We start from the raw sequence: 144179 nt of genomic DNA, 5'->3' as shown, positions 1-144179 counted from the left end.
ATTAGTAAATAAACAAACACTTCAGGAACTTCATAAACTAACACCTCAAGAACTTCCTAAACCTCCTGAAACCTCTGCTACATACATTCCCCCTCCCTTTTTATGTAACACTTCATGAGCCTCGTGAAATTTCTTCTGCTAGCATGTCTCTTGTACCATTAGAGAAAAAGAGAATATGACCACATAAAATAAAAAGAGAAAATTGTAACTTGAATGCTGTGCGCACCAGCGGTGAGCACTTTCCTGCTTGAAGGTTGTGCGTAGCAACGCAAAGTTCCTTTTCTTCCAGTAATGTTCCCCACATCCAACTGCTGTACTGAAAGTACCTTAAACTGAAACTGTTCTCCTGAGTTCGATGTAATCGAAAACTGTATTTTCCAAGTGTACAACAGAGGGAGATGTGCTCTTTCCACAACAAAGAAGAGAGATGGTCAAAGGAAAGAAAAACTAAAACACTCGAAATGGGCTCAAACCCGTGAAATACGATCTTCGTGAAGGGTTGCTATGGAAACGCGATACAGTTCTTGCAAAGATGGCCGCCGCCGTCAAAACTGACGATGTCAGACGTGCGCGATAACGTCATACGCCATGCGTGAAGACGTTGCCATGGAGATCCGATGTAACAACCTTCAAAGATGGCCGCCGCCGTCAAAACTGCGCAATGACGTCACCCTCCATGCGTGAAGACGTCTTCCTCCGCAAAACTTCTGACGATCCAAACAGCAGATGACGTTCCGATGCTCCAAAAGGCGTTCCGAAGTAGAATCCCGGTGCTGCGTGGCTCGAGGATGTCAACGATGCCCAGGATTTCAAAGGTAAACACCTTTTGCCGAATTACTTTACTTTGAAAATCCAGCAATCTTGGCGAAGTCCAAACACTCACTTGCTTCAGGTGCTCCCTCAGGGTAACTCGGGATCTTTCGTGCTTCAGTTACCCAAAGACTTCTTTCCTGTAGAAGCGAAATGAAAGCGAGCAGCGCAAAAGCTCCCAAGTAGCGCAAAAGTTCCCCAAATCATGTAGTCTGTCTTGCTAGTCTTCTTTTAAATCGAATTTCCACAGTTAAGATTAAATGAATCCACACGATGATTAAAAATAGAACAGCCACAATAAAGTCCCAACGAAAATTTCATCCAAAATAGGTCTTTTAGTCATTCATGTCGCCATCCTTGTCGCCAAAATTGTAGTGACCTCAATAGGATGAAGAAGCAGGAAACAGAGAGTAGTTGTAGGTAAGAACAAGTATTTAATCCGGAGAGAGAAGGAATGCATGCAGCTCCAGTAAAGGTACATCAAGAATACACAAGATCCACCAGTTACTGTTGCCCAGCATCCAAACATTCCAATTACATATATAACATTCCAATTAAAGGAACATGCCATCACTACACATCCTCCTTCTTAATAAAAGAAACAGAAAGAACATAAAAATCATAAATAAACTATAAAGAATTCATAACACTCTGAACCCAACAATTTACACACTAAAATTAATTTTAGTAAATTCCGCATCTTCCTGAGTGAACAGAACAGAACATGTGAACTCACCCCCAACCATCCCCCCTTTCCAAATTCCGAACACAATTAACTTGAAGATGACTAACATCAGACTTAGAAAGAGATAAATCATCTTCATCCTGAACATGAGTAACTACTTTTTTCCTTAGAAAACTTCTTATTTTTCCAGTGCAAAGCCTTGAGAAATGACCCACAAATCCGCACTCTATACACTCTGCATGCTTAGCAGAGCACCTCTCAAGAGTAGCGGCATGTGAATAACTCCTACACCTAAAATCACTAAATTTCTTATTTGCACCACCCTCACTAAATTTCTTTCTTTCACTACCCTCCCACTCCTTCCTAACACAAAAATCACCATTTCCTGCCTCCAACTTATCTTTATACCCTGCTTTCTTCTCAACTACCTTGGTAACTAATCCCTTCTCCATCTTGTTATCCTGCGACAAAGTTACTTTTGCACATCGGTCAGACTCAAATTAAACACTCAACTAACCACAACGTGAAAGAAAAATTAATGAATAAAACCACTTCGTGAATGATGAACCAGCAAATATAACTACTTCGTGAATGAAACGTCAGTAAATAAACTACTCCTTCTTGAAATTAAAACACCTCATGAAATTAAGACACTCAAATAACCACAACGTGACATTAAAATATTCACCACGTGAATGATGAATTAGTAAATAAACAAACACTTCAGGAACTTCATAAACTAACACCTCAAGAACTTCCTAAACCTCCTGAAACCTCTGCTACATACATTCCCCCTCCCTTTTTATGTAACACTTCATGAGCCTCGTGAAATTTCTTCTGCTAGCATGTCTCTTGTACCATTAGAGAAAAAGAGAATATGACCACATAAAATAAAAAGAGAAAATTGTAACTTGAATGCTGTGCGCACCAGCGGTGAGCACTTTCCTGCTTGAAGGTTGTGCGTAGCAACGCAAAGTTCCTTTTCTTCCAGTAATGTTCCCCACATCCAACTGCTGTACTGAAAGTACCTTAAACTGAAACTGTTCTCCTGAGTTCGATGTAATCGAAAACTGTATTTTCCAAGTGTACAACAGAGGGAGATGTGCTCTTTCCACAACAAAGAAGAGAGATGGTCAAAGGAAAGAAAAACTAAAACACTCGAAATGGGCTCAAACCCGTGAAATACGATCTTCGTGAAGGGTTGCTATGGAAACGCGATACAGTTCTTGCAAAGATGGCCGCCGCCGTCAAAACTGACGATGTCAGACGTGCGCGATAACGTCATACGCCATGCGTGAAGACGTTGCCATGGAGATCCGATGTAACAACCTTCAAAGATGGCCGCCGCCGTCAAAACTGCGCAATGACGTCACCCTCCATGCGTGAAGACGTCTTCCTCCGCAAAACTTCTGACGATCCAAACAGCAGATGACGTTCCGATGCTCCAAAAGGCGTTCCGAAGTAGAATCCCGGTGCTGCGTGGCTCGAGGATGTCAACGATGCCCAGGATTTCAAAGGTAAACACCTTTTGCCGAATTACTTTACTTTGAAAATCCAGCAATCTTGGCGAAGTCCAAACACTCACTTGCTTCAGGTGCTCCCTCAGGGTAACTCGGGATCTTTCGTGCTTCAGTTACCCAAAGACTTCTTTCCTGTAGAAGCGAAATGAAAGCGAGCAGCGCAAAAGCTCCCAAGTAGCGCAAAAGTTCCCCAAATCATGTAGTCTGTCTTGCTAGTCTTCTTTTAAATCGAATTTCCACAGTTAAGATTAAATGAATCCACACGATGATTAAAAATAGAACAGCCACAATAAAGTCCCAACGAAAATTTCATCCAAAATAGGTCTTTTAGTCATTCATGTCGCCATCCTTGTCGCCAAAATTGTAGTGACCTCAATAGGATGAAGAAGCAGGAAACAGAGAGTAGTTGTAGGTAAGAACAAGTATTTAATCCGGAGAGAGAAGGAATGCATGCAGCTCCAGTAAAGGTACATCAAGAATACACAAGATCCACCAGTTACTGTTGCCCAGCATCCAAACATTCCAATTACATATATAACATTCCAATTAAAGGAACATGCCATCACTACAGCAGATCAGCACCTGCCTGTGGCCTGCACATGGTATCTTATGGGAAGCGATAGCAGCACAACATGAAAGACAGCGCCAAACTTCAACAGCAATGAAGAATTACAAAAAACAAGCCCTGCCACCCGAGTACCAACTCCTACGAGAGGACCTGTGTCCCTGATCCGACCATGCACATCTGAGGGCACAATAACCCGCCGCTGCTACTTCCTGTCTCTTTCACACGCCACCTTCCTTCGTCTGGGGAGGAGTTCGAAGACGGAAGGGGGAGGTACGCAGAGTAGAGCAGAAAGCCTTTATCAAAATCACGTAACTGTACTTGAGGAAAACAATCTAAACTCACACTGCGGCCCTGTAGTAAACACAACCCTATCCTACGGCTGACCGGACCCAGCACACTGAATATTTATGTGATCATCACATACACACTTGACTTTGTATATCCCGGAGCTCTTCCTCAAACAAAGACAGCATCCTGCAAGTGGTGTGTGCCGTCGCCATAGTGAAAGTGAATGCGTACATGGCGCGCTGAATGTAAGCAAAGCTTGTCGTGCCTGCAGTAAGAGAAAATCAATAAAGAAAATAGTGCCTACAGACTTAAGAGCACGTACCGTGTAACAACCGAAGTAAAAGGGCCAGTCACCATGGGAGGTTACAAATGAAGACAAGATGGTACAAAGGAGGGACTGACGAGCTCCGCCCCATGCTAAGAGACCTTGGCATTAGAACATGCAGGGAGGCATCAGATTGGTGCTTCTCGGAAATAAAAACATACTTCCTCGCAAGAGCGGCAACATTTACTCACCATTTTAGACTGGCCTTAGACATAAGTGCATAAATGCCTGACCATAAGCACCTGAAATACAGAGATTGATTAACGGGCAAACAAGGTGCTTTAGCAACACTTATGGGCAAAGAAGAGCTTGCCCGTCATTCCACGCGCTTTGAGTGGAACATTGTCGAAATACAATTAGGTTTGCCGAGATAATGGCAAGAGGGACTGTGCAATACAGGGTTTTTAAAGCTCGCAGGTTGGCATTGGAGGGGGTGGCAGAGGTGGGTGGGCAAGGGGGGATGGGTTTCAATTTTAGCTCTTTTTACTGTAATGATTTTAAATAACTGAACGGTTAACAATAAAATCAAAGACTTGCAGATATCGCAGATTCGATTGCCAGCTTCAGAACAAAGTTTGTTGAGAATGCATTTACACACCAAAGTTGTAACAGAGTAAAGACTCACGTACAGTGAACTTGGAACAAGCCTATTGACGGATCAAAAGTCAGCATTTACGAAGGACAAGGACACAAGCCAATGTCAAAAATGGGCAGAGTGGGCGGGGCTTCTATTCCATACTCCACTAAAACAAGTCTTGCAGAGCAGCACATTCGCGCTGACTCTAGGCTCGACCTAAAAAACAACTTGTCCCAGAATGCAGTGTTGTTAAAAAAAATTATGAATGACAGGATGTAAGGTAATCTGGAAGCTATGCTTTTATTCGTGTCTAAACAAAGTATATTCTTTCGGCAGTAGTTTTAATGTAGACAAACCTTGTTTCAAAGTTAGCTGGCAGGGGTGCACCTATCAATTGTGCAACAAGTGAATTTTAACTTTCCTTTCCTGCATAGGTGCCCATCAGGCCTTTGCTGTGCCATTGCCGATTCTCTGGAGAGAACTTTTACAGGCTTCACAAGTTAATCCCTGCAAGTGTTCACCCTTAAGGAAATTTACTGTAATGCTTGCCACTTGAGTAAGATTTGCATGTATGGTGGAATTATCTATTTATGGTAAAGCAGCTCAGTAATCTTAACCCATGGGGCAAATAGCCGTCGTCAGTCAAAGGGTGGGGGCGTGGCTAGCAAGCCACCATGGCGGACGGAGTTTGCTAGTGCTCCGGTGCCGCCGGGGGAGTTAATATCCTGATATCCACGCCGAGGGGCCGCTTTCATCCGAAAACGGCTGTATCCTGAAGTCAAGACCCCCCGCCTGCTCCGCTGACTGTCCTGGAGGTCTGGCGACTGGAGATCCGGAGATACGCCGTGGTCTGCATAGGGGGCCTCACATCAGGCTGCAGGCCGGGGCCTCGAGTGGAGAGGGTGCCTGGACAACGGAGACCGGGGGGCGGCGGTGCGCCGGACCCTCCGGGGCCAGAGGCGGCCCCCCGCGACAGTGACCTTGCCCCTGCGTGTGCCCGGGAATACGGACGGTGCCTTGGGGACCCTGGTGCCAGGAGGAGTGCAGAGACGGAGGACGGCCCTGCGCTGGGGGCTGGGGCTCCGGAGCACGGGCGCTGGGGACTGACTGCTCCCGCCGCTGGCGGCGCCTGTTTGCTGAGGTGCCCCCCGCCTGGCCTGCTGCACACCTGCAGGGATTAACGGTGAGGAGCCCGGAGGAGAGAGGAGGGGGACTCCTGAGGCCTTGCGCTGGGCGAGGGGCCGGGGGCTCTAGTGCAGATGCTGCCCTGAGTCTCGGAGAGGGTGGACTGAGGCGGGCAGGGATTCATGGCCCCGGGACCGGATCCTGTTACGGAGCCCTGATTGATCGGCTGACCAGCGGCGGGGCTGAGGTGGTGCGGGACCTGCCTCTGCGTGATGGGATGGAGCCTGGGGCGCTGATGAGACCTGGATGACACAGTGGATGCCACCAGAGCGCCAATAACGGTACACCACCGGCCGGCCCTCTTAGATCTGCCCCTCGTATATCCATAATCAGGAATCCAGGAGTGGCGGCGCCCATTTTACCCTACTGCCCCCCCTGGACCGCCGGAAATGGATTGGTGGAGGGGGAGTTATAACGCCTGAGGGTGGATGCCACTGCGGCAGACATCGACGCCATTATAGTCTGTGAGGGGTGAGAGGCAGCCCCCCCCGCGGACTCACTGAGAACTTTCAGCAGCTGCCCCCGGGTGTGAGTGCTGGGAGGGGCCAGCGGGGAGACTACCAGGGCATAGAACGCACATTGGGCGGCTGAAACTCGCCCTGTGACGCACCCCTGCCGCCAACCGGACATCCGTCGTACACCATGGTGCGCAAAGGCGTGAAGAATGCGGAGGGCAAGGAGGGAACGATCACGGGTCCCAATCTGGACGCGGACCCCGGGGGCTCTGCGCCGCTGACTCTGACCTCCACCATCTCGGAGAGCCAGCAAGGCGACAAGCTGGACCTTATCCTTAAAGAGATCAGGGACTCCAGGGCTGTGATGGAGACGCAGATGGGCACCCTCACCACTAACCTTTCCTTGCTTAAGGCGGATCATGAGAAACTAGCGGACAAGGTCAAAGATCAGGGACTGTCGATAGCTGAAATTGCCCCGGCAGTAGCGGAACATACGGACTCCATCCAACTGATCCAACATCAAGTAAAAACCCTGATGGAACGCGTGGAGGATGCGGAAGGGCGCAATCGGCGCAATAACATCCGCGTTATTGGCCTGCCGGAGAGAAGCGAGGGGACCCGCCCGGCGGAGTTCATGGAACAATGGTTTCGGGATAACGTTGCCTCTGAGGGTCTATCACCGTTCTTCTGTGTAGAGAGGGCTCACAGGATCCCAACTGGCCAACCAAAACCGGGACAATCACCGCGGCCACTTATTGTCAAAATCCTAAATTACCGGGACAGAGACATGCTGCTAAGCCAGGCCAGAATAAAATCGGTCATACAGTGGGAGAACAAACGGATATCACTGTACCCGGACTACACCACTCACGTGCAGAAACAACGGTCCTCTTACTATGAGGTAAAACAGAGACTCCAGAAGGCAAAACTGCGCTACGCCTTATTGTTCCCTGCGCGTCTGAAGGTGATCCACGACAAAAAAACTCATTTCTTCGAAAGCCCTACCGACGTGGAGGAATGGATGGAAGTGATGGAGATTGAGGAACGTTTGGACCCGACGCAGGACTCTTCGGACAGCGGGTCCAAAGAAAATTCGACTCAGGAGGAGAACAGGAAAGGCAACCGACGCAATCACCCAAAACAACGCAAACCGACCGCCCACCAACAGAAGCAGGGACAAGATGATGCAGTGGCAGCGGTGGGCTCCTTCAGAGACGACCGAGAGACCATTAACACGGACACTGAGGATAGCACAATACACTCGGACTCGGACAACAGTATGGTCCTGTTCCCGACTGTGACACCTAGAGCCGCGGATGACCTTATAGACAATGCCTAAGAGTAATACCTCTTTTGGGCCTGACCTGAAGCTTGAATACAACCTGATATCCTTTTCTGTATGAACTAGGGGGGCGGCGGGGGTGTGGGAGCGGGAGGAATATGTTTACTTGGAATATATGTGTGGTCCTTATTTTGCTGGCGAATACCAGGTTGCCTGGACTCAGGGGGGGAAAGAGAATTCTGTACGGGGCTCGTGGGATGAGACTCACGCACCTCCTGTGCTCCTACGACATACGGCTGCAGCTTGTTGACTGTATCAGTAAAGGGCCACCCTTGTTCCCCCCCTCCCCTCCCCCTTTCCTCTGTTTCCCCCCCCCTCCATAAGACGTGGCTACATATACCCAACACTTTCCGAGAGAACTCTCCCGGCGGCGCCGTTGAGCCGGCGGATGGACAGAGTATGACTCTATGGACACGGCAAGTGCTTGGCCGACCCCCCACTAGCGTATGCAAAGTTACCAGTTTACTTACGTTTCACAGTTCATGGTTCGGCACAGCAAGGTTCAGAGGCTGCGCCTCCACAGTTGGGGTTTGGGATAGGGTGGGTACTGTCTCCTGGTTGACAATGAAGAATCGCTCGCTAAGACATATGGGAACACTCCTTGCGACACCTACAAAGGGTTATGGCTGACGTACAAGGAAAGTATAGGCTGGTCACCTGGAATGTGAGAGGGCTGGGGGCGGTGCAGAAGAGACACAGAGTACATGCTTTCCTGCTTAGACAAAAGGCACATATAGTGTTCCTACAGGAGTCACACATGACACACTCCGAGGCACTCCTGCTACGGAAGAAATGGAGGGGTACCATATTCTCTACAACATACTCTGCCTTCTCCAGAGGGGCCACGATATGGGTGCGCCACGGCACTCCGTTTGTGGAACTGGAAAGACGAACTGACGAACAAGGACGTTATGTACTGGTGAGGGGCACCCTGGACGGGGAGGTGGTAGTCTTGGGCAGCATTTATGCCCCGAATTTTGATCAGGATAGGTTCCTTGCTGCAGTGGGCCGGACGTTGGCGGACTGGGTAGACGTCCCCTGGATCTTGGGAGGTGACTGGAACATGATCTTAGACGTAGCCCTTGATAGATCACACCCCCCCCTTCAGGCGGCAGGAATACATAAACTATCGGAATCGTTTGGGACATGGCTCCAGGGCTGGCGGTTGGGCGACATCTGGCGCGTACTGCACCCAACACACAAAGAATACTCATGCTACTCCCCTGTGCACAACCTACATACCAGATTAGATAGGTTTGTATGCTCCACCTCTGTCACGGCTAGATGCGCCACATCGGAGTACCTTGCTAAAACATTTTCAGACCATCGGCCGCTAGTGCTGGACCTGCACTGGGGTAAGGTGCCCTCACCCGTCCCTACCTGGAGACTTAACCCCACGCTGCTTGAGGATGGCCCGTTTCGATCACATATAGCTGACACCTTAACTACTTATTTCGATACGAATTGGGACTCCGCGTCCTCGAATCTGATTGTGTGGGATGCAATGAAAGCTGTAATACGGGGGGCGGCTATAGGCCGACTAGTGGGAGCCAGACAGGAGATACATGGTAATTTGTGCGAGGTGGAAAAGCGCTTGTGTGACCTTGAAAATGCGGCAGGGCAGGACCCTGACCGAAAGGCTGACCTACAACAGTGTAATATCGAACATGCTGAACTGTTGGAAACCCTGAGAGTGATGGACTATGGGGCCTACCTGAAACGCCAACAGGCGGAGGCGGACAGATCCGGTGCTCTGCTAGCCCGGCTGGTTCGGGATGCCCCAGAGAGCCCTACTATAACAATTATCCGGAACGCAGAGGGTGAGCAGGTGCACACGCAACTAGGAATTAACGCTGTCTTTAAGGCTCACCTGGAGAACCTCTATGCTCCCCCCTCTGTAGATGCCGAGGACGAAATGACGGAATTCCTGGGAGAGCTAACGCTCCCAGTGCTGGCCCCGGAAATCCAGACGGCCCTAGCCGGGCCTATCACACAGCACGAAATAAAGATAGCAATCCACACCCTTAACCGAGGCAAGACACCGGGCATGGATGGCCTGCCAGGAGAATTCTATCAAACATATGCTGATGTGCTGGCTCCCGTACTAGAGAAAATATACCACACTGCTTACGAGGTGGGACATCTCCCGGCTACCACCATGCAGGCCTTGGTGATTTCTATCCCGAAACCTGGTAGGGACACTCAAGACGTAGGTAACTACAGGCCCCTCTCCATGCTCTCCACGGAGTATAAGATCCTCAGTAAGGCTATTGCCATGCGGATCCAACACCACCTCCCTGGCCTGATCCATACAGATCAATGTGGCTTCCTCCCAGAGAGGAGCACCTCCCAGAATTCGAGACGACTCCACGCCCTCATGACAACCACCCCTCGCACCTTACCACAGGCTGGCTGTTTGGCCCTAGATCTCCGCCAAGCGTTTGATTCCCTGACGTGGAACTTCATGTTCGAAGTCTTGCATCGCTTTGGTTTCCCGGAGGCCCTTATAAAATGGATCCGCTTATTGTACACTGGTCCGACGGCTAGGGCACGCACGGGAAGACACACATCTGACAGTTATGGAGTCCATAGGGGCACCCGACAGGGCTGCCCACTGTCACCATTACTGTTTGTGCTGACGCTGGAACCCCTGGCTATTGCACTCCGCAATAGAGCCGAGGAGGAGGGCATACCGGTGGAAGGCACCGACCACATGATCTCTATATATGCCGACGACATCTTGGTGTTTCTCCGGAACCTGCGAGGTGACCACTCGCTCCTGGCGACTGTCTTCAGACGCTTTGAGACCATCTCTGGGTTGGCTATAAACCCGGGAAAGTCCCTAGGTTTCTATTTCCGAGATGGACAACAGCCCCCCCACATACGGTTTGGTACCTATGACATCCCAGTGGCACCGACCACGTTTAAATATCTCGGAATTCAGGTATACCGGGACCCTGAGGCCCAAATCGACGGTAATATCCGTAAAGCCATCACAGGCCTACGAGGTAGCATAGCCTTCTGGACGTCCCTACCCCTGTCGGTAATGGGGCGAGTGGCAGTCTCGAAGATGGTCCTGCTCCCCCGCATACTGTATTATTTCGTAAACCTACCGGTCCTGCTCCCGCGACACATCTTCACCACACTAAATACGTTGTTGATCAACCTCGTATGGGGTTCAGGGAGACGGCGAATCAGCCTTAAAAAATTGCAACTGAACACCAGACAGGGAGGCCTAGGTGTCCCGGACCTACAAAGCTACTACTACGCCAGCCAACTCCAATGGTTGACCCGATGGGTGGCGGGCAGGGGTTTACATGAGATCGCTTACACGACGGACAAAGTAGCACGTGGTGAATTACACTCCCTCCTCTTGCCCAATGCAAGGATTCCCAGGGACTGCCACCCCCTCCTGCATGTGGCTCTGACTTGTTGGAAGAAAGCACTGTCATACACGGCTGGGACCACTCCGTACGCAGACAATATACCCCTACTAGGGCTCCCGACACCACAGGGGACCCTGACACAACGCAGACTTCGGCCCTGGACGGAGACTGGGGTGGACAGAGTGGGAGACCTGTTCGGTGACGACACCATACTGGATCACGCGTCGTTTGTGCACGCCACGGGAGCGCCCTCACGCTTATACCTATTACACGCCTCGGTGACACACTACGTGCGGCGAGCTTGGGCCCCACAACGTACGAAACCGGAACAACATGAGTTAGTGCACCTCCTACACTATATGGGCACGGGGGGACACCTGGTGAAATGGCTGTATGTCGGTATCAGAGAACATGTGCCGTCACCGATCATTACACTTAGGGAGACCTGGACTGCTGACTCGGGAGAACACATAACGGACGGGGAGTGGAAAATTATTCTAGGCCATCATAGAAGGGTGTCTAGGAATGTTAAGTTTCAGTTCATACAGGCCATGATCCTCCATAGAGCTTACCTTACGCCCCAGAGACTTCATAGGATGTTCCCTGCCACTGCACACTGCTGCCCGAGATGTCAACAAGATGAGGCACATATTCTTCATATGCTATGGACATGCCCGAAGCTACATATTTACTGGGGAACGATCAAGCACACGCTACACTCCATAACAACACTTCGGATCCCTGAGGGGGCATTACCCTGTCTAATAGGGAACAGAAAACGGCCCAAAACATGTAAGGCACAATTGAAATTTACGGACCTGGCACTTGTGTTGGCGATCAGGGTGCTCACTATGAGATGGAAATCGCCCAGGGCCCCGCAGATAGAAATGTGGCGAGGCGACTTGCTGAAATGGGGCAAAGCCGAATCCGCGGCGTTGCGGGAAGAGGAGAGCAAGGGCCTTCGCAAATACCCTATAGCGCAGGACTGGGACGTAATGTTGATTGAACTAGAAGAGATAGACCTGGACAGTCCGGAAGACCCGGTGGGGTGAGCACACACATCTTGCAGGGGGCGGCTGAGACTCACGGGCACAGTGCCACTCACGGGAGTTAGACCAGGCCTGGAGCCTTTACCAAATTCCAGATACACTAAGACACCTTGGCCCGAAATGTAGAGTGTACAAGAAAGAACGACCAGGAGACAGGGGGTGGGCGGGAGGGGAGGGAGGGCAGTTGGGGACTAGTACTTATGTAAGTCAGGATTATGATAACTATAGACCATACATGGGAAACATTCAGGGACAGATATGATAATTGACTCATGATTGATATGTTATACTCCCAAACGTTTATGGTTAAGAAAATGGAAAAGACTGATGTGTGATATGATGAGAAATGGTACAGAAATGTATAATATCCTGTAATAGTCACGAATAAAGAGTTTAAAAAAAAAAAAAAAAAAAAAAGTCAGTCAAAGGGTTAAAACCATAGCACCTTTCTTTCCTTCACCATACATACCTTAAGAAAATAAATGCTTTTGATAATGAATTCCAGGATTATCTCACTGAGAATAGAATGACCCACTCACCAGCAATATTTCAAAAACTTGAGGAATTGTTGTGAGGTTCCCTTCATTTGGTGTAAGGTCCCATACTGGTAATAAATTGATGTTTGCTACCTGTATATTTTGTAACTACATTCTATTTATTTTATTTTTATTTATGTTAGGAGTTTTGTATAGCGCTAGCTGGACCAAGGGGTATCAGAGCACTTCACAGCATATACAACATGTGCAAATGAATGGTACAGGTAATTGGTAGAACGTGAGGTTTCGAGCCGGGTAGGGAACAAGCACATGAGCGCAGGGGAGGAGGGTGCAAGACAAACCAGACGACAGACTTCAAAATGTGAAATTGCTTCTGTGTGTTTGAGAGCATGTGGGGCCGCAACAAGCCCATTACGTGTGCCTCCTGGTTTTGGGTGAAAGATACATTTGACCAGTATTGGTTGCACTAGTGTGTAATTTAAAAGACGCATGTATTAACTTATATATGAAAGCTTTATCAATCTTTCGAACTCCTTTGCAAAGACCCGTTTTATTTACTGGTTGTATTAAATAACTAACACTTTGCTACCAATCAAACGAAATGAGGTCTGGCATACTCAGGCATGACCATACGGATTATTCGTAAACAGGTGGGACTTGGCGGCGAAGGGGAATCAGGAGACACTGGATGAAATACATGTGAAAAGCTATCCAGCTACTGTTACGTTGACAGTTTTCTCTAACAGTTTTCATATCGCGCATTGTTCCCTGTGTACCCCCGTCCCTGCCGCGCGACTTACCTAATTTGCTTCAGATGGCTTGTCCGATGAAAGTTGTGCCAGTTTGAGAGTGGCGGTGAGAGTTGGTCTGTCCATGTTGAGGGCTGGTGACCGGAGCGCTGCTTAATTTACCGGTGTGTCATTATACTACAAATAAAGCACTTTTGAATTAATTCGCCTGGAGCCTTACTTAACAAAGTTGGCGACGAGGACGGAACGACACACCGAAGAATCCACGACTGGTGAAAAGTGAAACTGAAGGAGAAGGCAGCGCGAGGCATCGGGTGAAGTACATGGACATGCACGAACGATTTATGAGCAGAGAATAAGCGATGTCACCGGATCATTTCATTGAAGATTGAACTTTGAGTGTCCGTGTGAAACAAGGTGAATAAACTGAGGAAGCCCTGAGGCTTTTGAGCTGACATCGCCGAAATCTGAAATGAGGTGAGCTGCGAACGCTGGGGAAGGAAAAGTGATCGGTGAGGGGACACAGTTAATCCCCTGCAGCTGTGAGTGAAACTGATTTAGGAGGCGCGTCTAGCGTGTGAGGAGAAAACTCGTCTCAGATCCACAGCTCGAATCTGAGTAACGTGATGACGTAACTGACGTAAGGGAGCCATTTTGAGTGAGGAAGTCTCCGAGCCAGTTACTTGTGTGAGGGAAATAATAGCGTGAGGTGTAACTGAAGTGAAGCATTGACAGGACCTCCCAGTTCTTTATAAAAAATAAAAAAAGGAAATAACAGCATATTTGCTGAGTAAATACATCTAAGAATATCTTAAACAAAATTAATTTTGGAACTCCATTGGAAATAAAATAAAAGAAGTACTGTATTAGGGCAAAATGGCAACAGGCAACTTATACAATCTACCACCCCCACAATCATTCTTAAAAGGAAAAGGGAAACCGGAAATTAAATGGGAAGAATGGAGGGAGTTTTTCAATAATTACATAACAACTTTTGACAAACCAGAAGAAGCATTACCACCTGAGGAAAAGAAAAAGATAATGTTACACTGTTTAGGGGCAGGTGGCCTGAGAGTGTATAACAACATTGCAAAAAAAACACGTGGAGTAAATGAAGGAGATGTGTTCAATAATGCCATGGAAGATTTGGACAATTATTACAAGCCTACAGTGTGTGTAGCAGTTAATAGATATACATTTTATAGGCGTAAACAGGGGAAGGAAGAAGGTATAGAAGACTATGTTTCCGCCTTAAAAAATTTGGCACTGACATGCAAATTCGAGAACATGCATGATGACATGATAAGAGACCAAATAGTAATGTGTGCGGCTAATCCCGACATACAGGACGCATTATGGGCTAAAGGAGAGAAACCACTCAAGGAAGTAATTGAAATAGTAAAGAAGAAAGAATTAACGGGTCGTTGTGCTAAAGCAGTCATAAAAGAGGACGAGATTGGAAAGGAAGATACTGGAATAGTAGCTAAAATAAGTGGAAGTAGGAAGAAGCACTTAATAAGGAAAAATATAAAGGAGGAAGATAATGATACAAAAAGTGAAACTAGAAAATACAAAGATCTGAAATGTTTCAGATGTGGAAGTAAAGGACACTTGGCAGATAATTGGGAATGCCCAGCAAGGAACAGTAAATGTACCCAATGTGGATTGGTAGGTCATTCTCAGAAGGTGTGCTACAGGAAAGTTAAAGGGAAAATGAAGTATGTGGAAGTGAGCGAGGAAGAAGAATCAGCATCGTCGGACGAGTCATCAGAATACAACTTCTGTGTGCTCGTCATAACAGAAGGAGATAACAATGACAAGGAAGAGGAGCATGTAAAAAAACCTGAGTGTGTCATCACTATGGGTGGAGTGGACTTAGACATGATCGCTGATTCTGGGTCAGATTGCACAGTTGTAAACGAGAATGTGTGGAAAAATAAATTGGCAAGAAAACTAGGAGAAGAGTTAAAGGAAGCTAAATTAACCCTCAAAACATACACTGGGGAAATCATTGAACTGGTTGGATGTAGCGAGATGGAATTGAGTTTCCGAGGAAGAAGTACCTGGAGTAAGGTATACATCTCGAAAAAAGGGATTTCGGTATTGGTATGGAGAGAGCAAAGTAAATTAGGAATAACGCTAAATCTCTACAATTCTCAACAAGTGGATAGAGAAGTTCAAAACGGAGAAAAAAAATATAACCCTTCTGTGTTGTGGAGCAAGAGGACTTCACAGGCCGAGGACAATGATGGATGGAAAAAATCTGCAAGTAGAGATGGAAGAACAAGTGTAGCAATTGTAAAAAACGACAAAATAAAACTGGGTATTTACAAGGAAAAAAATGATGAAAAACACGAAAGTAAAGAAGGCGAGATCAGGAAAGGTGAAGGAGTAAAAGTGGAAGAGAGTGAACTGGTTGAAAAGGGACGATGCATACCAACACAACTCCAGGGGAAAGAAGAGGACTTGTGTCTGGAGGAGCTAGAGTACAACAGCGAAATGGATTACTATGACTGGCTATATCGTGGGGAGTCAGAAAAGGAGAGTGAAGAGACACTAGAACACCTACAGCGCCCACACCATAAGATTATTGGGGAGATGAGCGGAATGCACAATAAGTCCAGGAGAGGAAAAGCGTACAGTAGTCTAGAGGACTCTACCGACTCTTTCTGCACAATTCAATCGTCTATATGGAAGGAAGGAAAGGGCCAAGAGGAAGTTTTTACGGATGAAATGGATTTTAGGGACAATGGCATCACCGTTGGCCTTAGTACTGTGTACAATCCTAAGGAAGAGGACTATCTAGCGAGAGACACAGACCAATGTGAAGAAGGATGTGCGAGGAAAAGGTGTCCCGTGCACCGCAACATGAAGGACTGTTATGAAGGGCTGGACTATGAGGAATCTGAGAATGGGAGTGAAGGGACACTAGAACACCTACAGCGTGCACACCCAGAAGTGGATTGGGTAGCGGAAGGGATGCAAATTGAGTCTATGGAGAAGCAAGAGTTCAGGGGATCTGAGGACCAGTCTTACCCTGTCGACAAGGAAAACACCAGTGAATCAGTAATAGAGAACTATGAGAGGGCCGATGTGGGAATGTGCACTAATGACTACAACGAGGAAGTAACAAGTCGCACGGTTGATATGGGTGCCTGGTGGTCAGGTTCATGAAGTACATGGACTTCGTGTTTAACTTCAGTTCGTGTTTTCATCTTCTTAGGGAAGGAGATGTGTTACGTTGACAGTTTTCTCTAACAGTTGTCATATCGCGCATTGTCCCCTGTGTACCCTTGTCCCTGCCGCGCGACTTACCTAATTTGCATATGCTGCGTCCGATGACAGTTGTGCCAGTTTGAGAGTAGCGGTGAGAGTTGGTCTGTCCATGTTGAGGGCTGGTGACCGGAGCGCTGCTTAATTTACCGGTGTGTCATTATACTACAAATAAAGCACTTTGAATTCATTCGCCTGGAGCCTTACTTAACAGCTACTCAGTCTATTAAATGTTGGCAGGTCAACCCTACCCTAATTTAACAAGAAACAACAGTACGGTATTTACTGCTGCCTTGAAAATGTGCATGTTACATCCAAAGAACTAGGAGCTGTTCCTATTTATCACACCTGATACATTCTGAATACGTGTCTGATGTTATGGGGTGAAATAAATACCATCTACTTCTGCGATACACTTAGAATCAAGGCAAAAAGTCAATTAAATGCATTAAAATCTCTCCTATTTACCGAGTGGAAAAATTGAAATATCGCAGTCAAATTAAAAACCGAGCAGCCACGTGTTGTAAAGTCCACAATATGCATCGCAGCAAAGTAGATGAGACATAAAAACATACATGCCAACATTTCAACTTCGATAAGGGGGAGAAATATGCGTGTGTACAACGACCTGAATAACGTGTAACGCGAAACGGGTCCGACATAACACTAAATGGCAGTGGCGGCTGGTGACATTTGAAAGTGGTAAAGCATAAAATTAGCGATGGAGCACACCGTGGCGTAGTGAGCGAGATGAATGACCTAGGGGGTGGGGGTTAGGGGTGTTCTCCCCCTGACAATATTTTGAAAAAAGAGTGGGCAAATGGTGCATTTTCAAGCAAATTTTTCTAGACCAACGCTCACCTCCTTTTTAGGTCTCGCCTGTCGATGCGCATGCGCATCGAGCAAGGCGAGAGTATTGGGACTTATCTACTCTTTATCCACACTGCAAGGAATCGTGGCGATTCCTTGCAGTGCCCGTGACTTTTAAGCTCAATGCGCATGCGCATTGAGCTTAAAAGCGCGTGCACATGCCCCAGCCGCCTGCCTTGCCTACTCTCCCGCCCCCTCACTTCTTGATTGCACGGCCGCTAGGCCGTGCCTCCCCTACTCCTCCTCCTACTCTCCTCCCCTCCCGTCTGTTCCCGCACTCCTCCCACACCCCCGCTCCGCCCCCTCACTCTCTCTGCCCGCCCGCTCTCCACTCTATCACCAGATTCTGTGTCAGGCATATACATTTGATCATCCGTTGATAAATGAGGAAGCCCACTGGGATATTCATTACTCTCAGGAACCCCCAGTTCTAAAGCCCCCGGAGTTGCCAATTCGCCAACGCCATCGCTCTCTCCCCCAATGGTATCCAGCCGCCTCCCTTGCCTACTCTCCCGCCCCCTCACTTCTCCTCCTACTCTCCTCCCCTCCCGTCTGTTCCCGCACTCCTCCCACACCCCCGCTCCGCCCCCTCACTCTCTCTGCAGAGAAAATTGCTGGTATCTTTTTCTTTTCAGCACCGACCTTACTTTGAGTAATCACGGCATCCGATGCAACACGCAGACCAGCGCTAGCGCCCTTTGCCAGTTTACCAAGTTCTTCTACCGTAGCCTCGTTCACCTCTACAACAGTAGTCTTATCTTCTGTGTTCGCTGAGGTCTTCCACACGTTCCCTTTGGGGGCATGTTGAGAAACTGCAACCGCGTTTCCAGCGCTTCAGCTCAGAAACAGGAGCCTCAGCGTTATCCTCCAGCACCTAGCCCGCCCCACACAGTGCCAGCCGCCGGTTGCCAGGAATCAAAAACGCCCACACGCCGTACTCCACACGCTGCAATGGTAGGCGGCTCAAGCCCACTACTTCCCGCGGGCGAACCGAGCTGAATCCAGGCGAGCCGAAAGTCAAAGAAAGTCAGGGAAATCACTTTTTTTCCAATCAGCGGTAAATAGTATCGCTCATAGATCAGATCCGCAACATTGAAGCAGATTTTTCTCCTGAAGCCGTGAGAGGGAGCAGGAACGATCTGCCTATGCGTCCACAGCGGGCGCCATCTTGCCTCTTTCCAATGAGGGAAAAAAATCGTTCTCTTCAACTTCAATGCTAACAAGCTTTGTCATATCCTCCAGTACTGCCACCCAATCTGAAGATAACCCTAGCAGATTTGTAGCCCCTAGATGAATCAGAAGACACCAGAGCAGCTACGAAAATTAATCTTCCTATCGAACTGTGCCTGGCTGCCAGCATTAAGTAAATCCTGCCTAACCTCATCTGAAAACCACAAAGCCAGTAAAACACCTCATTAACACTGTCCCTCTTCAGAGAAAGACAAGGTATACTCAGCGAAGCCTGACATTTACAGGTCACTCTCAAATCTCCAATATCAGAGCAGTATCCTGTCAACTGATGTAATAATACATCTCCAAGAGAGAAGAACATCTCAATCTATCAGGCAGCCAGCCGCACTCCTCCCACACCCCCGCTCCGCCCCCTCACTCACCCTCAACCCCTCACCCTCAACCCTCACCCTCACTTACCCTCAACCCTTCACCCTCAACCCCTCACTCACCCTCACTCTCACTCACCCTCACTCACCCTCAACCCCTCTGCATCACCCTCACTCACCCTCAACCCCTCACCTACCCTCACCCTCAACCCCTCACCCACCCTCAACCCCTCACCCTAACTCACACTCACCCTCACTCACCCTCACTCTCACTCACCCTCACCCTCACTCACACAGTGCAATAGGTCTCGGAGCATTTGAGTTAGAGCTTTTAGATTTGTTTATGGCTTTTTTTATTTGTAATTCTTTAGCATTGGCTACAGGAAACAAAAATGCTAAAGATTTACAAAAAAACCCATAAACAATTCTAAAAGCACTAACTCTAATGCTGCGAGACCTATTGCATTTCCAATGCTTGTTGACTATGAAGAGTAAAGTGCATGTGGGTATGTAGATGTCTCAGACACTATTGTACATGGCATTAAGCGACTTGCAAATTGTGACTCACAATTGAGCGCAATTTGCGAGTCGCTAAATGCCATGGTCGTACATATGGCCCCAAATCTGCTTAGGGTGACCCGCAATTTTAATAGCCATGGTAGACTACCAGCACAGTCCGATTCATCAAAGCAGCACAACTCTGTGGAACCTGAAGGAGAAACACAGAAATACCACATCTACTGCCTGGTATTCGTCAGAGCTAAGAGATGTGCGCATAGCAATCAACAGCTAAACAGGCAATCCTGAAAAGGCGGACCAAGCTCCGCTACTAAAATACATATTCAACATTGAACAAGCACTGAGAATGCTTGATATCTAAATCATATAACAAACCATGTAAAATATGACAAAGTCTCTTCAAAATTAAAAAAGTGCCTTTCTCCCACACCACTGCACTAAGAAATACTTACAAGTGATAGTTTTGAAGCATAACTCATTAGTGAAATAATGCCAAGATGTACAACTTTTTTAGCAGTCGCAAATGGGAAATTGGCCCTTTTGCGACGGCTATATAGCTCTGTGCACTGTACAAACCCTGTGTTGTGAGTCAGTAATCTATAACCAACTCACAAAATAGGGTTTGCGATGCACTATTAGGAAGGGGCGTGCCAAGGGCATCCCTTTCTAACAGCGATTGGCACTTCTTTGTACGATTGTTTTGCAACCGCAATTGCGGTAGCAAACCCTGGCAGTTTACCACCTACTTCAAGGAGGTGGTAAGTCACACGCAAACAGGAAGGGGTACCCAGGGAAGCCTTCCCCTTCGTGACTGGCAGTGAGAATATTTTTTACAAGCAGGCAGTGGTCCCACAGAACACTGCCTACTCTTAAAAAATGAAACAGAAACGTTCCATTTTTCTTTTTTAAATACTTTCAGTTTTCCTTTCTGGAAAACGGGCTGCATTTTAAAAAAAAAATGCTTTATTTAAAAAGCAGTCACAGACATGGTCGTCTGCTGCAGTTCATCATCCCTGTGAGTGCTGGCCACTCTCAATGGGGTTGCAAATTGCGGCCTGCCTCATGAATATTAATGAGGCAGGTCGTTTGCAACCCATTTGGATTTGCAAACAGTGTCTGAGACCCTGTCGTACACTCCATTTTGCAAGTCACAAAACGTCGCAATTTGCAGCTCGCAAATGGAATAGTCATACATCTGGCCCTAAGAGGCAAGACAGGTGTCATGTAAACCCTGTACAATGCCCAGGATACTATAGAGCAACATTATAGTCTATTAAATCAAACACAATAGATTTTTTGTAACTGGTATTCTGAACTCACCTATTTGAAAGTGCTTTCATATTCTATAATGAAGAAAAAGAAGTTTGAGTGAAATAAAGTATTTACTCAAGAAGAATTTAAGCAGGGAAGCCACAATTTACAATTCAACCACTAAATAGGTATCTATTTGTCTTTACTATATTAATGCTTTGTTTTTACCTTGTTGTTCATTTTTCATATAGCAGACACGACCTAAAGGTACAGGAGTGCTTTACATGAGCACCAATTACATTACACAATGTCACCACTCATTGCTTATAGGGATGGGGCGATTAAATTGTGTATCCAGAATCACAGGATGATGAGCCAACTCCAGGACTTGAACCTGGTTCCCTATTTCTAAGTCTGCAACTCTGGCAATAACACCACATCACTAGTATAGGGAAAATCAGTATTTTGTTTTGGCGCTAGCAAAAACAGAGTTTTAGACTCTGTTTTTATGTGCACTAATATGTAAAACGGGCAAAAATAAAATGTCGATTCCCATCACATGCTCCTGTCTCCCCCTTCAAGAATTAAGGACAAAGCGTTAAGCTTTGATATCAGAGGTCATTCTTGGAAAGGGAGATTAGAGTGTGCGTGAATGAAGACTGCCATCAACATTTTATTGTTGGTAGTTTTACAAAGTGTTCAAACAAAAACAGAGTTGGAACACATTTTTTCTCAAAGGGCTATTTCTCAGTTTTACTGAATGTTCTTATTTCTTACCTTGACTTCTTAACCTGTGTCAGGAGCAGGCTATAGCACGCAGAGTGACTGGGAGCTTAGCAATATTGTGCACTGGCCTGCAGGAGCAGGTTACCGGCAGTGCAGTACTTCCAGTCTGTCACTCTCACAGAAGATGCCTGCTGTGCTAAAGCCCGCCAATAAATACTATTACGCGGAGCGTAGCCTAAACAGGAAAATAAATTTGTTTCCGGAGTTTGCAACCCTGAACTCGCCCAAGCTCACATTTAAACCAATATCATTTGGGGCTGGCTCAGGCTATAGTAAAAACTACTGGGACTACCAAGGAGAAGGAATTGAACGTGTAACGCATTGCATTTTAGATGCTTTTGTTCTCTGCCCGACACAAACATTTCTCAGCGCTGCATCTAGCCACCCATCTAGCCTGGCCTCCAGGCAGCACCACTTGCCCAACTTGTTCTCAGAATGACAACCCCTTGTGGGAAATACGGTCTATGGGGTCTGAGCAGGAAATGATGCGTGTGGCGAGTTGCTGTCATTTCAGGAAATACCCTGTGGCCTCGCACAAGGCTCTCTATCTGGGGACGCCATTCCCCAGGACAGCAGTGTGCTGTGGCCGAGCGTGTTGCCCATCCCCCGTGCCAGTAGGCCTTCCTTATTTAAAATGACACTCCCTAATATTGCGATGTTGCATCTAGTATAATAGGGGAGTGTTGTGGGTATAGGGTTCAGGACTGACTAGGGGCTATAAATGATATGAGGGTGTCATCAAAGGTATTTCCATCTGATGCACATATTTGTAATTTAATGCATCATACTAAGAGGTGTGTGTGATAAAAGGAAATTTCCTCTCCCTTAATGGCCGACATAGATTAGTTCACTTCAAGTTTTCACAGAGTATATTACACGCCAAAGCGATTATTTAGTTACAGGCTGCGTGACACTGATCAATGTGACCGCTGTAATATGACAGGTGGTGACTTTCTTCACATGGCCTGGCAATGCCCCCCAGTAGCAATGTATTGGAAACACATTTTTCAGTCTTTAAACACTATAACAGGTTTGACACTTACTCCTGATCCCTTGTTGGCATTACTGGAATACATGAAACCACTCCGTAAGGGTGTCAGAAAGCTAGTTGCCATGGCCTCTTGCTAGCAGAGCGCAGAATAGCTGTACGCTGGATGCAGGGACCTACTCCCACTGTTGCAGAATGGGAAAAAGATATGTTGTTTTGTAATACCCAATCTGATGTGTATAATGAGCTGTTACCCCCTAGCCATAGACCGAAAAGCTTCTGGAGCCTATTTACACAATTTCAATTAGCACAACAGCGTGAGGATGACATACAAGACTAAACTCCCACTGCACAGTAGGGTTTGTGGAATATGTGGGCTACATCCTAATATTATTTCATTCATCATGTTGGATTTACAATTGAACATTGTACTAGCATATTTGTGCTATGGCTGTGACTTTTAAAAAGTGTTAAATCTATTTCCTGTCATTGCTCCATGCTGTGCTGTGTATTTATTAATATCATGATCATTACTGAATATCTCTTATTGGCAAATGTGTTTTTCTTATCCCATACCAAGATAACTGTAAGAAGTGGGTTTCTTTATCATTTTTGTATCACACGGTTTATGTTGTTGTTGCGTACCTGCGAGCTGTGGTTACTAGCGCCCATCACCTTCCTTGAGTAAGCTGTGGTCTGCTTTGATTTGCTGCGCTGAGACAGTCAAGTGCTACAAGGGGTTACTTGGTTCTCAGTAATTGCACCATTATTACTTGTGTAATTGAGCCCTTATTACTTGTGAAGCACTCGAATCCTTCCCAATTAATAATACAATTTCTTATAATTACAGAGATGTGCATTTTTCATCCAGTAATGGGTAAACGGTGGTATTGGAATTAAGGCTGAGGGATGTGGGGAGGCCAGGGTGTGCAGCAGCACCCCCAGATATCCTGTGCCATCAAGAACAAACTGACACTAGGTAGGCCCATTCATCTAAGTGCTGCTAATTCTTTTACATGGGGAGCTGCGTTTACTGATTCTTTCTCTGACTGCCATTTTATTTTGTAATTCTAAGTATTTACATATAGATAAAATACAAAACGTGGACAATTTAGAAAGAGATTTACAAATATACCTCAAAATATATATCAGGATAATGGAAAGTACAAACGAGGCACCGCCCAGCACTCCCCCTCAGAAAAATGTCTGCAATAGTGCGGGCACACCTGAAAAGCTTATGGTAAACGACAGTAACACACAGTTCACTTAAAACAATTACTCATATATCCAGCATTTAATCATTTTCATATTCTAAAATGGCAACAGAGTTTAAATGCTCTGAAACAATAGTCCTCATTTAAAAAAGCCATAGAATTCACTCGTATTTACCTCACTTAAATGATTACAGTAAACGTAGAGGTAAATTTTGCTACTAACTGTTCATCCAAAGCAAGGTTGCTTACTTTTCCCAAAGTTTGTCGATCAAACCGGAAATGCTAACGGGACACTAAACCCGTCCTTGTGAACAGCGTGGCTCAGAGACTGTCCTGTTGCGCACTTGCACAGGAGCTGTAACAGCCAGGCTGCGCTTTTTGAGAGACAGAAGCCCCGCCGAAGAATGAGAGAGTGTCTGCGCTGAACGGCAGCACATTTATTGGCAGTGATTGTGGCAGCGGGTTTCTGGAGGCGGGAGACTAGTCTTCAAATCGGTAGTCTCCCGCCTGAATCGGGAGGGTTGGCGTGTATGCTAAAAAGAACAGGGAAGGGTGAGTGGCACGGAGAGACCCACGTTTAATAAACCAAGGCGTGCCGCTAAAAAGAGGCAGGACAGAAAAAAACTACTTCCGGGTTGCACGCGGACAGCCTAGTGCAACCACATCCGGAGTGCTCGAGCCGGTCTCCTACTTCTGAAAAATCAAAGTCGACCAGCGGCACGAAACAAGGTGAGGCGGGGGCGTGCAGGCCGGGAGTCGCCGCTGTGAGTGCGAGCACCGCCGGCTCCGCTCGTCTCGAGGGCGGCAGGGCATTGGGAAGGCGACAGGGAAGCCACCGGTTAGTGACTTGAAGTTCGGCAGGGCCTGTGCGCGCTGTCTGCTGAGCGGCTCGCGCAGAAGGGAGGCAGCCAATGAAATGCTCGGAAAGAAGCGCGCTCTGGTGTACGTCTGCTACGTGCAACCGGACTGGATGAAGAGGTGGTTGTCCTGGAGAGGCTTCTGGCCTCTTCTTCCGCCCTATGATGACCTCTGTGTGTTGTGTGAGGCCCCTTCCTGCACACCATTAAATATATCGCAGCAGTGCAGAGAAGTGCCAGTACTCTCCCATTAAATGTACCGCAGCAGTGCTGAGAAGTGCCTGTACTCTTCCATTAAATGTATCGCAGCAGTGCTGAGAAGTGCCTGTACTCTCCCATTAAATGTACCGCAGCAGGGCTGTGAAGTGCCGGTACTCTCCCATTAAATGTATTGCAGCAGTGCAGAGAAGTGCAGGCACTCGACCCATTAAATGTACTGCAGCAGTGCAGAGAAGTGCCTGTACTCTCCCATTAAATGTACCGCAGCAGTGCAGAGAAGTGCCAGTACTCTCCCATTAAATGTACCGCAGCAGTGCTGAGAAGTGCCTGTACTCTCCCATTAAATGTACCGCAGCAGGGCTGTGAAGTGCCGGTACTCTCCCATCAAATGTATTGCAGCAGTGCAGAGAAGTGCAGGCACTCGACCCATTAAGTCTTTTGCAGCAGAGTAGTGCAGGCACTCTCCATTTCAAAATAAAGAAGTGCAGGTACTCGGCACCGGACAGTGCCTGCCCATTTAAATCACTACATCTCCCCATGCTTCAAAATAACCTGAACTTGTTTAGGGTTATTTGGTTCTCATATAGAGCTATATATATCGGCATACTGGAGATGTGGCAAATAGAGGACCTGCAGTGTGCAGTACCCCCGTGTATGAGCGCCGAGAAGAACATATTGATGCGCTTGAGTAGGCTCTTTCCTGGCACTTGTCAGGGGTCCAGACTCGCTGTGAGGCAGATCCAGCCAGAAGAGGTCATGGACCAATTGTTCCATCCATCTGCTCTTTAAAGAGAAGTATTGACCCGGAGCTTGTGGCTGTCTCGCTCATTTTAAGTGCCCTTTCCCCGAAACGATGCCCTTGACGACCTGGCGCGGTGTTTAAGAATTAATAAGTTCCCATCATATAATATTAAAGGAGTCTGTCTTCGCCGTGGCCTTGGGAATATACTTCTGGGACCCCTCAAATGTGTTATATAAACTGGCTTGAACCAACATTAGAGTTTGGCAGGTTCTCTCCTGGCACTCGTTGACAGGACGGGCACCAACAGAATTTAGCTACTGGCATTGCCTGCATAGGCCAGAAATTGGCAGGCTCCCCAGTACCTGTACATTTTTAATCTTCAGCGTACTTCCAGTCAGTTCTCAGGTCCTTCTGCTTACAGGGAAGAAAGACCCCGAAGCCTGTTGTAAATTGTCCAATCTGAACCCCCCCTCCACCCCCCCCACTCTCCTCCAGATTTACTGTTTCTTATATAGTATCGTATTGCGGTGTTTTGGTATTTACATAACATTGTTCATACCCCTAGGAATTGCGGAAGTGTGTTTCTGAGTATTCCTAGTGTATTGTTTATATAGTGCTTCATTTTGCTGCCAAGGTTATGAAGAATGGCGGTATGTATCGGGTTCCTGGGTGCCCTTCGTAGTGTGTGGTTGAAAAGGGGGTTGTTGTGTCATCTACATAAGACTTGTGGAGTGAGGTTTGAACTATGTGATTGAACCACAGTGCACTTAAGCGATGATTGTAGGAATAGACAGTCATACATGCAGGTACAAGTCAACCTTATAGTGGATAGCGGCAAACTAGCCAGTGGCCTAGGGGGGCCAGAATTTTTAAGCCAAAAACAGGGACATTTCACAAAAATAGAAGAAGGACTACAATTTTACTTCAAGCGATGAGAGCGCTCCTCAGCAGAGAATTACAGAACAGGCAGTAAGAAGACACATAAAATTTAATTTTTAAACCCAGTAGCTTGCCTGTTAATTAAATTGCTTTCTTAAAACAACTGCTAACTTTCCCTGCTTTGTAAAACATAAAAAACACCTCCCACCGTTTTCAGTCGACCCTCTCCAAAAACCGGGACATGAGCTAAATTTCTTGAAATTTGCTGGGACAGCTAGTTAAAAACGGGGACCGTCCTGGCTAAACGGGGACGCCTGGTCACCCTACAGTGGCCATCAGTTGGTTATGTTAGGAAATTCCAAGTCCACTCCCTATTACAGATGCATTTAAAGCCCAAAGGGAGTGCAAGCCCCGAGCTCACCCAGGATTGACCGAGGGCCCTCTTATTCAGGTGCAGTTACTGCACTAGTGGAGTTCACCCAGTGTCGACAGAGCCCCGCCCATTAAGGTGCAGTTAAACTACAGAGGCGAGGGATTGCCTTATGGAATCCTTCCAGGATCGACAGAGGACCTGCCCAATAGGAGGCAAATTTAAACAGCCAACATAGTGATATGTGGAATTCACCCGGGATTGACAGAGGACCCACCTACTGAAGGCATTGTTAGGCCATCATGGGAGGGCTCTACGGAATCCACACAGGATTGACAGATGTCACATCCATTGGATGTGTCGTGAGGCTACCAAGAGTGCCTCCCAGACATAACGTTTTTCAATATAGCGAACGTTTTTAATTGTTTTTTTTTTTTTACAGTTTTTTGTTCCTCTAACTTGAAGACAGTTCTGCACCTGCACAATTCTACAGTAATGTTGCAGTTTTTTATCATGCAGGGTTTTCGTTTTTTTACTCATTTTTTTTCATTTTGCAAATGAAATCGTACAGCATACATATTTCTCAAGAAGTATTACACATGGTTTTGGGGTAGACCAGTGGGAGTGGGTAAAGTTTAATCGCAATACCTCACATACATGTATTTGATTAAGAGTCTCCTGAGTCCCCTTCAAATCTAGGTCCCAGCTGTTTACAAATAATCTGTAGGATCAGGCCGGAGTATGCCAGAGCTGCTCCTTCGGCCTGACTGGTAGCATTCAAACCTTTCTCTTTTTTAAGGGAGTCCATGCTATATGAAATTTCGGTCGATTATCATGCACTAGAACTGTTTTCCCATTGAGCACAGTTGTCACAATTTAGCCCACCATAGCTGTTTTAGCTCAGACTCATAGCCATAGTTAATCTAGCAGAAAGTAACATGGTCGTGACTAAGCACTTTAGATAAGACATCAGTGGATACTCTCCTACATGCCATATGTAACCTAAGAGTGCAAGCAGGTCTAGCAAAATTGTCTTTCCTCTCAGATAAGCCCTTGGAAGGTCACCCAGTCATATAATATGGTGTGCCTCCTGGCAGCATGCTCTCCAACAGACACCCACAGTGTTGCTAATGGCTCTCAGTCTTTCTTGATTAATATACGAACGTATTATAATTTTCTTTGTATCTAGATCATAGTGAGTTTCCTGGTGCCTTAATTGTGATAATGGATCAGGTATCTTTAGAGATCATCTGGGCCTGATCTTATTCCCTTTTCACCCTCTGAAATTCAGGTCGTTGATGTTATCCTGATTGCCTTGTATGCCATTGGTCTGCCCCCTCCTTCCAGTTACTCCCTTTTCGAAGAGGTCTTTTATTTGAATAGGCAGAGACCGCTTTAAGTCATCACGTGCCCACAGATGGAATATTTCTGTATATGACTCTCTGTCTCAGACTTCTCCGTTTTCACAAAGTCTCCCAGCACCGAGGCTGTGTCTCTCAGTACCACAGCCTAAAAGTCTCATCCATCTTCACAGGTTCAACTCTGGGGTAATAAGCGATTAGTGTCAGCGTGAGAGGAAGGCTCCTGGACCTTACCCTCAGATGATTGTGTTCCAGTTATTAAGAAAGAGCCTAGTGACACCTATTTTTCTTTTTTCATGACTCGTAGGGGTGGTGGTGGACATGTGTTAGCCAGAGCCTATGCTAGCGAGACGTTGTAGTACTCCTGTTAATTTCCCTAGACTGATTGCCACTCTAATGTTGGGCGGATCTGCATAGTGTGTAAAAACTGTTCAATGTGGGGTAATTCTAAACCTCAATTTTGTATTGGAATGTAAATCGTCATGCTATGTATTTTTGTTTTCTTGTCATGCCACAAGATTTGTTTGAGCTTTTGTCTGATGCTTTTTTAAGACTGACATATGGACCCATAATAGGAGTAGATAGACAACATAAAGCAGACAGGTTAAAAAGCTCATTTTTAAAGTAGCCATTCTTCCAAACCAGAATTTTCTCAACTTCCTTTATCCAAACAAACCTTTAGATAATGTTTTTAGTAAGCTTCAAAGTATGACTTGTACTCCTCTTTGGATTTTTTGGGTACATGAATTTCCAGGTAGCAAAATGGCGAATTACGCCCGGAGTAAGACCTTCTCTTTGAATAATAGCGAACATGCTTGTTCATTAACGCTGAAGTCCAACGCAACCAACTTATGTTGAATCAAACCCAGATACCATCGAAAAATCTTCCAGTGTGGACAATAAATGAGGCAGGAAGTTGTGAGCCTGTTAGAAAATACTAACATCTGCAAATGGTATTAGTTTGTGGCGACCTGTCTCTCTTTCAATTCCTTTCATATTGACATTATAATAATGTCCCAGAGTTCTAGGTTCAGGACTTTTGATGCTTCAGGCATTTTTTTAAGAGTGAAATTTAACCTTTATTTCGAACAATAGTGTATAGGGAAAGCCCCATTGTTAGGTATGTTTGTCTTTTCTCAAATAGGTGGTCGCTACTTTCATGACCTTCCATTTCATCAAAGTGATTGCATAGACATCTTGGAATAATATGATTTTATCATCTCTGAATTGGATATCCTCTGACTTTCTGGCATCTGCCAGGATTTCCTCTTTCAATTTAAAAACAATTTAAGTTTGTGAGTTGATCTTATGTGAGGTGTTGTTAATATGTGGAGGAGACAGTGTGTTTAGTCCAGATCTGTTGTTCTGTCTTCCAGGACCGTGAGTAGATAACGGAACAGGAATTGAATTAGCATATTATTGCACTGAAAGCAGCGATTTCAATATATGTCGGTTTTGTCTACGCTACGGATATTAGATGATGTTGTACAGGCAGAGCTGAAGATGCGAGATTTTCATGTTCAGGTGTATGTACCGGCAGGTTGGTCTAGACTTGGTCTAGTCTTTAATCCACTTTTTAGGTCAAGCCTCCCAGATAGTGCTAGCTGTCTGTTTGCGAAAAGGCATATTGTTTGGCTCACCAAGAACATACAGAGGCTTGCAGCCCACCCATTTCTTATATTTGTTTGGTTTTACGGTCACTCTTTTTGTTTACTTCATATTCGGTAGCTTACCGTGTTTCAGCCTGTCTATCTTGTTTGTCCCTCCTGATGAGCAAAGCCTCCTTACCATCTTTCTGAATGGCTTCTATCCTTACGCTGCTCACTGGTTAGTAACAGTTTTTTCTTTTTGCTTAAGTTCTTGTGCATTTGTCTTCCAGCTCTTTTTCTCTCCCCGTGTGCACCCTCCCATGTGCCCCGGCTGCGTACTGTGTGTCTCTTGTGTAGTAATTCCTCCAACGCTCTCTGTTCTATTAACTGGTCTTGCCGCAGATATCCCCTGGCTCAACAAACAAACTCATTGGCCAATGCTGAACATCTCCAGTATGGCAGTGCAGAGAAAAAAACCTCCAGAACTCCTTTGAGCAACACACAGCATAAAAGGATACATTACATTTTTGGTTTGGTTAGCTTTACTATAGCTCTAATTTCTTTGCTTTTTATATGATTGTTTTTCCGTCAATCTTGTATTTGTCCCTTCTATGGAGCATTACTTCTTAACAATATATTTGAGTGCATGGTTTTCATGCTCGCTTTCAGGGAACAATTTTTTAGGTCTTGTCTGAGACGACATGTTCGCTGTTGCTAGCGACATCTGCTAAAAACAAAAAATAAATAAAGTAGAAGTGGCTTAAAGCCTGCCCGGTTCTTACCCATGGTTGGCTTCCACGGTACTCCTATTTCCTTGCTAAATGGTCTGGGCCTCCTGGTTTTACTTTCTGCTCCTGTGTTTGTCCATTTTATTTGGCATAGCACAAGCGCAGCTTCCTGTCTGCGGTCCGTGTACTTCCACTTCCATTTCTCTAATTTGGAAAAGACGCAGACGGGACGCAACCCAACACAGATTTCAAATACACTTGATCGCCGGATCCACTGAGTAAAGCCTGGTGCTTCGACTACATTTCCCGATGGGCAATTGTGACATAAAGGACGACGAGGTGAGACTGAACTGCACCTCACTGCATGCTGTTCGAAATGAGATGATAGCACTAACAGGTCACGTGGTACTAGTTGAGTACTGCTGTTCCAGCAGTATTTTGTAGCTATATAGCAGGAACCCAGCATGTACACCTGGACCTTGGAAGTGAGGAGAAAGGAGGTGGTGCAGCCCCATGGTAAGTCCCCAGTTTAGTGTTCCTCCCACAGTGATTGTCCCCAAATAATTTACATTCCTTGTCACCATCCCAAATAATTGCTCCGAAAGAGCACCTTCTCCAAGTTCCCCCAAGTGATCTATCCTTACGAGTACCCCGTCACATGTGCTCCTCTCAAGTATGACCAGCTTCCAAGGAGCAAAGCCAACGGGCATATTGGAAAGAAGCCTTTTCCCTTTAAAATGACCCAAGCCAATTCAAAACAATGGCTTACTTGAAGTATGAGGTAGGTAAGGAATAAATCACTGTGACCAGTCCTTTACAATATTTGTCCCTCATTCTTTACAGGTATTTTTATGCCTTGCATAGGTTGATAAGCACCACAGTAATGTGTCTTTGGAACCCACCCAGAGGTGGAGATGGTGCACCCAAAGGAAAATACTCCACCACAGCAGTGGGCCTGTGTGGTCAAAAGCACTGATTAGAGATCAAATATCACGGTAACATCCTATGACCTTTGGCAGTACTCCTGCCAGAATAACTGATTGCAGAAGAAATTAACTGATATGGCAGTTGTCATGGTGACCTTTTTCAGTAACGCTTTCTTTCCTGCACCCTTTTGTCCGGCCTTCCCCTTCTCTGCTCAACCCCACCTCCCGCAAACACAAACTATTGCATCAATGCACCCGTGTATCGGAGATAAATACACCACATCAAAATGATGTGTACACCTCCCTCACACTAAGTACATTACACAAACACTCTCCACACTCAGCAAAAGGCAATATAGCACAGACAAATTCCTAATCCTTTAACATTTGCATCACAATTTAAACACAGATCACCAATGCTCACACACCACATCAACAAAAGCACATGTAGCAGAGGCAGGCATGCACACTACGCACACACATATTTCTGCACATACATAACAGAAACGCATATTACTGAATACCCAACCAAACTGACAAAAACGTACTATCACACATACAGCTATTTATACATGACAGTGTACAGCATGAAAACTCAACATGCCACACACACTAACAGAAAACACCTGAACTTTGAATACAAAACACATTGCTCATGCACCACACTGTGCACCCTCAATACTTTATGGACAAACATTAGCAAAGCCAGCAGCTTGGCACTCGCATTAAAAAGGCAGGACCTAATGGCTTTGCCAATGTGTATTTCTTCTTGGTTAAGCACTCTCCGAGAGTTAATGCGTTTCCAGATGTCTCACTCGTACTTCATGATCCCCTCTCTCGTCCGTTTCTCCGGTCGCTGTCCCTAGGTTGCTGTTCTTGTTTCCTCCCCAGTCACCAACCTTCTATTTCCGTTCTTGGTTCCCTACCTCACTCTGTTGTTCGCATACTTTCCCACCCTACCCACCTGCCATTGTCCTTTTTCTTTTCCATCCCTGCCCGCCCACCCTCTGTTGTCCCTGTGCTTCCACAGCCCCGCCTGCCCACCCTCTGTTGTCCCTGTGCTACCCGGACCCCGCCTGCCCACCCTCTTTTGTCCCTGTTCTACCCCAACTCCGCCTGCCCACCTTCCGTAGTCCCTATGCTACCCCGACCGCCCTCCATTGTCCCTGTGCTTCCCCATCACCTGCTGTCCACTGTCCTTCTCTTCACCCACCTGCATCCATCTGTCCCGCACTTCATTCTTCCCTGTTGCCTCGTCTACTTTGAGCTCTTCATTCGCAACTCCATTCGGTTTTAGTGACCCCTAAATGTCCCTTGTGAGCAATGTTCACTTTTAAAGGACGTAAATTAGAGGGAGGAACAAACTTGTCCCCCCTTCGAACGATACCGTTCTCTACTGAAAGTTCTTCAGAGACTTGGGCAAATATACGTAAATCACCTTCCAAACACCTAGACTCAGGCCAGCAATAAGTGGAATAATCAATTACTTTCTGAAGGACTTCATTTTTCTCACAAGCCAAATTCCAATCTTTTTCTGTCAAAAATGAATCCTATTCACAAACTGCATCCACTACGGCAACACACTCGATGTCCTCAGAAGAGATAGCCTCATCGTCATCTTTGAGCATTGATAATCTTGAAAGGCAGTCCGCTCGGAAATTCTTACCGCCCTGAATATGCTTAATATTGAAAAGAAACTCTTGTTAGCTGGATACAAACCTCATCAACCTGGCTGACACACAATAAGAATTTACCTTGTCAAAAATATAAATCAGGGGTTTGTGGTCCGTTACGAGTTCAAATTTCCGGCCCCAAATGTACATTCTAAATTTCTGCACAGCCCACACATGCCAATGCTTCTCTTTCGATAGTACTGTACTGTTGTTCGAATGACCTGAGTAATCTTGATGCGAAAGCTACAGTTTGCTCGGGACCTTTTACTCTTTGTGTAAGCACTGCCCCAAGACCTTAAATACTAGCATCTACGGTTATGATAGATGTACAATTGTCCCTGATAACATGTAAGGCTTGTGTAGACCGAATCAATTTCTTGACATCACTGAAAACTTTTTCTAGGTCAGTCGACCAGCTAAAACTTTTACCTTTCCCTAGAAGCATGCGTAAAGGCTCAACTACCTGAGCGTAGGAGGGAACAAACCTGGCGTAATATCCGGCCAATCCTAAGAAAGAGCGTAAGGAGTCTTTATCAGTGGGGTGTTTGGCATCCTCAATGGCCCTAATGACTTAAAACTTAGGCTTGATCCCTTGATTGGAAACTGTGTGACCCAAATACTCTAGTTCTAGGACTGCGAACTTACACTTATCAGTACGTACATTCATATTTTTTGACATCAAAATTGAAAGAACTTTTTTTTAAATCATATCATGCTCCTCTATTGATTTTGCATAAATCAAAATATCATCTAAATAAGCCTGTACGCCACTGAATTTAGGAAACCGTGTATCCATGAGTTTCTGAAAAACACTCCCAGCCGACGCTAGGCCGAATTGAAGTCGTAAAAAGTTGTATGCCCCAAAGGGGGTAACGAAAGTTGTTAACTCTTGAGATTCTTTTGATAAAGAAACTTGATGATAAGCCGATCTCAAGTCGATAAGAGAAAAATATTTAGCACCCCCCCGATTTGCTAATAACTCATGGATTTTAGGTAGAGGGTGCAGTCTACAATAATATTTTTGTTTATAAGCGTGCAAGTCTGCACAAAGCCTAATTTCACCAGACTTTTTGCGTGCGACTACGATGGGTGCAACCCATTGTGAGGAATCAGTAGGTTCTATCACCCCTTGATCACACAAACTCTTTAAAGTTTCCTTCAATTAATTCCTCACACTTAAAGGGACGTAGCGTACTTTTTGCCAAATAGATTGAGTCCCAGGAACTAATTTAATGCGGTGTTCAAAGCCCTTAACAATACCAAATCCAAACCCGCTGTCAAACTCCTTCAGCAACTTGAAGAGATACAATGTATCTAGTGTGAATTAGAATCGGCAGGTGGCGCTGTTGCATGTACAACGTCAGCGCGTGCAGCGTTCCTCAAAAGAAAACATGCCGAATCGCTTAAGGAAATGCGCACTATCCAATTACATGCGATAACGTAGAGACGGCAAAGTGTGGCCAAGATCACTGGCCAATTAGAAAGTGTCTCTCACGAAAAGTACAACCGCCTAAGGTCCAGGCACTCGTTAGATCTGAATGTGTCAATACAGCGCGGGCCAATGGGACCTCCGTAAAATTAAAATATCACATACCTTTTCCGGGCAAACCCTTGATAGACAGCAAAATCAAAGTCCAATCTGAGAACATTGAGGAACAGGTCATAGAGAATCCAGACTTAATGAGATGGTAAGCCGATAAGGGTTGACGAAGGATGTGAAAATAAATAAATAAATCCTTTGCGTGGGTGTGGGTGGAGTTGCTCCCCGATCGTCGCCATATGTAAGATTAAGTAATCCAGTCATGTTTGAAGAAGGAGTTTATTAAGAAATAACTCCACCCAGCGTACAGAGCATCCCTCCAGTGGAAAGCACGGAAGGTAACTGAGGGCATCGTTCGAACCCCCACCAAACGGATCCACCCTGCGTGAGCCACATATTCAAAACAAAACAATATACATTTCCAAACATGAGATATCACGCGCAACACGCGCGTGCACAAATGAAAGACAATAAAACATTGCATGGTACTCGCACGATGCACGTTTACCACTACAGTCTCATAGGCGAGATTTGCCAGTGCTTGTTCGTGAATGTGCTGAATGACTAATTACAGGCAGTGCATTTCAGTACCTACTCATAAACATGGGCACTCAAGTTTGTACCTCTTTGGGCTGGACTGTTCCTATTAAAGCAGGACCAAGGTTGATTTGTATATTGTTGAGTCTAATCTGAGGAGGTGGAGTGGGCAAAAGAACGATGGATTGGAATGCTACCCTAAGCGGTAGCCAGTGGTTTGACTATTTGCAAGAATTCCCACATCTTTGTGTGTGTTCAATGTACCTCTACTCAATCACCTAGGTGAAAATTCTACCCTTTCACTGCTTTCTCTGTGTGCTGTTGTTTTCCAGGACATCCTGGCCGAACAGTAACCAAAGGGAAAAGAGCTGAACTACAGCTCCGTGCAAGATTCCTTTTGATGTGTGAACAGATGATCAGCATGGAGGAGTCCCTGTTTCTTTCCCTCCTAAAGCCACTGCAGTTAACGTGTAATGACTTTTACCTCGGGACAAAAGTCTTCAAACAGCCACTGCTCGCATCTCCAATGACAGCCTCAGTGCCTAGTTCCAAACTGCTTACTGGCCACATTAGCGCTACGTATCTTATCACAGGACTTCTCTGTTCTTTACACAGACCTCTTCATCCCTTGATTCCACTGCCAACCTCTAAGAATCTGAAGCTCCATGTGATCCTGGGCAGGGGGACAGATCAATACATGCTAATATCTTTTCCGTTTTTAACTTCTATCTAATATCTTTCCGATTTCTGTGTGCCACAGCAGTATGCTGCAATTATTGCTACCAGATGAAGGTATCAGTGGGGTTCATAACTTTTCCATCAATGCTCACTGCTCCTAATAGAAAGTGGCTGGCTCTTTCAATGTTAAAGTGAGTTAATCTGTGCTTATGTCAGATATACCTTTGCATCCACACAGTGAGCCTCTCTCGGTCATTAACCTGCGAACTCTGCCCCACTCCTGCAGTGAAATACCCATAACATTTCCTATTTCCTACCTCCCTTCCCGCCAAGAAAGCCACTACACCTTTCTTCGTGGTGGTCATTTGTTGGCCGCAGTTTATTAAGGGTTACAAGGAAACAGGTATTACTTGCATTTGCATGTTATGTCATATACATTTCCTTGCCAATGTCTCTTACCCCTTTTGGGGCGGTTCTTTTGTAGGTTGGGTTTCCTTGCGCTTCCTCAGCGTGGGAAGGGGATATTCGTTGTCCCAGAGTTAGGCTGCCTCGCTACCTTTCGGACCTTGTTGTGCCCTGCCATCCGGCGGGGGCTTGGCTGCGAGCGCCGTCTCTGCCTCTTCCCCTTCCCTTCGTCGCATGTCACCCAGCCGTGAGGCATCCCAGAGCCGCTGTCCTTAGGCCACCTCACCCAGCCGTGCGGCATCTGAAGGTGAGTGTACCTATTCTGGCACACCGCTCTCCGGTGTGCCTCCGTACCAACCGTTCTCTGCGCAGCCCTTCGCCGAAGCTCCTTCCCTCTTTCAGCCCTGCGACAATGCTGATCCCTTGGTGTGGGTAGGTGGGTCAAGATTCCTTCGCGCCGTGCTGCTCCCCCCGCTCCTGTGCATAGGAGTATCACTGGGGGGAGCGCGCTTTTATGCCCCCCCTGCCATGTATTTCCTCACCTGGGGAATACCCCCATTGGGGGGTTTGAATCTCGCTACCCCCCCCATTGGCCGGCGCGCGGTGGCGGAAACCAGGGGGTGGGGGAGGGGAGCCCGGCCCTTCCGGGGTCCCCTGCTTACTCGGGAGACCCCGTTTTCCCGCATTTCTTCTCCTTCCCGGGCCGTCTTCCTCCCCCTTTGTTGTTTCTTCGGGGGCTCGCCGCGTGGTTATGGCGACGGCTCCCTAGCCCCTACGGGGGTCCGCCTCTGCAGAAAATAGCTGCTGCGAAGAAAGCAAGACACCATATTTGTAGGCTTGGCTTAGAGACTGCTTTGTTTTTCTGCCACACTAATGCTTTAAAGCATGCATTAAAATATACATACGTTTTCATGTAGGGGCGTTCTTTGGTTCAGCCTTCTTCACCCATTGCTCTAAGTGGCACCGACTTTCACAACTTACCTCCGTCCAGCACGATATACAGCAGGATGCAATGAACCCGTCTGCTTCAGCAATTGGCTCAATTTGCAGTGTGTGGCAGCCTTTTGCTTGTGCACTTATGCACATTTGCTTAAAAAACGAGCCCAATCCGGTGCCGGGGATAGTAGGCCAAGCTTTGCTTGAAATTATTTTTCATCATTTATTTTTGTGATGGATCATTTTGTACTTTTTTTGCAAACCTATTCTCATCACCTTCAAACGGTGGCATTTTCTAACTTTTTCTTACTTTTTCAATACCTACTGCATATGTTTACAAAAACCCTCCTCACCCAGCTTTATTTTTATTTGATCCCTCCCCTACGCATTGCTTCCCTCAGCAGCTTCTCCTTCTCACCCACCCCTTTGCTGACCTATCATTCTTCTTTTAAATGTATTTATTTTTCGGAGGGCCCAGAAGCTGCCATTCACCACAGCGCCTCTCAATAGTACACAAAGCAAGTTTGCTCTAAAACATTCTTAACTCCTTTGTGATGCAAGTGGTATCTGCTATCTTGAATCAGTAAATGAAAAAAATGTACCTGCGTTATAACTCTTGCTGAACATACATCAATACGCATGTGTGCGCCAGTGGAATGACCGTGGCAGCGTCATCACTGGCTGCACAGCTTCAGCTGAAAGCATCTTGTTTTTCTCGTTGCTACACACCATCGGTAAAAGTCACTTGTGGAGGGCCAGGACAGGGGGGCACAAATGACTGACTGCACACCTTAATGCTTAATACAGGCTCTACCAAACACTTAAATCCCTTTCATTATCATGACAGTGCATAAGAGCACTCTATAAAGTGCTTTGCTACACACTATATCTTTTGCCTACCATACAGTGAAGACAAACAACCAACAATGGACAAACCTACACGTTTTCAATAAGGTACAAAGTCTCACATCCTCTGGGCTGGCCTTGGTTTATCTCTGAGGGCATTCCAGGTCTTTCAATTCTACAGGCACCCTCCATGCTTCCACGCTTCATACCCCAGGATACACACGGCCTCCTCCTTCTTAATGTCCACAGCATCCACTGTCCTTTCTGCACCCATAGTCTTGTCACTGTCCCGCTGCATGCTGCCTTCTTCCTCCAGTTCTTTCTGGCGGCTGTTTATCCTCATCACAGTTGCCTTTTTAAACAATGACACGTTTCAGGTGACACTCTCAGCACCTCACTTGGCAGAGACCTTTGTTCCCTGCGGTGTCACTGACTACTCACGGTGTCCATTCATAGTTTCATTAAAATTAGCTACCAGGCTGGCTGTCCCTGACCAACGTATAATCTCCTCAGTGAATATCAGGTTTCCTGTCCTTACACGTTTGGGTTGCATTAGGACTGCTGTTACCGCTTCTTGCTACATTCATGGTTGATCTCGACCAGAAGCCGTCCAGGAACCCCTGGGGACTCTCTTGAATAGTGCACTGACTGGTGAGTGAAGGGCTCGGTTGACATTGTTCTCTGTGGCTACGCGCAGCGCCTTGTTCAACGTACGCATGAAGTGCTTCACCTTTTCATTTGCTTAGGGCCAGTGAGGTGTTGTATGTGCAGTTCTTGCATATATTCCTTGGTGTCCGTTAGAGGGTGGTCCTTTATTTGTTTTGAGAGGGACAGGGACCTCAGATGCCGCAAAGATCTTTCCTAATTTAAGCTTTATTTCCTCAAATGCTGATAGCTCCACTGTCTAAATTGCAGGATATGTGGAACACACATCCATGAGGATGAAGAGTTGCTGACCATCTCGGGTAAACTGCAGAGGTCTACAATCACCCCCATCCCTTTCCCTGGTGATTGGTACTGGTGAAATGTGTGCGTTGACAAAGGAGGCGGGTTGCGATCATTGGTCCTGTGAGCTTGTCCATCTGAGGGAACCATATTTTTTTCAACAAGTGGACTTTCATCTTGGCGATTCCTTGGTGGGCTAACATGATAGTGCTGCTCTGTAGATCCTTGGGTATGATCATTTTGACCCCTGTCAGAAGGTCACCTTTCCTGTCAAAATCGGTTCATTCCTGATTTTCCATACCTCCATCTGGTTTCTTGTTGTGCAGTCTTTGCCAGCTGCTGCACAAATCTGCACTTAAGGGGTAGGCTATTTTCTTCCAGGGAAAGAGCTCTCGGGCAGGCTTTCAGCGAGATGAAAAGTAGGAAGCCTTCTGTTGCTCTGTCATCTGGTGTTCTGCAATGCTGTTTGATGGGTGTCGCAAGAGGTAGTCATCAATGTTGTCCAATCCTGGCCCGTATTTGATCTTAGAGTTGCCCTGTTGATGTTGAAGATCCCACCTCTCCTTCTGGGTAGGGGAAACTCTTGACATTCTTTTGCACAGTGTGACTACTGGCTTATTGTCCATTAAGTAGTATACGTTGAAACGTTGCATGCTCACCGGATTACCAGAACCTTGTGCTCAATTTGAGAGTATCGCGTATCAGTGTCCATGAGCACTCTGTTGGAGAATGCCTCATGGTTTAAGTGTTCCTTCTTGGAAGAGGACTTCTTCCCGCCCAGCAAGGCTGGCATCCACTTTCAGGCTGTCTTGGCTTGTGTGTCGAAGTATCGCATTGTGATGTCTTTTATAATGGCATTCTTTATGTAGTTTAGTGGTGTTTTATGTTCACATTGCCAGGACTATGTTGTTGCTGATTTGGTGAGGTCTCGTAGGGGTAGGAATCTGGTGGCTAATTTTGCAGTGAAAAGGCCTCAATAGTTTAATTCCTAGGACGCTCCTGACGTTTGAGGCAGTTCTGTTTGCTAGTGCCTTTTTGATGTCCTCTGCCTTTTTTGGGTCGATGCTGAGCCCCCTGTCTGAGAATATGGAGCTGAGTAAAGTCACACCCGCTTCTCTGAGGCGCTGAAATCTGACATAAGAGACATCAGTTAGGCTCTGCCAATGTCGGTGCATAGTTGAGCATGTCATTGCTCTGTTTTAGGTTGCCCACTAGTGTGTGTAAAGTCTCTCGTATTGCAGACTCAAAAACTTCTGTGGCTGAGGAAACCCCTGAAGCTCCGTCTCTGGTGCTGCCTCAACCCGATGTATGTTGAGAACACCATGATGTACTCCATGTCTTTATCCAGGCTTAGCTGGTGGCACCCAGCATTTAAGTACAGCTCAGAGAACCATTTGGCTTCATTTAGTTCTCCCAGTATGTGACTGAGGGTTATGATCTCTTCGTATCGCAGTGTTGAGTAATCACAGGCCGATACATATTTTGATGTTTTTGGATAAGTTATGCTTTGAGGTTACCTCCCTGGGGTACCCCACAACGTGGGACTAGACCCTTTCTTGATCACCCCCATTAGTTTGAGGCCCTCCAGCTTGACTTTCTTATTTGAGGGAAGTAGGACTCTTCTGTGTCAGTGTGATGGGCTTGATAGTGTCATCAAAGTGAAGTTTTGCCTTCAAACACCATTAGTCCCTTGAAGAGGTTTTGGAACTCACTGAGAATCGCATTGACTTCTCTTGTAGTGACACAACATGCAAATGAGATCAAGCCAGTGTTATACTTTTCCTACGAAATTAGTAGGACTGTGTATCTGGCAACATAGACTTATAAAGTACAGAAACTTACTTAGTTGACGAGTATTTATCAGAGACTATTGGCCTAGTTCCTATCTAGCCCACACTGCTCCTTCTGGACACCTAACCCTACCAGGGTGACAGATGGTGTCAGTAACTTGGAACTTTACCACTCTATAATTCCCCAAGGAATGGTTGAAACAGATGAACCCTTTCGATGTTTCACTTTTGTATGCCCAGTGTAACACAAGAAGGATACAAATTGAAGTTTTAAAACATTTATTTCAACAATCACATTCTTGAATAGAAAGATTGTGCTGCAATTATTAGACAGAACACACAAAGTGACAGGAGGCAAGTGATCACCTTGGGAGATTTCTGTTCCAAGGAAAAATTATTCACTAAGGGAGTACCACAAGGGTTTAGTCTGAGTCCGACATTGTTTAATGTGTACACCACCCCTCTAATTAGGTTGATATCATCATTTGGCATTGACGTGGTGGCTTATGCTGATGACATGCAACTGATCCTGGTCCTTGAAAAAAGATACTCAGGACTGGGAAGAAAATCTCAAATGCTGCCTGACGGCCACATTCGATTGGATGGGGAAGAACCACCTGAAGTGTAACACGGGCAAGACAGAGATCATGCCAATGGGCCCACAAAATAATTTTGTCCCCAGATTATGGTGGCCTGAGAAGGTGGAGATTCCACCTCATACCACCAACTCGGCTCGTAATCTGGGGATCAATTTTGACACCACCCTGTCTTTTAAGCAACATGCCCTGACAGTGGCAGGGACCTGTTTCGGCATCATCAAGGGGCTAACGAAGTTTTTCGATCTGCTTCCTTTGGCTTCTAGGAAAACGGTAACGGTCGCCCTTGTGACGTCAAGGATAGACTATTGTAACAGCCTATATGCAGGCACTAACAAAGCTGTTACTCACAAACTCCAGATGGTGCAACACGCAGCGGCTAGGCTGGTGTTGAAATGGCCGAGGAAATCATCAGCGTCAGCTGCATTAAAAACCTTGCACTGGCTACCGATCATCAACGGGTCCTTTTTAAAATCCTGATTATCACTTTCAGAGCCATCCACTCCCAAGGGCCGAAATATCTACAGTGAAAGTTCGCTAGGGACCAGCCGATGCGTACCTTGCAGTCCTCAAATGCCAACCTGTTGTCTGTCCCGGCCTTTAGACTTAGCACGAGAGGGGGCAAATCACTGCCAGTCCTGGGATCCAAATCCTGGAACACTCTTCCCCCTCACCTTCGGGCTTTAGACAGGAAAACCGACTGCCGAAAGGCACTGAAAACCTGGATTTTCAACTTACAGGACTCCCGGGCTAGAACACTAGTATGACAGTGGGAAAAACTAGTATAAGCAGCCTGACCATGTGATAGATATTTTGGTCATCAGTGGCGCCTAGATGCTCCTTGGGGCGACAGCTGCGCGATATAAATGCATCATTACATTACATTACATTCCAAAGCATTTGTCATCGCATTTCAAGAATGGTGAAAAAGATGAACAGTTAAGCAATGATAGTGCTCCTATGATTATAGTATGTATATATACTCCTACCTTGTATTACCTACATTATGAAGAGCATGGTGGGAGTACCCTTCTCTAACAAAAGAGAGGGACCCAACAGGCCAAAGGGGTAGGGTACCAGAAGACAAACTGTCAATAAAGTTTTCCCCTTTGGGTGAACTAAAAAGTAAACCACAGTTTTATACTAAACATACAGAAGATTCATCCACTTAAACACAATAAGGAGCAGTAAATGATAAACATGAATCAGTCATACAAACACCTTGTACATTTTATTTTTGGGTAAATTAAAAACAGTTTAAAAAGCAATACATCATTACATAAAAATGGGACAGTACATAAGGAAAATAATTCCAATTTGAAAGGGGAGAATGAAAACACCAGTTTCAATGGAAACTGGTGTTTTCATTCTCCCCTTTTAAATTGGAATTATTTTCCTTATGTACTGTCCCATTTTATGTAATGATGTATTGCTTTTTAAACTGTTTTTAACTAATGGAAAAGCTTGATGAAACACTGCGTCCGAAATGCCTAATTTAATTTGCCACTTTACAGAAATTTTTTCTAAATCATCAGTCAGTCTTTCTATGAGGTCGCGCTTAGAGAAACTTGCAGCCCCTCCCAATAGGCTGTAAAAAATTCCTAATTGGGAGATATTTAAAAAAAAATCCTTACGGGTAAGATCAAAATCTAATCCAAGGTGATTATATGAAATAATACCTGAAGACGAATAAAAGGCCCCTAATTTATTGATCCTTGCATTAAACCATGTAGTCCTATAATAGTCTCTAACTATCTCTGGTAAATTCTGATTAACCTGAAGGGGCGTATAAAAATTCAGTCTGCCAATACCCAACAATCGACGTACTGAAGTCCAAACCTTATAGGCAGTTTGAAGAGTCTTAATACGCACCCTTTTATAGTACCTGAAGTCTAACTGCTGCCGTAGACAATCCCAAGCTTTTGCACCAATTAGCATTTCATAGGGAGAGGGAGGATCCAACACATAACCACTGGGGCATTCCTGTAAGAAAACCACGCAAAGTAATAGGGTGGTAGCCCAATAAGATAGTTTGAGATTAGGAACAGCCCATTCCCCTGCTCTCTAGAGAGTGACAGAAACCTTACGGATCATCTTGGCCGCGAGTAAGCCCATAATAATTGTGAGTAAATGCCATTGAATTTCTTCAACCACTGATTAGAAAATGCTAGAAGGATAGCTCTCATTAAATACAACATTTTGGGGAAGATCATCTTGATTATATTACATCTACCCACCAGGGATAGATCTACATTGTTCAGCCTACCTAATAATTTTTTTAGTCTTCTCTGCCAGAGGAGATATGTTTTCTTTAATATACTCATCTAAATTAGCCGTTATGGCAACACGTAGATACACTGCACTTTTAACCACTCTAATGTCTGCCAGGGAAGTATGCTCATTGATAATAATTTGAGTTTTTTTCCTTATTTAGAGAATACCCTGAAATAAGCCCAAAGATCCGAGCCTCTTGTTCAACTGCCTTAATAGGCCGTTCTGGATCGGGGGTAACCAGAGCGATGTCTGCATAGGCTAAAACATTAGTATCATGCCTTTGCAAATAAACTGGGGGGATTGCTACATTCCTTTCCAAACTCCTTGTAAAGGGGTCAATATTCAATGCAAATAACAGAGGGAAGCATGGACAGCCTTGCTGTATCCCGCTCGAGATCTTGAATTGCTCGGTCATTTCCCCATTAATGTGTAGGCTGGCAGCAGGTTCAAGATACAGTGCTTTTCCTGCCCAAATAAAATCTGGCCCTATCCCCATTCTTTGCATGGAAGCCCAGACCAAATGCCAGGAGACCCTATTGAATGCTTTTTCAGCATCAAGCATGATCACATCAATAGGGTCCAGCATCAAAAAGAGAAATAATCCTTCTAATATGAGCTATCGTACCTCTCCCAGGGATGAATCTGTGTTGCCATTTGGAAACTATCCTATGGGTCACTTGAGATAAGCGAGTAGCTAAAAGTTTTGAATACATTTTCGAGTCCCCGTTAATTTAAGTGATCGGGCAGTTGGAACCAAGCTCTTGAATGGGTTTGTTCTTCTAAGGGAACATGATCATTTTAGCGAGGGCCCATGACCTAAGGGGCTCTGCCCCTTTAAAAATGTGCTCAAACAGGACTGTGATCAGGTCCTTGAGTTGATTTGATAATATTTAATAGAGTTCAGTGGGTATTAAATCAGTACCAGCGGCCTTCCCATCAGGTAAGCTAGACAATGCTAAGAGGATCTCGTCCCAGAACAGAGGGTCATTGAGCTGTTCTTGCTTTTCCCTGGACAGTTGTTTCAGCGGGAAAGAATCTCTAAATATCTAAGGGTTTAATCCTGTATCTGGTGGGCCTCCCTCTCAGGTCCTTCAGAGTATAATACTTGGTAGTAATTCTGGAAGGAAGCCTCAATCTTATTTGGATCTGATACCAGTCCAAGTACTGGTTCTCTGATTACACCTACTTCCTTATGTATAAATTCCTCTCTGGTTTTTCACTACATTGCTAAGCTTTTCCCCTGTGAGCAGCTAATTTGGCTGCTGATTTTTTTTGGCAAGAATTTCCCGAATTGGGAGGAGCCAAGATGGCAGCAGAGACGGACGTATAGTCTCCCGGCTCCCCGAGCCTTTGTTTCCTGCAACACTATCCTGTCCTTTATCCTGCGATAGCGCTACCGCGGGATGAAGAAGAAAGCGCGCTGTTGTTGAGGATGTTTCTCCGGTGTCCCTGCCTGCCTGCTAGCCGGAGATATTGACGTGCTGACCTGTCGGCTTTGTCTAGCCCTGGGACCGGAACCCGTGTCGCTGTGCACCGCCGGAGGCGGCTGGAGCTCCGTGGGCTGATCGATCTGGGGCGGAACGGGCATCCTGTGCCCAGCTGCTTGCTGTGGAGAAACCTGCACTAGCCCCTTCAGTGGAACGTGAACATCAACTGATTGGGAGTTTACTCTGCTGAATCTCCTTTGTGTGACGCTGAGGTGAGCCGCGCTGTTCTTTTCTTTGTCGGCGTGGATCCGGCTGCCGTGGCTCACCTCTGTGGTTGCTCCTGCCTAGAGTTGCATGGAGGGAGACTTTCACTGGTTGTCCCCCAATGTCAGCGGGCCCTGACTGTATCGGGAGATTGGACCCCAACCGCCCATTGTATACTTCGCCTACGCGCTTTTGTGAGCCCCTTGGTGGAATCAACATGGCGGCCGGCTCCTTTGGGGTGATGGTGGGTTACACCTCGGATCCTGACTGTGTCGCCCTGGGTGGACCCGAGCGGAGTGTGGATCAGTGTGCTGCGCCTCGAATTGTGGATACGAGGGACCACCAGTCTGTTTACACCTGTGCCTCTGTCCTTGCCGCACTTGCCGAACTGAGGGCAGAATGGCGTGAGCTTTCTCGAGCGCTAGGCGTGCAGCTGGATGAAGCCGCACTCGACTCGGGGTGTGTATCGTCTGCCTATTTTCCTCGCTGCTCTAATCGGCCCCCACTATGCACTGGCCGAGATACAATGTTGCCGCGCGAACGCACAGCGGAGCAATTGTCTGGCAGTGAAAATGCTTGCGGTCTGTTGTCCGCCTACTCCAGCGATACTACAGTGTTTCCATTTCTGCCGAAGTTTTTGGTCTCGCCCACCGCATTGATATCCCTGCTGCTGGCGCAGCGACTGGTTCTCTTGACTGCCTACGTTATGTAAGCTACGTTCTCCTTTCTTTGTATTATGCAACATCAGGCGAACCTGGGAACGCCACTCTTCTGGATCGATGGCACTACTTGTGACTGGCGATGTCCATTTTGTTTTTGGGCATCTTCTATCTGCCGAGTGCGGCCATCTTACCCCTTTGTTCTGTCTAGGGCGGGACCTCCTCAGAAGCCATTTTCGGGGGGACGCTTACGGTCTGGCCAGGGCTAGGGGGCCTTTTCCTACGAATTGTGTCTGATTGGCGGGTGGTGACTCGGGATGGGACACTTCTTCAACGCGTGCTGATGTGCTATGGGATGTCTCTCCCTATTTCACTCCGTACTTGATGCTTTCTAACTTTGCTATTACATATGGGGTAGGAGGTATTTTATGGCTGGGGAGTCCGGGGGACCTGGTATTTGGCCCTCCTCGGGTATTAAAAAGTCCTCTTTTTCTATTCTTCCTTTCCTTTGTCTCTATATTTCGGGTTCTTTATTGGGCGACAGGCACACTGCCGGGGGGGGGGGGGGTAGGCCGTAGCCTCTGCATGAGTGTAGGGTGGGGGGTGGGAGGTTGGGGATTTCGTTTCTTCCATTTTTAGTTTCTATGGGCCTTATTTTCTCCCTATTTATCTGCGCTTTTCTTTCCTTATTTCTGTTCTGGGTCCGCGACTGGGATCAGTAGGGGGTGGGTGTCGGTGTACATGGTGCACAATGGCTGGTTGATGATCTTGTTGTTTCTATTCTTGAATTGCCATACTGCCTGGGGGGCGTTAGCTTCCACTGTTGATTTCACGTGATAATGTTGCCTGCTCATGTTGTGAAGCGATTGCACGGACTCAGTTCTCCTTGATTACTATCCTTCATTGTTTATATTTGGAACAAAAAAACCCTTAAAAATTAACCTTCAATGCTCCTGTTTCTCGGCGACACGGTGATATCAAGTGTAACGTTAATTGATTGTTGTTGTGGGCCCGTATTTGTCCTTCTATTAATGCACAATAAAGGTTTACAAAAATGTAAAAAAAAAAAAAAAAGAATTTCCCGAATTGCGACCTTGGCAGACACCACCACCATTTGAGCTTCCTCTACCTCAGTCCTCTGCTGCAGTGGTGTAACTAGATTTTCTTCTGCCCAGGCCAGGTTCAGTTGACGGTCCTGTAGAATACGTTTCTCATCTTTCTCCTGCTTCAAAGGAAACTGAAAAGTTTCCCTCTGAATACACACTTTCGGGGTCTCCCAAACAACTCCTAATGAGTCACTACCCTTGTTCTTTCTCAAAAATGTGGGAATCCACTCTTTCATATGTTTTCGGTATTCATTATTGTACAACAATGTCCTCTCAAAACTACAGGGAGAAACCTTCTTTGCGAACCCCGCCCCCAGAATATCGAAAATTAGAGGATTAAGGTCAGATCGAAATCTGAAGTAACATTCAATCCTACCTACTTGTAATAGAGAGGAAGATACAAAAAAAATCCAATCTTGCATGAGATTGATGTGGGGCGGAATAAAAAGTAAACCCATGTTCTGTCAGCCTTAGACTAGACCAAACATCCCTGATGGCATGTGTCCGGCATACGTTCTCTAAGGATTGGAATATTTTCGTTTTACTCCCTGTGTCTCACGACCCAATTCCTTAGCAAACCCTTCCGTGTGGGTTTCTTGCAGACAAATAATGTTTGCGTATAACAGTTGAAGCCCTTGAAAAACTCTTTGCCTTTTCCTGGGATCATTTATCCCACAGATATTCAGAGTAGTGATCCTTGATTTCCCATTTCCTGACATCACAACAGCCATGTTCCCTTCATCTCCATACCATTCCTATGTGTTTTTTAACAGGACTCTAAGCCTCGCAAATTGAAAAGAAAATCAACAGCAAAAAAAAACGTAATCCCCCAATCAGAAAATATTCCTTGTGTGAGGTCAACCCACCCGGACCCCAACCTGCCTCCCCACACCCCAACCAGACCCCAAGCCCAGCAACCCTGCAATCAGACGAAGCCTGAATAAAGGAAAGCTGAACCAACTACTCCAGCGCACATTCCACCCATGCCAAAGGAAAGACAAAAAAGTAAATAACTTCTGATTACCAAAGACAAATTTCTATTGAGCTGATACCATTATATCACATGGTCAAAAAACACGCGTACTAAGGAGTACTTGACTTTGGATAACTGTGACTACCTTTCCCTAATGAAGTTCCTTAAAACTTGGGCTTGAATTTCAGAAGTGAAGCTACGAGTTTGCCTGTTAACAACAAATCCATGAGATTGTTTTAGCATTAGGGCGAGCTTGATCATAAACAAATTGCCTCAGCAAAAAATTGCCAAAATTCACCACAATTACTATAGGTCTCTCAGTTTTGTTCGTCGGGTGCGTCTTCATCATTAGGAGGATCCGGTGTGCCCTTTGAATTTCCAGATCCCTGTCCCATTTAATCTGATCTGGAAACGTGCCTTTTAAAAGGTTCACCATGAATAGTCTGGTGTTGCCCCCTCCACTCCTTCCGGGATCCAAAGAAATTGCAAATTGTTCTTCTGTTGCCGGTTCTCTTGATCTTCCAGCTTTGGCATGACGTCGGACCTAAGGGCTTCTAGAGAGATGCTTTGAGTTTTCAGAGAGTTTCCGTCTGGCCCTCCACCATTATTAGTCAGTCTGCGATATCTGCACAAGTTTTGTTCAATTTCCGGATCCCCCTGCAACTTTTTAGAAGCAACTCTCGCCCGACGGCTTTCATTTCCTCCAACATTTGTTTAATAGAATAAAGAATACTGGTGAGAGAGGATTCCCCGGGCTCACCAGGTAAAGCACCATGTCCAATACCTGGAGTGCCAACATCATTTTGGTCATGATTATCTCGATTGGGATAGGCAATCTGTGTGGCGAGTAATCCCATTTCAGTTGCCGGCTACTACTACTCCTGTTCCCCTTTTTCTTTTTTTGCAGGCATTTATTTAATTGTGTCATCAGTAGATCAGCAGTTGAAATACTGCTGTTTGTATCAGACACCTAGTCATCACTTAAGGATATATTGCCTTAATAAGAAGAATCCGATCAGGCGGCCATTGAAAAAAATATTCTCCCTGGGCATCTCAGGAGAAAAAGGCATTTAGAAAGGAGCCTGGAGCTGAAAGCAGGGGTGATCATATTTTTAGTACATATATCCGTTTTTTACCCCCATTCTGCTCCCTGAAAGGGGTCCTATGGTGGTAGATCATAGTGTAGATTCAGTAGTAATTTGAGGACCATCCTGCACCACAGTCTGAGACCCTTGCCTGAGATAGACTACCTGTTCTGGGGGCTGAAAAAACTTGGTTTTGCCTTTTGGACTCAGCTGTTATAATTATTCCCTGGCTATTCCAGAGTTCAGCTCAAGGAGGCAGTCACTGCAAACCACATCACCTTGGTGGCCCATTACCTGGAAGGGTGCAAACAAGCTTGCAATAAAGGGCTGCAAAGACCCACCTTGCAACTGCGCCTTGCAGTGTGTCATCCGCAGGGAAGTTTTCTTCCCCCCTGTCTTCCGCTGGCTATTGGTAGGGCCCTCTCGAGGTTTGCTTTCCTTGGCGTGTTCGGGTGTATTTTGGGCGCTGCTTTTTTTGTTTTTGTTGTGTAAGTACTCCACTAGAGTGCATGTGTTTTCCAGCAGTCTCCCTCATTTTCTCTTTCCCCTTTGCTGCCTTAATGTTGCTGTTGCCCTGCCTGTGTGCTATTTCAGTGTACTGATTCCCCACCCCCATGTTCTTACCCCTCAACCCCTGGAATTATTTTTCACCCATCTGATTCTTTGCTCCACCAGTTCCACAGTGAACACTCTATCCCTTTCAACCTTTTGCTCCCCGACCCATCCATGCCCCGCGACTTCATTCCCCCACCCACCCTGTGTTGCTACCCGCACCTGTGCCCTACGTGTCGACTCCCCCACCCTCCATGTTGATTTCTTTCCCCCCGCGTCCGCTGTGTTGCTTCACCCCCCCAACCATCAGAGTTGTGTCTCCTCCCTTCTGTATTGCTTCCCCCACCCATATCCTCTACATTGATTACCCCCCTACCTGGGTACCCAGGTTGCATCTCCCCCACCCCCGGTGTTGTTTCCACCCTACCTTTTAAAAGAAAACAAAAAAACACCAGCATCGTTTTGTAGGCTCCTGCATGCTTCTTGCGTGCTCCTACAAAATGATGACTGGTTGCGTCATAGGCTTTTATTTCTTCTTCTTTCTTGCATGACCAGGACCACATAACTTTGGACAACAAGGCTCATCCCACCAAACAGTAAAGTACACGACTTTAACATAAAAAACAAGTTGTACACAAAGGCACACGACCACAGCTGGCTCTCCGCTATAAAGAATAGAGAATCATTTGGCAGAGAACAGCCAGGTTAGACTCTCTTTAAGTGCTGTTTATTACTGCAAATAGATTTGTGCCGCTGTTTCCAGGCAGCAATTCTAAATTTAGCAGCTCCTGATAAAAGCTACATTCCTGAGAGTTCTGCGTCATCTCTTATTCATATACGAAGCAGAGGGTCGCGTTCAAGGGTTAATTCACAATTCAGTGGCAAGCTCTTTTATCACACTTCAGGTGATGAACTGCTCTTCTGGGTAAGGGTAAATTGCCTTGTCCCATCTTTATTAATGTCACTATTAATAGTAATAACGTTATTAATAATACAAATGGTTTGTATGTAGCACTTGACTCACTTCTATTTCATTTAATTAATAGTTGTTACTATTGCCCCATCTGGGTGTTACTATTGCCCAATTTTGTGGTACTCCTTATACCAGCTGCATTGGGAAAAAAGCATTGGCAAAGCCAAGTCGTGTCGCTGATGGGAGCACTACGTGGTAATTACATACCACTTGGAAGCCATGGATCTTCTTGCCTGTGTGAATATTTCTGTTTCCAGAAATCCACACCCAGACCAATGGTGTCCAGCTGAACGAATAGCAGGCAGATTCCTTGTGGCCATTTTTAACAGTCTGGGTAGTTGGGAAGGCGGGAAGCCCCTGGAGACTTAACCCAGTGTATTGCGGAAGTTTTATAGACACGTTCACAGAGGCTGTCAGGAGGTGTACTGTCAGTGCATAATAGGGTCCCATGTGGGATAAGTGTGTATAAAGGAAGGGTGAGGGGCAGGTGCTCATGGTCTTCAGTTTGATTCTGAACTTGCCAAGTTGAGATGGATGCCATTGGATTAATCTCGAATTCAGGGATGATGATGGGTTACTCTTGTGTCAATGGGTGTTGGTAGCCCCACTACATGTGTGAAGGAAGTCCACGTTGAGGTCATCGCCCACGATTCCCTTGGATTAGAGGTTGGTGGGATCGTTCCGTGACAGGCAGGAATCACCCATTTGGCTGAAGTTGAGAAAGTCTTTGTCTCTGTAGATATAAGGCATTTCCATGCAACTCCAACTCCAGCTGCAGTCCCGGAAAGCAAAATGGTGAGCAGGAGCCGATCTGGGTGTGACCTCTCTTGCCGAGCTACTCTCGCTTTACAGTGCACACGTTGAGCCCGCCCCTTCCTGTCCGCGCGCCCTCCAGAACGCAGCGGAAGTAAATCACGATGGTCACGTCAGAGGCCATGTGTACTTCAGGACCAGAGACATTGGTTTGTTCAACTAACTTGATGCCTGATTACAGGAGGCCCATTAAAGTGTGTGAGTGGTGCTTGTTAAATTTGCACCCTGTGATACATTTTAACAGGTCAAAGCTGCCAGAATTTAACAAGGGGAAAAGGCCTGGTAGGCTTGCTGATTTTTTGTGCTTTAATTTCCAAATTCTGCATATCGTTCCTCATGAGTGTATTCTATGCGATAATCATCTCCCTCTATAAATACCAAACGCCTCTGTGTCGGATTTGTAACGGGTGCGATAATTGTGGCATCCGACAGGGCCTACTTGTAACCGGCCCCTAGTGGAGAAACGAAAAAAAACCCTTTTGTGCAGTTTTACAAATGTCATTTTTTTGTGCGTGGTGGAAATTCTGCATTTGTAAATTACGCAAATTTAGGTATTCTGTCGCAAAATGCCTTTGAGTCAGGGCCAGCCTTTAGCATGTGCGAGCTGACTTCGGTTCAAAGAAAAGTGTGTTTGAGCGCTGTTTCTGAAGGCTGCTGGCACCATTGTCCTCTTTCTGTCTGATTTCCTTTCATAATGCTCCTTAATCTTGCCTCCTCAGTTTCCTCCGCCTCCTTCTTCTCTCAAATTGTTGACACTAAACTTGTACATATTTGTATATAGCTTCACTCTTGTATGTACGCACTGCACCATTAGCACTGGGTACCCATTGTCACTTTGAAACACCTGTCACTTCACAGTTATGCCTCACCTTGACAGCCCTTGAGAAATGTATTTTCAATATGTTTTGTGAAAATTCAAAAATATCAAATTAATATTATTTTTTGCAAACTAATTTGAAGTTTTTGTTGTACTCCTGTGTTCCATTATATTCACCTTGTTGCGCGCTGTGATTTAGCTCACTTTTACTCTGGTATATTGCTTATGCAGGGAGTCGGAATATATTGGTAACAAGATTAGTTGTCATTTGCAAAGTGATTGCCTTCTCCCCAACAGAACCACTGCAGCTTCACCAGGGCTCTATCTGAGCAAAGGCCAGCTCTTCCTGGAGTACTCTGAGGCTCATGAATGTCTGAAATTAGTTCCAAGCATAGGATAAAAGCTACAGGATCCAATCTGTGACTGTCCACATAGGAGATGGTTTGTGAATCGCAGATGTTCTGTCACTCGCAGGCCTACATGCCAATATTTTGGATAGGGCTCCCGGTTTCATGGTATTTATTTTTTTAACATTTCCGGCTGAATTTATCTTTTTATTTTTTCGGCCATCTTATTGCTATTTATCCATGTTTATTTTGTGTTCTGTGAACAGATGAGGTGATAACTTGTATATTTCTACATTTATTTAAGGGATAAACCCGCACTCCGACTTTGATGCATGCCAGGTTTTAGCACATTAGACAGCCAAAAATAATGAACCCACATAAAATAATTGGCATAATAACACAAATACATGTTGAAATCTGGAGTCATTTAAGCAGATCTCATTGAAGTTTGTAACTCCCCATGCTGCCAATATGTACCGCTTTGGGCCTGAAAGTCATAAGTCTCACCACGGAGAGTCACTCAAAAGAAGCCACATTATCTGTATTTTTGCCGCTTTTAAAAATAAATACAGACCGAAAACAATGATTTCTGTCTCAATTTATCTGTAAAAATCAGTAAAAGTGGAAAACAGGAAGTCAGAGCAGAGACAGCACCAGCAGTGAATACAGTCGGTTCTAGCCTCTTGCCTCTTCCTCGGCTCCAGCAGCTGTAGGGGCGGAAGGATCCTCGGTCTGTGCGGTGACCTTCACCCTCTGACCTCGGACGTCACCCCCGGCCTCGGATTGTCATCTTCACCGTCCCAGGCCGAGGGGGAGAGGGCTCTGAGCAGGTGTCTGCGCAGGCTTAGGCCATGCAGACTCCTTCCTAGCGCCAGGGACCGCCTGGAGTTCCACTTCCTGTGTCCTCAGATTAAAGTAAAAGACGGAGGTTCCTAGCTTCGCCAGCGAGGCATATCAGCGCATCAGCCCACCAGCCCACCAGCCCACCAGCCCAGCAGCGCACCAGTCCACCAGCCCACTGCTTGCCGCACCCGCTCCGCGGGTGCCGCTTCGTCTGTGGGTGTTGGTGGCAATACCATCAGAAGGAATATCGTTGGACCCAGGCGGCAAGGCGGTAACGGGCGTGAGGCACCAGCGGGGCTGCGAGCGTGCGGGGACTTCAATACCCAGAAGTCCCTGCAAGACCGACGGCTAGCTTCCGGTCCGCTCTCCCTGCCCCTCGAAGGCTCTTAAAAGTGTACCAGCACCTTTAGCGTGCGGGACGCTCTCTTACTTGTTTTCCAGACAGAGGTTCCTAGCTTCGCCAGCGAGGCATATCAGCGCATCAGCCCACCAGCCCAGCAGCGCACCAGTCCACCAGCCCACTGCTTGCCGCACCCGCTCCGCGGGTGCCGCTTCGTCTGTGGGTGTTGGTGGCAATACCATCAGAAGGAATATCGTTGGACCCAGGCAGCAAGGCGGTAACGGGCGTGAGGCACCAGCGGGGCTGCGAGCGTGCGGGGACTTCAATACCCAGAAGTCCCTGCAAGACCGACGGCTAGCTTCCGGTCCGCTCTCCCTGCTGGCCTGCTGGCCCGCCCCCGCCTTCTACGCCCCCTATATCATAACACCTAACTCCCGCAGCGCGGGACGCAGCCCGGGCGAAGACTGGGCAAAGACAGGGCCGTTTGAGGCCGTTCGAGGACGGCAGTGGATGGCCCTGGCCCTGAATCCCTGCTTTATCTTCTCCTAACCATATGTAAGGTAGGCGGTCCTGTGATTTTCTTCCCACTCTCCAGTATAGAGTGTTCGGACACAAGACTCAACATCTATCTTTTGTGAGGGTCATTCTGTTGTATTTGACTTCATAGTGCAGATGTCTACCATGCGCAGTAGAACCAGAAGTAACACCAAAAAAACTATGGCCGTGGCACAAGTGACTGGACCTATAGACCATTTCATCTCACGGGTAAATGAAACCATCGATAAGAGCATTATTCTGCTGGAAAAAAGAGTTTCCTTGGACCTTATGAATGCTAAACGCTCGTCCTTGGGCTCTATTGCAACTGCACACTCTCCTTCCCAGCAAGCTTCAAATAATTGTTCCCTACCCCTACCCCTAACTGCTGCTAGCACATTCACAGTCCCGAACGCTGTCGACCTATCAGTGACTCAATCTGACTCCGATCCATCTTATGTTGACCTTGAGGCTACTCCAGACCTAGAAGCCTGTCAACTATCTGATAAGCCAGAATTGAGTGCAGATAGTCAACCTGACACAGGAGTGGTTCCGGCATCGATTGATTCAGGGAGAAGGGCTACTATTACCACAAAGGTTGCGCCTAAGACTAAGGAAAAACCTAAAGCCAAAGTTAGGAACCACAACCTGATCTCGCCCACCCCGAATTCAGCATCAGGCATACCCTGCTGGGTCGAAAATATGGTAATAGACCTAAAATCAGATCTTGAAGCCACTATAGCGGCACAAATCAAGCCCTTAATCTCTAAGCTTGATAGGTTAACGTCACTAATAAATTCAAAGTGTGCTAACAAGATAAGTGGGATTGGGTCTATGCAGCCGCAAGGGGCAAAAGAAGTACTTTCCAAAAATGCACCGTGCACTAAGCATGTAAAAGACCCATCTATCAAGGCTAATACTCTATCAGCTAGTAAGGCACCAGCTATACAATATTTGACCCAAAAAGTGAACAATCCTGTTACACCCTCACCTACCCCTAGCGTGGTAGGCTCTGCTTCAGCTACGCAAATATCTACTGGTTTAACCAAAGCAGACAACCCACAAGCCAAAGGCCCTAATGGGAATGCCACTAACTCATCAGTATCCTCTTCTCTGAACAAGCCTCAAGAATCTAAGACTAAGCAGGCACGCTTTAAGACAATTAGCCTGCCGCCGGAAGTCTCTCCTTTTGTGGTTGTCCTGACGGCCGTTCCGCCACTGAAAGAGGGAGTAAAAGAAACTTTTGTAGAGCTAAGAAACAAATGTGCCCAGTGGCTTCAGTTACACAAACCCCTACCCAACCATATGAGTGGCGAAATTCTCTCTGTACTTAGAGGTGATTGGGTGGGTAGGAATACGAAGACCATAGCAGGCGATGTAATTACAGTTAACTTCAGGGATATAGAGGCAGCAAGTTATATATGTAACACACCCAACAGTGGACCTGCCACCCAAATTAATCCACTCCCCTTGTCCTATTTCCTACCGATGCCCCCAAGACAAAACTTCCATAGGCCTACTTTTCCAATTAGTAGAGGGTTCATGCACCCTCCACAACATACCATCTATCAGTGGCAGCAGCCTCCACAATTTTCACAACCTCCACAACATACTACTCTTCAGTGGCAACAACCCTTTCAACCTCCACAACCCCCCCAACCTCTTACCCAGCAGTGGCAGCAACCTCCCCAACCCATACAACATGCTAACCACCAGTGGCAACAACCGTGGCAAGGATTGCCCCCTCCCTTTGATCCCTTTGTCTCACGGTTTGCCCACCAAAATAGATTCTGTGTGTTAGACGAGGTTGACTGACTCAACCTTATGGAAGCTTCAGCCTTAAACCCTGCTATTAATAGGGATAAGGAGGAGGCTTCCTCAGTTATCTCTCATTCTATTTACCCCAAATCTCCAACTCTGGCAGCAGTTAAACCAATATCCCATACTTCAACTAGGGACTGTGAAGACCTGATTAACCCCATAGTTGTCACCAACATTGGAGGTAAACTAATAAATGGTGAATTAAAAATTCTTAGTTGGAACCTTGCGGGGATCACTAGGAAATTAGGTCTGCCCGAGTGGAATGACCTGATTGAAGCTCATAAGATCTGTGTATTCCAGGAGACATGGAGCACTGAACCATTGTACCGGGTTGGGTTTGTCACCTTTTTTGTACCAGCTGAAAAATCTAATCAAAGGAAGGGGCGTCCCTCAGGGGGGCTCATTATTTGGGCAAGTATTTCACTCAATTGTCGAATAACTCTCAAGCGGACGGATAATCCAGATATTCTTGGTATTTCTCTATCTGGCCATCGGGGTGGATTGATTCTAGATCTCTATGATGTCTATGCTAGAGGTTCCAAAAATGGGTGTACCTCACCTGTAATATCCGAGCTTGAGACTCAACTTAGAGATCATAAAGAACCTGATCACATTCTAATAGCAGGAGATTTCAACTGCACATATGAGCCACTTCCCCTGGAAGGAATTCCTGATCTAGGAGAAGAAGACAGTAGAGACACACTCTCTATCCCTCCTATCAAGCGCTGGACTCGTAGTGCAATACAGTTAAACGCATTGACTCTGGAGTTTGGGCTAAGAGCAGCTAATGGCCGCACATCTTCTGACCGGACGGGTGCCCCAACGTTCAACAGAGTTGGTCATTCCTCGAGGATTGACTATATTCTGTTGGACCGGGGGCTCTGGAGTTCGGTCATTGATATGGCTATTATACCGACCATAGAGAGTGACCACAATTCACTTTCTTTATCCATAATGAATCCTTGGTCCTCCGGAGTCCCGATAGTACCATCCAATCGTCCACATGGGGTTACTGTCTCCGCTTGTGGAGGACGCCTTAAGTGGAACAAAATCTCGAGTAATGTTGATAAACTCTCCACTATTGAAGAAGTGCTTAAAGTTTCACAAGTAGAAATTAGTTCAATAGACCCACTTATGGTAGCAGATAGGGTAACATCTATATATGAAGCAGCCGTAAAAACAATAGGGAACGTTTTTTGGGTAAAAGGGACCGCAGGGAAAGCCATGGCCCAAAACAAAACTAAAGGGAGGCACGACTGGTACTCTGCATCATGTAGGAAAGCCAAGACGCGCCTAATTGAGGCGGTCAAGGGCAAGACCCAATCACTAATACAGATGGCTAGGCCAGAACATAAAAGAGCATTGGAGCTAGTGAAAAGGAGTGGGAAGATGCCTACTGGTCAACTCTCAAAGAAGCTAGTTCTAAAAAAGACTCGAAATGGTTTTGGGATACCATAAGAGCCCGAAACAAACCAGATAGTGATCTGATAACCTGCAATATCCCATTTCAGGCGTGGGTCAATCATTTTTCCAAACTTTACACCTGTCATGGCGATTCTGATGAGGGTGGGGTGGTTCAACCATTGTTCACTCTAAACTATGATATCCGGCCAACTGACTTTGATTTCACGATTAAGGAAGTGGAATATGCAATAAGCACTATTATTCCACAAAAAGTGGCTGGTCCCGATGGCATCCCTGGTGACCTCCTAAAGTCCGACAGCGCAAAATGGGGTAAATTGATTCACTCTCTCCTTGCTGCCATCTGTAAAGGTGCCCCTATTCCCTCATCGTGGAAAGGGGCCGAGGTGGTCCCTATTTACAAAAAAGGATCAAGGGATGATCCATCCAACTATAGGCCGATCAGCTTGTTAGACATTGGACAAAAAGTAGTCGGCAAAGTCCTGTTAGTCAGAATTTTAAATTGGATAGAAGAAAATAAAATTCTTTCTGACTATCCTGCAGGGTTCAGAGTGGGCACTGGGACGATTGAGCAAGCCTTCAGACTCATGTTGGTGTATTGGAAGGTGGTGGTCATAGGCAAGGGCAGTCTTTATCTCGCGTTTATCGATTTAAAGACTGCCTTTGACCTTGTACCTAGGGAATCTTTGTGGAAAGTACTCGCCGATATGGGGCTGCCCCACTATTTGCTGTCCCTGTTAGTTAGGTTGCACCAAGATAGCTTTGCCCAAGTCAGGTGGGGTCCCGGGGGGGGAGAAAACGGGTAGTATCCCGGTTGAGAGAGGTGTCCGCCAGGGATGTGTCCTAGCCCCCACCCTTTTCTCTCTTTACATCAATGGGGTGGTTGAGCATCTACAGAAACATCCTTCTGATGAACCATCCCTGGCTGGCGAACGCATACCGACCCTCCTCTTCGCGGATGATACGCTTTTAATCTCCAAAATCCCCAATGGGCCTCCAGAGACTTTTGGACAATTTTCAATCATTTTGCACCAAACGAGGTCTGGTAATAAATACAAGTAAAACCAAGTACCTTGTGCTGAATCCCCCTAGACAACAAGTCCGCTCTCCCACTCTGAATGCCGAGCTCTTGGAAAGGGTAGAGGTCTTTGACTATCTTGGGATACGCCTATCGCACAAAATGGATTGGATCCCACACCTGGATAAAATGTTGATGAGCCACAAGAGGATTACAGGAGCCCTTCTGAAAGAGCAACGTTCCTGCACATCAAGACCTATAGCTACAGTCCTCGAGATCTATTCAGCTAAAGGTGTTAGCTCTGCCCTCTACGGGGCCGAACTCTGGGGTTCATCCATTACTGATGCTCTGCCGAGATCTGAAAACAAATTCTGTAGAGCAATTATGTCCCTCCCACAGGGTACCCCTACACTCCCTCTAATGCTGGACCTAGGCTGCTGCCAGATTGACGATGTTGCAAAATTTCGCCCATTATTGTTATGGGCACGCATCTGGCGGGTGGAAGAACTAAGTGGATATGCCAAAGGTCTAGCTGAAATCATGTCATCGCCAAGTTGGTACAAAATCAAATGGCTGAGAGACATAAAGATCTTGCTAACAAAGCTGGGCCAAATTGAGTCATGGTCGAACAGAACTTCACCCCCGAAGCTAGTCCTTAAAAAGCTCTATTGGGACTGGATCCGTTTACAAAGGATTACTAGTACCACCTTGGGTAGGCTCACGGAGGATTTCCTGAGGTTCAAAGATCTTCCTAGACGGGAACTGTACCTTGATGTCATTGGAAAACCTTTCGATAGGGCTTTGTATTTTAGATTCAGAGCAGGAACCCTTCCCCTTAACTCTTTCACTGCAAGATGGAAATCTCATGTGGAAATGTCTGACTTATGCCCAGTATGTCTCGCCAAACCGGAGTCATTGGCACATTTTATGTTTGAGTGCAGCGAGTATGCAACACCAAGGAGGGTCTGGCTCAAAAACTTATGTCGCCAGTTGGGTACTAGGAGCCATGAGGAGGCAATTAGGATACTTATATCTGATAGCCGTGTGTCCTATGCTTGCGCCTTAGCTAAATTTTTATCATGGGCTTGGTCCATTCGAGCCAAAAGGCTAAAATTAACTGTTTAATTCTATTTTTTTTAAAAAAAACTTTAATGTCTTAACTTAATGAATTGCCATTTTTATCCTGATTCACTAAACTGCAAAAGCTCAATCAATTAATTGGTTAGTTTTAATTGTGCGAACAATTATCATTGAAACTACTGTCCTTTTTATTGTTAAGCACACAGACCAAAAAATTCCTTTTTAAACTTACATTTGTTTCTTAATTGTACCATGTGATTTATTGTGTTGCTTTTATGATACTTGTCTTATCGAAATAAAGCTTTTTGACTTGACTTGAAAACAGGAAGTCCTAATTTTAGAACAGGAAAGAGTGAGGTTTTGTCAAAATAATCGTGCAAATGTATTTCCATATTCCCTTCTGTGGAAGCTGAGGCAACTTTGGGTATCAGGCAGCTAAAATTAATTTTTTTTAGCTTCAAAAGTCTGGAGTCTCCCGTCAGAATCGTGTTTTTTGGCATGTATGCACAGGGCTGTCGCCTCGTTGGTCCCTCAACCTGCAATTTGCACCTTTGTGTGCTGGCACTTAGGCATTTAAACGTCTTAAATATTGTATTTAATCCAGAAAAGTGGGTGAAACCCATAGTACCGAGCATTATTTTAAGGGTGATTATAAAACTCTTTTGTGACCTATGACTCACTAACTCTTCCACCCCCCACCCCCCACCACCAACCCTACTGGTTTTCAAAGGCTGCACCTGTCTGACCTGACTTAGAAAGGCAACGCTGGCATGACCAGGCTTTCAGGAACTTAAGGTGACTGACCGTCGTCCAGCCCTACATGCCTCTGGTAGCCAGGCCCTACATGGGACTGCCTGCTAAGCTCTATTGACTTCCAAAGACTGTCTTGGTAATTGACCCTGTCCTAGCCTTACACAGAAGAGCGCAGCATGGAACAGACGCAACCCATAGCCTGTGATTTACTGCCTCAGCCTTACAGAGAGCATAGCATAGCATAGCATGGTGCAAAAGTCACCCACCCCCTGTGACCGACTCTGCCCCAACCTTTCTGGTACAGTCGTGGACATGGCCTGTGACTGACTGCGTCCCAGCCTTTCTGGCCTTACAGAAGACAGCATAGCATGATGCAGATGGGATGCATGGTCTGTGACTGACTGGTCCCAGCTTTTCCAGCCTTGCAGAAGGGAGCAGAGCAAGGCACAGTTGTGTCCATGGCCTGTGACTCACTCTGCCCCACTTCCTGGTCTTTTTAAGGAGAGGATGACATGTTACTTTCGTGGTCTTAACCTCACCCTTCTTTCATAGCCAAGTCTGCCTATGACTGACCCTGCCCCAGCCCTTCCAGAGGCAACGACCTCCCCGGATCCCCCTTGTCCAGAAGTGTCTGGTACCACAGGCGGTCAGTGTTGGAGTATTGCTGGTTCTACTGTACTCTGTGTGATTCTCCAAGCTCTCTGCCTCCCTCCCCCCAAACTGTTCAATATGTAATCATGAGAGGTGAGAAGTGCACATTTCACACCTCTCTAGCCAATGTGTGTCGCACTGGAACAATAGGCACGTTAGCAGGCTTCTGGCTGTTGAGCCAATGTTCACGGGCTATTACTCTGCCTGACGTGTGATCTTCCGCACACGGCAGAAGCAGCCAGGCCTGGGGTGCAGCAGATGTACCATGATAACATGATCAGAACCGGTTAGAACGGAGCACGAGGGGCACGTGAGGCTCACTGCGAGGTGAACCAGTCAGCATGGGGCCCGCAGTGCATGTGAGACTCACTTCGAGGTGAATCGGTGAGCATGGAGCCCGCAGTGCGTGTGAGACTCACTGCAAGTGACGCGGTGAGCATGGAGCCCGCAGTGCGTGTGAGTCTCACTGCGAGGTGACCTAGTGAGCACGGCGCCCTCGGTGCACGTTTGACTCACTGGGAGGTGAGCCCGGGCCCACAGTCACGTGAGGCGAGCATAGAGCCTGCGTGCACGTGTGACTCCCTGCGAGGTGAGCACAGAGCCTGGAGTGCACGTGTGACTCACTGCGAGGTGAACTAGTGAGCCCGGGCCCTCAGTGCTTGTTCATCCACTGCTGTAAAGTGCCACCCAGCCTTTATAATACTTTGTATAACGTCCACCCGAGGGCTGGGCACGGCCTGAGGGTATCAATAAAAGGTGGAGTGATCTCTGGTGGTCGCTCTGTGAGACTTGCTAGCGTTACACAGAAGGAAACCAATGGGTCTATGGCAACACAACGTGTGGCTAGCTATCCTACACTCAACACTGTCTTGTAAGTTGGTACCCTACTTACCCTGGATAGCTTATAAAGATACAAAGTTACAATGGGTCAGCGTGCATGAAGAAACGTACACATAGTGCCTAAGTACTCAATCCCGGTTGCTCAGAAGTGGATAACCATCAACATGAACTTAGTGATCAGTCCTATCATCCGGTTCTCCAGTATCACGTGGTGGGTCCCTTGATCATCCAGACCGTTTAACCATGGAGTTGATAATGGAGCAAGATCGAATCCATAGGCACTTATGGACGACCATACAACAGCCGATCATTGATGGTTATAAGAAATAGTGAAAAGTGCACTGCAAAAATAGTAAAATAGAGTGGAATGTCCTAAAAGAACTTTTATTTGACAAAGGACACGCCAAATATCTGTCGTAAAACAAGGCCAACATGTTTCTGCCTAACGGGGCATTAAGTCCCCCGGCTTTCATCAGGGCCTCTGCTCTTAGTGTGTTGCTAGTGCTGAAACGTGATGTAAATAATAAATGTAACACAAGTCTTTAAGGTTGGAACAAATACAACCTGTAGAAAGCTAATCCTCCCTGCCAGTGGATGCTTACGCACATCTAAAAAGAGATGCAGACCAACAATAAACATTTGTGTAATGAATCTACTATATGTAAATTTAATCATGTATCATTCCCATTCCAAATTAGTATAAAATAAATTATTTTCCTCACCGAGCTTGACCGGGGACTGGACCTCACCTCACCTGGTCCGTGCTCCGGTTTCTCAAGGCCCGCTCTAAAGGTCAACAGACAACAACCAGAGAGAAACAGTGATATTCAAAACTCCTGAATTAATCAAAGACCCTCATGGTTACAAACATTGGTCCCTTGGACACATTAGAGACCCTCCAAATGGCATCTCTCTCTCAACCCCAAATCAAACCCCCCAAACATAGACAATGTGAACCACACACATATAGCAATAAAACATATGTGTAGGCAGCAGACCCTGTGTGCCAAACCTATTTGTGTGTATTTACACAAGAAAGGTCATATTTAGAAAATGCCAGTAAGCTTGATAATTTTGCTAGCAACCAGGCATGGATGAATCTGGCAAACCCTATTTCGCTCCTGCGCTGCTAGTAGAAATATGTTTAAAAGTTCATATATAACACGCTATCAGTATCATTATAATTATATATCCCTGGAATCCTTCTATCTCTTTGCCTGTAGATGTGGGATATCTATTATAAACTCTCTTGCTGCCAAAACTTGCTAGCATTCGTGTGTGTGTCTCCCGTTATTTCCCCTTGTGTGCCTGTGGCCTCGGTGGCACACATTCCTGCAGACTACACACTGGCGACGAGGACATTTAGATGCATCAAGCATAAACTAGGCCCAGCGTTTTTCAGTAATAATAAAAGGAGGCAAGTCACAATTATTGCCCTCAAGAGACCCAGTATCCTTTTTCCCAAGCTACCCAGCTGCATCCTAGTTTCGCTCCAAGATCTCGCTTCTCAATTCCTGCTTTTCCTGCAAAACATTTGAAATGTCAAAAATAAAATCTGGCACTTTCAGGGTATTATTATGCATAGAAACACTGAATGTTGATTACCTTGCAAACCCCACCCTTCGTAGCCAGGATCAAATCTAAGGCCATTCTGTTTTGCATAACCATACCAAGCACTACATTAATTTCCTCAGTAACGTTGGAAAGAGCGGCAGCGGTGTCATTAGCCAACCTCTCAATAAGCAGGCTTGCTTTCTTATTTTTACTGAAAATGTTTTTAAAGTGTACCCCTCTGCATCCCTCCTAACATTAAAAGTGGATATTTTTCAACTGCCTTCTATGATGTATGCATGTGTACAACAAAACTAATTAACAGGAGTCGCCCTACCCAACTGGTAATGAGACGTAGGCACTCTTTCAACAGACATGTCACTATGGGCCAGATGTATCAAGATACACTTTTGCGATTCCCAAATAGCGATTATTAAGGAATCGCTATTTGAGAATTGCAAAATGGTATGTATATTTGTAGAAATTTACTATTTTTTAGCGATTTCTTAAAATTCCTTAATTGTGATTAGCAAATTGCTAATCGCAATTAAGGAATAATTTCACATTCATTTCTATGGGCCAGGAGGTCCATAGGAATGTATGTTAAATTATTCTCAATTTACGATTCGCAATTTGCTAATCGCAAATTGAGAATAATTTCAAGGGTGCAAGGGTGTCCAAAGGACACCCTGTTGACCCCTGAAATAAGCATGGGTGCACATGTGGTGCACATACATGCCCTAAGGGCATGTATGTGCATCACATGGCACTTTCAAAAATGCAAAAATGGGCAATTTTCAAGAAATTCGCAAATTACAACCAACTTGAATTTGGTGGTAATTTGCAATTCCTTAGGGACAATTAGCAATTTTTTTTTTGCATCATATATTTCATTTAAGGAATCGCACATTTGCAATTCCTTATTTTGCACTGAAATTTGCTACATACATATCATTTTGCTCAAATGAGTTCGCAAAAGCGAATTTCGTCGTTTGCAAACCCATTTGAGCTTCATACATCTGGCCCTATAACTCTTCAATTCCTTTTACTGCATACAATTCCCAGTCATGTTAAATGCAAGCACACAGTTACTCTGACCTACTCTTATAGTTCCTTTTGAGCTATGTGAAACATTCCTATCCTTTCACGCCATAAAATCAGAGCGGGTGTGATAGTGAAGCATTCTACTGTGATACTGGTTCGTTATGAAATCTCAGCACTCCATCTTCTAGAAGTGGGTAATATTTTGGTGCATGAGCCAAAGAGGGTGGTGAGGGTGCCAGTCACATTTTCAAGTAAAGGCCTTTCTGAGATTGAAGCCATATATTCTATGGTAGAGCAATGAAGCGAGATGTGCTCACTCACCTCTGTACTTATAAGGCAGATAGTTTCGAGTGATTACTGATCTTATATCCCTGGTCAACCCTTCTGCATGCACATCTCAAGATGCACCACCTATAATTGAAAAATGGGTCGTACAGCTTCAGAAATGTAATTTCATAGTGCTCTATAGACCAGGGATTGCTTGATATCCAAAGGACACCAAACAAGAACACCGTGTGTGAGGTAATGCAGCAGAAGCGTGTGTACCAACCATCACAATCAATCAATCAATCACTGTATTTGTAAAGCGCGCTAGATACCCTTGAGGGTCTCAAGGCGCTGAGGGGGTGGGGAGGGGGGCTGCTACTGATCGAAGAGCCAGGTCTTGAGAAGTCTTCTGAAGGCCGGCAGATCCTGGGTCTGTCGTAAGCTCGTAGGGAGAGCGTTCCAGGTCTTGGCGGCGAGGTAGGAGAAGGATCTGCGGCAGTGGTTTTCCGGATCCGAGGGACTGTGGCGAGGGCGAGGTTGGCTGAACGGAGGCTGCGGGTGGGAGTGTGGAAGCTGAGTCTGTCGTTGAGGTAAATGGGTCTGGTGTTATGTAGTGCTTTGTGTGCGTGGATGAGGAGTTTAAGGTGATCCTCTTGGTGACGGGGGGGCCAGTGTAGGCCTCTCAGGTGGAGTGTGATGTGGCTGCATCGGACCTATGTTGAGGATCAGTTGTGCTGAGGCGTTCTGGATTCATTGAAGTCGTTTCAGGAGCTTGGTTGTTATTCCTGAGTAGAGGGCGTTCCCGTAGTCGAGTCTGCTGGTGATGAGGGCATGGGTGACGGGTTTTTTCGTGTTGGAGGGATCCATTTGAAGATCTTACGGAGCATTCGGAGGGTGTTGAAGCAGGAAGCGGAGACGGCGTTGACTTGCTTGGTCATGGAGAGGGCGGAGTCGAGGATGAACCCCAGGTTGCATGCGTGGTTGGTGGGTTCCGGGGCTGTGCCTAGCGATGTGGGCCACCAGGACTCGTCCCAGGCTGATGGGGTGGTTCCGAGGATGAGGACCTCCGTCTTGTCTGAATTCAGCTTCAGTCTGCTGTCCTTCATCCAGTCGGTGACGGCCTTCATTCCGCTGTGGAGGTTTGTTTTGGCGGTGTGGAGGTCAGCGCTGACTTTCACCCATGGCTCTGAGCATTGTTCACTTAAACAACAGAAGAGTGAAGCCAACAAACGAAGAGCCAGCAAGAGGGGTCACTCTTGTTTTTTAAAAGAACCCTCACTCACCAACCTGGTTGGTGACATGCTTCATCATTGGGTTCCCACCAGAGAGGCCGAGTGCCCCTGGTGTGCTACGACGCCTGACTACAGCGGAGCGGTATTTTTTGTGTTTAGTGAGTGTGAAAAGTGATAGTGAAAAAATAAAAAATACCTCGATTTCATCCAGAAAAAAGTTTATTAGTGGAAAATCAGGCACAGTTTAAAACAGTGTGGAGGATATTTTGGGCTGGATAAATTGACCGGCCACATCCTATGTGAAAAAAGGGGTGTGCCTCCAATCGCCCTTAGCAAGGCATTAGTCAGGACCATATACCACAACGGTTTGCGCAAGCTAAGCCGCACCCTGACCTGTGGTAGTAAAAAATACCGATGCAACTTACGCTTTTAAGTAGGACCCTCCGAACTCCTGAAAGCAGAACTGCCACACCTCCGACAAGGTGAACCAGAAGTTCGTGGGCCTTAATGTTAGTTACAAAGGTCTTTCAATTTCTTTCATGTATTCCTCTTTGGACCCTCTGGAGACACTCATCTTTGGTAGTTTCCTGAGCCATAGCGGTCACGACTCTTGGACAGTACTCTTGTCTGAATAATAATTGTAGAGTGGGATGTTTTTTTGCTGAACATAGGCAGCTCTTGTTAGTGAAAAGGTTGGAGACCCCTGCTGCAAACGCCACCACCCCAATGACACGTACACCCATGTGGCGTCCGCTTCCGTGCGCATCCTATTAGATGGACATCATCACCCCGTTCATCTTCAATGCCAACAGCCTCTTAGCTTTAAAGAAATAAAAACTCGCCTCATCTAACCCTGCTCACGCCTGGCTCCTCTCGAAGCGCAGCCTCGCAGGTCCCCAGAAGCTATTTACATAGACGCTGTGCGCTGTAGAGAACTAAATGAATGAATGAATAAACCTGGCACCTGAGTCACTGGGAAGGATGGAAAGTATTTGAAACAAAGCAGAAACTTGTGCATCCGTGCAATGAGATGGGGTGCACTGGCCTGAGGTGTGAGTGAACATCCAGGCACAAGATGATCTAATCAAAACAGGAAGTGACGTGATGAGCATGGTGAACACGATCACATTCTATCCGTTTCTTGTATAATAAAATCAATCAATCATTTGTAACGCACCACAAATCACCTGTGAGGGCCACAAGGTGCTGGCGCTGCCAGCTTCTGCATGGTTCACGGTTCTTTCCAACATCCAGGTTTTGAGTCCTTTCTGAATTGCTGGAGCGACGGTGTGGTCCTGAGATGCAGGAGAGGTTGTTCCAGGCTTGGGCTGCCCAATGAGAGAAGAAGCGCCCTGCACTGTTGGCTAGGCGGATCGGGGGCGTCTGTGAGGAAGGAGGGGGGGGTCGTAGGTGTCTGGTCAGTTGGTGGGAGGTCATTTGTTGTGCAGGGCTTTGTACGCGTTGGTCAGCATCTTGAACTGGCGTCTCTTCTGGATCGGGAGCCAGTGTCTCTTCTTGAGATGTGGTGTGATGGGGATCTGTCTGGGGAGGTTGAGGATGAGTCTTGCCGCTGAGTTTTGAATTATCTGTCTGGTCAAGCTGCGATTATTGAAGTTTCTAGCAGTTTAAATAAACTGACTCTTCGTGTAGAATAATTGTCAAAAACAAGAATAAAGTTTTTTGGGTGTTTTTAAGTGGGTGGGGTGGGCTTCATAGAAGTCCATGGTGATCTGTTCCGCTGAAGCTTCTCTCAAACTTTTTTTTCTTTTATTAATGTGACATCCACCCCCTTAAATTCCCCCACCCCATCGCTCAGAGCTTCCTGCGCTTGCGGATAGTGCAGGGCCGGATATATTTTGGAGAAAATCTAGAGCATGATGTTACTCTGTTGATGTTCCTTTGGGGATGGTTGGGTGGGATTTGGTAAAATCCGAAGGTAAATAAAATAAGCGCGCCCCTCCTTTCCCTCCCATTCCGAAAGTTGGGAGAGCTGGCCGCCTGTTTATGGGATGTTTGTTTCCATGTCACCGAATACCTGGTTGAGATCACGGTCTTTAGTGGAGTCGTTTAATGTATACCTTCTCCTAAGCACCTACTTTAAAACAATCTAGTCTGCACCCAAAAACGAAAGCACAACCTGATCCGGAGTGCCTTAGACGGTGTGCCGTAGAGGGCGCGATCTTTTATTCGATCTGGGATTGCCCACACATCTGCCCGTACTGGGAGAGAATTGTCTCCACACTCCAGGAGGTAGGTCGGAATGATATCACCAGTTCTCCAGGACTCTGCCTGTTAAACATATGGGAGGCCACTGACTTAACCCAGACCGAGCGCACGCTGGTCCCACAGGGATCCCCCTTGCCAAGAGAAAAGATTGCTCAGACTTGGGTGAACTGGAGAATTGCCAACATATCTGAGTTGGGCTAATGATATGGACCGTGCAATGATCGCAGGTATCGGATGTGGGCTAATGATATGGACCGTGCAATGATCGCAGGTATCAGAGGTGGGCTAATGATATGGATTGTGCAATGATCGCAAGTATCGGAGGTGGGCTAATGATATGGATCGAGAGATGATCGCAGGTATCGGAGGTGGGCTAATGATATGGATCGTGCAATGATCGCAGGTATCGGAAGTGGGCTAATGATATGGATCGTGCAATGATCGCAGGTATCGGAAGTGGGCTAATGATATGGATCGTGCAATGATTGCAGGTATCGGAGGTGGGCTAATGATATGTACAGTGCAATGATCGCAGGTATCGGAGGTGGGTTAATGATATGGACAGTGCAATGATCGCAGGTATCGGAGGTGGGCTAATGATATGGATCGTGCAATGATCGCAGGTATCGGAGGTGAGCTAATGATATGGATCGTGCAATGATCGCAGGTATCGGAGGTGGGCTAATGATATGGATCGTGCAATGATCCCAGGTATCGGAGGTGGGCTAATGAATATGGATACTGCAATGATTGGGCTAATGATATAGATAGTGCAATGATCGCAGGTATCGGAGGTGGGCTAATGATCTGGATAGTGCAATGATCGCAGGTATCGGAGGTGGGCTAATGAATATGGATTGTGCAATGATCACAGGTATCGGACGTGGGCTAATGATGTGGACAGTGCAATGATCGCAGGTATCGGAGGTGGGCTAATGATATGGATCGTGCAATGATCGCAGGTGGGCCAATGATGTGAATCGTGCAATGATCGCAGGTTATCGGAGGTGGGCTAATGATATAGATCGAGAAATGATCGGAGGTGGGCTAATGATATGGATCGTGCAATGATCGCAGGTATCGGAGGTGGGCTAATGAAATGGATCAGGAAATGATTGCAGGTATCGGAAGTGGGCTAATGATATGGATCGTGCGATGATCGCAAGTATCCGAGGTGGACTAATGATATGGATAGTGCAATGATCGCAGGTATCGGAGGTGGGCTGATGATCTGGATCGTGCAATGACCGCAGGTATCGGAGGTGGGCTAGTGATATGGATAGTGCAATGATCGCAGGTATCGGAGGTGGGCTAATGATCTGGATAGTGCAATGATCGCAGGTATCGGAGGTGGGCTAATGAATATGGATTGTGCAATGATCACAGGTATCGGACGTGGGCTAATGATGTGGACAGTGCAATGATCGCAGGTATCGGAGGTGGGCTAATGATATGGATCGTGCAATGATCGCAGGTGGGCCAATGATGTGAATCGTGCAATGATCGCAGGTTATCGGAGGTGGGCTAATGATATAGATCGAGAAATGATCGGAGGTGGGCTAATGATATGGATCGTGCAATGATCGCAGGTATCGGAGGTGGGCTAATGAAATGGATCAGGAAATGATTGCAGGTATCGGAAGTGGGCTAATGATATGAATCGTGCGATGATTGCAAGTATCCGAGGTGGACTAATGATATGGATAGTGCAATGATCGCAGGTATCGGAGGTGGGCTAATGATCTGGATCGTGCAATGACCGCAGGTATCGGAGGTGGGCTAGTGATATGGATAGTGCAATGATCGCAGGTATCGGAGGTGGGCTAATGATATGGATCGTGCAATGATCGCAGGTATCGGAGGTGGGCTAATGATCTGGATCGTGCAATGACCGCAGGTATCGGAGGTGGACTAATGATATAGATAGTGCAATGATCGCAGGTATCGGAGGTGGGCTAATGATATGGATAGTGCAATGATCGCAGGTATCTGAGGTGGGTTAATGATAAGGACAGTGCAATGTTCGCAGGTATCGGAGGTGGGCTAATGATATGGATTGTGCAATGATCGCAGGTATCGGAGGTTGGCTAATGATATAGATAGTGCAATGATCGCAGGTATCGGAGGTGGGTTAATGATATGGATCATGCAATGATCGCAGGTGCCGGAGGTGGGTTAATGATATGGACAGTGCAATGATCGCAGGTATCGGAGGTGGGCTAATGATATGGATTATGTGATGATCACAGGTATCGGAGGTGGGCTAATGATATGGATAGTGCAATGATCGCAGGTATCTGAGGTTGGCTAATGATATGGATAGTGCAATGATCGCAGGTTTCGGAGGCCGGCTAATGATATGGATCATGCAATGATCGCAGGTGCCAGAGGTGGGTTAATGATATGGACAGTGCAATGATCGCAGGTATCGGAGGTGGGCTAATGATATGGATTATGTGATGATCACAGGTATCGGAGGTGGGCTAATGATATGGATAGTGCAATGATCGCAGGTATCGGAGGTGGGCTAATGATATGGATTGTGCAATGATCGCAGGTATCGGAGGTGGGCAATGAAATGGATAGTCAATGATCGCAGGTATCGGAGGTGGGCTAATGATATGGATAGTGCAATGATCGCAGATATCGGAGGTGGGCTAATGATCTGGATAGTGCAATGATCGCAGGTATCGGAGGTGGGCTAATGATATGGATCATGCAATGATCGCAGGTATCGGAGGTGGGCTAAGAATATGGATAGTGCAATGATCGCAGGTATCGGAGGTGGACTAATGATATGGATAGTGCAATGATCGCAGGTATCGGAGGTGGGCCAATGATATGGATCGAGAAATGATCGCAGGTATCGGAGGTGGGCTAATGATATGTACAGTGCAATGATCGCAGGTATCGGAGGTGGGTTAATGATCTGGATCGTGCAATGATCGCAGGTATCGGAGGTGGGTTAATGATATGGATAGTGCAATGATCGCAGGTATCGGAGGTGGGTTAATGATATGGATCGTGCAATGATCGCAGGTATCGGAGGTGGGCTAATGATATGGATCGTGCAATGATCGCAGGTACCGGAGGTGGGCTAACGATATGGATAGTCAATGATCGCAGGTATCGGAGGTGGGCTAATGATATGGATCGTGCAATGATCGCAGGTATCAAAGGTGGGCTAATGATATGGATTGTTCAATGATCGCAGGTATCGGAGGTGGGCTAATGATATGGATCGTGCAATGATCGCAGGTATCGGAGGTGGGCTAATGATATGGATTGTGCAATGATCGCAGGTATCGGAGGTGGGCTAATGATATGGATTGTGCAATGATCGCAGGTATCGGAGGTGGGCTAATGATATGTACAGTGCAATGATCGCAGGTATCAGAGGTGGGTTAATGATATGGATAGTGCAATGATCCCAGGTATCGGAGGTGGGTTAATGATATGGATTGTGCAATGATCGCAGGTATCGGAGGTGGGCTAATGATATGTACAGTGCAATGATCGCAGGTATCAGAGGTGGGCTAATGATATGGATCGTGCAATGATCGCAGGTATCGGAGGTGGGCTAATGAAATGGATCGTGCAATGATCCCAGATATCGGAGGTGGGCTAATGATATGGATCGTGCAATGATCGCAGGTATCGGAGGTGGGTTAATGATATGGATCGTGCAATGATCGCAGGTATCCGAGGTGGGCTAATAATATGGATCGAGAAATGATCGCAGGTATCGGAGGTGGGCTAATGATATGTACAGTGCAATGATCGCAGGTATCAGAGGTGGGCTAATGATATGGATCGAGAAATGATCGCAGGTGGGCTAATGATATGGATTGTGCAATGATCGCAGGTATTGGAGGTGGGCAATGATATGGATCGAGAAATGATTGCAGGTATCGGAGGTGGGCTAATGATATGGATCGAGAAATGATCGCAGGTATCAGAGGTGCGCTAATGATATGGATCGAGAAATGATCGCAGGTATCGGAGGTGGGTTAATGATATGGATCGTGCAATGATCGCAGGTATCGGAGGTGGGCTAATAATATTGATCGAGAAATGATTGCAGGTATCGGAGGTGGGCTAATGATATGTACAGTGCAATGATCACAGGTATCAGAGGTGGGCTAATGATATGGATCGAGAAATGATCGCAGGTATCGGAGGTGGGCTAATGATATGGATTGTGCAATGATCGCAGGTATTGGAGGTGGGCAATGATATGGATCGAGAAATGATCGCAGGTATCGAAGGTGGGCTAATGATAAGGATCGAGAAATGATCGCAGGTATCAGAGGTGGGCTAATGATATGGATCGAGAAATGATCGCAGGTATCGGAGGTGGGCTAATGATATGTACAGTGCAATGATCGCAGGTATCGGAGGTGGGCTAATGATATGGATCGAGAAATGATCGCAGGTATCGGAGGTGGGCTAATGATATGGATCGAGAAATTATCGCAGGTATCGGAGGTGGGCTAATGATATGGATTGTGCAATGATCGCAGGTATCGGAGGTGGGCAATGATATGGATCGAAAAATGATCGCAGGTATCGGAGGTGGGCTAATTATATGGATTGAGAAATTATCGCAGGTTTTGGAGGTGGGCTAATGATATGGATCGAGAAATGATCGCAGGTATCGGAGGTGGGCTAATGATATGTACAGTGCAATGATCGCAGGTATCGGAGGCCGGCTAATGATATGGATCGAGAAATTATCGCAGGTATCGGAGGTGGGCTAATGATATGGATTGTGCAATGATCGCAGGTATCGGAGGTGGGCAATGATATGGATCGAGAAATGATCGCAGGTATCGGAGGTGGGCTAATGATATGGATCGTGCAATGATCGCAGGTATCGGAGGTGGGCTAATGATATGGATTATGCAATGATCGCAGGTATCGGAGGTGGGTTAATGATATGGATCGAGAAATGATCGCAGGTATCGGAGGTGGGCTAATTATATGTACAGTGCAATGATCGCAGGTATCGGAGGTGGGCTAATGATATGGATCGAGAAATGATCGCAGGTATCGGTGGTGGGCTAATGATATGGATCGAGAAATGATCGCAGGTATCGGAGGTGGGCTAATGATATGGATTGTGCAATGATCGCAGGTAACGGAGGTGGGCAATGATATGGATCGAAAAATGATCGCAGGTATCGGAGGTGGGCTAATGATATGGATCGAGAAATGATCGCAGGTATCGGATGTGGGCTAATGATATGGATCGAGAAATGATCGCAGGTAACGGAGGTGGGCTAATGATATGTACAGTGCAATGATCGCAGGTATCGGAGGCCGGCTAATGATATGGATCAAGAAATGATCGCAGGTATCGGAGGTGGGCTAATGATATGTACAGTGCAATGATCGCAGGTATCGGAGGTGGGCAATGATATGGATCGAGAAATGATCGCAGGTATCGCAGGTGGGCTAATGATATGGATCGAGAAATGATCGCAGATATCGGAGGTGGGCTAAAGATATGGACCGAGAAATGATCGCAGGTATCGGAGGTGGGCTAATGATATGGATCGTGCAATGATCGCAGGTATCGGAGTTGAGCTAATGATATGGATCGTGCAATGATCGCAGGTATCGGAGGTGGGCTAATGAATGTGGATCGAGAAATGATCGGAGGTGGGTTAATGATATGGACAGTGCAATGATCGCAGGTATCGGAGGTGGGCTAATGATATGGATTATGTAATGATCGCAGGTATCAGAGGTGGGATAATGATATGGATCGTGCTATGATCGCAGGTATCGGAGGTGGGCTAATGAATATGGATCGAGAAATGATCGCAGGTATCGGAGGTGGGTTAATGGTATGGATCGTGCAATGATCGCAGGTATCGGAGGTGGGCTAAGGATATGGATCGTGTAATGATCGCAGGTATCGGAGGTGGGCTAATCTGGATAGTGCAATGATCGCAGGTATCGGAGGTGGGCTAAGGATATGGATCGAGAAATGATCGCAGGTATCGGAGGTGGGTTAATGATATGGATAGTGCAATGATCGCAGGTATCGGAGGTGGGCTAATGATATGGATTATGTAATGATCGCAGGTATCGGAGGTGGGATAATGATATGTACAGTGCAATGATCGCAGGTATCGGAGGTGGGCTAATGATATGTATAGTGCAATGATCGCAAGTATCGGAGGTGGGCTAAGGATATGGATTGTGTAATGATCGCAGAGAAAGAGGTATTTAAACACAGGGGCTGTTCAAAGAAATGGGATCGAAAATGGACAAATGGAATGTATCAAGGGGTGATTTATGTGTTTCCGCATCGGAGGAACTGCGGACGGAAAAAGTGGCCAATGGTCTTGACTGGAATTAGGGTTCATGAGATAATGTACTCCACTTGTGTCGCTGTTTTCGATTGTTCTTGTATTACTGTCATTTTTGAATGCTATATGACCTCGCAATGTACCTCACTGCACTGTCACCACTGCCTAATAAGAAGAATAAATATTTTTTAGGTCGAGCGTAGCGATGGACCTCAAGTATACTTTAGTATACCTATATGCTTGAATATGTGGACACCAGACTGGGGCGCGCATTTTCCATCTCGGATTTGGCCTCGTGAGCGCGCGTTTGCTGCTGGCATGAGCTGTGAGCGTGTACGGCAGCGTCAGCAGCGTCTGTTCTCGCGCTCCTGCTTTCACTTTTGAGACGCGGGCGCGCACATGGTTTGTCTCCCTTCCAGCACCAACAGCCTGTCCGAGCGTGCACATGTTCTGCGAGACGGAAGTATACTTCAAAATGCGAGTCATGGAGGAAATGTATTGATGAGCTTACTTTCTGCATACGGGCGCATCGCGCACATTCACTTTCACCTCCCCCGTCGGCTCCACGGAGACAGCTAGTTTCCATATTTTCCGAGTAGTGGTAAATGAAAGTCACGTACGCAGGCGCACCAAGGACGTGAATTCAGGCCACGCTTTCGCCCTTCTGACAGGTTCGCATTTTCACAGTTTAGGAATGTGTCAGTGCCAAACTCATGAGCAATCCGATTCTTTTTAATTAAACACATTTCTAAGAACATTACCTCACAGGCGTGTTGACTGAATGGATATTTAGAAAGGTGCACTATTTGCCTTAAAGGCAATTGCAGGGTACGATCAAGGGTATGTTTTAACTATTGTGCCGGTTCTAATCCGGGCTTCAACGTTTGACCAAGATGTGTGATCCTGTGCAGGTAACTCATTCTGCCAATAGTGGATACTGAAAGGTCGAAATGGAGAGTCCTGAAATTTGTGAATACAATACCGTCAGTTATTTACAGCGCTTGGAAACAGCAGACCAGCGCTATAACACGCAGTAGAATAATTGTTTCCAGCTACCAGAAAGAGAGGAGCTTGTTGCAAACCCTTTAGAAATATATACAAAATTGTACCCACAATCGCCCTCTTTGCCTCAAAACCTGCAGAAGAGGGAAGCCCCAGATGTGCGGTTTCTTAAGGGATCAAAGGTAGGCGCGGTCTGGATCGGAACACCTTCACGCCACGCGCAGTCGATCACACGCCCCGTATTGTGTATAATATTCGTCCTGATTAAAGTGCGGGCGGATCTCCTTTCAGTGCAAAATATCACGCAAGCTGCCCAGACCTCTGCTTTCCCGCGCTGCTGTTTTCATGTGTGGCGCCAAAGAGCACACAGGGCAGTCGAGGGGGCTGTGTTCTCAAGGAAGAATATTGTCCAAAAGTGCCCCAATTGTTTGTTTTCACGCGTCCAGTGTTCATCTTTAATTGAACCCGAAAAATTGAGACAGTGAGACTGGCCGGCCTGGGGGCTAGAATGAAGCTGAATTGCTACATATTTGGTAATAATGAAGAGGTAATTGATCTAAGTGTTTAACACCTGTCGGCCAAGAGTTCCAATAAGGGCCACCTCAGCCTTTCATCTTTTCAAATCGGAACACTGAGCACCATTACTGCGTGTCAACCTGGCTCTTGCACATTCCAGGGCTTAGAATCGGTATAGCTCCTTCTTTAAACTATTTATTGGCAAAAAATCGAGTTATTCATGGCCACCGATGTTTGGGAAATTAAGTTGAGTGTTTTTGAAAATAATAAATACAAAAATTACTTATCCAGGCAATCTCCTAATTTGGTGTTGCACGAGTGAAAATAGGCAAATAAGCTAAAATGTAGGTAACTGACAACTGACCGAAAGAAAATCAATAAGTGTTTTTGATATGCTTTTTTTTTGCACTCCCTTTTACCTAACGTGACTTGACAAATACCCTTTTTTCGTTTATACACAAAAACAGATTTTGTGTGAATCTGAACTGAAGACAGAAAGTGTCGGTCCCACATTAGCATATCACCACTAACATGTATGGAACCGACTTGCAATGTTTGTTTTGCCCTTAAGATGGGCTCAGCCATACAAAAAATAAAAACACAAAAATTCACCATCTAGATTCATGAAACACGGTTTGGTGTAATTTCACTCTCTTAAGGGTGCACTTACAAATACGAAAACTCAGTTGGGGGGCACACAAGTTCAGGGCGAGGGCATTTTCTGGGTAGGCCATTTTCTTATAAAAAAAGGTGAATACCTCAAAACTCGCTACTTTTTGGTATTTACGTACCTCTTGCAGGACGTTTCCTCCAATTTAGACATGCTGTTCTGGCAAAAGTAAGTGCCTTTGCAGGGGGCAATAGATAAATAACCCTCTAATATATAATGCGTATAATATGATGGTGTATGGTCGCCATTATTTAAATTAGTTGCACTGAGGTGCATCGCATGCAAATATATCTCCTGAAAACCTAGGGTGAATTCAGCCCTCATGGTCCCACATGGACACCCCTGATCTATGCTCATCATGGCTCCGAAACCTGCGCTATTAAATGGGACGACCATAACGGTCTGATTCCTCTAAATTTTCATCTTAAAAATTAGTTCTGGTTTAACAACCAGGTGTCCTATGTTTTACAACAAATGTCTCATATTTGATTACGATTAGATCTAGGTTAGGAAACTTGAAAATGCTATTAGGGACGAATATATGATGATACAACGATTTCCGTTGCAACGCATGCCTTTACCACGCATGCGTTACAACGGAATTCGTTTAGCACGCATAAACCTTTCACCGACTATTTGCGTGGTGACGTCATACGTCGTTAAAAAAAACGGCATTTTTTTTGACCGATTTCTCTTAATCGACTCTGATGCCGACGTGACTTATGGTGAGTTGTTTTATTTGGGGGGGAGACCCCCCCAAGCCCCCTCTTTTTTTTTTTTTTTTACTTTTACCACATATGCCTTTACTACAAACATCGTAGTAAAGGCATGCGTGGTAAAGGCATTAGTTGTAACCACGCATGCGTTGTACTGCATGCGTGGTTAAAGATTTCGTGGAAACGGCTTCGTTGTAAAAGCCGTTTCCCATTAGGGACGGACCTGATTATATGCACATACATTAGCTTGTTCAAGTGCCATGATGACCGAACAGTCAAAATGATTTCAGTATTCCATAAAGCTATTATTCAAGTTTACTCTACTGTTGGCCACACCAGAGGCTAAACAACATTTCACTGAACACTCAAAAAAAACGCTCACATTTGCAATGCAACAGGTCTCGCAGTTGTGAGAGTTTGAGCTATTGGCATTGTAAATGGCAATGCCTTTTATTTTCGTGTTGGTTTTTAAAACATAAATAAAAGGCATTGTCATTTACAATGCCAATAGCTTAAACTCTTGCAAATGCGAGACCTATTGCATTGCAAATGCTTGTTTAAAATCGTAAACTCTACCATCTGTACAGACGCGAACACTCCTGTGGAGCAGGTATTCTGCTCTGTGTAAGGTGAGGTCACACCGCGCGTCAGAGGCTGGTTGAGGTCTGAATGTATATGCCTGACCCCCTCTGATGTTTTGTTTTCTCTGCAGTGACCCCTGACCGGAGCCCGGCCTGTGCCGAGCACCATGACCCCCGCTGCCCTGGCCGCCTGTCGGGTCCTGATGAGAGGGGCTTCCGGAAGCTTCGCCCGCCAGCCCCCGGTGATGCCCTCGGCGCTGTGCCCCTCCTCCATGAATAGGTGGGTTCCTGCCCCCCGGGCCGGTGGCGTATTGTGCCTAAAGTGATGCGCCGGCAGGTTTCCCTGCCAGGGACGGCAGAAGCCAGAGGGACCGGGGCTTCGAGGCAGGCGCAGCAGGGCCGGGTAGGCTGTAGGACTCCTGTGGGAACAGGGGTATTAGGGGAGACCCGCGGCTTCTGTGGGGCGCAGGCCCAGGGCTTTTGGGGGACCACAGACTTGGGGGGGATGCTGCGACATCTGTTGGGACCGAAGGTTTCTGTGGGGCGGGCCTTCGTGGGGACCAGAGGGGTCCGGGGCTGCTGGGACCTCTATTGCGACCCAAATGCTTCTCTGGGAGGGACCTTCTGGATTTCTTGATTGCTGTAGTGCTTTTTGTGGGAGTGGGGCCTTCTGGATTACTTTAGGGGTTGTTCGGAGTCTGGTCTTCTGGATTTCCATATGGGTTGTGTGAGGACTGGGATGGGGGGCGTCTGTACGTCAGTGATGGTTTGGGGGGCCTCGGATACCAGGCTCTTTTGGGGGGCGCTTGGAGTTGTGTGGGTAACGGGGACTTTCGGTCGTAGAACTTAAGACCCCTCTGTGGGCCCCTGAGCCTGGGCCCCTGTAACGCCCCCGAGGGCCTGCCATGGCTGGTCACTGGGGCGGGTGGATCCAGGGGCCTTCACACCCACCCGAGCACCGGAGGGAAAGATCCGCTAGAAATGACCTTTGGTCCCAGTAACCTTTGCCCTTTTCATTTCACACAGGAGAGCCATGACGTCGCAGAGGCAAACGGATCACCTGGAGCGGACGGCATCGACCTTCCGGCAGGAGGTGAGTGCGTAGGGCCCTGCCCCCGGGGGCCCCCTACCCATCCAGGACGTTATAAGTCCCGAGTCTCCGAGTGCAATCCTTTCACACCGACCCCTCTCGGAGTTAAACCTTCCCCCACCTCTGCGTGCACTTAGTTGTTTGTAAATGCCCCACCCATGGGCAGTGACTCCTCGGAGGGGCGTAGTGCCTAGAAAACTAAAGGAGCTGGTGCGCTCCTAGCGCCTACATTCTCGAGCGCTTGGGGGGGGGGGGGTGAGGGGGGGTACCCTGGCTCCATGCGTTCTGACCTCGGTGAGGGAGCCCCCGTGCCACGCTCTATCGCCCTCCCCCGAAGGCACCCCACACTTTGCTACACTTCTTGGGTGACCCTCCTAGCTTGCCGCTGGGTAGAGCGCAGCTGGGAGCGGTGCAGCAGGTGCAGTGGCACCGGTGTACAGGACTGCGAGTGGCTCTCTGCACCCGGGTCATTACTATCTTATAATTCCGTTACGGGGGAACGGGTGGAGCCTTGTGCTTTGCTCGCTTGCACGAGGGCTGACGGCACAGTGCGGCGCTTGACACCAGTGAGGCGCCAACCAAGGGTGAATTAAAGGTGCGCGTCTTTTATTCTTCATACATCTTCGAAATGGCAGAAGCTCATTAAAGACTGAACGGTTCAAAGAGCCGTGACAGAAGGAAGGTAGACATACACACACTCTTTCGTGTCTACCTTCCTTCTGTCCTCTCCACCCTCTCTCACACGTCCTTCTGTCACGGCTAGATGGGCTAAAAAGATATACCGTAGCGCAGTGGTTCCCAAACTTTTGACTCCTGAGGACCCCCACTGAATCACTACTGGAAGCCGGGGACCCCCAAGCAGTTTGTACAATATACATTAAAAAAATTAAAACAGTAATTCGCAAAAAATGCGCAAAACAGTACACACCAAGCAAATACTTAAATTACTAAAGCGTTTATTATTTTATATTGAAAACATATGCAAAAATCAAAACATTTCAATGGGACGGATGGTGCTGCATCTCGGCAACTAACTTTTAATGTCTGGTTTTATTTCGGAAAGATGAATCCTCATGTCTAATTCTACGTTTTCCAAACGATTTCTGTATTTATTTTTTAGATTCATAAGTTCTGAGAAAGCTTTTTCACATAAATATGTGGTGGGGAAAGGAAGTAAAACCTTAACCTCAATACAGAGATGTGGGCCTAAATCCATTGTTTCTTTGCTCCTCATGCCATTCCAGTTTAGACCTGGCAATATGCAAATCAGTCCTGACTGTGCGCCCAATGGGAACCGTCCAGCTCGAACTGCCAAGCCAGGTCCACCCTGGTCTGGAAACAAGCATCCTAGGACCGGTTTCGGGGTTTCGCCCTTCATAAGCCAGGATGAAAGCTTGACAACACATATAATTCACGCAAGGGCTTATGGAAAGTGGGCAAACGGACAACAGCGTGAAAACACTACTGCTGATCCCAGCTGCATCTATTTTTACCTGCCTGCCAAATAACGGTAAATGACAGTCTGTACATATGCCTTTCCCCCGCAGCAGCCATAGACCCAAAAGAAAACATAATTCAGCCCTGATGCGGTTTTTCTTGCTGTAGGTGAGAAGCCATGCCAGCAATGACGCACCTGCATCTTCTTGAGATCAGACGCTGATTTTGTGTAATGCAGCGTATTAAGTTATTTCAAGTGCATTTGTACACCCGTAGGTGAGCAAAATACAAGCAATACAGATTAGTAAACCGGATGACAGTTCTCCAGTCGTAACATGAGGGGGCATATTTACAATAAGTGGCGCATCCCTGCAAAACAGCAGGAATGCGCCACTTATTGTGCCGCCATGCCTACTCCAACATGGTTGCGCTGCATTTACAATGCGGCGCACCATGAGGCAAAAACAGCGCAGATGCGTCACGCATCTGTGCCGTAAAAGTGTCGCATTGCTGGAGTTGCGTTGCAAGCGCGACACAGCTCCAGCAAAGCTCTGGGGGCCCTATCTTGTTAATGCTGCGCCAATCCTTACGCCTGCTTCAAGCAGGCGCAGGGTTTTGACGCAGCAGGGGCACCAAAATGACTGAATGAAATCTTGTAGATTTCACTAAGCCACTTTGGGGGCATTACTGCGCCGGAACACCCCCCCCCCCTGCGCAGGAACGCCTCCTTCTTGCGCAGATCTTTAAACCGTGACGCATCTTCCAGATGCGTCACGTTGTAAATACCCCGCACCATGGCGCATCTTTTGCGCCGCAGCTGCGTCACAAAAGTGAGACAACGGCTGCGCAAAAGCGGCGCAAGAGGCTTGTAAATATGCCCCGAGGTACCTAATTCATTATGGCAGACAAAGCACTTGGCATTAGTGGCAGGCTTTTAGTTTCTCTCTATTCAAGGAGCAGCATTCATGTTTTTATTTCATGAGCTATGAATGACAATTATTCAGGAAAGGCAAATCTACCTCAGTGACTGAGTCACCAATAGCGTTCAAAATAAAAAATATGCGCGCAGCCCATTGAAGTCATGGATTCCATTTATTCGGTGATAGGGCGGGATGGAGCAGGAGTTAGATCAAAAAGACCCTTTTAAGTGTGTTTATTAAGACGCACTTCTAGAAATAGCAACTTGGATTTTTATAGCGTTGTTCACTTTCACTTTGATGAGGCTGATAACATAAAATGAAACACTTTTTTAATGTGTGCGTTCGCTTTAAACTTATGCATATGTCATCAAGGCAGGTTTGTGTATCCTGCGAGGGAACGTACTTTAGTTTATGAAGGGATGACAATCACGCTGTAACTGCTTTGGGTAAATATGGTTTTCAGAATGGGGCATACACACAAAGATTGTATAATGTGCCATGAATAAACCGTGTTAAAATTCAATAATTTGGACTATACTTCTCGAGTGCAGCTACACTTTCCATGAAACCAACCCTGGCGGCAGAAATGAACCTCACATATAACAAGCCGATCGCTCATCATCACATGTTTAGAATCGAATATATAACAAGGCTGCTGCTAATTCCCCTTGTGTAGCCGTAAAACACTCATGTGTTTATCTTTGATTTCCAGGGTGCCCTCCTGCCGGCCGAGGTGCCTAATGCTGCTCTGACTTGTACTCTGCATTCAATGCAGAAAGTGGAGAGGGGACTTTGCGCTGCAAAACGCCCGGGTTCTAGTATAAACACAAGGGGACACGCACTGCTGTGTGAGCGCGACTGAAAGGCAGGCAGGCTGAATCAAACAATAAATTAAGGCTAATCATCCTTCAGCTTGCGCCTAAAGCTGAAGATTTTTTTGTGCTCTTGCTGCGTCGGAGCTGTCATTCACAGCTCTTGTGCGTTTTGTTTTTCTATGACGGAAGGCACTCGAGTCCTGCGGACCCCCTGGGAATGTGTCACGGACCCCTGGGGGTCCGCGGACCACAGTTTGGGAAACGCTGCCGTAGCGCATATTTTATGCGTTCCAAGATGGCCGCACCTTTCGCTGAGGCATACATGCGATTCCGATACCCATCTGAGTAACACTGCTAGGCGTGTCGTAATGATGTGTATAAGTAGCTGCTATATATATATATATAGTCTGGACTCCAGGGGTAATCCAGTTGTGTGATAAGTGAAAGAGTAGTGGGTAATTCTGGGTTGATCACTAACTAGAAAGGCCTAAATAAGCGATGTTGTCTTCACCTGTGTCTAGCGCTAACCACCCCCCCCCCGCTCCCCTCCCCCACCTGTACTTGTTCCTCCCCTCCCCTTCCGTCCATTCATGTCTCTTCGACGGCCTCATGGATCACTATAACTTATGAGACCTCGCGACGCAACCTATAACTGTTTGTTTTTACTCTCTCCAGGTGCCTTTCTTCCAGAAGGTAGACGCCTTTTCACCTCTTTCACTTACCACACAATTAGATTATTCTTGGAGTCCAGACTACAGGGGAAGGGACTCTTTTGCAGTACCGAGTGATGGCCATCGCCAATGAGCAGTAGATGTATCTTGGGTCCTGATGAAATGCCTAGATCCTTTTGGACCGTAAATGGCAAGAAACATGTCGACCATCCACACACCAGACACAATTCTTTTGACCGAAGCGGGTATAATTTCCCGCCCATGAGTCCTCAACTCACTAGTCGATTTATTTTAATACATGGCACAAGAACCCAGTGAATAAAATTACCTTTGGAGCCTCTTGTACCTATTTTTTAGATCACATTCACTTCATTCCACTTCTACTCACGTCACATAAGCCCCCTCATAACACCTATAGCTTCACTACGGCAACCAGAGAAGAACTCCGGCAAAGGGCCCCCTCGTGGGGCCCGTTGGACATTGCAGCCCAGCCCACCGAGGGGCTGCCCGGTGATGAAGATTGACACCCCACGGGGTGTGCGAGGGCCCTTGCTCCTTGTTGGAGCTATCCCAGTGCTATTACGCACTCTCTCTCTAGCGCCTGGTTTACACACTCTCCCCTTCTCCCTCCTCTCTTCTTCTCCTCCCCATAGGACCAGCACACTCCTTTGTTTTGTATAATTGGCTGGGGCCTGCACGCTGGACCTTCTATAGCCCCTGTCCCTCCTCGTGAGATTCATTCCTTCTAGTAATGCGCGTCTCTCACATAGAGGGTTGTACAAGTCATTGGTTCCCTCCATTGCAATGACCTTGAGGTGTGAGGCTCCAGAGAGCTCCCAGCCCGGGTGTGTGTGTGTGTTTTTGTGTCTGAAGGGTCATCCAGCCCACTTGAAAAGATGCAGTACTTCCTGACACTGTAGGGACTGATGGGATCTTCTGCGTCTGTTCAGGTTTTATGGATAAGGACCTAATTTAAACGGAGCTTCACTGCCTAGCTCTGATTGTGAGGGACATCCATTTCGTCTTGTATGGAGCAGAGAAAGCGGGCTCTTGCCAGTCACATGTTCAGGCAGGGCTAGGCTCTAGCTCATGCTGCTGTCCCATCTTATGTCTTTACAGCAGTGTTTTCTTCTTTCTCCACAGATTATTTCCCCGGCCAGAGTCTGTGGGGTGAGTGCGGAGTCCGAGACCGTGAAGAGCATTCGTCTGGCCGTCGCCAACAAGGATTTCACCTTCAAGGCTGGGCAGTGGTAAGATGGCTGGGAACTGTATTGAGGAGGACATTGCAGACAGATATGGGTGTATACCTTCCCAGCAGATGCTCGTATTCAAGGCTGTTTGATGCCTGCACTGGGAAAGGTGGTGTAAGATTTCAACATACTGGCACCAGATGGAATGAGGTTCCATCTTTCCCACACTCTGTCTGTCTGCAGGCTGTTGTTATCCAGAACCTCTAAGTGTCCCCTGGACCCCATGGGAGGATGAATTCGATTTAAAATGCAACCTGTCACTCTATAAACAATCCAATGTCCTCCAAGGGATCCTCATTAATGCTCCAAAACAGTGAATTGTCCAGCACACTTGTGGGACCCCGGAGAAATGAAACCTATATATCATTTTTGATAAAAGTTTGTCAAATGTGTGGCTGTAGATGTATATACTATGCATACTCGTTCGACTTAGACGTTTGCAGGTAGTTTTTCGAGTCACGGAGTGCACAGTGAGTTCTCCCTTAGTGTACAATGTACACGAGCAACGGCTCCTAGTTAGATTGTCTTTATTCTTACATTGAGTTCGACATTCTCTGAGGGAGATCTGAGTTTTCAGAGTGTTTCATACATTTTTTCGAGCCCCATGGACACACTTGACACTGACTATTCAGAAAACAAGTCCACGTATGTGGACTTCCATGGTGTTTCTTCAGTGGACACCCTCTGAAGGCCGATGAGCAGTCCTCCTGCCCCTCAACCCCATGTCCCCACTTCCTTTGGAGGGACCGTGTGCCCCCCCATTGATTTTCGATGCGTAAGGAAGCGGCTTTGGTGGCATTGCAAAATGCACCAACAGTTGTCCTGTGAAAGCCCCCAACATCTTCGGCAAAGTGGATCCCTTCGGTGTGACGTAGGTGAACAGGCTGGTCCTTCCGGAATTGCCTCAACAAAGGCCACATCCAGTCCTGACTCAGTCTCCTCGAAACCCTCCGAGCACGAAAAGAAAGAGGACATCAAGCCTGCACTGAAGAACAGCAATCCACAAACGAAGCCCATGCCCAGGATAGTAAGTTTGTCACTTTACTTCAAACCCTCACCCCAGAGTTCTCATGCCAAGTCAACGCACCGCTCAAGCGGGAGTCTGCATCAAGCCCCAAGTACAGACATAAGAGTCTGCTGCCTTACGGGCCTCCACTGCCCTCGGGTACCAGTCTGCGCCAAGAGGATTCAGAATTGAAGAAAGATCCACCCAGGGCGTTGACCCTCACCAGCTGTCAAGCCCCCAAGGGTTCCAAAGAGCCTCACCTGCATCTGAAGCTGGTGCCAAAGGCACCACAGAAGTCTGCCCACCATCCCTCTTCAACTCCAAAGGCCCCGTCGACGTTGAAAGCATTGCTGGCCGCTGGATCCAAGAAATCCTGCAGAGATTCCAAGAGCAGCTCAATAACGTCGGGCATAAACGCCTCTTCATCCATCCCATCACCAGGAAAATCTCTGCAAAAACACCTCCACTGAAGTCAACCGAGACTCTGCCTCACAAATGGAGGCTTGCCTTCGAGGAAGAATTAATCTCTGAGGCCTCCTCAGAACCGGCACTGAAGAGACATTGAGACCTGGACACTAACCCACACACTGTGTTCTACCTCCGCCTCTAGCACCCACCTGCTCCACCCCTGCCACTACCTCCACCCCTCAACTGCCATGCTCACATATATACACCACCCCCTCTGCCTCCACTAACATATATACACCACCCCCTCTGCCTCCACTAGTGTAACTCAAGGGATCCCGTGCACATTTTTCCGATCCAGGCAGTCCCACCAACTCTACTGATCCTTATGACCTGCCCTTGGATCTGGGGCACACAAACGACCACTTTGACGACCCAGAACTCGACACTATCCTGTAAGAGCACCCGCGCCCGACGTTACCACGGCCTACCCTGAGGTCATGCAGTGGACTGCCACCTTCCACAAAGAGGACATGCATGTCAACGAGGAAGAAGACTTCCTTGTAGGGATGCTCTCAACTCAGAGTGGTTGGTGCAGTTCCTCCAGATGCGGAAGGGCATGCTTAGATCCACCCGACCTTGAAGGAGCCCATGAAGGTGAGGGTAGTAACACCCATGGTGGAGAAGAAGTTCGACCCTGTTTACATCAAGGGCCAGGTCCCCTGATTCCCTAGTGGTTCATACTGCCAGCAAAAGGACCTCTGTTCAAGCTGCAGGTGAAGTCCCATCACCTGAGAAGGAGAACAAAAAAGACAGATGCAGTGGGCAAGAGGGTGGCGGTAAGGGCAGTTACCCATTTGCGTATAGATAAGTCTGCCAGGCATCTCTCCCTCTACGACAGGTCCCAGTGGGAAGAGATACAAGAGCCTGTAAAGTACCTTCCTTAGGAATTTAGGAAGAAGGGTAGAGGAATTGGTGTCCAAGGGCAAGCCCATCTTGAACAGCAGTATTTGTTGTGCCCTCAATGCCGCACGTTGTGGCATTAATACTGGCTTTCGTCTCGGATGTCATGCCTGGCTCCGAAACTCGCCTTTTAATCTGAGGGTACAGCAGCACATCCTCAACCTCCCATTCGATGAGGAACGCCTCTACGGGTCTCAGGTTGTTAACATGCTGGAGAAAATCACGAAGGACACTGAGGATGCAAAATCTGTAGGTGCCCTACAAACTTCAGCTGCCAGGGGCTGCTTTAGGGAACAACCACTCAGGGGAGTAGCCATGCCGACTTTCCCCGATCAGCCACAGTCTTACCAAAGACTGAAGCAGCCCTCTCACCGGCAGCCCGGAGGGGTCCCACAAAGGGTGCCTACAGAGGTAACAATGAAGGCAAGGATAGGGGTGGCTCCTGTAAAGGGGATTCCATCTCCAGTCAGTGATTTGCCCGCTTCCTTCTGATTGCACATCACTTGTCAGGGGAGATAAAAGATTTCCCCTCATACTGTCAGGAAAGCACATCATATTAGTGGGTTTTAGTGGCGATTCACCACAGCTATTCCCTACCCCTCACAACATCCCACTCCGCGCACACATCCTCTGCAGAGAAATGTGTACTTCCTAGAGGAAGAGGTGCAAGTGCTCCATCTGAAAGGGGCATCAGAGAGAGCTCCTTTTTGATGCATATGTGTTCCTGAGGAGGAAATTAGGAGCGTCAATGTGTTGAGTAATGGTAAAACTGTGTTATTGGCACCAAGATACCCCTAGACTTGAATGTGTGTTGCACATAGGGTGACCAACTGTCATGGGTGCAAATTCAGGACGGTGAGTGTAAAAATTCAGGACAAAGGGTCAAAATTCATGACAAAAATTCAGGACAAGGGGTCAAAATTCAGGACAAAATTTCGGGACAAAAGGTAGGTTTTACAGACACATCAAAGGAGGTTGCGCATAGTATATAAGTAATCCCATTTATATCCTAACATATTCATACATTTGCAAACCTATCCATTGTGTATCCTTCCAGACATTTCACTCATCCATTCACCCACCTTTTCACCCTATCCATCCGTACACTAATCCATCCACTCTTCCATCCAGCCATTTATCCTTTCACCCATCCAGCTATCCTTTCATTTACTCATCCAGGCACTCATCCTTCCACCCATTCACCTTTTCAGCTATCCACCCATCCTCCCTTTCTCTCTCTCCATGGAGCCTTTCACTTAGGCATCCATCCTTCCATCCATCCACCCATCCTTCTACTCATCTACTCATGAATCCATCCATTGACCCTATCACTCATCCATCCACGCATTCACTCACGGATCATCCACCCTTTCACTCATCTATCCATCCTTTCGCTAATTATCCATCTATTCACCCTTTCAATCATCCATTCAGCAATCCATCCAGTCATCCTTTCACTTACTCACTCGCCCACGTTTTCAAATTAATTATGAGCTGAGCCTTTGTCTGCAGAGTTCCAGACAGAAGAGGCCCATCAAGAATGTCACCCTCCCTGTAGTTCCTAAAGCAAGGGGTGGGGTGGGGGGAGCGTTCACTATGCCCCTGCACATAGGCAATATGAAAAAGTGGAAGTCATGAGTCATGCATCATGCACAGTGCTAGGACGTGAGGTGACTGTGACATGGTGTTGTTTCCAAGGCTTTAAGCGGGATGAAAAAAGGGGGAGGGTCTCTCAAAAGGGGGTGTTCGATGTAATTAAGAGCGGGGCTTAAAACATCAAAGCTAAAAAAATCTGTGTTTAGCATAGTGTGCCGCCAGACTGGTATTTTGCCTCTTCTGTCATTGTATCCAGATAAATAACAAGTAATGTTACGCCTACAACAAGCCAGAACTATTGGCTTTGTCAATGGCTGTTAGATGCATAAAATAAAAATGCTGCAACCATGGCTTTGTTGAAAATAATATTTAAACTGTACTTTTCTAAAATGATGAGACTGAAAGCATTCTAGCCCGAACCTCTTTATTTCAACTTGTTTCACCAGCTTCTTTGAATGAACTGGATTCTGTAGCAGCATTTGCTTGTTTGCACATTCCTATCATCTAACAAAATACGCAGCCCTAGACCAAGGCAGGAGGAGGCCCACCATGTAGTAACACTTCAGACGGGCCCATTGTCACTCTGTATGTGGCCATCATCAGCCCAGACAGAATGACAATGGGCGGGTGGGGCTGCTCTTATGCTCAAGGAGGAGCTCGAGGCGCCCCATCAGGGAGCATAGGCCTCTCACAGGGGAGCAGCTCTGTTCCCTGTGATGGCCAAATTTACGGACAAAAGGCGTCCGTAAAAAGGATCCTCACGGACAACGGACGTGAGGTCCAAATTACGGACTGTCTGTGAAATTACGGATGGTTGGTCACCCTAGTTGCACAAACACACATTAGGTTGGGTTATGTAAATACTTGCAGTGTAACAGTAGTTCAGTGTGAATTGACAGAGCGCAGTCACAAGTGTGTGTTGGGTGCTTCAGGCTGGAAGATGCGGAAGCCATTGATGTCCATGTGTTTGGGGAAGGGTGTGGTGCTCTGAGCTGCAGGCATCTCCCACTAACATTTTTGTCTCTACCGAACATGAGTGGGGAGTTGATTATGGCTGGAAGGAGGAAGTGTGAGCGCGTAAAGCTGCATGTGATGGCGAGTTCTGAGTGATGTGTGTGTTGCACATGTGGCTTTCCTTGTTAGAAGGATTCTGGGCTGAGCTCTTCTTGTAGCAGTGGGGTGCACATAATACATGCTGGGATGTGTTTGTGTTGGCAGGCATGTCTACAGTCCATGGTGCCGGATTCACCTCGTCTTTGGTGGAGAGCTGTTGATGTAAGCAGCAGGGACCACTCATTGCAGGCCAGGGATAGTTCCAAAACTTTATTCGACAGTTAAGTCATAAAAGCATCACAAAACATGCATTTGCAATATAAAATCTTTTAAAATACATTAGAATAAATATTTAAAAAGTTTAAGAAATAATTAAACTCCACAAGACTAATGTTGAATGTTCCTTAAAATAGGGGATAGAAAAGATATTTACACTAAGTGTTGACAGCATGTTGTTTACCTTTAATCCTTTACTCATCACAGAGTCAGCCCCATCGTCGTGTATTTCACATCAACCCATACTACTAACAATTTACTTCCAATCGAATTACCCAAGCCCATTTTAGATACTTCGCCATGGCAATAGCAATTGGGACGCTGGGATCAGTACTTAATATTCTCAACGCCTCATCATGTTTTCGGGAGCCAATTAATCGACATATTGGTTTTACCCATTCATCCCGCGGTGCTGTATATAAGGGACAGAAAAACAGAAAGTGACTTATGGATTCTTTTTTGTCCCTACATTTAGGGCATTTGTCATCATTCTTCTCTTCCCACCATGCGGTGAAAGACCTTATGGGGAGGGTGCCTGCCCTAAATTGAAAATAAAGTTTACGATCTAATGGTTTCTCAATAGCTTCCCAATATGGTTCCAATACTGGGTACTCCTTGAATTCTAGAAATCGCTCTGTCAGATGAGATGAGGAACTCGTGGCATATTTCTCTGAGTTGACCATATTCCAATATATCATCTTCATTTCCTTCTTGTATGGGAATACAGCATTTGTTGCATCATCCCACAGTTCAGTCAAACCCATTCTTCCTAACAAAGATCTAATTGCTTTCAGCCAGCTAATTTTATAAAAGCAATCCTTCTCTATGATTTCCGTAAAACTCCGAGCATAGTGATGCAATTCTTCGGTGGTCCATAATCTGCGCCAATATAATATTGGACGCAGAGTGGCCAGATCTTGCACTGCTCTTTTACCAAGATCCAAAAACAGAGGAATTAAGGGGCTACTTTGGGGGACATAGGTAGCTTTTCTTAGAAATTCATTTTCTAGTGATGTCAGGTGCTTTAAATTTGCAAACCCCCATAGTTCGGCCCCATAGAGTACAGAGCTTAAGACTTTCATCCCATAGATCTCGAGTAGTGGTCTGATAGGCTTAGTAAGGGAAGATATAAATCTTTTAAGAAGAATGCCCGCTTGTTGTTTATGCCTTTAATATAGTCATATCTAGCTGGCTATTCCAGCACATATCACTCTGCAAGTTGACCCCATGATCAGTAAAGGTGTCAACCTGTTCTAGGGAGCAATTATCCATATATATATGTTTCCCTTGAAACGCTTAGTTGATTTAGGGCATTTGGGTTCAGTAAGGACCATAAATTCTGTTTTAGCGGTGTTTATTTCGAGCCCGCGCAGCCGGCAGAAATCCGTAAAGCGCTGAAGTGCCCGTTGAAGGCCGCTTGGCGTCTTTGACAATATCAGAGTGTCGTCCGCGAACATAAGGATCGGGACGCGCTCTCCAGCCATAACTGGGGCATCAGTAGGAACCAGGGAAAGGTAACCTGCCACCCGTTCACGAAGAGTGAGAACAGGGTAGGCGCCAAAATGCAACCCTGCCTCACTCCCCGCTCGACAGGGAAGGTTTCCGTTACTTCACCCTGTTTACCCCATCTGACTCTAGCAGAGGTGCCCTTGTGTAGGCGTACAACCAAGGTCAGCAGTTCCGGGGCCATTCCTAGATCCTCCAGCACTTGCCAGAGTTTTCTTCGCGGAACAAGATCGAACGCCACCCTAAGGTCGACGAATACCGCATATAATACCCCTTTTTCCAGGACAACTGTTCGCCAATATAGGACAACAAATGGAAAGACCTGGTCTATCGTACTGGTCCTGGGGCGGAAGCCGGCCTGTAATGGACTCAGGATACCCCCCTTGTCCATCCAGTCCTGGATCTTTCCCAGAACCAGACGACCCATTATTTTTTGTATGGAATTAATCAGGCTAATAGGCCTGTGGTTGGCCGCTAGGGACTTATCCCCTTTTTTATAGACAGGGACAATGTCCGCTCCCATCCATGAATGGGGAACAGCCATCCCCTGGGCAATGGCATTGGATAGATAGGCGATGTATAATCGCCACCTCGCCTTATCACTTAGGTATAGATCCGCGGGTATACAGTCCATCCCTGGGGCACGCCTCTCTGTTGCAGAGTTCAGGGCTCTATCCACATCCCCTAAACTAAAAACAATACCTTCATAAAGTTTAAAATCAAAAACCGCATTACTTGGATTACATTCTGTGTTTGCATACTGGGGCTTAAAATACTCAATCCAAGAGTTTTTGGGGACATTATTTTGCGGGCTATTTGCACACCCACCTCCTTCCCATTTATAGGTATCCCAAAATAGTTTCTGGTTTTTGGACTGACACGCTCCTTTAAGATCCTGCCGCATTTGATCTTCCCATTGTCTTTTTGCCCGACAGATGATGTTTCTATAGTCACATCGGGCCACTTTTATTATCACAGGATTCCTAGTTTTTAGTGCTAGGCCCAGCTCAGCCCTAGCTTCCCTACATAATTTGTTGTACCACCTCTCCGGTTTTTTCCTTACTTTTACTATGGCAGTACAAGGCTTACAAAAGTGGATTTTGAGATTTGAAAAGAGGTCAGCATGGTCTTCTCCAAATGGCCTATACTCCGTCTCATTATCACTTGGCCCTATTTTGCCAAGCACTGGTGTGGTAGTGTTTCTGGTTGGTTGATCACTGTACACCACTTTAGGTGACGCTCATCATTTGCCAAGATGGTTTCCGGGACTAATAGGTCTTCAGACATATCTACCATTCCCTCTTGTCCTAATCTAAATAGTGCTGTCAGAGGGTTGTGGTCACTCTCTGCATGGGTCTTCGCCTCCATATCCACAAGAGAGTGCCAAAGCTTCAGGTGAACCAGCAGATAATCAATTTTGCTTGACCTTCTTCCATTATCATAAGTCTTTTCCCCCTTCCTGTCTGAAGGTGTCCGGCCATTTGCGGCTCTCAGTTGATTACCTAGGCAAAACCCATTCATATGCAATGCAGCCTCCGTCCATTTAATTACTTGGCTAGCCTCAAGTTGGGGTACTCCCCATCTAAAATCTTCATCTTCTGACAGGTTTAGATCTTCCAGTCCCAGGAGTTCGAAGGTTGTATTAAAATCACCCGCAATTAGCGGCAGTACACCATCTGGAAAAGATTCAATCAATGATTCTAGCACCGTTAACACCTCCGATTTGTTTCCACCGGGTACGCCTCTAGCATAAACATTAATAATGTCAATTTTTAGGCTACCCGGGAAACTATGGAAAGGTAATTGTGCCGTCAAGGGTTTTTGTTAAACTGTAAAATTTCAAACTTATATCTTATTTTGTGGTCCTATGCATTTGACACACTGATGCACAATTTGTGTCAGACAAGGTTGTTTAGACAAATAGAACTAATACCAGACGGTAATAAAGAAGAGAGAGCAATAGCAGGGTGTATGGAAAAGTTCTGTTTGTTTTTAATTATTCACAAAACAAGAATTAAATATACATGGGTATACCATTTGTTGCAAAAGCTACAATAGGAAAAATATTAATAAAACAACCTATTTGCAGCAATTGTTGTAGCTTATCCACCTATTTACAAATTATATCATTAAAAGCGGTGGAACAAGCGCAGTCTACGTTTCGGTCTCTAGACTTGCGTTATGGAGACCATCCTCAGGACAAACAAATCAAATCATGAATACCCTGTGTATTTAAGCAATTAGCAGGCCCTCGGTCACTTTTGGATGAAATTCATTTAAAACGGCGGTCCTGGCTAAACAAAGGTCGAAGGTGATCCTCACAGTTCAACAGGCAGCAGCGATCCGGCAGAGAGGGAAACTAAGCCTAACTGAAAAATTATCACAGTGCCTGACTGGGAGCAATTGGGTATTACAGCTTAAATTCTGTTTAACCAGATTACCATGCCTCCCATTGGTCGTCCCTTTTGCCCTCTTACCGCAGGAACATACAAATTCAAGTAACCTGGTCTAAATACCGGTTCAACGGGCCAGGTCTCTTGGAAGAGGCAAATATCAAATTTATCAATGAAACTTAACCAGCATGGAGACACTAGCTTGGGACCCATACCCGCCAAGTTCCACGATATTAACGATGTCAGGCTAGCTTTGGAGCGAGGCCCTCTATCTATTACATTCCATACTACAGTGGGACTAGAGTGCAGCAACACATTAGGGTCGATGAGAGGTGGGGGTCTTATACTGTAAGCAGTTATCTGAGGAAGGAGCTTGCCCCCGTCCTTTAGGTTAGTAACAGTACCATTGTTGACCTTATACCTCTTTCCACCTGCCACTGAGCTTACATTTACTTTCAATTGTCCCTCGCTTCCAGCTGCATATTCATTGAGCGATCTTATTATGCTCATATTATAACTCCCCTCCTGTGTTTGTTGTGAATCACAATTCTCTAGTCCCGATAAGACTGAAAACCTGTTATATAGCCTTAAGCCCCGCGCAGCCGGATGACTACCTGCCTCCTTCCATAAGAAGGGTTCTCTACGTGGATCCTGTACTGGCACATAAAAATAAGTCAGTGGAAGTGTTTGAATCCGGGACCTTAGGTCTACTTGCGGCCAATTGCAAATATATTCAACACATCTCCTGTCCCTAAAATTAATGACAGCGCAATCGCCCCCAACTATCTTTAAACTTCTGCCCACTCAGTTTACCCTTCTAACAAGTAGAATCTCCGCATGTATATGGGTTGGCAAAGGCCGATTTGCATTGAGCCAGAAAATACACTTATTTTTTAATTCCATATGTGACTCCCTCTTTCCCTGCTCTAATGGTGGAACCCCCGCTAGTATTACCACATAAGGGGCAGACTCAGGAGGGAGTTCTACGGATAGCAGATTAGGTACTACATAGTCTGGGGAGTTTCTAAGCAATGGGCGAGGATGCACTACTGATTTGCTAGTCTCCACTTTTTTGTCCCTAGCTATCTCAACAGGTTGAGTAACCCCTTCAGTGTTAGATACAGTGATTGTAGCGCTGGGGCTTCGGGTGTTTTTACTATCGAGCTATTACTGCCTCTTGGCAAAACATTGAGAGTTACACCCCCAGTAGTTTGTCCTGCCAAGTTTGGCTGTGTGTAGAGTGAGCCACTCCCCCGCCTCCCCATCATCTTCTGGGCTGATGCCATAGAAAGTTCCAATTCAGAAAAAGGGGGCGGTGATGAACAGAGTGTCTGAATTAAGCAGACCACTCTTACCCAGTCCAAAGATCAGGGCTTGATCCATCACCGTTCTTTATCTCACTGCACCATCCCAGCTCAGAACCTGGCTATATGCAAATCAGTCTGTCCCTGGCCCAGTGCATCATGGGAACAGGGCAGACTAAACTACCAAGCCAATTCTTCACCAGAAAGGAGACCAGCTACCGGGGACCGGTTTCTGGCATTTCAGCCTTCTTCGGCCCGGCTTGCTTGAATCCTGATGGTGCAGTGAGAAAGGGACTCATGTCTGAGTATACCCTGCCACACCTATAGTGGCCAAAAACGATTCAGAAAAAGGGGGTGGTGATGAACAGAGTGTCTGAATTGAGCAGACCACTCTTACCCAGTCCAAAGATCAGGGCTTGATCCATCACCGTTCTTTATCTCACTGCACCATCCCAGCTCAGAACCTGGCTATATGCAAATCAGTCTGTCCCTGGCCCAGTGCATCATGGGAACAGGGCAGACTAAACTACCAAGCCAATTCTTCACCAGAAAGGAGACCAGCTACCGGGGACCGGTTTCTGGCATTTCAGCCTTCTTCGGCCCGGCTTGCTTGAATCCTGATGGTGCAGTGAGAAAGGGACTCATGTCTGAGTATACCCTGCCACACCTATAGTGGCCAAAAACGATTCAGAAAAAGGGGGTGGTGATGAACAGAGTGTCTGAATTAAGCAGACCACTCTTACCCAGTCCAAAGATCAGGGTTTGATCCATCACCGTTCGAAAGTTCCAGGCATACCAGTCTAGACTCGATACAGTCCAGTCTCTCATATATCGGGTGGATTGATTTTTCCAAGATAGTTTCCAACTTTTTCCAAAACAGGGCAGCCGGCTCATCCGATAAATCACCCTCCGTGTTTGGCTGGGGAGTTGCCTCTATATTAGCTGGACTCGGCAATTTGGGACAGTCTGTGGTGCCAGATGAGCATTCTCCTTAGCCCCCAGATCTTTTCCTTTTTTCCCCTTTTTTCCCAAGCTTGTGCTTGTCCTTGCACCCCTGGGCGTTTGCTTTTTGGTGCCATGCACTTTGGCTGCGGTGCTGAGCCCTTTTTTGCATTACTTGCTGACCTGGTCTTGATACTGGAGAAAGTCGGCTTTTCCGGAGGGATACTTTGGTTAGTCTTGACTATTGGTACTATAGGCCGTTGTTGTTCAGGTGATACAGTATAAGGCCACTGATATCTTCCTCCAAGGAAAACAGGGTGTCTCCAAGATCAGCCCCATTGGGAACAGGTGACTTAACAATAGCCAAACTTCCCATTGATGACCGTTTGTCGAAGAGGGGGTCTAGTGATAATCTCTTTTCAGTCAGCTCAATGTCCTTAGCTAGTGCTGATGACACCAGTATGAGGAAATTATCTAGGGTGCCCATTAGTGACCCGCCAACATTCTTTCCGCTATGTTCTCCTGAAGTAGAAGCCGTGGCCATAGCAAATCTATAACTTTAGCATGACTTTCCTCTACTTCTGGCTGCGGTCAAGAGTTCTGACCTTTACAGGTTGGACAGTAAATCAACGAGATAGCACTAACCTTAATCAAATGTAGATGTTAAAGGGTTACCCGTCCCGTCCTTGTTCGTGCTTAAACGGGCTTAAACGGGCCCGCCTTTGGCCCGGCGCGCGTCCGCGCAGCGTGAATGATGACACACTAAATAGGCGCGGTGAGCAGATGATCTGTGCCAGGTGTGGGCTTAGCAGCGTGCCCCCTGGGAGTGGTAGTTCCTCCTTCTGCCTCTTGCCTCTGCTGCCAAACAGCCCAAACAGCGATGCGGCTCCAGCGGCAGCGTGAGCGGCGAGGCTCTAATTAGGCGCGGTGAGCAGATGATCTGTGCCAGGTGTGGGCTTAACAGCATGCCCCCTGGGAGTTGTAGTTCCTCCTTCTGCCTCTTGCCTCTGCAGCTAAACAGCCCAAACAGCGATGCGGCTCCCGCGGTAGCGGGAGCGGCGAGGCGCTAAATAGGCGCGATGAGCAGATGATCTGTGCCAGGTGTGGCCATAACAGCATGCCCCCTGGGAGTGGTAGTTCCTCCTTCCGACTCTTGCCTCTGCAGCCAAACAGCCCAAACAGCGATGCGGCTCCCCAGGTATGGGGTAAGTATGATGAACAGGTTTTCTTCTGTCCTCTGTAGATAGCAGCAAGTGTGCATGTTTGTTGGTTTTGTTTACTCTTGTGTTTCCTGTGGCACATGTACTCTGGATGGAACTCTGCACACTTTGTCATGGTTTTCTGCGTGTGGAACAAAGTGCTTGGTATTTAGTCAGAATGAAATCTTGACCTTCGAAGCCATCCAGTGTATGTGACACGAAGCCCAGCTTCAGTCCTCTTTGGTTGCCTTGGGTTGCTTATGTGGTGCTTAGCCAGTGGGTTGTTTGTGCCACTTTGCTTCAAAGTGGGTGCTCTGCATTCAGTGCTGCAAGTGGAAAAGCCAGCGGCTTGGTGTGCACCTCCTTGGTCCTTGGCCATTCATTCACTGTGCTTCATTTGTTGTTGGAAATTGTGTTTCAAGAGCTCTTGGGATTCAAGTTAGTTCTTCGAATTCTGATGGTTTTAACGTTGAATATTTAATGGGGTAAAGAGGACGAAAGGCCCTCTGAGTCGACAAAGCCCCTCTCTCTTGTCTGGTCCATGGCAGAGAGGGTCTGACATTCCCTAACTACCCCAATGACTCCTTGGTGGGGCCTGTCTCCCTTGTGGACCCCTTGTCACCCTTGCAAGGGTGCTCTGCACTCCAGAGTGTCCCTGTTTCTCCTGAAGGGCTCCCCTCATTCCATCGCCTCGCCTCTAACTCACAAGTGCTGGTCCTCACTCAAATGCTTGCACTTCTCATAGAGTGAATGTTTGTTTTGTTTTCCTGTAGGATAGACTTGTTCATTCCTGGTGTCCCAAAAGTGGGCGGATTTTCCATTTGCTCCAGCCCGGGGATGCTGAAGAGAGAAGGGGTGCTGGAGCTTGCAGTAAAGTATAGCGTGCACCCCCCAGCGCATTGGATACACACGCAGGTAATACCAAAAATGGCGCAGTTTCTGTCCCTGAGCCACAGCTGAAGCACATCTGTCCCCTCTGCACTATCAGCAGAGCCTCTGTCTCTTTTGGGTGCTGCTTTTAGGGTGTTTTACCCCTGTAACTTCTGACTTCAGTGTGTCTGCCCCACTATGCCTCTGACCGGACTGTCTGCCCCTCCTCACCCACCAGGCTCCTGACTGTTGTATTTGACCCCTATGAGCCCTGCAAGGCAGTGTGCATGCCCCATCTGGGCCCTCCAAGCAGCAAATCTGTCCTCTCCAACCCCTTACTGCTGTACATCTGCACCCTTAGGGGCATGTTCAGATGCTCCTACCTCCCCTGTCGCCTGATTAGCCCTCCTGGAACTGACTAGAGTGTATTCACCTCTGGGCCCTGCTGCAGCGCGTCAGCCACATTTGGGAACTGACAACAGAGTACCTGCCCTCTCATGCCCCTCACCTCAGTGTGTCTGCCGCCTGTGGCTGGAGTACCGGCATCTTCTGGCCCAAGACAAGTGTCTGCCTCCTGGCCCCTTACTAGAGTTTCTGCCCACCTCCAGGCTCTGAATGCAGCACGTCTGCCCTGTCTGGGGCTTGACTGCAGTGTGTCTGCTCCCTCAAACCACCTGACTGCAGCACGTCTGCTCCCTCAAACCTCTAACGGCAGTGTGTCTGCCGCACCTGGGCCCTGGCTAGATTATCTGCCTTTGACTAGAGAGTCTGAGCACCATGGGGCCCTTATGGCAACACCCTCCCCCCTGACTACAACCTGTCCGCCTACTCTGGGCTCTGACTGCAGCACATCTGCTGCCTCAAACTCCTGACTGTAGCGCGTCGGCTCCCTCAAACCTCTGACTGCAGCGCGTCGGCTCCCTCAAACCTCTGACTGCAGCGCGTCGGCTCCCTCAAACCTCTGACTGCAGCGCGTCGGCTCCCTCAAACCTCTGACTGCAGCGCGTCGGCTCCCTCAAACCTCTGACTGCAGCGCGTCGGCTCCCTCAAACCTCTGACTGCAGCGCGTCGGCTCCCTCAAACCTCTGACTGCAGCGCGTCGGCTCCCTCAAACCTTTGACTGCAGCGCGTCGGCTCCCTCAAACCTTTGACTGCAGCGCGTCGGCTCCCTCAAACCTCTGACTGCAGCGCGTCGGCTCCCTCAAACCTCTGACTGCAGCGCGTCGGCTCCCTCAAACCTCTGACTGCAGCGCGTCGGCTGCCTCAAACCCCTGACTGCAGCGCGTCGGCTGCCTCAAACCCCTGACTGCAGCGCGTCGGCTGCCTCAAACCCCTGACTGCAGCGCGTCTGCTGACTCAAACCCCTGACTGCAGCGCATCTGCTGCCTCAAACCCCTGACTGCAGCGCGTCTGCTGCCTCAAACCCCTGACTGCAGCGCGTCTGCTGCCTCAAACCCCTGACTGCAGCGCGTCTGCTGCCTCAAACCCCTGACTGCAGCGCGTCTGCTGCCTCAAACCCCTGACTGCAGCGCGTCTGCTGCCTCAAACCCCTGACTGCAGCGCGTCTGCTGCCTCAAACCCCTGACTGCAGTGCGTCTGCTGCCACAAACCCCTGACTGCAGTGCGTCTGCTGCCTCAAACCCCTGACTGCAGTGCGTCTGCTGCCTCAAACCCCTGACTGCAGTGCGTCTGCTGCCTCAAACCTCTGACTGCAGCGCGTCTGCTCTCTCAAACCTCTGACTGCAGCGCGTCTGCTCCCTCAAACCTCTGACTGCAGCGCGTCTGCTCCCTCAAACCTCTGACTGCAGCGCGTCTGCTCCCTCAAACCTCTGACTGCAGCGCGTCTGCTCCCTCAAACCTCTGAGGGCAGCGCGTCTGCTCCCTCAAAGGTCTGACTGCAGTGAGACTGCTCCCTCAAGCCCCTGCCTGCAGTGCGTCTGCTGCCTCAAACCCCTGCCTGCAGTGCGTCTGCTGCCTCAAACCCCTGACTGCAGTGCGTCTGCTGCCTCAAACCCCTGACTGCAGTGCGTCTGCTGCCTCACACCCCTGACTGCAGTTCGTCTGCTGCCTCACACCCCTGACTGCAGTGCTTCTGCTCCCTCAAACCCCTGACTGCAGCACTACTGCTCCCTCAAACCCCTGACTGCAGCACAACTGCTCCCTCTGACTGCAGCCCGTCTGCTCCCTCAAACCCCTGACTGCAGTGCTTCTGCTGCCTCAAACCCCTGACTGCAGCGCGTCTGCTCCCTCAAACCTCTGACTGCAGCGCGTCTGCTCCCTCAAACCTCTGACTGCAGCGCGTCTGCTCCCTCAAACCTCTGACTGCAGCGCGTCTGCTCCCTCAAACCTCTGACTGCAGCGCGTCTGCTCCCTCAAACCTCTGAGGGCAGCGCGTCTGCTCCCTCAAAGGTCTGACTGCAGTGTGTCTGCTGCCTCACACCCCTGACTGTAGTGCATCTGCTAGCTCACACCCCTGACTGTAGTGCGCCTGCTGCCTCACACCCCTGACTGCAGTGCGTCTGCTGCCTCACACCCCTGACTGCAGTGCGTCTGCTGCCACCCCTGACTGCAGTGCGTCTGCTGCCTCACACCCCTGACTGTAGTGCGTCTGCTGCCTCACACCCCTGACTGCAGCACAACTACTCCATCAAACCCCTGACTGCAGCACAACTGCTCGCTTAAACCTCTGACTGCAGCCCGTCTGCTACCTCAAACCCCTGACTGCAGCCCGTCTGCTACCTCAAACCCCTGACTGCAGCCCGTCTGCTGCCTCAAACCCCTGACTGCAGCGCGTCTGCTGCCTCAAACCCCTGACTGCAGCACAACTGCTCCCTCAAACCCCTGACTGCAGCACAACTGCTCCCTCAAACCCCTGACTGCAGCACAACTGCTCCCTCAAACCCCTGACTGCAGCCCGTCTGCTCCCTCAAACTTCTGACTGCAGCGCGTCTGCTCCCTCAAACCTCTGACTGCAGCGCGTCGGCTCCCTCAAACCTTTGACTGCAGCGCGTCGGCTCCCTCAAACCTCTGACTGCAGCGCGTCAGCTCCCTCAAACCTCTGACTGCAGCGCGTCAGCTCCCTCAAACCTCTGACTGCAGCACGTCGGCTCCCTCAAACCTCTGACTGCAGCGCGTCGGCTGCCTCAAACCCCTGACTGCAGCGCGTCGGCTGCCTCAAACCCCTGACTGCAGCGCGTCGGCTGCCTCAAACTCCTGACTGCAGCGCGTCTGCTGCCTCAAACCCCTGACTGCAGCGCGTCTGCTGCCTCAAACCCCTGACTGCAGCGCGTCTGCTGCCTCAAACCCCTGACTGCAGCGCGTCTGCTGCCTCAAACCCCTGACTGCAGCGCGTCTGCTGCCTCAAACCCCTGACTGCAGCGCGCCTGCTGCCTCAAACCCCTGACTGCAGCGCGCCTGCTGCCTCAAACCCCTGACTGCAGCGCGTCTGCTGCCTCAAACCCCTGACTGCAGCGCGTCTGCTGCCTCAAACCCCTGACTGCAGTGCGTCTGCTGCCACAAACCCCTGACTGCAGTGCGTCTACTGCCTCAAACCCCTGACTGCAGTGCGTCTGCTGCCTCAAACCCCTGACTGCAGTGCGTCTGCTGCCTCAAACCTCTGACTGCAGTGCGTCTGCTGCCTCAAACCTCTGACTGCAGCGCGTCTGCTCCCTCAAACCTCTGACTGCAGCGCGTCTGCTCCCTCAAACCTCTGACTGCAGCGCGTCTGCTCCCTCAAACCTCTGACTGCAGCGCGTCTGCTCCCTCAAACCTCTGACTGCAGCGTGTCTGCTCCCTCAAACCTCTGACTGCAGCGCGTCTGCTCCCTCAAACCTCTGAGGGCAGCGCGTCTGCTCCCTCAAAGGTCTGACTGCAGTGAGACTGCTCCCTCAAACCCCTGCCTGCAGTGCGTCTGCTGCCTCAAACCCCTGCCTGCAGTGCGTCTGCTGCCTCAAACCCCTGCCTGCAGTGCGTCTGCTGCCTCAAACCCCTGCCTGCAGTGCGTCTGCTGCCTCAAACCCCTGACTGCAGTGCGTCTGCTGCCTCACACCCCTGACTGCAGTGCGTCTGCTGCCTCACACCCCTGACTGCAGTTCGTCTGCTGCCTCACACCCCTGACTGCAGTGCGTCTGCTGCCTCACACCCCTGACTGCAGTGCTTCTGCTCCCTCAAACCCCTGACTGCAGCACTACTGCTCCCTCAAACCCCTGACTGCAGCACAACTGCTCCCTCTGACTGCAGCCCGTCTGCTCCCTCAAACCCCTGACTGCAGTGCTTCTGCTGCCTCAAACCCCTGACTGCAGCGCGTCTGCTCCCTCAAACCTCTGACTGCAGCGCGTCTGCTCCCTCAAACCTCTGACTGCAGCGCGTCTGCTCCCTCAAACCTCTGACTGCAGCGCGTCTGCTCCCTCAAACCTCTGACTGCAGCGCGTCTGCTCCCTCAAACCTCTGACTGCAGCGCGTCGGCTGCCTCAAACTCCTGACTGCAGCGCGTCTGCTGCCTCAAACCCCTGACTGCAGCGCGTCTGCTGCCTCAAACCCCTGACTGCAGCGCGTCTGCTGCCTCAAACCCCTGACTGCAGCGCGTCTGCTGCCTCAAACCCCTGACTGCAGCGCGTCTGCTGCCTCAAACCCCTGACTGCAGCGCGCCTGCTGCCTCAAACCCCTGACTGCAGCGCGTCTGCTGCCTCAAACCCCTGACTGCAGCGCGTCTGCTGCCTCAAACCCCTGACTGCAGCGCGTCTGCTGCCTCAAACCCCTGACTGCAGTGCGTCTGCTGCCACAAACCCCTGACTGCAGTGCGTCTACTGCCTCAAACCCCTGACTGCAGTGCGTCTGCTGCCTCAAACCCCTGACTGCAGTGCGTCTGCTGCCTCAAACCTCTGACTGCAGTGCGTCTGCTGCCTCAAACCTCTGACTGCAGCGCGTCTGCTCCCTCAAACCTCTGACTGCAGCGCGTCTGCTCCCTCAAACCTCTGACTGCAGCGCGTCTGCTCCCTCAAACCTCTGACTGCAGCGCGTCTGCTCCCTCAAACCTCTGACTGCAGCGTGTCTGCTCCCTCAAACCTCTGACTGCAGCGCGTCTGCTCCCTCAAACCTCTGAGGGCAGCGCGTCTGCTCCCTCAAAGGTCTGACTGCAGTGAGACTGCTCCCTCAAACCCCTGCCTGCAGTGCGTCTGCTGCCTCAAACCCCTGCCTGCAGTGCGTCTGCTGCCTCAAACCCCTGCCTGCAGTGCGTCTGCTGCCTCAAACCCCTGACTGCAGTGCGTCTGCTGCCTCACACCCCTGACTGCAGTGCGTCTGCTGCCTCACACCCCTGACTGCAGTTCGTCTGCTGCCTCACACCCCTGACTGCAGTGCGTCTGCTGCCTCACACCCCTGACTGCAGTGCTTCTGCTCCCTCAAACCCCTGACTGCAGCACTACTGCTCCCTCAAACCCCTGACTGCAGCACAACTGCTCCCTCTGACTGCAGCCCGTCTGCTCCCTCAAACCCCTGACTGCAGTGCTTCTGCTGCCTCAAACCCCTGACTGCAGCGCGTCTGCTCCCTCAAACCTCTGACTGCAGCGCGTCTGCTCCCTCAAACCTCTGACTGCAGCGCGTCTGCTCCCTCAAACCTCTGACTGCAGCGCGTCTGCTCCCTCAAACCTCTGACTGCAGCGCGTCTGCTCCCTCAAACCTCTGACTGCAGCGCGTCTGCTCCCTCAAACCTCTGAGGGCAGCGCGTCTGCTCCCTCAAAGGTCTGACTGCAGTGTGTCTGCTGCCTCACACCCCTGACTGTAGTGCATCTGCTAGCTCACACCCCTGACTGTAGTGCGTCTGCTGCCTCACACCCCTGACTGCAGTGCGTCTGCTGCCACCCCTGACTGCAGTGCGTCTGCTGCCTCACACCCCTGACTGCAGTGCGTCTGCTGCCTCACACCCCTGACTGCAGCACAACTGCTCCCTCAAACCCCTGACTGCAGCCCGTCTGCTCCCTCAAACTTCTGACTGCAGCGCTTCTGCTCCCTCAAACTTCTGACTGCGGCAAGACGGAGGTCCTCATCCTGGGCTCCTCTCCCTCCGCCTGGGACGACTCCTGGTGGCCTCCCGCCCTGGGCACCGCACCCAAACCGACAGACCATGCACGCAACCTGGGCTTCATCCTGGACCCCTCCCTCTCCATGACCAGGCAAGTCAACAACGTCTCCTCGTCGTGCTTCAACATCCTACGCATGCTACGGAAGATCTTCTGGTGGATCCCCACCGAGACCAGGAAGACCGTCACCCAGGCCCTCGTCACCAGCCGACTGGACTACGGCAACGCCCTCTACGCCGGTACCACCGCCAAGCTCCAGAAGAGACTCCAGCGGATCCAGAACGCCTCAGCCAGACTCATCCTCGACATCCCACGAACCAGCCACATCTCCGGACATCTGAGAGACCTTCACTGGCTCCCCGTCAACAAAAGAATCACCTTCCGCCTCCTCACCCACGCACACAAAGCCCTACACGACCAAGGCCCGAGCTACCTCAACAGCCGAGTCAACTTCTACGCTCCCAAACGCCACCTCCGATCAGCCAACCACGCCCTCGCCGCCGTCCCCCGCATCCGAAGAGCGACTACAGGAGGAAGGTCCTTCTCCTACCTGGCCGCCAAGACCTGGAACTCCCTCCCGACCGACCTGCGCCTGACCCAAGACCACCTCTCCTTCAGGAAGAAGCTGAAGACCTGGCTGTTCGAGCAGTAGCGGCACCCCCCCTGCCCCCCCAGCGCCTTGAGACCCTACGGGTATGTAGAGCGCTTTATAAGTGTCACTGATTGATTGATTGCAGCCTCACACCCCTGACTGCGGTGCGTCTGCTGCCTCACACCCCTGACTGCAGCGCGTCTGCTCCCTCAAACCTGACTGCGGTGCGTCTGCTGCCTCACACCCCTGACTGCGGCGTGTCTGCTGCCTCACACCCCTGACTGCAGTGCGTCTGCTGCCTCAAACCCCTGACTGCAGTGCGTCTGCTGCCTCAAACCCCTGACTGCAGTGCGTCTGCTGCCTCAAACCCCTGACTGCAGTGCGTCTGCTGCCTCAAACCCCTGACTGCAGCCCGTCTGCTACCTCAAACCCCTGACTGCAGCCGGTCTGCTACCTCAAACCCCTGACTGCAGTGCGTCTGCTGCCTCAAACCCCTGACTGCAGCACAACTGCTCCCTCAAACCCCTGACTGCAGCCTGTCTGCTCCCTTAAACCCCTGACTGCAGCCGGTCTGCTACCTCAAACCCCTGACTGCAGTGCGTCTGCTCCCTCAAACCCCTGACTGCAGCCTGTCTGCTCCCTTAAACCTCTGACTGCAGTGCGTCTGCTCCCTCAAACCTCTAACTGCAGCTCGTCGGCTCCCTCAAACCTCTGACTGCAGCGCGTCTGCTCCCTCACACCCCTGACTGCAGCCCATCTCCTGCCTCAAACCCCTATCTCCAGTGCATCTCCCCCTCTGGTCCCTGACTGCAGCCAGTCTCCTGCCTCAAACTCCTGACTGCAGGGCGTCTGCTCCCTCAAACCCCTGACTGCAGCACAACTGCTCCCTCAAACCCCTGACTGCAGCCAGTCTCCTGCCTCAAACCACCTGACTGCAGCGCGTCTGCTCCCTCAAACCTCTGACTGCAGCTCGTCGGCTCCCTCAAACCTCTGACTGCAGCTCGTCTGCTCCCTCACACCCCTGACTGCAGCGCGTCTGCTCCCTCACACCCCTGACTGCAGCGCGTCTGCTGCCTCAAACCCCTGACTGCAGTGCGTCTGCTGCCTCAAACCCCTGACTGCAGCACAACTGTTCCCTCAAACCCCTGACTGCAGCACAACTGCTCCCTCAAACCACCTGACTGCAGTGCGTCTGCTCCCTCAAACCTCCGACTGCAGCCTGTCTCCTGCCTCAAACCCCTGACTGCAGCCCGTCTCCTGCCTCAAACCCCTGACTGCAGCCAGTCTCCTGCCTCAAACCCCTGACTGCAGCCCGTCTCCTGCCTCAAACCCCTGACTGCAGCTCGTCTGCTCCCTCAAACCCCTGACTGCAGTGCGTCTGCTCCCTCAAACCTGACTGCTGCCTGTCTCCTGCCTCAAACTCCTGACTGCAGCACAACTGCTCCCTCAAACCCCTGACTGCAGTGCGTCTGCTCCCTCAAACCCCTGACTGCAGTGCGTCTGCTCCCTCAAACCTCTGACTGCAGTGCGTCTGCTCCCTCAAACCTCTGACTGCAGCTCGTCGGCTCCCTCAAACCTCTGACTGCAGCGCGTCTGCTCCCTCACACCCCTGACTGCAGCGCGTCTGCTGCCTCAAACCCCTGACTGCAGTGCGTCTGCTGCCTCAAACCCCTGACTGCAGCACAACTGTTCCCTCAAACCCCGACTGCAGCACAACTGTTCCCTCAAACCCCTGACTGCAGCACAACTGCTCCCTCAAACCACCTGACTGCAGTGCGGCTGCTCCCTCAAACCTCCGACTGCAGCCTGTCTCCTGCCTCAAACCCCTGACTGCAGCCCGTCTCCTGCCTCAAACCCCTGACTGCAGCCAGTCTCCTGCCTCAAACCCCTGACTGCAGCCAGTCTCCTGCCTCAAACCCCTGACTGCAGCCCGTCTCATGCCTCAAACCCCTGACTGCAGCCCGTCTCATGCCTCAAACCCCTGACTGCAGCCAGTCTCCTGCCTCAAACCCCTGACTGCAGCCCGTCTGCTCCCTCAAACCCCTGACTGCAGCGCGTCTGCTCCCTCAAACCCCTGACTGCAGTGCGTCTGCTCCCTCAAACCTCTGACTGCAGCGCGTCTGCTCCCTCAAACCTGACTGCAGCGCGTCTGATCCCTCAAACCTCTGACTGCAGCGCGTCTGATCCCTCAAACCTCTGACTGCAGCGCGTCTGATTCCTCAAACCTCTGACTGCAGCGCGTCTGATCCCTCAAACCTCTGACTGCAGCGCATCTGATCCCTCAAACCTCTTACTGCAGCGCGTCTGATCACTCAAACCTCTGACTGCAGCGCGTCTGATCCCTCAAACCTCTGACTGCAGCGCGTCTCTTGCCTCAAACCTCTGACTGCAGCGCATCTGATCCCTCAAACCTCTGACTGCAGCGCGTCTCTTGCCTCAAACCTCTGACTGCAGTTCGTCTCCTCCCTCAAACCTTTGACTGCAGCGCGTCTGCTCCCTCAAACCTCTGACTGCAGCGCGTCTCATGCCTCAAACCCCTGACTGCAGTGGATCTGCCCTCTCTAGACCGAATGCAGTACTTCTCTGACCTTAGAGCGTCCTCCCTGCCTTTGTTTCTGGATCACTTCAATTTAACACAAATCTCTTTACCAAACCAGCACACTTTATGTGTGAATATAAATCATTTATAGAACACACATATTAAATGTATGTCAAGTTTTATGCAAATTCATCATTACTGAACATCATAAATCTACTTTGTTATAGATACCTGCACATATACATGTACTAAAGGTAAAAAACCGTGCTCCTGCTCTAGCTGTGCTCAGGCAATCAAAGTGACACCGCAGTCTCACAAAGCTGTGCCCAGTTGCGCAGCAGCAAATAGTTAAAACAGTGACACATGTTTTGTTGACCTACTAAAATTGTGAGCAGGCCGCCGCCTTCAGAATGTAGAACGATGTTTCCAGATGTTAACACTGATATCCTACATCATCATGTATTGAGGTCTAGTACTAAGACATCTGGAATTGGGGTATTTTCAGTTGTGCTACAACCAATGTTATCGACATAATTCCATATAGTGAAGGCCGTGATGTGAATTCCAATCACATAGATGGATTACATTGTTTGGATTGGGTCATGGCCAATGGTACTCCAGTAGGATTGCTATACAAACTCAAGCACACAACAGAAGTCCCCATCATGGCTCTGATCCAGAGGGCAGGAGACTTGAAAAGTAGGTCTGCTCACATGGGATAGGTTGCATTGTGGAATACTCTCAGCATAGTGGAAAAGCTCTCTGTTCTCTCATCTTGGCCTCTGACCTTTCTTTTCATGGCCTCTGCGCTCTCATACTCACATTTGCCCTTTCTGCACTGACCTCTCGCTTCTGAGGTCCAGCTTCTGCTCACTTTGCCTCTGGCCTTTGCAGACTTGGCCCCTGACCTTTGCAGACTTGGCCCCTGACCTTTGCAGACTTGGCCCCTGACCTTTGCAGACTTGGCCCCTGACCTTTGCAGACTTGGCCCCTGACCTTTGCAGACTTGGCCCCTGACCCTTGCTGACTTGGCCCCTGACCCTTGCTGACTTGGCCCCTGACCTTTGCTGACTTGGCCCCTGACCCTTGCTGACTTGGCCCCTGACCCTTGCTGACTTGGCCCCTGACCCTTGCTGACTTCGCCCCTGTCCCTTGCGTACTTGGCCCCTGACCCTTGCGTACTTGGCCCCTGACCCTTGCTGACTTGGCCCCTGACCCTTGCTGACTTGGCCCCTGACCCTTGCTGACTTGGCCCCTGACCCTTGCTGACTTGGCCCCTGACCCTTGCTGACTTGGCCCCTGACCCTTGCTGACTTGGCCCCTGACCCTTGCTGACTTTGTCCTAACCTTTGGTCTCTTGGCCCCTGACCCTTGCTGACTTGGCCCCTGACCCTTGCGTACTTGGCCCCTGACCCTTGCTGATTTGACCACTGACCCTTGTGTGCTTGGCCCCTGACCCTTGTGTACTTGGCCCCTGACCCTTGCTGACTTGGCCCCTGACCCTTGCTGACTTGGCCCCTGACCTTTGGTCTCTTGGCCCTTAGCTTTGCTCATTTGTTTCCACAGTGCACATTGGACTCAGAAGTTGCTCTGCGAGTGGGCGGTGATTTCTTCTTTGATCCCCAACCGCGCGACCCTCCGGTGAACCTGCTGCTCATCGCTGGTGGGGTAGGGATTAACCCCCTGTTCTCCATGCTGCTGCACGTGGCTGATCTTCATGAGACGAGCGGAATGCAAGGGGACGGCTATCAGATGGGTGCCGTGACGCTATACTATAGTGCCAAAACGGCCAGCGAGTTGTTGTTTAAGGTAATCCAGGAGGCTCGTCTCCCCGCTCCCCTACACTCCTAGCAATGTGTGCCTCTCCTCTTGTAAACCTTATGTACGCTCCCTTCAAAGTCTACGCCTCATCCTTTAACACAGCCTCAAAGAAAGGCGCATATAGCGCCCCTCACATCTGCACAGTGTGTTTTATTACAGTGTACTTGAGCCATCTGGAGGAATGTTCTAGAACCATCTTGGAACAGTGTTCTTTATGAATTTATTTTGTATGTAGGACTGCAGTGCCTCGGTCCTTGGTTTTGCTGCTCAATGGGGCAGTCGTTGTCACTACGTGTAAAAAAAAAAAAAAAAAAATAAGAGTATTTGTTGAGGGTGGTATCAACCAACCTCAAGTAATAATCACAATCCTTGTCGGTGTGAACCTCTAAAGTCCGTAAATAACCCTGAGCCCGACCCCCTGGTAGCTACGGCACAGAGCAGATAGGCTTAACTTAAAAGAAATATGTAAAGTATGAATGCAGTACCAAAACAATAGGAATGAAGTCAAAATGCAACACAAAAAAATCCCATACTAATTAAAAAAAAGAGTAGATTTTTATAAATAATATGGCCCCAAAACAGCATAAGTCCAATAAGAAGAACCATAGGAACGTTTTTTTTAAAGTTTTAAATAAAAATAGAGCAAAAAAGCATTAAGCACCCACCGTAGTCTACTGGTGGCAGTGGACTGGGGCCTCGGCACAATTTGAGACCGACCTCGATGGAGCGTGAGTCCGCAAGAGTAACCAGGTTTGACCCTTCAGAAGTTTTACCTTTGGACTTGAGAGCCGATGTACAAGTTGGCGGAAGGCAGGCCTTGCAAAATCATAGAAATGGTACTAGACCTGCAGGTCTCGTAGCTTGAATAATCTGCAGTTTATTTTACATTACTAACTGTGGCAAATCAAGTGAGAACCTAGTTTCACTAAAAAATAAAACCTTGCTCTCTTAATTCTACAGCAGTCCAAAGACAGGGTGTCATCAAGTAAATGTGGTAACTTTTTATAACTCAAAATAAGATCACAAATAAATTGTGCGAAGACATCAGTCTCTTTGTGATGGAGCATTAAAATATGGTCCTCGAGTAATAGGAAATAGCCGCAACCCAGCTCAATCCAGGAGGCACATTTTACAGAGTTTTTAGAACCTCTTCCACCTCTTTGCATCCAGCAGCCATTAAAGGTCCACTAACTAAAAACTGCACCAGCAGCCTTAATATGCATGGACTTTGAATGCATGTAAACTTTGGGATAGGATTGCACCCCATACAATAAATGTGTTCCATTTCCTGTTACCCCTGTAACAGTGGTGATACCCTTGAACAACATCTGCCCAACGGTGAGATCAAGGGCGAGATATTACCCTTGTCCCACTAAATACAATCGCCACTGGGTGGAGAACCCACTTCGTGTTTATTACATTTACTGTTCATCCCTCATTTTCTTTGCAATGAGATGCAAAAAATGAACTCCAAATTCATAAGTTCAGTTTGTAAGTATTTCACACATGAAAAAGTTTGAATCAAAATGACATTGTTATAGTTGGTTACACACCATCTATGCCTTGTAACAAAGTTTACTCTAAACTTCCCCGATCTTAACTCTAGTATCACACAGACTGAATGTCTGTTAACTAGTAGTATAGTAGTAACTGCACTATTCATTAGGCAATTGATGAGTTCTTCTTTTTCTTCTATCGTATTGCGTATAATTTATCCTACTCTATTTTAAAGCATGCTTTCATCACAATTAATTATAATTAATTTTCCTTTTTATTGTGTATTTGCTTCACATCCTTTAACTGAAATTTGAATAACCTTTAGTTACGTTGGTGGATGCTTGTTATTAATATTTAAGATCTAAAAATGTAGTGATAAAAATATGCAAACTAAAAAAGCAGCTGTAATTGGAAAATGTAAATGTCTGACAGTGAGGTGTAGAAAATAGGGAAAAATGCAGACTAGTTATCTGGTCATTGCAGTCAAGAGGGCCCTGTAAGTGGGCACAAAACCCCTCTTCAATACGCCCAGTTAGTCTGGAGCCATTCTCCAGGGTAACACTATATTGAAACCAACGTCTGTGGACAGTGGCGAGTGTCCTCAGAAGTACTTGCTCCATTGCTGGATCGCACAAGTGTTGCTGCTTATTTGGCCCTCTGGTGAAGTGTCAGTTCTATAACACAACGTATCTATGGCCTTTTTCCACGAACTGCTGATTGTTACTGCTACAGAAAGCTGCATGGCACACAATCCTAATTTGTTAGAAGTATTTACTATAAGTAGCCTTTTCGTGCAATTGCAATGTCTTATTCGACTTTGGAACAAACCGGAAAAGTGGAGGAGGTATTCATTCCTTACCAGTCATAACAAAGAATATAATTCCTTCAATTTTATTTTCCGGATATCCGTTTTCTGTTAGTACCTAGTCATGGCAAGCCAGTAAAGTGAGGGGTGTGAAAAGTTGTAATGTTTTTCCTCTCAAAAAGGGTTGCAGTGCTTTAAAATGTTCATGTCAGCAAATGTTTAAAGTCCTAACAAAATTGTGAGAACCAAATTCCACAAAAAGGGGTTTGCAAGAAGCTAATGAAAAATAGCAAAATTGTGGGTAATTGTAAACTCCATAAAACCTTATGGGCAAAAATTAAATGTCACTTAAAACATGGCAACATGACAAACACCAGCTGTTGTTATTTCCACTTAAAGCATAGCAGTGCATCACGCTTAAAAATTTACCCTTATAGAGCTGAAACGAAAGACCACTGCGGCCAAGTCCAGACACATTCCATGCAGCAGCGCGCATGTGGATGGCTCTGCTCTGCTCTCCAGGTAGTAGAATTTAGAGATTTTGTTGTCGGCCATGCAATTCTGTAAATTTCCATTTGCAGTCTCAGAAGGTTTTTGATAGTATTGTTGATTAAGGCATATCAGCGTGGTGCCGGACACAAACTACCTGTGGCTCACTAGAGCCATGTGACCCAGACATTGAAAAGCACTCCATTCTTCAGACCCATTTTGAAGAAGAGATTGGCCTGGTTGGTGCAGATTTGTGTTTGGCAGTGTTGTGTTGACCGGCCATTGATGTGGGGCTTCTTCTGTTACCAAAGAAGCCCCTTGCTTCAGATCTTCTGCAGCTGCACGCTAGTGGGAGGAAGGAGATGCAAATGGCGGTGACCATGTGCCGAGCATGTGGTTTTTCCACCTGTAGCGACATCCGCCAGTGCTGCCTGTGGTTGATTTGCTTTGTCTGCAAGTACTTGCAAGCAATAACGCTTCTCTGCAGCTCTCTAGCTGGATGTGGGTTTTTACTTCTGTGGTGCACTGTACCATTCAGTGACAGAACTTATCTGCAGCTCTTCAGGCAGCTGTGGCTTTTGTTCCAGTGGGTTTATGTAGTAAGCGTATCCGATCTCTGTGTGTGGGACAGAGCCGGAGGTTGCGTAGAGTCTGCAGTGTTGCAGGGGACGAGAAAAATAGGCTCACTGTCCCATTTGCTTCCTCTGTGCCTTATAATGCACTTTACTCCATAATACATACACATGCATTATGAGTAGGTTAATATTGGGTTTTACTCCATGACATACTGATCCACAGGGCATTAACAAGAGACAGTAGCCCACTGAGCTAACAATGGGATTGCTTGTGCAGTACACAAACACTGGGTTTAAATAAATCTCTTAAGCTCCCTCAGCTAACATTGAGTTTTTCTCCTATCTGCCATGCTCACACTTTCCTAAAAAATATCTGAGATTGTTTTGAAACCAGTATTTTAAATTTGGTAAATTTTACCCAAAAATTGTAAACCCTCTCTTATTCCCGACATAAAAATAAGCATCTTCAAACATTGTAGCGAATTGCTTGTTGGTGCATCGTTCCTACACAAGAGACACTCTCATTGTAAACTGTAGGCTATCTCCGTATGCTAAGCAGTCACTGTGAAGACCCTTGCGTAACCTGAAGAGGAGAGGCTAGAAACCCATTGGGACTACATGGAGACTTTTGTCCTCTGGAGGTCAATAAACCTTGCCGAAGGCCTATTTTGTTATTGATGTTAAACTGTCCCTAGCAGGGAGATTGACCACCCTTAGATAAACTGCCCTTTTAGACCAGGGGACACATGGGTGTAGTTCCTAAGCCTGCATTAAATCCCAGGCAACTTGCCTTGTCCTCCTTTAACACTTTCAAAGTAGTTTCCAGTGAAATTCAAGTCAATCAATCGATTTGGTGAAGATCTGGAGTCTTCCTGGCGAGGTCTGTGGATGAGGTGAAGGACCTGGGTCTTTCAGTGTGTGCAGCACAGAGCAGCCAAGCCTTGATGAAGCTTCATTTTAATATATGGACCAATAGAGCCCAAATGCCTGAACTCTCTCCTTTTTTAAACTCCAGTCAGCGCCCGGTTTAGGACAATGGGTGAATCCCCGTCTCATGCAGGTGGGCATTTGTTGGATAGGGTGATAACCTCTAAAAACTGTGCTGGTACCAACATTGCTCTTCCAAAACAAATCTAGACTGGGAGCCAGCTGATGTCCTGTCCGTTCATCTGCTCACCTATTGTGAAAACATCAAGTCGGGTTTAGTATCCTCTTTCAAGCTAAGAACATAGTGGAGCCAGGTAACCGGCTTCTAAAAGCAGATTCATGTAACCAACCAAAGGTCGACTACTTATCCGCTTTAATTACATTTTTTAATTATTTGGCATCTCTGAAAACTTGTCAAAATAACAATTGTAGCTAAGCTCTACTCTGTAGTAATAAGTGTGGGGTCCAGTGTGGACCAGATCAGGCCAACCAAATGACAAATCGCTATGAAACTAAAGGTGTAACAGCCAAAACCATCTATCACTCACAGAATTTACGAGAAAGCCAGAAATCCAGTCTAGAATGTGTTGGAGATTTTACAATGCCTGTAGAGATACATCCAGCTTTAAAAGCAAGGAAAAAGCTCTCTTAGCACTCGTGTTAAGATTAGCTACAAATAGCTCTTTAGCCAGCTACAGCTTATGTAAAAGTAATCAGTAAATACCAATTCCTTTTTTTTTTTAAATATCTTTTTATTTTTCCAATTTATGCTTATTGTACATTTAAGCATTTCATGTCATTTCAAGCGCTACAAAATATCTTTACATATATATACAGTACATTTTCCTCCATAATGCCTCTTAAATTCGAGAAATAACCAAACTCAAAGCCAAGAGAGAAAAAACAAGGAAAAAGGATAAAGAAAAAGTGAGGGTAAGAGGAAGACATAAACAAACAACAAAACTATACACTATTAGCGACAATCGGATATGAACACACTTAATGCGAGCCCAAAGCATCTTTCCAGCTAGCTATGGGCTCCCAGATTCTTAGTCCTCGCATTTTACCCCTCATACCTTTCCGAGCATATATAGGTTTCTCCAGATTATAAGCGGCTAACAGGTTAGACAGCCAATTTTGCATAACCGGTGGGTTTCTATCAAGCCATGCCCTGGCTATAGTTAATCTATATACTGTGGTGGCCATAAAAATATATTCTCTCTGTAGGTTTCCCCCATCTGGGCCTACCCCCAGCAGTAACCAGGAAGGGGTTAAAGTTATTTGAATATCTAATGACCTATCTATGAAGCCTTCTATATTTTTAATCAAAGTATGCAGTTGAGGGCAAGTGGCAAAGATATGGACAATATCTGCCTCAAAAGAGTTGCAACGCGGACAAGTGATACCCGTGGTACCTCCCCATTTTGCTATTCTCGCTGGGGTGAAATATAATTAATACAAGGTTTTATAATGCTGGGATTGAAGGGAAGCTGAACACAAAACGGTGCGACCCAATTCTAGTGACTCTTGAAACCTTTCTGGTGCTCCCCCCAGCTCCTCGCCCCACTTATTGCTATGCTTATCGATGTCGTCGATTTTCCCCTTTCCCAAGCATGCATAGAAAGATCTAATTGTACAGTCCGCGCATACCTTTATTTTCTCCATAATTTCATTACTATCATATCCTGCGGGCCCTCCTTGCTTGTTACTCAGGAAACTCCTAAACTGCAGGTATTTAAAAAAATCCCTTCTATCAATGCCATATTTAACTATAAGATCTGTAAACTGTGCTATCCTTCTGAATCCCTCAAATCACCAATCTGTGCTATCCCCTTTTCAACCCATCTAGCCATTGTTGAGTCAGCAAAGACTGCCGCAGGGAAGGATCTATTCTTATACAGACTGGTATACCTATTATATCTTCCCAATCCTGCTTTTTTCAAAAAGGCATTCCAAATCCTGATTGCTGCATTAAGCGTTTTGAATCTGGTCCTCTTATATTATCCATACTCAGTACAGTTTAAGATACAATTTTCTGCCTCTTCTCCTAGAACTGCTGCATACACTTCCGTAGACATAGTTGTCACTTTTTGCTCACTACCATCCCCTCATATCAGACCCTGCATATACTTTATAGCAGCAGCAAAATAATACAGTCTAAAATCCGGCACCCCCCACCCCCCTCTCTCTCTAGATAAGGACATAAATCTATAGGCCCTCCGGGTCTTACCCTGAGCCCAGATAAATCTATTCAATATGATCTCTAATGAATTAAACCATTTAATTAAAAAAAATAGTGGGATAGATCTAAAAAGATAGAGAAACTTGGGCAGGATCAGTATTTTTATAGCATTAGTAGTGCCCACCAGGGACAGATGTAAATTATTCAATCTTTCCAAATCGGCCTTTACCCTATAAATTAGTGGGGAGATATTATTCTCTAACTCCCTATCCAAGTCTGCTGAGATTGCCACCCCCAAATATACTGCTGAGGTAGCCACCCTTACATCATTACAGCTGGAGTACACATTTTCTACAATCTGCGTCTTGGATCTATTGAGACTATATCCGGAAACCTGGCCAAACTGCTCGGCCTCAGCTTCTACCTCCCTAATAGCCAATAACGGAGCTGGTGTCAGTATGGCCACGTCATCGGCATAAGCTAGTGCTTTAACCGTGCAGCCATTCACCCTCATAGGAGAAATATCAGGATTAGATTCAAACCTACGGAGGAGTGGCTCTAAATACAATGCAAACAGCAGTGGGGATGAAGGGCACCCTTGCCTCGTCCCCCTTCCGATATTCACTGCTGCCGAGTGCCCCCTGTTAACTCTAATCTTGACGGTAGGTTCATTATATAAAGCCTGTATGGCCTTTATAAAGCCTTCTCCAATACCACACCACCTCAGAGTCTGCCATAGGTAGTCCCAGGAGACCCTGTCGAACGCCTTTTCTGCGTCTAAAAAGAGCGCTGCCATGGGGTCTCCCAGGACTCCTGCCGCATCAAACATTGTAACCACCGTCCTGATATGTTGTGTTGTCCCTTTACCAGGTATAAATCCGTGTTGTGCAGGGCTTACCAAATTCTCAATAATTCCCGACAGTCTCTTTGCTAGCATTTTAGAATAGAGTTTTACATCGGCATTCATCAATGTAATCGGCCTGTATGACCCCGGGACTGTTGGAGTCTTCCCTTTTTTCAGAATTACAATGATATCAGCCCCGCCTCATGACTCCGGGATCGACCCCCCCCTTTGTGCCTGAACCATGATATTAAACATATCAACCAGCAATGTTCCTTTAAATACTTTATAAAACTCTACCGGGATCTGATCCGGCCCTGCTGCCTTCCCCGAGGGTAGGCTACTCAAAGCAACAATGAGTTCGTCCAGCTGTAATGGGGCTTCTAAAACTTCACTTTCTTCATCAGACAAAGTTGGGGGAAGGATTTCCCTAAGATAGCTTGCTATACTCTCAGTACTCCTTACTTCTTCGGGAGTATACAAATCTGTATAGTAGTTCCTAAACACTTCTCTAACTAAATCAGCCTCCCCAACCAAATTACCCTGTGTATCCTTGATCTCTTTAATATCGGATGTAGTTAATCCCTGCCTAGTACGTACAGCCAGGATATGCCCTACCCTTTCACTCAATTCATACGCATTTTCTTTCTAAGTCAGGTAGTTATTTGCTGCTTTCTTGGCAATACCTTCTATAGCTTCCGCTTTAAGCACTATGATTCTAAGAAGATGTATTTCTAAAGAGCGATTCTGTAGTATAGCTGAGGCCAGTTCTTCTTCCTCCTTTATTAAATTCTGCCTTACTTCCTCCATCTTTACTCTCTTTCTTCTGCCTTGCTAAAACGAAGCTCATAGTCTCGCCCCGTATCCAAGCCTTAAAGGCGTCCCACACCACCCTGGGGGTGCAGTCCCTCTATTAATCTCCCCAAAAAATGTAATCCACTCCTCCATATATTCCCTATATGTTGGGTCTTTTAATAAGGCTCTTTCAAATGTCCACTGCATACTGCTTCTTTGTACCTGGCCCAATCTCAAGGTCAATACCAAAGGGCTATGGTCTGACACTATCCGGGGTTGCTTCTCTATCTGCAAGCCCAGAAACAAAGAATTAGAAATTAAGAAGTAATCCAACCTCACCAGAGTTTTGTGTGGAGCTGAAAAAACGTGCTGCCATCTAGATGTGGATGTATCTTAACCCAGGGGTCTACCAGAGAGTTGTGAAAAATTATATCTACAAGCGCTCTATACACGTTCTTTTTCCTCCCCACGTATTTTCCTCCTACCTGCATAAAAGAGCTATCCGGATCATGAATATTAATGTCCCGACAGCATACAATAGGCTCCGACCATTGAGCCAGTTCTACATCCAAAAATTGAAAGACAACCGGATCATCCTCCGTGGAGCCGTATATTGTAACCAGAGTTAAAATTTCCCCTTTAAAGCAAATTTCGAGAATCACCCATGTACCCCATTGGTCCTCCTTCTTTCTTCTTACTACTACATCTCTGTTTCTACCCAGTACTGCGACTCCTCTCGTTTTTGTCCCCTGCTTAGTATTTGCTAAAACTGTAAACCCCAGCTGTTATAATAAATATGACCTTGTTCCTTCTATATGGGCCTCTTGTAGACATATCAGGTCCAACTGTAAGGATCTTAATAATGCCGCCACTCTCAATCTCTTATTAACCTCATTGAGCCCACAAACATTAATCAAGGCAATTTTACAGCTCATCAAAATACATCAGTAATCTTATGAAAAAACCTACTACTTTTATGTACCGTATATCTCTAAACCTACAACCTGTGACAATGTGCTGAATCAAACCATAAATACCAAAATTGTGTGCCTTTTCACCCCCCTCTTGCCCCCCCTTACCACCCTTACCCTCCCCTCCCAGCCCCACACTCCCCCCATTACTGGCAAATAGGTCAAGAATTGCCTATGTGTGGCCGCTTCTGGATTGCGTCAATCGCATCCCCCCTCAGCCTACATATCTGCATACTGAAATACCCCCTGATCTGAGCAATCTTCGTCAGAAAATTATAATAGACACCAATTTCAATCCAACATGTAAGATATATTAACCCCCTTTCTTACTTTTGAGTTCTTCGAGAAACTGCTGAGCTTTAATCTCGGAGTTAAACATTCTTGTTTTCCCCTTCGTTATCACTTTTAATTTAGCAGGGAAGAGGAGGTACGCTTCTGAACCTAGTGCCTGTAATGGTGCGATCATCTGCCTGAGCCTCCACCTTCTCTCCACCGTTACGTGGCAAAAATCAGGCCTGGCGAAAAAGGTGGTACCAAAAATCAGGCCTGGCGAAAAAGGTGGTACCCTCAAACGATCTCTTGCTATCGGGTCTAGCTTTGGCAATAATTTCCTCCCTTAAGAAGAAATTCCCCACATTCACTAAGATGGCTCTGGGAAAAGAGCCTTGACCATCCTTTCTCACCCCCTGCTTCGTTGTAAATGGAAACCTATGTGCCCGTTGTACCTCCTTCTCCCACTGCCACTCAGACTCAGGAAAAGCCCCCTTCAACAAGTTCACCACAAATAATCTCATGTCCTGCCCTTCAATCCCCTCTGCCACACCCAGCAGTCTGATGTTATTCCGTCGCTGCCGATTTTTAAAATCTTCCAGTTTCCACTGGAAGTTTTCTGAGAGTTTTTCCTAGTCTGTCTTGAAGGTCTGCCAGCTTCCGACGTCATCCTCTAACTTGCCTGTTCGTTCTTTAACTTCAGTTACCCTTTCTATCATTCCATCATATAGTTTGTTCATTTTCCTCATTGTGTTCTGAATTTCTTTTGAGGCTTGCCTTGCTCTCCGGCTTTCAGCCCTGGCCTCCATTTGCATTTGTTTAAGGGTATTGAATAAAAGGTCCACAGGAACCTGTTGCGCTGAGCCCCCAGGAGGTATTTCCGTAGTGTTACCATCCTCCTCCTGATATGACTGTGAAGTTGCAGAATAGTCCCAAGCTAGGCGTCTTTGGGCCCCCTCTATTGCCCCAGAAAGCTGCCTGCTTAATTTTAACGATTTCATCTTTTGAATAGTGTCTTTACCCGTGCTGGACTCTGAACCGGAGGTCTCCTCTGAGCTCCCCACACTAGTTTGGTCTGACTCAGAATCCTCCTTGAGGGAGTAAAAGCAGTCCCCTTCAACAGACCCTCCTTCGCTCTTTTCTATTACTTCCTGAACCGAACCTTCCCCCACACCATCTCTGCTTGCAAGACTAACACTGCTGCCCCCGTAGTGCAGGTTTTTTTTCTCCTGTGCAGTTCTCATCTCTTCCTCTAGTAACATTATGGCTCCCATCATGTCAGCATTTCCAATTTCAGACAGGCCCGAGCCCCCTCCGTTTTTGCCTCCACTGCTCACTATGTCTGTAGCATTGTCCTTCCTGCAATCAGCCTGTTCAGCCTGTTCAGCCTGTTCTGCATCAGACGCCTCCGCGAGTGAGACAGGATCGTTCTCTGGGTCGGGTCTGCTACGTTGCCTAGCAACCTCGGACTCTGCGTTCTCAGCGTCCTCGAGGACGTTCTTACCGGAATCTGAATTTCCGACGGCTTCACTGGCTCCGCTGATGCCGCTATCTCCGCTGACTCTGCCGCCTCCAGTGCCCCCGTTGTGCTGAGATAACATCTTGGGGGAAAAAGCCTCTGTTAAGGTAGGCTGCCGTAGTGCAGATTCCTTGCCCTTTGGTCTCTCGACGGTTCTTCCCACTTTACTTGCTGTCACGCTCCGGAATGCCGCAGGGCTGTCCTGTTCATTTGTGTTCGCTTTTCATTTTTGATCTGTTTTCTTCTTTCCTGACGGGCCCCCCGTCTTCTGGATCACCCCGAGGTTTCGTGCGGGGCCATTCATGTCTTCTTTGCCCGCAACCTCTACCACCGTCGCAGCCGCCGGCTTTTCCTTTTCCTGCCTCGCAATCCGTGCAGGCATTTTAGCCGCTTGTGGCTGTTGCTTCTTCTTAGGTCCGAACGCACTCATCAGGGCTGTAACTCTTCTCTTAAGCCAGTGTGTGTCCAAGAAGCTCCTCACAATATGGTTTATGACGAGCTTGTAACTCCTCAATCCAATAAAGCCTAACCGCCTGTAGCCAGCATTCAGTAACCATTCAGGGGCCATTTAAGGGTATTCAGCATCACCAAATCATACTTCTTCGGTGTAAGGCAGGAGAGGGGATGTGTGCGACTGCTGACCGCAACCCAGCGTCGGCCATCTTGCCTCCAGTAAATACCAATTCCTTTTCAATAGAAATACCCCAGTCACTCAGTGTGGAAAAGCAACTGCAGCTTGAATCCATTGCTCTGAGGTCTGCAAAGCTGTTCTAACTGAATGTTACCGCCTGCAAGGAGACTCCTGTCCTTCCATCTTTCAGAAAGAATATGCAGGTGAGCTGGCACCAGCAATCATGTGTGTTATTAATACGTCCTTCCAAGACTGCTGTATTTTCTGCTGCATGAAACTAGCTCGGGTAACTCCTCTCTTAAAAAGAACAACTTTAGATACAACAAACCCAGCAAGTTATAGCCCCCAAACTGAAGCCCTCTTTACTGCCCAAAATTCTAGAGGAGTTGGTATCTGTCCTGTGTTATCTGGTGGTACATTGCATGCAGTCGTTACAAAACCATGCATCCCAGCACGTACGCACAAGTAGCACCTGCTGCCCGGTGCTACACACAGTCACCATATAGGTCAAGAGTGAGTTAAGTACACATCAATGGAACTTTACATAGGTGGGCTTGTAGGCACTGCTTCTGTGACACGCGTAAAAAGGCCTGTCTACACTACTGATCGTTACTAGAGACTAAACGGGTATATGCTGGAACCACCACTCTGATGGCTCTTAACTGCTGGCAATGGCAGGAGCCCTCTACAATTATGAGGTGCTTGGTGAGCCCCTCCCAGTCTAACAATACAGCATTACCATGAGACAGGCCTAGGTAATAGCACACATGCATGATCCATAGTCCCCTACGACCAAACATCTGTACCAGGACCCAGCTATTCATGCAGCTGAGGCACTTAGGGCAGCGGTGTAGGTCTGTCACCATGCAGGGGACTTTACCGAACCCCCATGCTTCATTCTGAGCTTCTAGAAAACACATCTTTGCTAGGTGCTTAAGATGGAAATTAATAAATATGTGGATACCTTTGGGCCACAATATTGTACAAATGTTGTGGTTTGGAGATAAAATAAGGTGGACTAGTTCGGATAATAACCCCTGATGCTCATGCAACTAAAACAAACTAATTTTGTATTGTGCACTGCTTATACAGTTGGGAATAATACTATTATCACATAGCAGTTACAGCACCAAGACAAAATAACATTCCATGCACCGACCACGCACCATGAATGATTTAATTTTGGGGATTTGTAACATTTTGCTATACAAACTGTGGTCTAACCAAACACATATCCTGTTTCAGAAAAAGATCCTCGATTTGATGAGCCGGTTTCCTGGAAAAATCACCTGCAACTTCCATGTCACGTCCCAGAACTCACAAGTGTGCCATGAGCTTAAGCCCTACATGACTGGTAAGCTGTCTGATCTTTACTGGCAAGGTTGCATGAATGGAGGTGAGTCGTGGGCCAGGTGATCTTTTCTGGCATGGTTGAGTGAATGGAGGTTGGTCCTGGGCCTAGTGATCCTTTCTGGTTGGTTTATTGAATGGAGGTTGGTCCTGGTCCAGGTGATCCTTTCTGACAAGGTTGAGTGAGTGGAGGGGAGTCGTGGGCCAAGTAATTCTTTCTAGCATGGTTGAGTGAATGGAGGTTGGTTCTGGGTCAGGTGATCCTTTCTGACAAGGTTGAGTGAATAAAGGGGAGTCGTGGGCCAAGTGATTCTTTCTAGCATGGTTGAGTGAATAAAGGTTGGTTCTGGGTCAGGTGATCCTTTCTGACAAGGTTGAGTGAATGGAGGGGAGTCGTGGGCCAAGTGATTCTTTCTAGCATAGTTGAGTGAATGGAGGTTGGTTCTGGGTCAGGTGATCCTTTCTGACAAGGTTGAGTGAATGGAGGGGAGTCGTGGGCCAAGTGATTCTTTCTAGCATGGTTGAGTGAATGGAGGTTGGTTCTGGGTCAGGTGATCCTTTCTGACAAGGTTGAGTGAATGGAGGGGAGTCGTGGGCCAAGTGATTCTTTCTAGCATGGTTGAGTGAATGGAGGTTGGTTCTGGGTCATGTGATCCTTTCTAGCAAGGTTGAGTGAATGGAGGTTGATTCTGGGTCAGGTGATCCTTTCTAGCAAGGATGAGTGAATGGAGGTTGATTCTGGGTCAGGTGATCCTTTCTAGGAAGGATGAGTGAATGGAGGTTGGTCCTGGGCCAGGTGATCCTTTCTGGCAAGGTTGAATGAATGGAGGTTGGTCCTGGGCCAGGTGATCCTTTCTGGCAAGGTTGAATGAATGAAGGTTGGTCCTGGGCCAGGTAATCCTTTTTGGCAAGGTTGAGTGAATGGAGGGAAGTCGTGGGCCAAGTGATTCTTTCTAGCATGGTTGAGTGAATTGAGGTTGGTTCTGGGTCAGGTGATCCTTTCTAGAAAGGATGAGTGAATGGAGGTTGGTTCTGGGTCAGGGGATCCTTTCTGGCAAGGTTGAATGAATGAAGGTTGGTCCTGGGCCAGGTGATCCTTTCTGGCAAGGTTGAATGAATGAAGGTTGGTCCTGGGCCAGGTAATCCTTTTTGGCAAGGTTGAGTGAATGGAGGGGAGTCGTGGGCCAAGTGATTCTTTCTAGCATGGTTGAGTGAATGGAGGTTGGTTCTTGGTCAGGTGATCCTTTCTAGCAAGGATGAGTGAATGGAGGTTGGTTCTGGGTCAGGTGATCCTTTCTAGCAAGGATGAGTGAATGGAGGTTGGTCCTGGGCCAGGTGATCCTTTCTGGCAAGGTTGAATGAATGAAGGTTGGTCCTGGGCCAGGTGATCCTTTCTGGCAAGGTTGAATGAATGAAGGTTGGTCCTGGGCCAGGTGATCCTTTCTGGCAAGGTTGAATGAATGAAGGTTGGTCCTGGGCCAGGTGATCCTTTCTGGCAAGGGGAGGGGAGTCGTAGGCCAGGTGATTCTTTCTAGCATGGTTGAGTGAATGGAGGTTGATTCTTAGTCAGGTGATCCTTTCTAGCAAGGATGAGTGAATGGAGGTTGGTTCTGGGTCAGGTGATCCTTTCTAGCAAGGATGAGTGAATGGAGGTTGGTCCTGGGCCAGGTGATCCTTTCTGGTAAGGTTGAATTGAATGAAGGTTGGTCCTGGGCCAGGTGATCCTTTCTGGCAAGGTTGAATGAATGAAGGTTGGTCCTGGGCCAGGTAATCCTTTCTGGCAAGGTTGAATGAATGAAGGTTGGTCCTGGGCCATGTGATCCTTTTTGGCAAGGTTGAATGAATGAAGGTTGGTTCTGGGTCAGGCGATCCTTTCTAGCAAGGATGAGTGAATGGAGGTTGGTCCTGGGCCAGGTGATCCTTTCTGGCAAGGTTGAATGAATGAAGGTTGGTCCTGGGCCAGGTAATCCTATTTGGCAAGGTTGAGTGAATGGAGGGGAGTCGTGGGCCAATTGATTATTTCTAGCATGGTTGGTTCTGGGTCAGGTAATCCTTTCTAGCAAGGATGTGTGAATGGAGGTTGGTTCTGGGTCAGGTGATCCTTTCTAGCAAGGATGTGTGAATGGAGTTTGGTTCTGGGTCAGGTGATCCTTTCTAGCAAGGATGTGTGAATGGAGGTTGGTTCTGGGTCAGGTGATCCTTTCTAGCAAGGATGTGTGAATGGAGTTTGGTTCTGGGTCAGGTGATCCTTTCTAGCAAGGATGAGTGAATAGAGGTTGATTCTGGATCAGGTGATCCTTTCTAGCAAGGATGTGTGAATGGAGGTTGGGTCTTGGTCAGGTGATCCTTTCTAGCAAGGATGAGTGAATGGATGTTGGTTCTGGGTCAGGTGATCCTTTCTAGCAAGGTTGAGTGAATGGATGTTGGTTCTGGGTCAGGTGATCCTTTCTAGCAAGGTTGAGTGACTGTAGGTAAGTTGTAGGCCAGATGATTCTTTCTGGCAAAGTTGAGCAAATGGAGGTTGGTTCTGGGCCACTTGATCTTTTCTAGCAAGGTTAAATGAATGTAGGTGAATCGTTAGCCAGGTGATCCTTTCTGGTTGGTTGAGCGAATGGAGGTTGGTCCTGGGCAAGGTGATCCTTTCTGATTGGTTAAGTAAGTGGAGGTTGGTTCTGGGCCAGGTAATCAAGAACTCGAGACCAAATTGCACGGATACCTGCTGCAAGTAAAAAAAAAGATGATTTGGCATTCTTTGTCCTTGAAAATGAATCTGGGTATTGTGACAAGGACGCTAAATACATTACTGCATGAACATGCTTCGCTCTGTGTTTTTGGCATGAGATGATTTTCTGATCCATCCAGAATAGAGCCTAAAAGTAAAACATGCACTATACGCACTTTATAATCTTGAAAGAATGGAAAAGGAAACACTTAAAACATCAGTTGTGACTTATATGGGTAATGAATTGATTATGCAACCACTTCCACTATATCTTACCCTCCCTATGACCAACTGGGAAAGATTGTTGTGGTTTCGCCCAAGGGCTGGTACTGTAAAAATGTTACTGTGTTTCCCTTTGGGTTTTTATCAGACATCACATCTTAAATCCTGCCCTTGTGACGGAATAAGCACACAAAATGATTTGCATTTCCTTTTTTTCTGTAAATTATATTTAAAATATAGTAAATAGTTTCTATTATCATATTTTAGAAAACGAAGACCCCTTTCCTTAGGGGATTCCTATTTAATGTTGCTTTCATTGGACACTGATGAATTGGTTTTTCGCACTAGCACTTTTTTTAAACTAATACCGCGCGCCCGTAAAATGATGGAAAATCCGTGAAAATCAAATGTATGAGAGCTGTAATAATTCTAAATTCTGTGTATTGTAAATAGATTTGTAAAAAGATTATGGGACTGTTTTGTTGTATATGTTGCTTTTATGAATTATATGAAAATCGAATAAAGGTCTTTTGAATTGAATTGAATTGATATTCAGAGCCAGATTCAGAGCAGCCTTATCTCGGAAACAGATTGACCTCGTTCTATAGTAGCTAAAAAATGAGACACGGACTGCGGTTTCCTTGGATTCTTCCTCAGTCTGAACACCAGACATCACAGGTGGTCTCTCCCCAAATCTGCAAGCGACACCAAGGTCGCCCTTACTAGCACTGACTCAAATAAGACACCAGCAATATCCTACTCAATGCTTCCATCTACTGCACAACTACAGAGCATCCAACAAAGACAATGGCTGTGTCACACTTTCTCCCATTCGCATCCGCTGGAAGCCCTTGATATCCTATTGGATTTATATTTCGGCAGACGGGAAATACATCACCGTTGTGACGGAGTAACCCATCCGCCGAGATCTACATCTAGCCCTAAGTCACCAATATCTTGACTCTTGTGAAATGGAAATAACTCCTTCAGCCATTCATAGCACTGTAGGACATGAAACCAATTACTTTTTTCTTTTGTGGCTCGACCTTAATTAACTTGGCCGCTTGGATTCTGAAGTCAGCATTTGGATACTGAAAATACTTACAGGAATGAATGAGATACTCCGGGAAGACACAAGCTCTTACACTAAAGAACGTATTATTATCAGAAAGGTAAGAGGTTATAATATAGTGAAATCCTTCTGCTTCACGGTGCAGGACATTTTTAAATAGCTGAAACACCTTAGCAAGAAATGGCAGACGTACACTTCTATCAAAGTAGGTCTGATAACCCAGACCACTTGCATAGAGAGTGAACTGAACATGTCTTGGTTTAGTGTAATGAAATGAAGGCCTTTGTGGAAAGTCTGAACCTTGATTTTCTCTCTGTGAGACTACCAGTGGTGAACTGTGATATGAACTTGGCAATCAACAGACTTAAGAGATCACAGTGAAATTCAATGCAGAAGGCAAACGTTAAGAGCACAATGCTTAAAAACCTTTCTTCAGTGCAATTCCTTTCAGTGGAAAGTGAGTGAAATGCAAACCCTACCCATTGAGATCCTTTCGTTGTGTTTCACCTGGCTGTGGCTGCACTGTATGCACAGCAGAGGTTCATGCTAACGCGAGATTGAAGAGTGTGAGGCAATGTTGCTTTGACTAGGTAGTCACAAAACATACAAACACAGAGGAGCATTTGAGTGTCGCTGAACCTACCTTCCCCACTTGACCCCCACCTTGACAGTAGTTTCCACAGCATGGGATCAATGCTCTTTCCTCCCTCTGAACTACTCTTACTGCTTTGCAAGTAGCTTCTTATGTAAAGTCCATGCCACTTGGCTGCTTTGAATGATCTAATTTCAAGAAAAATACTGTTTTAAGATGGTGTCTCTGGAGTGGGTATTGTGGACTTTTATGTTGATGTCCTGGTGAGTCAAATTGTAACTTTTGCTGGAAAAATTAGAGTTCTGTGCCCATCTGCTAGATGTGAGAATTATGAACAGCTTGTGACTGTCACAGAGCTGTAGAACTAATGATACTGGTAAGTAACGTGTTTCTACTGGTTTCCCTGTAATCAGACCTACTTGCAGCCCAAAAGGGCAGGAAGGGACCATTGAGTGCTCATCCTGACTGTAAAGGGTCTGGGGGTCTGGGTGCAGGGGGAGCTCTTTCGCCATCCTGGGCAGAGTGAGCATTCTCCACCAGTTCTTTGTCTATAATCTCCGCCCGGTGTGCATTGCAGGCAGTAGAGACCTCGCTGATGCTGTTCTTCAACACTGCTGGACCATTGTAAGCTCTGCCTCCTGCACCGCTGGTGCTTCAAGATGTCACTTCTCCCCGAGCAGCAGCGCCCTTTCCAGTCGCACAGCTGAGGCCACTCTGTAGCTGTTAGAAGGTGCTGGCATTCTGTTACCTCCATGGGACATGAATGAAAGGCTTGAAGGAATGAGAGCGTGTTTCCCCAAATTCCTCAACCGTGCTGTAATCTGAACCACACAGCATAGCAAAATTCCTAGGGGAACTGTTTTGTGACATGAAATAATAGTAGAAACTTCTGGACCCAGCTTTGTACTTAATGTAACTCTCTGAATCTCTTGCTGTGAGCCATTGCTTGGACTTCAGTGTCCTTACATTGTATGTCTTAACTAAGTGACCTTCACTCAACGATCCAATAGCACGTTGAACCAGCCCGTTCTCCTGTGTAGGTCCCACATCATAACTAAGCTCTTGTCTTTACAGAGGGAAGGATCTCCGAGAAGGACCTGGTGAAGTCTTTGCAAGACACGAACAACCTCTGCTACATCTGCGGCCCGCCACCCATGATCGAGGCGGTCTGCCAGCAGCTCGAAAACCTACAGGTGCCCAAAGACAAAATACGCTTTGAAAAATGGTGGTAGGTGGTCCCACAGATGGAACTGGAAAATGGAAGACCATCTCTGAAGCGGGAATGCCACCCGCTTTTGTTTCCTGCTGCACCATGCGCTGTCGCTCAGTGCTCGGCAGGCCGTGAAGCAAGCCGTGGATTTCTAGGAACACCTAGACTCAGGGAATACTTCTTGTCTCTCCTAAAGAACTCAGAGACCCACAACACACTCCTCTCTGCGCACATCGAGTCCGGAGGCATCTCCCCCATGGCGGCGCCATCGCTTTATATCTGTGGTGTCAGCTGTTAAATGACAGTGTAGCTTAATGGGGGTTTATTTATATAAAAGACTGGTATATAACGATGAATGGCTGTGCATTTTATTTGTTTTAATATTTCATGTATTTAATTGCTCCCAAGGACCTCTATATGTCGCACGATGAAGTAAATGAATGCTTGAAAGGTCTCTACGTTGTCACTGTCATTACTTTCTGGAAAATATATTACCCGTTTCTTGTGATGGTACTTACTAAAGTACCTACAAGCAGCAACCTTCAATGGCATCATATGAATATGCATACGTTTACTTAGAACAATGACCATATATTACTTAAGTAAGTAGGGGTGATAATAAATAGCAACAAATGTGTTGATTGATTGATTGTTTGCTTTAGAGCACTGGATACAGCTCATGATCTCAGTGAGACATTTATTTCCTGTGTAGTTCCCAGAGAAAGAGTGGCAAAGAGTTGGTTAAGGGACAAACAACTGAGCAGGGGTGAAATGAATGAATGAAATGAAATGAAAAGATAATTTATATAGAGCGATGGCTACCCTAAGGCGTCCCAGCACTGCGTGGGTGTGGGCTAAGGCAGAGCTGCTAGAGTTTATACCGATTTATGAAAAAGCCAGGTTTTAAGAAGCTTTCGGAATGTCAGCAAATTGGAAAATACAGCTGATGGGGTTTTTGGAGTACTCAGTGAGGAAAGCGCTCTGCCTGGGTTAGACGTTCAGTGTTCAATGATAGCTTATATTGGGTTGGTGCGTAAGAGCGAACGGAATGACCCCTTAACCGCTCAATAGAAAATCTGAAACAGACCTTCACAGCAATAAAACAGCAATGCTCTCGCACACAGCATGCACGGTATATTGTTAACAGTAATGTAACAGTTCCATTTATAAAAATTATAGCCAATGAGTTGACAGATGCTGAATCTTGTTTAAATTCCAAAGGAGGGGTAGTTTAATGAATCCACAACCAGCCGACACGTCTTTCGTCGTATGAGAACAACTCACTACGACTCTTCAGGGCTGGCAAAAAAACATATAAAAGGATGCGTACAGAACATTATTTTGTATACAGCGCATATTTAGGAAAGACAGATAGTCTAATCAATAACATGCACTGGTGATTCAAGGTAGAATGATACATACACCAATGGTGTATTTCCGAGACCCCACAAACCATAAGAAATTTTAATGTGATTGTGTGAGCGTGAAGTGATGGTTTAGGAGAACAGAAACCGGTTGCGAGTCAATTATTCCCGGAAGAGTTATACATTTTATCCTAACTGATATGATGATCAGTCAAATTAATGTGGGGACAAGTGAAAGCAAATTGTTCAGAACATAATATACGTGCTGTGTTCGAAAACAAATCCATCACCAAAGGTCTCATTTGAGCACATGTTTTTTGTAGGGTGTCTAGTTATACATGCTTATTGAGTGGGTGATATCATGCAGGCCTCGGTGCGTATTTATCAAAGGGGAAAATATATGTGCCTGAAGGAAAGTGCCTACCTTGTGGCATAGCCTGTTTTCATTTAGGTGTAGTTGAAATATTCGCTATTGGTTTGAATCTGGGATGGGGGAAAAGAGAAGCATATAAGGGGGGCAATTAAAATCGACAAAGCCATTCACGGCAGAGAGAGGATGTAAAGTACTTGCCATCTATAAAGCCATTACGGCAGAGAGGGGATATAAGGTATTCATACATTTTAATTAATTAGTAAGAAGTTTATCAAGGTTCTTGGTTAAAACCTTTATGATGTCTATAATAGTTTCATCAGTGTTGTTGCGTATGTACCTGATGATCATAGGGCAAGTCTATCTATTATTATGCCTATATTTTGACTCATGACTTACCCTTAATAAAAGAGACACCGGTGTGGTTGTCTGTCTATGTAGTCAAGTTGCCGTGTAATGTCGTATCCTTCTCTCACGGTGTTCATTCGCACATTGGGTCAAAGAGTGCCATTTGTTAACACTAGAGTAAAGTAAACCGAGTGTTACGGTGTTTTAAATTTGCCACACAAGTTAAATAATTGTAACGCTGTGTTAGTATCTCTCTCTCTCATAGGGGATATTAGAAACAATACCTTAATATGTGTGTATATTAAGCTTGTCACCGGGAGGGGATCCACAGTCTTGTTCAGGTCCTGCGAGTATGGCTGGACTTGAAAATGTATCTATTGAACAAAAGAGAGGGGCGAGAATGATGACAGCCACGATTAGTGCTGTCCTTGTACTTCGTAGATCATAATCTATATGATCGTATATTTAGCTACGTAGAAAAGCAGCGTTATCGCGCGCGGTACTCACCAAGTTTGTGGCATCCCTCCTCCTTAGTTTCCCGGTCGCCGTTTACCAGTCACGGACACGTGACCGGAAGGAAGAGAGGGATTTAAGGAGTGCGCCTCAAGAGAACTAGAGCGTACCTAACGATATGTTTGCCGCCATGTTGGAAATCTTGTTTCTTCTTAATAATTATATTGGCGAGTAGCTTACATTAAATTCTAAGTTTTGGTTTACTTGATGATAGATGGTGGATTGTTATAATTAACAGAAATACTTTGTGGTGTATCTGCATCAGAAGATGTATAAATAAATCCGAAACGCGCATAAACATAAAATGAAGAGGGATGTGATTTTAACGTCTATTTCGAGTTCACAGTGCAGTGAGAGCATTTTAATAGGGAAAGGGAATTGTTATTATTAATTAGCGCCTGTTTGTTATGGGTTTGAAAAGTGGGAGTGCACTCCAAGGTGACTGCGTGTGAGTGAGTGATTGGACATTTTTTCTGGATGTTCCATTTCGTATTCAGTGAAGTGAGATTTAACATCACCACCTAGTGGGTTTGGTGACTTGCTACATTCTCAATATTTACAATGTATTGTTATTCCATAAAACGGTACAAATTCACATCATATCGATATACTTAAAGACTTATCAGGTCTTGATACATTACAAATTACGATATCTTTGGTATTATTACATTGATTACAATAGTATAATTACACAAATTGCTCTTAAAATAAAATTCACACATATTGAGCTTTGGTACACTGCTTTTGTTCAATTATTCACAATCTGTAAGATTATTGTGTGGCCCCTTATGTTTCTTGGGTGATTGGATTTAATCACCCAAGAAAAATTGTAGTTCTGAGTCGTAATTAAGCCTGTGTTCTACGCACTGTAAGCGCATGATCCACATGGCTTCCTTTCGTCTCAGTGTGAGTTCCCGGTTGCCACCTCTGATATTCAGTGGAATTGCCTCAATGCCATAGAAACGCACTTTGATGTCATCCTCCATCGGTTGGCATTCTGCAATGTGTAACGCCACTGGATATTTGGTATCTCTTCTTTGTATGGCTCTCATATGTTCTGCCAATCTATCCTTCAGAGCCCTGATGGTGCTGCCTACATAGTATTTGTCACATTGGCATTCTATAATGTAGACAACAAACTTGGTCAGACATGTGATATTCTGTTTGATATTATATACAGTTTTGTCAAAACCATTGAAAGTTCTGGTCCCGTGTTTACCCCATCTGCACATAGAACAGAACCCACATTTGTAGAAACCTGTGCTGCGTTTAGTCAACCAATTAAGGGCTGTGGTGCTGTGGGGAACAGTGGGACTGAGTTTGTTCCTAAGTGTTTGTCCTTTTTTGTAGGTGATTTGCGGTTTGTTGGGTATCCATTCTTTAAGAGTGGAATCTGTAGTAAGGAGGCTCCAATGCTTGTTGAAGCTCTTCCTAACAGTCTGGTGTAGTGCGTTGTATTCTGTGATTAGTCTCACTTGATTGTTGGAGGACTTAGGCTCCATGCGTTTCTTGAGACAATCTGGTCTTGTAGTTTGTCTTGCTCTCTTTTCTGCCTTCATTATGACTTTCTTAGGGTATCCTCTTCTCAAATCCTATCATTCATGTTAGTGATGCAGTTATCGAATTCAGTTTGTTCACTGCAATTGCGCCTAGCCCTGAGATATTCTCCATATGGTATTGAGCGTATTTGGTGTTGAGGGTGTGAACTAGATGCATGGAGTATGGAGTTACATGAGGTTGGTTTCCTGTAGAGTTTACTGTGTAGTGTGTCGTGTTTAACATAAAATTCCAAGTCTAGGAATTCCATCTTGCTTTTGCTGTGTTGCATCGTGAAGCTGATCTCCCAAGTATTAGTGTTGAGATATTCAAAGAAAGACTGCAGTAATTCATCCGAGCCAGACCATAATAAAAAGCAATCATCAATATACCGACCCCAGTATATGATGGAGTCGATATATTGTGAACCCTTCGTGCCCCAGATTAGATCAGACTCCAAAGCTCCCATAAAGAGATTAGCGAAGGAAGGGGAAAATTTTGACCCCATAGCTACTCCCTTCTTTTGTCGATACCATTTTCGATCGAACCAGAAAAAGTTGTTGCCAAGGATTAAGTCTATCATGGCTAGTAACATGTTAGTGTGGGCCCATAATGAGGCAGGTCTATTAGATAATATCTTGTTCAATGCTTCCATACCTAATTTGGGATTGATGCTGGTGTACAATGACACCACATCCATTTTTACCAATGTGGTGCCTTGTTGCCATTCCATATCTGTCATGATGCTCAATATGTGTTTTGAATCTTGTATGTGTGAGGGTAAATTTCTTACAAGTGGTCCCAGAAAGAGGTCCACATATTCAGCCAGCCTTTCCGTAGGACCCCCTATTCCTGACACTATTGGTCTGCCCGGGGGGAAGGGGAGATCTTTGTGTATCTTTGGTAATGTGTATAACCAGGGGAACGTTGGTCTGGATACCTTAAGATAAAGATACTCGTCATTATTCAAAAGACCAGATTGTTTCCAATTAAGTAACTTATCATTGATTAACAATGTTAAAGGACCCATGGGGTTTTGAGCTAGTTGCTCATAGCATGAGTCATCACTCAATTGGTTCAGAATCTCATCATTGTAGTCGACGAGATTCATCACCACTATGTTGCCCCCTTTGTCTGCTTCTCTAATGATGATGTTGGGGTTATTACTCAAAGTTGAAAGTGCTAACCGTTCACCTTTGTTCAGGTTGTCTTTGTATTTAAAGGTCGTATCTAGATTTTTTGTATTTGTTCTGTTAAGATCTGCAAGAACATGTCTGTGGAAGTTATCTATTACGTTGCCCCCTGGTAGTGCCGGGGTCCATTTTGATTTACATTTTAAACCACTGGCAAGCCCATAGTCAATTTCCACATCAAGCCCTTCCAAAAGTCTTTCCATGTCATAGGGACTTTCTTCTACATCTGTTAAAGAAAGAAGCAGGTGTGTTGCTTGTACATCTTTTATTGTCAGTAATTCATCGTCATAAGCATTAGGAATATTCTTTGAGTATCTCATGGTGTATTTTTGCCCAGCAAAATGTTTTTTTAGTTTTAAATTGCGCACAAATTTGAAAACATCTATTTTCGTTTGGCACATGTCACCTGCTGCATAGGGATTGAAACTAAGACCCTTGCTGAGTAGAGAGATCATGTCAGGGGTTAATGGATAAGTGGAAAGATTGATGACCTGTACATCTTGGTTAGCTGTAATTAATTCCTCACTGTCCTTGATCTCAACTTCTTGCGATAATCTTCGTTTGTTCCTGCGCCTGCCCCTGTGGGTTTTGGGTCTTGTGCGCCCCTTGGGGGTAAAATTCTGTTGCCTTTCCTTATGCGCTGCATTTCTAATAAAAAAGCTGAGCGTGTGGTGTCAATGTTCTCTGTTGACTCGGTCTCTGGTTCACTAAGTCCTGTAGTGCTAAGCGATGTGGTGCTGGAAGTAGTAGAGCTATTGGTGGTGCATCTGCCCGCTTGTGATCCTTGTTTGTTACCAGGGATCATGGAATCGTATTTGCGAGCATAGGTAAAGATCCTACCGTCCCTATAGTCAGCTTCGTCCCTTTTGATTTGGCGTGCTTTTTTTATTTTTAATCTCTGCTTGATGTTTTAGCAGGATCTCGTCAAGTAGGGTGTAATTCTTAACGGTGGCCTCGGGTAAATTGAGATCTTTGATCTCTTGTTCTAAGATGGAAATCTGAGCTTGTAATTTGGCTGTTTTTCGGTCCGCACTTTCAATGAGGATATCCATTAGTACCAGGGAGTTGTTGTTTAGAGAATCCTCCCATTTAGTCATAAGATCCAGATCAAGGTCATCGTATGTGGGGAAGATTTGGGAACGCAGTCCCCTAGGTATCAGTTTAAGTCGTATATATTGTTTTAAGGTGGTCCCATCCCACCATCGGGAGTTTTCTTGTTTCTTTAGTTTCTCAAGCCTAATAAATTTGTCTCTAAGACCTTCTATACGTGGTGGACCTGTATTCGCTGATGCCTGGTGAGTAGGCATACCTTTTGCTAGGTTCTCAAAAAGATCTGCAGCTGCCTTGGCTCTATCCATGGGTCAGTGGAAACAGGAGTTTGCGTGTGATACAATTAAATTGATAAGATAGTGGGGATGAACGTGGAGGCGCCCTATCTGAGAGAAAAGGTAAAATACAGCTGATGGGGTTTTTGGAGTACTCAGTGAGGAAAGCGCTCTGCCTGGGTTAGACGTTCAGTGTTCAATGATAGCTAATATTGGGTTGGTGCGTAAGAGCGAACGGAATGACCCCTTAACCGCTCAATAGAAAATCTGAAACAGACCTTCACAGCAAAAAAACAGCAATGCTCTCGCACACAGCATGCACGGTATATTGTTAACAGTAATGTAACAGTTCAATTTATAAAAACTATAGCCAATGAGTTGACAGATGCCGAATCTTGTGTAAATTCCAAAGGAGGGGTAGTTAAATGAATCCACAACCAGCCGAACGTGTTTCGTCGTATGAGAACAACTCACAACGACTCTTCAGGGCTGGCAAAAAAAACATATAAAAGGATGCGTATAGAACATTATTTTGTATACAGCTCATATTTAGGAAAGACAGATAGTCTAATCAATAACATGCACTGGTGATTCAAGGTAGAATGATACATACACCAATGGTGTATTTCCGAGACCCCACAAACCATAAGAATTTTTTTTTTTTGTAAAATTTTTTATTTTGCATACAAAGAAAAAATAACAGTTAACAAAAGGCGTCACAGTGGGCGCACGAAAGGTCCCACACAGTGGGAAGGCTGAAAAGGAAGATGAGGCAAGGCAGTAAAGCAAAAAGTCTTCAGTGCTGGTAATGTCGGCAGTCCCGCAGCAATCCCCCGCCAAGGGGTAGCTCAAACAGTGCAGCCAGCAACTAGTCCAGGAGCTCTCCAGCGATCAAGTATGCCTCATCTCGGTGAAGTAACTGTCCCAAAGCAACTCCCTACCCTCCCCCCAAAAACAAAACTCCCCCCTCCCCCCCCCGTGACGGCGCCGCTCGCAAATCTCATTCATACACCAAGCACACTCTAGAGTTGAAACAAGTGCAAGTTCCTCAATGACGCCGGGCAAACAGCCGAAGGCAAGCCAGCAGACAGAAAGGACACCAAGGGGCCCCACACGTGCTTGAAGTTTTTATATTTGCCTATAAATATATCCGCCATTCTCTCGAGACTCAGAAGCCTCCACAGTCTGGAGTGCCAAAGGGAAACCGCCGGGGCCTCCTTACGTTTCCAGGCCGAGGCCAGCGTGAGCTTGGCCGCGCCGAGACACAGCCATAAGATCTTTTTGTCAGCTCGCGATTGGTGTTCCAGGCCAGGATCTCTCAACCCCAGCAAAACGAATTCGGGGGAGTCATCGATAGGGTACTGCAAAATGTCTTTAATATGCGATAAGATCTCGGCCCAGAAGGGCTTAATGATCGGGCAATCCCACCAAACGTGGCGGAAATCCCCCAAGAGGCCGCAACCCCTCCAACACCTGTCCGTGGCCGCCGGGAAAATGCGATGAAGTCGGGCCGGAACCATGTACCATTGCGTTAGGGTTTTGTAATGGGCTTCCCTCAAGAGTATGGAGTGGTTAAACTGCGTCATGTCCTTCCAGAGCGCCGACCATTCTCCGTCAGTGATATCCCTCCCCACCATCTCCTCCCACTGCTCCATGTAACGCGGTCTAGGGGAAAGGGCCGAGCGGAGCAGCAGCTGATATAAAAAGGAGATAGCCCCCTTCATGGCCGAGGTCTTCAGGAGAAAGGCCTCAAAGTCGGATAAAGGTCTCGTCGCTGCTTCACGCACCGCGAGTGAAGTGGCCCAGTGTAGCAGTTGTAAATGCCGATACCTTTCCCCCGGCGGCACTTGATAGTCCCGCATGCAGTTCTCGAACGTCAAGGGGTCGGGGCCATGGAACAAGTGAAGTAATGCCCGGCATCCCCCCTCCCTCCAAACGTCAAAGGGGCCCTCGGTGAGCGCCGGGGAAAACTCCGGATTAAAATGCAAAGGGGTGAATGGGGATGGGAAGGTCGTCCACCTCTCGTCACTGGCCAGTGTGTCCCAAACTTTCAGCGTGGTCCCCGTGGGGGTACTAATGTACGCGTTTACCGGGCGGTCTCGCTTCGGCTTCCACGCTAGGTCCCAGATGGACCGGCCTGCCACACTCCGGTCCATGTGCAGCCAGTGTTTGTCAGAGAACTGCTGTGACCACTCCACCATAACTCTAAGTTGGGCCGCCTTGTAGTAGAGGTGGAAGTCCGGAAGGCCTACCCCTCCGTCATTCCGCAGGCGCCGCAGAAGTGTAAATGAAAGCCGCGCCCGACCACCTTGCCAGATAAATTTCAACATCGTCGATTTGAGTTGGCTAAAGAAGGTAGAGGGCAGTGGAATAGGCAAGGCTTGGAACAGGTATAGATATTTGGGGAGAAGGACCATTTTGACAGCATGTACCCGCCCCAGCCAGGACAGGAATCTAGGCTTCCATTTCTCCAGCTCCACGCGTGATCTGGCCATGAGGGGCGGGAAATTGGCCGCAAAGAGACCGCCCACTGTCGGGGTGAGGTGTACCCCGAGATATAGCAGGGAGCCCGAGGCCCAGGCCAACGGCGTCGTCGCCTTCACCCGTGTCACCTCGGCCTGAGATAGAGTCAGGTTCAGGACATGCGATTTGCCATAGTTGACCTTGAAGCCGGCCACCGCCTCAAATTCCAGCAGTATATCACGAACATACGGAAGGGAGTTAGCGGGGTCGGCCAACGACAAGAGGACATCATCCGCAAACAGGGTGATCTTGTGCTGTTCCCCAGCGAACGGGATGCCCTTCACCCCCTCATGCTCCCGGACTGCCAGCGCCAGAGGTTCAATGCTGAGTGCAAACAGCAAGGGCGAGAGGGGACATCCCTGCCTAGTGCCCCGCGAGTGTTGGAAGAAGGCCGACAAGTGGCCGTTCACCGCCACCCGTGAACGCGGGCTGCAGAAGTTAGCTCTTACCATCGCGATAAAGCGATCGGAAAACCCAAATGCCCGCAACGTGTGGAAGAGAAAGCCCCAGTCCACGCGGTCGAAAGCCTTCTCCGCATCCAGCCCCACCAAGACCGCCGGGATGCGGAACCTGTCCGCCTTCTCTATAAGGTGGATGACCCTCCGGGTGTTATCATGCGTTTGGCGGCCTTTGATGAAGCCCGATTGGTCCGCATGGATAATCGACGGCAGCAGGTCTTGCAGGCGGCTCGCTAATATAGCTGAGTAGAGCTTGGCGTCGATGTTGAGTAGGGCTATAGGGCGGTATGAGGCACACCGCTCCGGGTCCTTCCCCGGCTTCGGCAGGACCGTGATCACTGCTTCCGCCAGGGTCCCAGAGTTCACCCCAGGTCCAGCCATGTCGTTAAAGAGGGCGGCCAGGAAGTCACACACCTCAGTCGCATAGGTCTGGTAAAAGACAGCGGTGAACCCGTCGGGGCCGGGGGCTTTGTGTAGTTTCAGGTTTTTGATAGCCGCGAGGACCTCCTCCCTTGTGATCGGAGCCTCAAGTAAATCATTCCAGGCCCCCGGCACCTGCGGAAGCGATAAGCGCTGCAAAAAAGCGCGTTGATCAGCCGCGTCCAACTCTTCCCCCGCGTACAACGCAGCGTAGAAGCGGCCAAAGATATCAGCCTTCGCTCCGTCATCGTGCTGGAGCACTCCTGCCACGTCTCTAATCCCACCTACGTATTCCCGCTCCCTCTTGTCCTTCAATTGCCGGGCAAGGTGTCTACCAATCTTGTTGCCCCCAGAGTAGGAGAGCCGGCCCAGCCGCAACAGTGTGAGTTCAGCCCTATTCGTGTAGTGAGACTTCAACTTGCCCCGTACTGCCGTCAGGGGACGTAGGGTCACCCTTGAGGGATTAGCTTTGTGTTCCCTCTCAAGCGTGAGCACCTCTGCCTCCAGCGCTTCCCTCTCCTTCCTACGTAAGGCGTTCAATTGTGAGTTGAGGCCCAGGCACGTCCCCCTGATCGTCGCCTTAAAGGCGTCCCAGGTGGTCATTAGGGACGTGTCCGAGGGAGGGTTGCTATCAAAAAAGTCCCGGATGGCCTGACGCAAGGCCTGATGGGATACATCGTCTCGGACCACCGAGGCCGGGAAGTACCATTTCCGGTTCGCGGTGTCCGGCGGTGACCACCGAAGCGTGAGCACTAGAAGACTGTGATCTGAGACAGAAATCGGGAGAATGGCGGCATCTAAGATGTTCCCTCTAAGGGACTGGCTGAGGAAGACGTAGTCCAGGCGGGAGTAGGAGTGGTGCACATGGGAAAAGAACGTATAGTCCTTCACAGCAGGGTGAAAAAACCTCCAACCATCCACCAGCCCCATCTCTTCCACCCCCCTCTGTGTACTCCCCGAGAAAACCCCCGTGTCCGCCCTTCGACCCCCAGAGCTGTCCATCTCCCCATCCCAAACCAAGTTATAATCACCCAACATGAATACAAGTCCTTCCGCAAAGTCCCCCACCTTCTCCAGCAGCTCCTGCAAGTACTTATTTTGGCCAGAATTAGGCAAGTAGAGCACCACAAACGTACACAACCTGCCCTGGATGTGCCCCTTGACCATCAACCACCGTCCTTCTCTATCAGTGCGGACTCCCACAGGCTGAAAATGCAACGCTGCCTTAAACATTAACGCCACCCCCCGATGCTTCGTGACAGCTGAGGACCTGTACACAATGGGGTACGCCCTGTGTCGGAGCCGCATTTCATCCTTTCGAGCTAAGTGGGTTTCCTGGAGCCCCACCACATCAAGGTGATGGTCTACAAGGTATTTCAGGACCTTCTGTCTCTTCTGAGGGGAATTCAAGCCTTTGACATTCCAAGTGCCTATACTAATCGGCATGATAAACACCTCCCAAAGACCTTGCTATCAGAAATACAAATTGGCGCCCAACCCTCCTTCCACCCCTCCCCCCCACCACGTGCTCCCAAGCGTTCCCAGGACCGTCGCAGGTGCAGCCCCTCTACAGCATGGCGCGTATTCCACCACTCATTCTCTACATTCATCCCCAAAGGCCTGCCGTCACGGCCCCCCCTCCCCCTCCCCAACAGTCCCCCAACCAAAACCCCCCCGAACCAACACAGAACATTGTACAAAAATGGAAAAAAAAGTGCAAAAACCATACTCAACGGGATCAGTAGGCCGAAGTTCGTAGGAAGCCCCCAATCGAGTGACAGGCCAGAGGAATGAAGCCACTATTCCCTTTGGCCGTAATCAAGGTCGTCTCCACCAGAGTACTTGTACACCCTCGATCAGAAGGCCCGAGCCTTCCCGGCGCCAATCCGCCATTTTGGGGCTCACGCCGCCCCAGAGCTGAGCTGTGAAGCAGCCAACGTGGCCGACGCCACCGAAGCGACCGCTGCTCCTCGTTCCTGCAGGCTAGTAGAGAGGTCCGGGCGTTGTCTTGCAGGGGATCCGGCGGGAGAGCGCCCTACCCTGTGCCAGGAGTTCGATCGGCGGCGCCGCCGAGATGGGGAGGCCGCCGTGGCCTGCGATGATGGAACATCCGCCAATCCCAGGAGCTCCTTTGCCGCCTGAAGTGTGCGTACTTGGGCCAGGCGGTTCTGCCATCTGAAGATTATTCTGAAAGGGTGCCCCCAAGAGTAGGCAATCCCCCTCTCTTTCAGGAATGCTGTGATAGGACGGAAGTCCCTTCGTTTTTGTAAGGTAGAGGCCGCCAAGTCCTGGAACAGCTGGGGTCTATGGCCACGGAATTGCAATGAGTCGATGGTCCTGGCCTTCCGCAGTATCCTCTCCTTGAGTTGAAAATCGTGGACGCACACCAGTATGTCGGGGGGAGGACCCCCCCCTCGCCGCGGCAGGCCCACCCTGTGCACCCTGTCCATCCGTATCTCCTTCGTGTCCTCCTCTTCTAAGACCTGGAGGAACAGCTCCTGTACGTATCCCCGGAGGTCTCCCGCCTCACCGTCCCAGGGCACCGCCCGTATACGGATGTTGTTCCTACGGGAGCGGTTTTCAAGGTCTTCCGTATGCAATTGGAGGTCCAGGTTCTGCTCGGTGAGGCGGATAATGTCCTGCTGGAGCATATGAACATCTGTGGCGACGCTCAAGTCCCTGTCCTCCAGGGTCGCCACCCTCTCACCTATGCCGTCCACGTCCCTCCGCACCTCCCGCAGGTCGGAGGCGAGCTGCGACCTGAGTTCCGATATGTCCTCCTTGATGGAGGCAAACAGCTCCGACATGAAGGCCTTCGTCACCGGAGCATCTTCATCAGATTGCCTTGATGACCCACTTGCTCCAGGGGAGGCCGGTTGTTGGGAGGCCTTGTCCTTTCCCTGATTTCGTTTGCGCTGCACTGTAGACATGACGCCCTGTGTCGACTCCACGTGGCCAAGGATGTAGCGGAGGCTGCCGGCGGGCCACGCACTCGGTTCCTTCCTTCGCCTCCAGTCGTTTCCAGGCTCCTCGCCCCCAGGCACTCGACTGTGAGCGTCTTCTGTATCCCAGACGGGAGTTCCAGGGGGCCAGCGATCTGCCGCCCCGGTCCACCAAGCTTCCGCCACCAATGAGCGATAGAGTCACTCCTGTGCCCCGTCGTCGTCCGGCTCCGTGCAGCGACCCGGCCCTAGGCTCGGACAGTTCAAGCAAGCCGCAGGCGCCACCCACGTGGGGGGCCAGTCGATGGCGTTAGCAGGGGGCCACCGGTTGTGCAAGTGGCGCTACTCGGCCAGGGGTCCTCTCCCAGGCGTGGCGGGGTATGAGCCGGGTCTCGCCGATAGAACCTCCCTCGTCCAAACTCCGGTCCGCTCAGCCGTCCGTCTGCTCCAGTGCCTGCAGGCGGATCTAGGGCCCCGCCCCTCGACCACGCCGGGCCGCGATAGTTGGAGAGCCCGGGGTCTCACAGGCCGTATGCTGCGAACGTCCTCGCAGGCGCTCTGGGGGTCCCACCGCTCCGGGGACCCCGCCAACGTCCGCCGCTCTGCTAGGCGAACGTCTCCGCCACCTTAGGGGCTCGTGGGTGCCCCCAAAATCGAGCTATTAGTTGCTATGTTGGATCAGCGCCGGAGCGGCACGGAAAGGCGTCCTACTCCGCCGCCATCTTGGCCACGCCCCCCCACCATAAGAAATTTTAATGTGATTGTGTGAGCGTGAAGTGATAGTTTAGGAGAACAGAAACCGGTTGCGAGCCAATTATTCCCGGAAGAGTTATACATTTTCTCCTAACTGATATGATGATCAGTCAAATTAATGTGGGGACAAGTGAAAGCAAATTGTTCAGAACATAATATACGTGCTGTGTTCGAAAACAAATCCATCACCAAAGGTCTCATTTGAGCATATGTTTTTTGTAGGGTGTCTAGTTATATATGCTTATTGAGTGGGTGATATCATGCAGGCCTCGAGTGCGTATTTATCAAAGGGGAAAATATATGTGCCTGAAGGAAAGTGCCTACCTTGTGGCACGGCCTGTTTTCATTTAGGTGTAGTTGAAATATTCGCAGGTGGTTTGAATCTGGGATGAGGGAAAAGAGAAGCATATAAGGGGGGCAATTAAGTTCGACAAAGCCATTCACGGCAGAGAGAGGATGTAAAGTACTTGCCATTTATAAAGCCATTACGGCAGAGAGAGGATATAAGGTATTCGTACATTTTAAATAATTAGTAAGAAGTTTATCAAGGTTCTTGGTTAAAACCTTTATGATGTCTATGTTAGTTTCATCAGTGTAGTTGCGTATGTACCTGATGATCATAGGGCAAGTCGATCTATTATTATGCCTATATTTTGACTCATGACTTACCCTTAATAAAAGAGACACCGGTGTGGTCGTTTGTCTATGTAGTCAAGTTGCCGTGCAATGTCGTATCCTTCTCTCACGGTGTTCATTCGCACATTGGGTCAACGAGTGCCATTTGTTAACACTAGAGTAAAGTAAACCGAGTGTTACAGTGTTTTAAATTCGCCACACAAGTTAAATAATAGTAACGCTGTGTTAGTATCTCTCTCTCATAGGGAATATTAGAAACAATACCTTAATATGTGTGTATATTAAGCTCGTCACCGGGAGGGGATCCACAGTCTTGTTCAGGTCCTGCGAGTATGGCTGGACTTGAAAATGTATCTATTAAACAAATGAGAGGGGCGATAATGATGACAGCCACGATTAGTGCTGTCCTTGTACTTCGTAGATCATAATCTATATGATCGTATATTTAGGTACGTAGAAAAGCAGCGTTATCGCGCGTGGTACTCACCAAGTTTGTGGCATCCCACCTCCTTAGATTCCCGGTCGCCGTTTACCAGTCACGGACACGTGACTGGAAGGAAGAGAGGGATTTAAGGAGTGCGCCTCAAGAGAACTAGAGCGTACCTAACGATACGTTTGCCGCCATGTTGGAAATCTTGTTTCTTTTTAATAATTATATTGGCGAGTAGCTTACATTAAATTCTAAGTTTTGGTTTACTTGATGATAGATGGTGGATTGTTATAATTAACAGAGATACTGTGCGGTGTATCCGCATCAGAAGATGTATAAATAAATCCGAAACGCGGATAAACATAAAATGAAGAGGGATGTGATTTTAACGTCTATTTCGAGTTCACAGTTCAGTGAGAGCATTTTAATGGGGAAAGGGAATTGTTATTATTAAATTAGCGCCTGTTTGTTATGGGTTTGAAAAGTGGGAGTGCACTCCAAGGTGACTGCGTGTGAGTGAGTGATTGGACATTTTTTCTGGATGTTCCATTTCGTATTCAGTGAAGTGAGATTTAACACCACCACCTAGTGGGTTTGGTGACTTGCTACATTCTTAATATTTACAATGTATTGTTATTCCATAAAAAGGTACAAATTCACATCATATCGATATACTTAAAGACTTATCAGGTCTTGATACATTACAAATTACGATATATTTGGTATTATTACATTGATTACAATAGTATAATTACACAAATTGCTCTTAAAATAAAATTCACACATATTGAGCTTTGGTACACTGCTTTTGTTCAATTATTCACAATCTGTAAGATTATTGTGTGGCCCCTTATGTTTTTTGGGTGATTGGATTTAATCACCCAAGAAAAATTGTAGTTCTGAGTCGTAATTAAGCCTGTGTTCTACGCACTGTAAGCGCATGATCCACATGGCTTCCTTTCGTCTCAGTGTGAGTTCCCGGTTGCCACCTCTGATATTCAGTGGAATTGCCTCAATGCCATAGAAACACACTTTGATGTCATCCTCCATCGGTTGGCATTCTGCAATGTGTAACGCCACTGGATATTTGGGATCTCTTCTTTGTATGGCTCTCATATGTTCTGCCAATCTAACCTTCAGAGCCCTGATGGTGCTGCCTACATAGTATTTGTCACATTGGCATTCTATAATGTAGACAACAAACTTGGTCAGACATGTGATATTCTGTTTGATATTATATACAGTTTTGTCAAAACCATTGAAAGTTCTGGTCCCGTGTTTACCCCATCTGCACATAGAACAGAACCCACATTTGTAGAAACCTGAGCTGCGTTTAGTCAACCAATTAAGGGCTGTGGTGAACAGTGGGACTGAGTTTGTTCCTAAGTGTTTGTGCTTTTTTGTAGGTGATTTGCGGTTTGTTGGGTATCCATTCTTTAAGAGTGGAATCTGTAGTAAGGAGGCTCCAATGCTTGTTGAAGCTCTTCCTAACAGTCTGGTGTAGTGCGTTGTATTCTGTGATTAGTCTCACTTGATTGTTGGAGGACCTAGGCTCCATGCGTTTCTTGAGACAATCTGTTCTTGTAGTTTGTCTTGCTCTCTTTTCTGCCTTCATTATGACTTTCTTAGGGTATCCTCTTCTCAAAAACCTATCATTCATGTTAGTGATGCAGTTATCGAATTCAGTTTGTTCACTGCAATTGCGCCTAGCCCTGAGATATTCTCCATATGGTATTGAGCGTA

General features: G+C 47.3%; 1 protein-coding gene across 3 annotated transcripts; it reads left to right on the top strand.

Moving 5' to 3' along the window:
* The first annotated feature begins 24457 nt into the window (after window positions 1-24457).
* OXNAD1 (oxidoreductase NAD binding domain containing 1) lies at window positions 24458-128079 on the top strand. 3 transcript variants are annotated; one of them, XM_086942186.1, is made up of 8 exons: window positions 24458-24625; window positions 78362-78510; window positions 79257-79323; window positions 84307-84413; window positions 97830-97971; window positions 108701-108943; window positions 121703-121811; window positions 127490-128079. In XM_086942186.1, exons 2-8 carry the CDS (start codon window positions 78398-78400, stop codon window positions 127645-127647), a joined length of 939 nt encoding a protein of 312 aa, XP_086798312.1. In that variant the 5' UTR covers window positions 24458-24625; window positions 78362-78397; the 3' UTR covers window positions 127648-128079. The 3 variants fall into 3 exon arrangements, with proteins under 3 accessions (XP_086798312.1, XP_086798313.1, XP_086798314.1); XM_086942187.1 differs by having other exon boundaries at window positions 24608-24734; XM_086942188.1 differs by lacking the exon at window positions 24458-24625 and adding an exon at window positions 34868-34928.
* The last annotated feature ends 16100 nt before the right edge of the window (window positions 128080-144179 follow it).

Source organism: Lissotriton vulgaris, chromosome 10, assembly GCF_964263255.1.
Source record: "Lissotriton vulgaris chromosome 10, aLisVul1.2, whole genome shotgun sequence".
Lineage (NCBI taxonomy): Eukaryota > Metazoa > Chordata > Amphibia > Caudata > Salamandridae > Lissotriton > Lissotriton vulgaris.
The sequence above is the reverse complement of the archived record's forward strand: the minus strand, read 5'-3'. Positions and strand labels throughout refer to the sequence as shown.

Coding starts and splice junctions, on each gene's coding strand:
- OXNAD1 (XM_086942186.1), top strand. CDS start 78,398: ATGACCCCCGCTGCCCTGGCCGCCTGTCGGGTCCTGATGAGAGGGGCT. Junction 78,511..79,256: donor TGCCCCTCCTCCATGAATAG/GTGGGTTCCTGC, acceptor CATTTCACACAG/GAGAGCCATGACGTCGCAGA. Junction 97,972..108,700: donor CGCATTGGATACACACGCAG/GTAATACCAAAA, acceptor TTGTTTCCACAG/TGCACATTGGACTCAGAAGT.